The 143540-nt window shown below is 46.4% G+C and overlaps 2 protein-coding genes across 8 annotated transcripts in view; one reads left to right on the top strand and one right to left on the bottom strand.

The window, feature by feature from the left end:
• CASZ1 (castor zinc finger 1) overlaps positions 1-3761 on the top strand; it is a 337439-nt gene extending 333678 nt beyond the window's left edge. For all 7 annotated transcript variants that reach the window (XM_087878963.1, XM_087878960.1, XM_087878961.1 and 4 more), the window contains one exon: positions 733-3761. In XM_087878963.1, coding sequence (XP_087735089.1) covers positions 733-1922 — 1190 coding nt within the window. In that variant the 3' untranslated portion in view covers positions 1923-3761. The remainder of the gene's footprint in view (positions 1-732) is intronic.
• Positions 3762-22832: 19071 nt separating this feature from the next.
• Positions 22833-143026, bottom strand: PEX14 (peroxisomal biogenesis factor 14). Its single transcript, XM_060682407.2, has 9 exons — positions 142889-143026; positions 132905-132949; positions 85281-85365; positions 46150-46272; positions 39859-39944; positions 37468-37570; positions 34455-34552; positions 29783-29874; positions 22833-24309 (listed from the first exon to the last, which is right to left on the bottom strand). Exons 1-9 carry the CDS (start codon positions 142922-142924, stop codon positions 23856-23858), a joined length of 1122 nt encoding a protein of 373 aa, XP_060538390.2. The 5' UTR covers positions 142925-143026; the 3' UTR covers positions 22833-23855.
• Positions 143027-143540: the final 514 nt, after the last annotated feature.

Below are 143540 nucleotides of genomic sequence, written 5' to 3'. Positions count from 1 at the left end.
AAGTCCTGGGGAGCATAACGCTCACAATAAGAGGAAGATAATCTTGCGGGCTGTGTAAAAGGCACTCTCTGGTGGGAACGTGCTAGTCTGAACAGTCCTCGGCAGAGGAACGTGGTTTCTACCAAAAGAAATCCTAAAAAGTAAATTGTGAAATGTGATGAAAACAAACCCCCACCCCCCTCCGGAAGGCCATTCAAACACTCAGCCGTACAGGTGGAATCACAGATCCTCCTGCCCAACCCCAAGGTAAATGGGTGGAGTAGGAAGCAGCTTTTCAAAACCTTAAAAAAGTTTAGAGGATTTGAGACCATCCAGGTCTTTTCATGTAGACGTTTCGTTAACCTAACTAGGTAACATTATCAGTGCTAGTCATTGATTAGCATTGAACATGTTACCTAGTTACAGGGGTGGGATTCTACCGGTTCGGACCAGTTGTTAAACCGGAAGGATCCCACTACTGCCTAGTTAGGGTCATGAAGCGTCCGCTAGAAAACAAGCCAGCTCAGAGAGCACCAAGGACCCCTGACTTCCGTCCCATAGAGGAGGCGCCTCTCCTGGGTCTCGCTTAGAGACAGGACCTAGATTTGCTCTACCGCAACCTGGCAATTTAAACAAAAACTTGCGCTATATTAGCCAAAACAAAATGCTTTTGACTAATTATGGGGGAGGGTCCGGAAGAAAAAAGGGGGCGTTTGCCTCTCCACAATGCCAAACTCTGCCTTTATTCCCCAGGGAACACCATCACCATGCCAACCGCCGCGGGGGCCAAGAAGCGCTTCTGGATCATCGAGGACATGTCTCCCTTCGGCAAGCGCCGCAAGACGCCCTCCTCCCGCAAGATGCTGGACGAGGGGATGATGCTGGAGGGCTTCCGGCGGTACGACCTGTACGAGGACTGCAAAGACGCCAACTGCCAGTTCTCCCTCAAGGTCACGCACTACCACTGCACCCGGGAGAATTGCGGGTATAAATTCTGCGGTCGCACCCACATGTACAAGCACGCACAGCACCACGACCGGGTGGACAATCTGGTGCTGGACGACTTCAAGCGCTTCAAGTCCTCCCTCAGCTGCCACTTCCCCGACTGCCAGTTCTCCGGCAACAGCACGCACTTCCACTGCCTGCGCTGCGGCTTCCGCTGCACCGACAGCACCAAAGTGACAGCCCACCGCAAGCACCACGGCAAACAGGACGTGATCAGTGCCGCCGGCTTCTGCCAGTTCAGCTCCAGTGTGGACTGCGAAGTGCCCGAGTGCAAATACAAACTCAAGTGCTCGCACTTCCACTGCACCTACCCCGGGTGCAAGCACACCGTGGTGGGCATGTCACAGATGGACTCGCACAAGCGCAAGCACGAGAAGCAGGAGCGGGGAGAGCTGCCGGCCATCTCTCCAGGGCCCGAGGGCCTCCCCGCTGCCCCCATGGAGTACGAGGCCCAGAGCACTTCTGTCAACCTGGACAGCTCCCTCAACCTGAGCACAGACGCCAAGAGCTCCCTCTTCTTCCTGCAGAACGCGGCAGGCGTGGGGCTCAATGACTCCGTGGACCTCAGCCAGAAGCCCCCTGAGGGCACGGGCGGCCTCCCTTCCGCCCCAGGGGAGATCCTGGCCCCTGCCGCCAGCAAGCGCTTCCTGGCCAGCTGCGGCAACGTGGAAGAAGAGGACGACTCTTCCCACGACGACGATGACGAGGAGGAGGAGGAGGAAATGAATGAGGAGGATGACGACGAAGAGGAGGATGAGGAGGACGACGAAGACGAGGAAGAGGAGGAAGAGGATCTGAACACCGATTCGGAAGAGTCGCTCCCTGACGGGGAGGGCCTGCCCGCCAAAGACGTTAGCGAACTGGAGGAGGCCGTTTCCTCTACCGCGGATCCCAGAGACGCTTCCACGCCTTCCGGCGAGCCAGCCCCGGCCCCTTAAGGAGCAGCCACACAGTAGCGGTGGGCGTGGGGGTTTGGCCTCGGCGAGTGGAGAAAGCAAAAACTGCATGAACAGGAGACCTTGCTCTGTTGAGGGGGGAGAGGCAAGAACGAATGCTAGAATGGCCAGCGAGCAGCAAAACCGACTCTATCCCTGAAGGTGCGCGAGAGGCGGAGGGAAGCACTGATTCTTGGACCACACACGACACGGAGACATGATGGAGCCGGAGAGGAGCAAGCAGCGGCAGCAGCAGCCGCATCCTGGGGATAGGGTGGGGTGGGATGGGGGCAGCAGGAGGACCCATCTGTTGGGGTGCACATGTTTACAGGGGGGGGCAGCAGGCAGAGCATGGTGGTCTCGTGATGCAGAAGGACTGACCCTCCCGCTTCTGGATGGATGTGCTGCTCCCCGTGGCAGGAAGCGGCCTGCCCCCTTCTCTTCGCGGAGGTGGGAAGGCAGGAATGGTTTTTAACCCTTCGACTCCGGTGTGTGTTCATTTGTCCTCTTATACTCCTCCCATTCTCAGGGAGACGGGCGGGGGGGGCAGGCAGCTAGCATCTGGCGGGGGATACGAGGCGGGAAGAAGAGCGTTAAGTCATATGAAATATAGATATATCTATATATCTATAGATGTAGATATAGATATATATATAGCGGCAAAGCTGGATCAGGTTCTGCTAAGCTGCAAGCCGAGTCCTTTTGCCACCGGGAAAGCGGGGGGGTGGAATTAGGGGGACGGGGTGGGTTCCGGTATCACTTATATTCCTATTCCTTTCTTTCCCCTTTTCTCCGGCATCAAATGAACAGGAGAAACGGGAGTCTCAGGCAGCTGGGAATGCTTGGAACAGGGGTATTTATTATCAGTTGTGGTTTTTTTTTTTTTTTTTTTTAAAAGAAAAGCAAAAAAAACAAAAACAAAAACAAGAGGTGGGGAAAACACGAGACGAATCGATCCAGGCTGGGGAATGAAATATCGGTCGTAATAATAAGGACGGTGATAATAATAATAATAATAGTAATAAGTTACTAATTTTTCTAAGGAAGAAGGAACTGCTTTGTAATGTGAGCCTCACGCCCGGAGCTGGAGGGTCTCCTTCTGATGGACCTCTGGCTGGGGAGGGCGGGGCATTGAAGGAAAGGAGGCGGAGCTGTAAAGCAGCCCAACCTCCGGAGGATGGGGAGAAAGCCAAGCCAAGGGGCCAGCCTGCAGAAAGGGGAGAAGAGCTGACCACAGGCTCCCCACCCCCACTCCCCCGGTGCCTTGAAGGTCTTTCAAGCACAGCCCCATCTTGGCTCCGTTGCCGGAGGAGGAGCAGGAGGGAGACCCAGGCCCCTTTTGGCATCTTCCCCTGAAGGCCTCGGCCAAGGCAGGGGGATCTTTGGCTCGCTCTTCTGCACCCGATCCGGGGCCAGCACTTACAAGTCTTCCCAGTCCAGAATTGGAGACTGGGAAGACCTAGCGCTCCGGCCCCCAAAACAGCGGAGAGGGGGGGGGCGGAGAAGTCCAGGCACATCCCAGCCAAGGAACCTGCTCAAGCCCCCTACCCTCAGAAGGGAACAGATCCTGCTTTGCCTCGGGGGGGGGGGGGACGGGGGACAGGGGGAAGCCCTCCCGGAGGTCTTTCACTTCGGATACTTGATGGCCGAGGTTTTTGCAGTCGGCGACGGCCCTTCTCTTCCTTGTGTCTTGTGTCTGTGCTGTTGGGCTGCAAACAAACAAACAAAAAACCAGGAAAACCGGAAATCACTTCGCGGTGCAAACAAAAAGTGACGAATGTAATCCAGGAACTTTTTGTTAAATTGAAGGCTAGCGAGGAAGGAAAAGAAAATGGCAAAACAAAAAAACACGCTTCAGGTGTCCCAGAAAATGACGGCCGTGTTGCATTTTCCCCCCTTTAAAAGTTGCTATTAGATATATATATATATATAGATATATATAGAATAGAGCGAGAGAAAGAATTGGAGAGTTACAGCTAGAACGACGAGAAGGAGCCGTTTCAGATCACACTCCGAGAATCTGCCTTGACAAACAAGGCCTTTGCTTAGCTACAAGAACCTCCTGCCTCGATCCATGTTATCAAGAGGCAAAAGAGAGCAAAGGGAATAATAATAACGGTAACAAGAGTTGGAAGGGACTTTGGAGGTCATCTAGTCCAGGCCCCCTGCTCACACAGGAGACCTGGACTAGGGATTCGAACTGCCAAACCTTTCTGATCCACAAGCTCGGCGTCTCAGCCCCCCCGAGCCACCTAGTTCCTCCCTCGCGGACTAAAAACCCGGGCCGCTCAGTATTTTCAGAATTTCAATTTGGCATTTAAAAGAAAACAAAAGCGGTTTGTCGTACAGTCAGTTGAGGTTGTCGTCATCCCCCGTTGATAGCGGATAGGTTTTATTGTGTGGCTGGTTAAGATGGCGCACAAGAGCATTGATTGTATTTTAAAGGGTGGCAAGAACCATTTTGGGGAACAGGGACAAGAGTTGGAAGGGACCTTGGGAGGTCATCTAGTCCACCCCCCCTGCTCGCGCAGGAGACCTGGACTAGGGATTCGAACCGCCAAAGGCAACCCCTCTCACGAAAGGGCAGCACGTCAAAAGTCTCCCTCTAGTTTGGCCTGGCCTGGCAGGAGGACCCTGGCAAGGCTGCAAATACCTGGCCTGATCCCCTCTTGGCAAAGGCCGCTGAATCCAAAAGTGGCAACCAAGATGGCGGGCAGTGGCATGGCTCCCCTTCCTCTTCAAAAGGCTCAAGGCTGGGAGGACCAAGAGTCGGAGCGACCGACCACAGCAGAGCTCAATTGGGAGATGCCCAGATAAGAAAAAACAAAAACAAAAACCCTCGGCTCCCATCCGTCCCTGCGTCCTCTTTTTTTTGTTTGAACGACTTGGGTAGCTCCCCAAAAAAGGTGCTATGGGAACCTCTTTGTTTGCAGTCACGTCTCTGGAAAGGGTGGATGATGCCTTCATGACTGAGCTCTTCCCCCTCCCTCCTCCCCCCTCCCAGGTACCTTGAGAAGAGGACTCGGCGGTCCTCCAGACTTGAGTAGCACACGTGTGCGTGTGTATGTGTGTGCGTGTGTGTGCGTGTTTACAAAACTTTGCGACTTTCAAGCTGTTGTCATGTTTTTTCTCATGTCTTTGGCAATAAAATCCACCCCCACCCCCCCGGGGCCGCGTCTTGGTCAGCGGCCTTTAAGCAGCCGCGGAAAGGACGCAAGGTAAGGAAGGAAAAAAAAAAAGGGAGAGGGGACAGTCAGGCTGCCCAGCCATCCGGATTCAAAAGAGAAAAGGGCAATTCCAGTGGTGGGATGCTCCCGGTTCGCGCGAACTGGTAGCGGCGGTGGCGGGAGGTTCCGCCCAGACGTCATCAAAAACGCTCTGCGCATGGGCAAAAGCACCCTGCGCACGCAAAGCACACTCCTGACAGCAAACCAGTAGCCCCCGGGATTTGAAACCCTCTACTGGGCGATTCGGACCACTGGCTGATACCTCTATTAAATCGCATTTTCCCAGGGGGTTCACCTAAATCACATGCACATCCAAACATACCTGGACTCCCCCTTTCTCCTTGGATGCGGATTGCCGCAGAGGCTTAAAACATTAAAACAATCTTGCCCGGACTTCCACCCCACCCACCCCACCCACCCCAATTGGGACAGGTGAAAAGCAGAGTTAACGGTGCATCTTATCTACTCCGTACTCTTTCCTGTGCCCAATTCCAGAGTTTTGGGGGGTCTTTTCCTCCACTTTAAAAAAAAAAGTTTTTTTTTAATTTTAAAAAAAAAACGGTTTTGTTTGGAAATGCTTAATCCAGGCGTATCTGGCAGCATTCTGGGCGCAGGGTTCGATTCGGGAGAAAAGCACTTAATCTACGCAGGCATTAGTGGGAAATGTGTAAGACGAGCAACACGCTTAAGTGCTGGGATAGACTCTGGGCTTGTCATTTTACAGCAGCAGTTTAGGAAGAGAAGAAACAACAATTTTTAAAAAAAAAATAAGAGCTATCCGGCAAAGGCGCTGAAGTTTTTTTGTTTTCCTCCCCGTTTCTTAATAATCCATTTTTGTCACCCAGCCTTGCCTGATCTAATATTGAATTTACGTAAAAAATAATATTGATATTACGTAATGGAGGATTTTGGACAAACCCTCCGCCCCCCCAAAAAAAGCAGGGGGGGGGAAACACCCAACAGGGCCAGGAGGCATTGGGGGCATGCAGTATGTTTTTCCCCACTTGGCACATCTGCCGCTTCCAAAGGACGCCTATAAGACCCTGGGCATCAGCTCTTTTTCCCTCCCCAACGCCTTTGAAATGGAGCCAGGAAGGTGTTTTTAAACCTGACCATCTCTCCCCCTCCCCCCAAAATCCCACCTTTACTATCCTGTTTCCCCCCAAAATAAGACACCCCCTGATAATAAGCCCAATCGGGTTTTTGAACGCATGGCAGTAAGACCAAGCGCTTATTTCAGGGTTCAAAAAATATATATTAGATGGGGTCTTATTTTCGGGAAAACACGGTAGGTAGATAGATGATACATAGATACCCTGTTTCTCCCAAAATAAGACACCCCCTGATAATAAGCCCAATCAGGCTTTTCGGCACATGGCAGTAAGGCCAAGTGCTTATTTCAGGGTTCAAAAAATTTTAAGACTGGGTCTTATTTTTGGGGAAAGACGGTATATCTATCATATCTATTGTCTATCTTCTATCTCATTATCATCTATCTACCGTTTCCCCCAAAATAAGACACCCCCTGATAATAAGCCCAATCGGGCTTTTGAGGGCATGGCAATAAGGCCAAGCACTTATTTCAGGGTTCAAAAAAATATAAGACAGGGTCTTATTTTTGGGAAAACACGGTATATTACGGCTTTCTGGTTGAACAGGAAAAACAGATACCTCCCAGGTAAGAAAAGTTTTTAAAAAATAAAAATAAATCCCTGCCTTCTGAAAGGGAAACCCACATTTCTAGGGAGAAAGGGGTATCGTCGTCCCCCCCGTCAGATCCTGAAACGCCCTCCCCCTCCCCACCATACATAACAGACATAGGGGAAAATTTTTTGAGGGAAAACTTCTAGCCTTTGTAAAATCCATATTGCACACTAGGACTATAAGCCATTGCTAGCTCATTTTGAATTTTAAAAACGTGTACTTTTTCTTCGGTTGTTTTTAATTATTATTATTATTTTTCCCTTTCTTTCTGTGTGGGTTTGGGGGGCAAAGTGGGAGGGGGAGAAGTGATGCTTGAAAACTACCCGTGCGCTTTTTAATGTTTTATAAATATGTATGTGTATATATATATATATATAAATATATATATATATAAAATATAAAATATGTATGCACATATATATATGTGTGTGTATATATCTATATGTATATACCTATATATATAGATATATAGCTATATATAGGTTTTGAGACAAAAAAATAATAATTGCGGAAAGTGAAAAAAAAAATTATCCTACAACAGGACCGTGTGCTCTGATTTTACTTGAATCTGGTCTTCTCAGCACCTACGTTATTAAGAACTGAATATTTTTCCACTTGAATTTAGTGCTACTAGAAATTTAATATATGTGTTTTATTTATTTGATTTTTTTTTTTTGCATGACTGATGCAAGGTTTGACATTTTCACTCAATAAAAACTGGAAAAAGCAAAAACAAAACAAAACAGAAAAAAAAAAAATTGCGCCCAGCAATTTCTTGGCTTCCTACTGGTTTGTGATTGTCTTTGTTAAAAGTGGTGACTCGGATCCTGTTTCCATTTGTTGAACAGGCCATTTGGGTTTTTTTGGGAAGGGAGGGGGGCTCAGGCGGAGGAGGGGGCTTCAAAAATTTTAGCAGAGGGTTCTCTGCCCAGTTGCTGGGTGGGCGTGGCCTAGTTGGCCTCCTGCACCACAGCCGGGGGGGGGGGCGTTTTTTCCCTCCCCGGGCTCTGGAGGCTTTTCTCAAGCCTCCGGGAGGGTGAAAACGGCCTCCCCAGGCTCTGGAGGCCCTCTGGAAACGGGCCCATTTCTGGCCTTCCCGAACTTCCGGTCAAGGAGGCACACAGGATACCACTTTTGCCCCCCAAGGTAAGGAGTAGAGTAGGGGGGCAATCCTTGGCCGCCACTCGGTTCCCCTAAGGCAGGGGTGGGCAACTGGGGCCCTTTTACAACCTGTGGACTTCAACTCCCAGAATTCCTGAGACAGCCAAGCTGGGTCAGGAATTCTGGGAGTTGAAGTCCACAGGTTGTAAAAGGGCCATAGTTGCCCACCCCCTGCCCTAAGGAGAGTGGTGGAAATAGCCGGGGAGGGGGGGGAACCACTGCTTCCCCCACCAATGCCATGGCTGGTGGAGGCGGGGTTTCCAGGAACCCTTAAGTGCAAAGGGGTTTCCCTGGGATTCCTGGGTGGTCTTTCAGCCACCCCACCCCCACCCCCCTGAGCCCTATGTTGTCATGGTTGATGGGAGGCTGGGCTTCCAGGATTTATAAGTGTGACATGGTCTCCCTCCCTCCCTCCCCGTGTTGGGAAGAGCCCAGCCAGGGAAGAAAGGGGTCACCCTCCCTCCCTGGCTGGGCCCTTCCCAACACCGGGGGAGGCTGAAGGGAGACCGATTCCTGCCCCCAGGAATCCTGGGGAGGGGCGCCCGGAAGCTCAGCCTTTACCATCTATGACATTGCAAGGGGGAGGAGGAACACTTTGTGCCCCGCAATGCCATGGATGGTGGAGACCAGGACACTCCCCCCCCCCACAAAGGCCCTTTCCCAGGATTCCTGGGCACAGGAATCTGAAGTCTACCTCCAGCCATCCCCGGTGTTGGGAAAGGCCCAGGCAGGCAGGCAGGTAGGGGGAGTCAAGGGAGGAGCCGGCCTTGAGTCCTTACGTGGCTGTAAGAGCGCCAGGATAGGCTCCCCGCTTGACTCTTTCTTCCCCTCCCCGCCTGGCAGGGCCTTTCCCAACCCCTATCATTGGGGTGGCTTCCTCGCTCCCCACCCAGGGGCAGAAGTGCATCCCAGAGCCACACACTTGGCCCGGCCACACATCTACACAACCTTGTGACCTGGGAAGCAAGCGAGGAGCCCCAAGGCCAATCGGTCTTCATCAAGACTTACCTGAAGAGCCGTCCTGTCGGCCGAGCGGAGGAGCAGTGGCCCCTGGGGGCAGGTCCGAGCGAGCCCTCAAAGCGAAGATGCCCCCCAAAGTCTCCATCCCTTGCCCTTGTCCTCCGCCACCCGCTGCTTCTTGTCCTCCACAGCCCGCCAGTTTTATCAGGGCACCAGAAGCAACATCCCCACCCTCCACGCACCACTTCCAGTCTCCATTGTGTGTGCTGGCTCTCCCAACATTTACATCGGTGTCAGTGGTGAAATCCAAATTTTTTTTACTACCGGTTCTGTGGGCGTGGCAGGGGAAGGATACTGCAAAATCTCCATTCCCTCCCCACTCCTGGGGGAAGGATACTGCAAAATCCCCATTCCCTCCCCACTCCTGGGGGAAGGATATTGCAAAATCCCCATCCCCTCCCCACTCCAGGAGGGAGGATATTGAAAAATCTCCATTCCCACCCCACTCTGGGACCAGCTAGAGGTGGTATTTGCCGGTTCTCCGAACTGCTCAAAATTTCCGCTACCGGTTCGCCAGAACCTGCTGGATTTCACCCCTGATCAGTGTGTGTAGTTGTGAAGTAGACGCTTGTGCAGATTCTCCTAAAAGATATCGGAGAGAGGCCTGGAAAATGCTTTCTTAAGAGAACAAGGAACAGGTTTCTGGAGCAGGCCAGGTATGCTGAGCCTCTGATGGAAGATCTGGTGTGTGTACGTGTGTGTGTGTGAAGGCGTGACAAATTAGAAGCCTTTCACACCCGCACGTCTTCATCAGCGGGTATCTGGCCTGCTCCAGAAACCTGCTGGAAGATTTCCCAAGCAATCGGCATCTCTCCGATGTCTTTATGAGAAGCGGAGAATAGCTACGGTGTGAAGGACAAACATCTCCCACAAATGCTTAACTTTTCTGGCCTGGCCTCCAAATTCACTTTGGGTGCCATGATTGTACAAAGTGGGGAAAAAAAATAATATTTTGCACAGATTAATGTCCTACCTCCATACTACTCCGGACTGGATTAATCTCTATAGCGGAAGGCCGCGATTCAACCATAGTCTAGCAGCTTTATTTTAACAAAAGGCAGCTTCTGTAAACGCTTTCTAATTTCTATAATAGTTTTTGCTGCTTTTAAAGCCGACCTTTCAGCACAAACGAGGCTAAGATTAAATAAGACATTTCAGCTTCGTTCTCCTTGTCGTCTTCGGAAGGAAGAGAAGGGGGGGAAAAATAACCTCTCGTATCCATGCAAATTATGGACACAAATATCTTTTTCTTAAAAAAACATTAATCGTTATTCTGGCTCTTATAACAAAAAAATAAAAATAAATCACAAGTCTTTATTTATTTTTTTCTTTTTGGCCCTGCTGAAAATTTAGACCCAGCTGTCAATTTACAGTCAATCTTACGTGACTCTGTAGATTCCAATCTTCCACACTATTGAAAAACTCTTATTTATTTATTATAACACCCCAAATCAAACAAAACTGCAGCTTTTGGGGTGCCCAAGGATGTCCAGTTTTCACGCTAGCTCTGTTTGCATATTAAGGCAAGTTGGCCAGATACGATGCTGACAAAATTTATGGCTTTTTAAGTATTTAGAACTGGGTCTTCCTCCGGAGACAACAAAACGAACGGCTTTTCCATTAAACTTTCCCCTAGGAAGGAATACACGGACTTCAAAAGGGCCTCCGAGAGGCCTGGATCGAAATAACTTTATTAAAAAAAATAAAATAAAATCTGCACCGCTGGGTTGAAGGCCTTCTGCTGGAACGGAGAGTGAGACCTCCTAGCCAACGCTGAAGCCAAAAGAGCGCTGGACTCCGTAGCCCATCTCCTGGATGCAAAGGAGATTCCGCTGGGCTGCTTCCCCCTTGTATCATGCTCGCGCCCCCCCAACCTGGAGGCTCTGCTGTCATTTCCCAACAACTTCCCCCCACCCCCCAAATCTCATTACCTGAAGCTACAGATACGAATATCTTATCTAGGTAACGTCATCAGTGTTAGTACCAAGAAGGAAGGAAGGAAGGGAGGAGGGAGGGAGGAGGAGAGGAGAGAAGGAAGGAAGGAAGGGAGGGAGGGAGGGAGGGAGGGAGGAAGGGAAGGAAGGAAGGAAGGGAAGGAAGGAAGGAAGGAAGGAAGGAAGGAAGGGAAGGAAGGAAGGAAAGGAAGAGGGAGGGAGGAGGAGAGGAGAGAAGGAAGGAAGGAAGGAAGGAAGGAAAGGAAGAGGGAGGGAGGAGAGGAGAGAAGGAAGGAAGGAAGGAAGGAAGGAAGGAAGGAAGGAAGGAAGGAAGGAAGGAAGGAAGGAAGGATATTTGTAGCTCAGGGTTGAACTGTAGGGTCCTCGGTGCTCTCTGAGCTTGGCGGCTTTTCTTGCAGACGTCTCGTTACCAAACTAGGTAACGCCATCAGCGTACGCATGGCTAGCAACGTCTGCAAGAAATCCACCAAGCTCAGAGAGCACAATGGACCCCGCATTACCTGAACCTGCTGCTGATCCAATCTCAGAGCAGAGAGGCTCTGTAGGAGAGGCAATTTTATTTTATTTTTTTTAACGTTCACGCTTTCGGAGCAGAAACGGCCCGAGAGGCGCGCGTGCCTACCAATTTCTCATGTTTCACCATTAAAAAGTGTGTTTGGTGGTACGTCAGTGGTCTGGCTGGCTGCTTGTGAGCTAGGGTGAGGTTGGAGCGAAGCCTCCTCCTTGCCCGCTGACAGAACTCCAACCGGAGCCCAAACTGCTCAATAAATCTTTTATTTCCTTCCCTTGTGGTGGAAATGAAGGTCAGCCTTTACAGACCGCTCCATTCACCATCCTGGTCTAACGTTTCCCCCCTTCAAGGCCTTACGAAAAGGCCAGCAAAGATATGGGGAGATGAACCTCAAGAGGGGAAGGTGAGCACGGGTGGGCTTCAAAAATTTTAGCAAGGGGTTCACCATGGTCGGGGAGGAGATGTTCTTACCCTCCCCGGGCTCCGGAGGCTTTTCTAGAGTCTCTGGGAAGGCGAAAACAGCCTCCCCAGGCTCTGGAGGCCCGTTTTCGGCCTTCCCGAACTTCTGGTAGGTCTGTTTTTCGCCCTCCCCGGGCCTCCGTGCACGCCCTGAACTTACCTGCATCTAAAACGGGCCGTGTGGGGACTCCTGGGAGGGGAGGGGAGGGGTGGGGCCAGCCAGGAGTGGGATTTGGGGGTTCTCCGAACTGCAAAGAATCTTAGCTAGAGGTTCTCGCGAACCCTCAGCGGCCTATCCTTGAAGGTGAGCGTCAATTTCATTTTTAAACCTCATACCTACACTGACCTCCTGGAAGGGGGGAGAAGGAGAAACCCTCCCGTATTCCCAGATGCCCTCGTGACTTCCTCCCGCCATCTTTTCCATTTAAGTAGGCACATAAACTACCCCAGAGCCCATGCGGTGGAACAAACCAACCATCTTGTCAAGGAACGCACAAAAAATCTACAATGTTGATTCGAGGAAGGTGGAGTCAGCAGCAAAGTACCCAAAATTGTCAAGAATCCCGGATGGACTCTAGAATTCCTTGCCGGCCTTCAATCAATCAATCAAAGCTGGAAGGGACCTTGGAGGTCTTCTAGTCCAGCCCCCTACTCAAGCAGGAGAACCCTATACCATTCCAGACAATGTGGCTTGTCCTTGGGAATCCCAACCGGGATTAAAGGAGGCAACTTGGCTTGGAGCTTCCAACCTAACCTGCTTTCGTGCCCAAAAGGTCTTTTGGTGACTCTTCCCGTTTCCCCCCACACCAGCAAGAGTAACTGGGGAGTCCCCCCCCCACACACTTCCATTTTAGAAGGCTGAGCAAACTCCAAGAGGCTCAGTCGGTGTCTCGGTTCGAAACCCAATGTGGTTTCTCTGCCAGATGGGCTTTCCTTGTTTTTTGAACGGTAAGCTGTCTTCGGTTAGCCAGAATGGCTGACTACAATCTAATAACACACACACACACACAAAGCTTGAAAGAGAGAGAGAGGCAAAGCAAAGCCTCTCACAACTTCCCTGCCCAAATGTTATTTGCCACAGGAGATCGGATTAATTGCTATTTGCAAACCTGCATAGCGGGGCAGAATACAATTAATTAGCTGACGATTACAGCTTTTTGGAGGGGCCGTGCGATGTCCCTCGCCCCACCCTTAGCTTCGGAGGAAGCCGGCTCCTGACCAACCAACCAACATCCCCCCCCCACCGAAAAAAAGATGAGTCCGCGAGAAAAGGCGAATAAGACGGCCACTTTCTACTTCCTGCTGATGGTTTATTACAGGGGTGAAATGCTCCCGGTTTGGACCGGATCGCCCGATCCGGTAGCGATGGAGGCGAGCGGTTCGGAGAACCGGTAGCAAAAATCTCTACCCCCACCATGCCCAGCTGAGCCGCACGATCATCAGAGGCTTTTTTTCTTTTAAATGCCTCTGACGATCCAAGACGATCCCTGATGATCCAAGCTGTTGCCTGATCGGCAGAGGCATTAAAAGAAAAACAAAAGCCTCTGACGATCAGGCAACTCAGCTGGGATCGTCAGAGCCTTTTGAAAGCATTTTTTCCTCACTGAAGAGGTTGTAGAAAAAATGGTTTTAATTTTTTTTTTAAAAAAAATTGGCCACGCCCACCCAGTCACATTACCCCCACCACCAAGCCACGCCCACAGAAGTGGTAGTAACAAATTTTAGATTTCACCACTGGTTTATTACCGTGTTTTCCCGAAAATAAGACCCTGTCTTATATTTTTTTGAACCCCGAAATAAGCGCTTGGCCTTATTTTCGGGGAGGTCTTATTATTTTGGGGAGCGTGCAGGAAACCAGAGGAAATGGCGGGGATCGGCTGCAAATATGTTTATTTTCGGGGAGGGCTTATTTTCAGAAGGAGGGGGCTTATTTTAGTGTATGCACTCAAAATCCCGATTGGGCTTATTATCTGGGGACGTCTTATTTTAGGGGAAACGGGGTATTATACGTCATTTTTTCCCCTGACCGTCCCAAGTTCGGATGAGCTCCGAGTGGGTCGCAAGGCCCCTGGGAATCGGAGTGACTGGGCCGCAGGCAAATTGAATTAATCAATCGATCAATGAATTCCTAGTAGCCCTCACATTTGTTTCGTCCGCTCTGGATAAACACCGGCAGAGCTAAAACGACGCAGGGAACTCAATAGAAAGCCTGCCTCTATCCTTAAGCCATCGTTTCCTGGAAGGGTTGCTAATTGTGGCAGGATAGCAAATATTTTTAAAAGCATTTATACCTGCTGCTCGATTCATCAAAGGCGCCCCCTTTTTTTTAATCCAGTTAAAAGGCTTTTTAATTGATGACCTGCGCCGCTACTACCGAAGGCTTCTGTACCTTTCTGTGGGATTAAGTCCACTTTCATGCAGCTTCTCAGGAAAACTTTGCAAAGGGTAGGCCCTCTGACCCAAACCAGCAGCTCTACTCGCTACTCGGGGGAAAAAAAAATGAGAGAAAGGGACGAAGGAGAGCGGAGCGTTGAAATTTACCCAAACTCCAGATTTCTCCTGATGTCAAAAGGGTTTTGTTTCTGTGGCAATACAACACTCCGTAACTCCTTCTTCTTGCCAGTTCTGGCTCTTTGCTGGCATTTTAATGGGCGTGCTTTGCTTGGCAGGAGAATTACGCCAGCCACTTTGCTTTCTTGCCAAAAGAAGGCGTTAGGCAGTGTGTGTGTGAGTTTGCACACAAAGGCTTCGGAGGTAGCTCCCAGCCACACCTTAAGAGGTGCAGGGCGATCCAGCTGGGGTTGAGGGCAGGGCAGTTCAGCATCTTTGCTTGGCACAGGCTGCTTCTACACCCACGCCGGGCAAGCCAAAGTGTTTTGTAACACCCTGGGAACGGAGAGAGGCTGTGGGGCGCAGGGCATCAACTCCAGAAGGACCCCTCTGCCCTCGGCTGGGAAGGGGGCTTGGCTCACCTTCAGGAGTAAAACGGGGAAGTGGGGGACGAGGCCCGAGATCTGCCCCCAAAAGGCCCCTCTTCAAAAGTAATTAACTTGTGGATTATTTCACATGTGGTGGCAGTGTCTACAAAGGCAGGCGTGGTAGAACATTTCCAACATCTTTCTCAGAAAATTTCTAGGAACTCCGCTCTGCCCTTCAGTCAAGTCCTCCCTCTCCTGCCTACCTATCTGGGCGTGAGTACCGAAAAATACCACTCACCTGGCCTTCGCCGGAAAGTCCTCATTCACAGTTCCTGCTCTGGGATTGACCCGGAGAAATCAGACTTTTTTTCTTTCTTTCTGAGTATCAGAAGGCAAGTTTAACACAGAAACGCAATAAACAAATTGCGTGTCAAAGTTCCAGAAAACCCCCCAACTCCAAGTAAAACTAATATGGAAGCCATATTAGGGCGAAAGCTTCCATGCTGCCATTGTGTCAATGCCAACTTTTGGTTGAGAAAAAAAATAAAACCCAGAGGAGGATTAAGGCCCAAACCGACTCAGAACAAGCTTGCTTTCTTCAGATGCTAGAAAGTTTAAAACTCGCGGAAATGACAAGCTGGCGTCAAAGGCCAGGGCACTCAAACAATTTCAAAAGTTTGATCTGAAGGTGGTTAATTGTGAGACTTGGAAGACGGGACAACTCCGAAGCCGGCACTTCCTTTGCACCTTTTTACAGCTTGTGGGGGGGGGGGTGGACAACCACAACGAAGGCTGAAAAATTCCTGCGTAAAGACCAACTCAATCTTGGGGACAACTGGAAAAAGGCAACTGAAATTTGTGAGAACTTCAGCCGCGCCCAACTGGACTGGAATTACTAAATCGGCCCACAATGAAAGAATCTGGAGGGGAAAAAAAATTTCCCTGCAGGATTGCTATAAAGCAATGATGACTAACCTTTTTGCTGTCGCATGCCAAAAGCAAGGGGGGGGGGTTCCACATGCACACATCCCCACACCCATGATTCAATGCACCCCACCTCACTGATTCGCATGCGACCCCCGCGCTTCCCCCCCTTTTGGCATGCGATGGCACGGTGGGCTCAGTAGGCCCGTTTTTCGCCCTCCCCAGGCTCCAGAAGCTTTCTTGGAGTCTGGGGAGGGTTAAAACAGCCTTCCTTACACACACACCCTGGAGGCCCTCCGGAGGCCAGAAACAGCCCGTTTCCTAGTGGGCCCAGAAGGCCTGAAAATCAGCTGGCTGGCGCATGCATGCGCACTGGAGCTGAGCTAGGGCAATGCTCGCGTTGCCACAGATATGGCTCCGCTTGCCACCTGTGGCACGCATGCCACAGGTTCGCCATCACGGCTATAAAGAGTGGGCGATCCATGAAAAACTGGACAAGCCAATTTGACAGAAATTCACCACTCTTTCCGATATTAAACCGAGCCGTTTCATCCAACAGGTTGCTGCTGTCTTAAGGAGTTCTGTTCTCACCGTGAGTTTTATGCCACCGAGAACCCGCCCGGAAGCTGACTTTGATTGGGAGAGAGCTCTCTGTGTATGCTCAAGGAATGTCTTGCTTTGTGACTTTCCCACCAAAGAAAAGTCCGGGCTGAGAAAACATTGCATGGGTCCACTACCCCAAACTCGGGCAAAGTTGGAGCCCTTCCTGGCATCTGAAGGGCCAGGGTGGGAAACGCCGACTTTCAAGGCCAGGCAAACTCCTCAAATCCCAGCGCGAAAGACGGAAGAGGGGAAATGCCTCTTTGGCTCCCCAAATGCCACTACTCAGCACCAGGGACAAAGCTCTCCGCAGGGAAGTCGGCTCGGCCCCCGGAGAAGGACCCTCGGAGAGTCGGTGCCTCTCTGATGCCAACGGAGCCTCTGGGCTTCTCGTACCCAGAAGGGGAGCTGCGAAGCTACAAAAATAAAGCCTTGCCGAGAAAGAACAGGGGGGGAAAAAAAATCTCCTTTTCTAGAAGCGCCCTCGAGCGAGCGAGGCTTCTGCCCCATTTCAAATATTTTTACCTTATTTGGGTGACAGATATTATTTTTCTAAAGAAAGGGGGAAAAAAGAGCTGGCTTTTCTCCTCCGGGCCAGCCACGGCGGCCTCCTCCTCCTCCTCCTCCTTTCAAAGAGGTGGGGGAGGAAAACAGGCAGTGCCAGATGTCATTCAGGAGGGAACGTCCCTGACCCTCCCTAATCCCCAGCCATTAAACCACCAGGCAACAGGCTGAAATCCAACCGGCGCAGCAACGGAGCCTACCACTGGATCGAACTTCGTCCCGGGCAGCCATAAAAGGTGCAGGAACAGAGACCAAATTTCTCCTTCCTTCCTTCCTCCTCCAGCCACATCACACAGAGGTGAGGCTCATTGTTTAAAACAAACAAACAAACAAACAAACAAAAAAAACCCCACACACAGACAACATTTAAACAGTACAACAGCCGCTTCACAAAACTCCTCAAGAAATTGTGTGGTTTGGGCTTAGCCAGTTGCATCCGTGCTTTATCTGGGGTTTATCAACCGTGGTTTATTGTTTCACCTCTTGCGGCCTTCAAGGCCAATGCCCGTGCAAAAAAAGGAGGGGAGGCAATCACAGCAGAGAGAGGTGACCCCGACAAGTTGTGTCAGTAACCAGCATTGCTCCCGAGGACAAATTAAACTCAGTTTCATCGATTCAAAAGAGCCGGTCACTCTTTTTTTCCAGCCCCAACCTACCTTACAAGGTCGTTGTTAAGGGGGGGGCGAAAATGGGAAAAGAGAGCACTCGGCACGTGCCTTTGAGCCCCTCAACAAAAGGGCAGCCTATAAATCAGCAAAGGAAGATTTACAAGCAAGCAAACGCCCCGAAATGCAATACTTTCTAGTTGGAAAACAAAGCTTGTTATTTTATTTGATTTTTTTTTTTTAACTTTCTGGCTGACCACTTTTCCCATTCTACGGTTTGACCTGCCTTACAAAATGCTTCACTTCCCAGGACGACATTCAAGGTTTTGCTTTTATGAAAAAGGGCCCTGCTGTAATTATTGGACGCCGGGTCTTAGGAAACAGACCTGTGCAATTGGGAGATATCTATTTATCTATCTATGTATCTATGTATCTATGTATCTATCTATCTATCATCTATATCTATCTATCTATCTATCTATCTATCTATCTATCTATCTATCTATCTATCTATCTATCATCTACCTATCTATCTATCTATCTATCTATCTATCTATCTATCTATCTATATCTACCTACCTACCTACCTACCTACCTACCTACCTTATCTATCTATCTAATCTATCTATCTATCTATCTATCTATCTATCTATCTATCTATCTATCTATCTCTATCTACCTATCTATCTATCTATCTATCTATCTATCTATCTATCTATCTCTACCTACCTACCTACCTACCTACCTTATCTATCTATCTATCTATCTATCTATCTATCTATCTATCTATCTATCATCTATCTATCTATCTATCTATCTATCTATCTATCTATCTATCTATCTCTACCTACCTACCTACCTATCTATCTATCTATCTATCTATCTATCTATACATTTTTCTTTTTTTACAGCCAATGAAGGAAAACAGTGAAATACCAGTGGCCGGAGCGAAGGCCGATTCTGGGTTTAAAAATAAAAATAGAAATAGAATAACAGAGTTGGAAGGGACTTTGGAGGTCTTCTAGTCCAACCTCCTGCTTAGGCAGCAAACCCTACACCCCTGTTCAGACAAATGAAAAATCCCCGGGTCAAGAAACGAAGGCTGCTTTCCATCTCGAGCGAACTTTGAAGATTGCCAGGAGATTTGTGACGATTTTAAGAATTCGTCTTAAGAACCAAGAGAACAACAGAGGATCAAGTTCAGAATCTGCTTTGCCCCTCAACTTCCAAAGTCTCCCTTGCTTCCTTGGGCCGTTAATTTTTTTTTTGCACCTGGGCTGGCCTGTTTCTTCTCTTTTTATGAACGCCCGCCCGATGCCGAAAAGTCAGTGATTTTTTTCCCCCTCTCTGGCGTTCGAACCTGTTGTTTGTATCCGACAAAAGAGTCTTGGCTAGGCGGGAGGTGAACCAGAGGGGAGGTGGGAGAGGGAGGGTGGAAATCTGCCGGAAAGAAAGTGCTTTCGAAACCCTCTTTAAAAAAAAAAAAAAAAAAATTTGCCCTCTTTTAGCAAAATATAACGTTCCTCGTGGACATGAAAGGAGCTGGAGCGCGAGGGGAGACGTTCCTGGCTTTTCGTCCATTTAAGGAAGGAGAAATCATCACATTCAATAACAGGTCTAAATACAGTAATGGAACGGTCGCTCCTTTTGCTCTCGCACGCGGGTGTGCACCCCCCCCCCACACCCCCCTCGGGAGCCGGGATATGTCACCCTGTACCAGACGCGGGGCTGGCAGGGAGGGGGAAAGGACAGCCGGGGACCCCATTTTTCTCCGAGAGGAGTTCTGAGGAAAAAGGCCTTCGCTTAGGCCAAGGGTCGGCAACCTTAAACACTCAAAGAGCCACAAAGGCCCTAACTGGAAGCCCCCCCCCCCGTTCAATTCTAGAGCCAATCGGAAGTCTGGTTCCCCCCCACCAAAGCGTCTCCTCCTAGTGCGGCATCCTTTTTCCTCTACCTGTCCTAACTGAAAGCCCCATCAATTGTGCAGCTGACTGGTGACAGGGAGCTGCAGCAGAGGGATGAAAGAGCCACATGCGGCTCCAGAGCCACAGGTTGCTGACTCTTGACCTAGCCTCCCCCCCCCGTCTCCCCCCAAGCCAGAATATTTATTTATTTATTTATTTATTTATTTATTTATTTATTTATTTATTTAATTTGATTTATATGCCGCCCTTCTCCGGAGACTCAGGGCGGCTTACGATGCGCTAAGCAATAGCCTCCATCCTTTTTGTATATTTATACAAAGTCAGCTTATTGCCCCCACAAACTGGGTCCTCAATTTACCTACCTTAGAAAGGATGGAAGGCTGAGTCAACCTGGAGCCTTGGCGAGATTCGAACCCTGCAGTCATTGTAGGCAGCTGGTCTTAATAACAGGGTGCTTTAGACCACTGTACTACCAAGGCTCATAAATTTTATTTATTTGCACGTATTTATATGCCGCCCTTCTCCCAAAGGACTCAGGGCGGCGAACACAAGCAAAAACATACGATAAAAATCCGAATCAAAACCAGGTAAAATCAAATAATAATAATCAATAATAAAACCCAACGGATGCAACGGATGGAAATTAATCAAGGAGAGAAGCCACCTGGAATTAAGGAGAAACTTTCTAACAGAGGGGACAATTAACCAGCGGAACAGCTTGCCACCAGAAGTTGTGGGTGGCTCCATCACTGGAGTTTTTTTAAGAAGAGACCGGACAACCCCTCCCCCCGCATCTGAAATGGTATAGGGCCGTGATGGCACGGTTGCCAAGGTGGCACGGAGAGTCCTTTCTGTGGGCACGCGCGCCGTTGCCAGCTCCTGTTCTGGTTGCCGGTACGCACATGTGTGCCAGCCAGCTGGTCTTCGTGGACGCAAAAAACGGGGCAAAAAAGGCCACAATACAGCCTGAAAACAGCTGCATTCTGACTTGATTGTTTCGAATTTGCAAGAAGTGGATCAGAAATGATTCTGCCTTGCGGCCCCCAGCGGCCTATCGGAGCCTCCTCGCGCAGAAGTGCTACGGATCGGAGAATCCGAGCTTGGCACGTCAAGGCCAAGCACGGGTTCGGTTCGGGAGCTCCCCGGAGCTCGTCTCTGCCAGTCAAAGGAGACAGCCGCGAGATCCATCAATCAGCCCCGGGCTCTGACCTGCCACGCGGCTGCTCCTAAATATAATTCGAAGGGGGAGAAAAAAAAAAAATCAAATAAATTTTGCCGTTATTCCACCTTCCTTTTGGGGAGGGGGGGGGGTGTCTCTGCCTTTAAAGGATTTCCCCTAAGTAATTATTGAATCGGTTAAGTTGTGCCGTCTCAGCAGAGGCTGGCTCCTGGGTTGGCTTGCTTTTAAATATGCTTCCCACAATCTCCTAAACCAGATTTTTTTGCTTTTTTACAATTCTGCTTCAATCTGTCGGTTAGATTAGGAGCTGCCTCCTTCCTTGCACCTAGTTGCATGCACACACACAGAGAGAGACACACACACATACACACACACAGGGGATTTCATTTCCCCTTGCACACGTCTTCATTGCTAGGAGAAATTTGAACAGAATCATACTTGGGTTCATTCCCAAGTGAACTGAGGTACTTTGCTTTTTTCGAGAGGAAAGGGCACCATCAGGAGAAGCTTGTTTTACAGACGGGTTTAAGGAGCCTCCAAAGCCACCTGCAACAGCCCTAGCCGAACCACAATTTAACAACAGGTAGTGACAATGGTGAAATCCAATTTTTTTTTTACTACCGGTTCTATGGGTGTGGCTTGGTGGATGCGGCAGGGGAAGGATACTGCAAAATCCCCATTCCCACCCCACTCCAGGGGAAGGATACTGCAAAATCCCCATTCCCTCCCCACTCCAGGGGAAAGACACTGCAAAATCTCCACTCCCACCCCACTCCAGGGGAAGGATACTGCAAAATCCCCATTCCTCCCCACTCCAGGAGATGGACGCTGCAAAATCTCCACTCCCACCCCACTCCAGGGGAAAGACACTGCAAAATCTCCATTCCCATCCCACTCCAGGGGAAGGATACTGCAAAATCCCCATTCCTCCCCACTCCAGGAGAAGGACGCTGCAAAATCTCCACTCCCACCCCACTCCAGGGGAAGGATACTGCAAAATCTCCACTCCCACCTCACTCTGGGGCCAACCAGAGGTGGCATTTGCCGATTCTCTGAACTGCTCAAAATTTCCGCTACCAGTTCTCCAGAACCTGTCAGAACCTGCTGGATTTCACCCCTGGGTAGTGAGTGGATGATATCAAGACTTAACTTCGGTTCACCAACTAAGCGAGATTCTAAAATTCACAAACTTACAATGATGGTTGAGTATGAAATGTGAATCAAGTTGCAACCTGGTAGACCGACCCACATCAACCTGGCTAATTTAAAAGCGCCCCCCCCCTGTTTTTTATAGCCCTGGCCCAACCGTCTTGTGCAGGCAAAATGGCAAAACCCACAAATCCTTTGTCCCCGGTGAGAATAAGTGCCTGTTTGTTCTCCTCACAAGCTGATCATTTGGGAGCCCCTGGATTTACACCACTGCCTCGTTTTCTACGATCATCCAGAACCAGAAGAAAAGAAACCAGAGAGTTAAAGGAGAAATAATGAAAGGGAAAGTCTCCGTTAAAGGAAGAGGGTGGGATTCCAGCTGTTGAGACTAAAATAATCGGTTTGCTTTCTGAAGGACCCAACAGTGACACAATCTCACCACCACCACCAAGATCCATTTGCTCCTTTTCTCAAGTGAAAACCACCGATAACTGAAGGAAAGAAGGAAAGAAAAGGAAGATAGAAGAAGGACAAAAAGGGAAAGGAAAGGAAGGGAAGGGAAGGGAAGGAAAGGGAAAGAATTGGGGAAGGGAAGGAAAATATAAGAAGGGAAGGGAAGGGGAGGAGAGGAGAGGAAGGGAAAGGAGGAAGGGAAGAGAAGGGAAGGGAGATAGAAGAAGGACAAAAAGGGAAAGGAAAGGAAGGGAAAGAAAGGAATTGGGTAGGGGAAGGGAAGGGAAGGGAAATATAAGAAGGGAAGGGGACGGGAGGGAAGGGAAAGGAGAGGAGAGGAAAGGAAAGGAAAGGAAAGGAAAGGAAAGGAAAGGAGGAGGAAAGGAAAGGAAAGGAAAGGAAAGGAAAGGAAAGGAAGGGAAGGGAAGGGAAGGGAAGGGAAGGGAAGGGAAAGGAAAGGAAAGGAAAGGAAAGGAAAGAAGGGAAAGGAAAGAAGGGAAAGGAAAAAAGGAAAGGCAGAAAGGAAGGCAGATATAGACTAGCCACCACCCAGAGTGAAACAGTGGTAACTCATATTTATTACAATTATATACAATCATATTTTATACTGGAATTCTATACATGATCACACAGATGAGCACGTTTCGCTGGGTCCTCTCGGCGAGGCGCAATAAGAGGAGGCTCGCGATGTTTTGTCACTGGGTTTCGAGGCTCTTTTAATGACGGGAATGGAAACCAACACCGCGGCGACACCCGAGGACACGACGCCACAGGTTTCTTTTCTCCACCCAACTGGGCCAAAGACGGGAAGGCGGGGAGGAGGAGAGGAGAGGGGGGGGTGTCACACACACAGGCCCCCATCGATGAGGGAAAGATGGAAAGAGCTCCGTTGGGGGGGATGGAGCCATGGTGGAGAGGAAGCCCCAGCGGCCACAGCCCAGCCCCGCAAGGAAGAAAGGGGGAAACCGTTGCAAGCGGGGGGAGAGGGTCTCCTCAGGCGAGAACGGGACCCGTGAAGAGCTTCAGGCAGGTCCCCAGACCTTCCGATGGTGGAAAAAGCAGGAAGGGGGGGGGAGAAAGGGGTGCGAGAAATAGGGCAAGGGGGGGGGAGGAAGAAAGGGGGTTGCCATGGGCCTGAAATCCCCAAACTGTCTCTTGGGCACCAGCGAGCTTTCTGCAAAGAAACCAATTTGAAAGCCAAGAGCGTAAGCAGCGCAAGCATCCTTTGAACGCAATAAATAAAGAGGATGATGGAGGAAGGGCAGAAGCCCCCCCCTTCCCCAGAGATGAAGGGCGGGTGGGGAACGAGGGGGTCTCCCCCACCCCGCCAACGGAAACGTTTGTGCTTGCGTAGGCAGCTGGATGGGCGGGAGTCAGTTTGGGGGAAGGGGGGGGATGAGGGGAGACCTGGAGGGGAGCTGGGGACGGGGTTGCCGGGAGGGAGAGAAGGGCCCGTCACCTGCTTGGCGGGGTGAGATCGGGGCGAACCACAGAAGTGAGGCAAGGGGGGGCGATCGGAGCCTTGGCGAAGGAAGATCGAGATGGGCGGGGGAGAACAGCGGGGGCCGTGAGCGCCCCGATCTAGTCAATTTCGTTCTCGTTGCTGGCACCTTCGGGCCTCCGCAGCTTCTCCACCTGTTCGTTGATCTGCCCGTCGCCTCCTCGTCGATCCTCGGTCTGGACATCTTCCTCGTCCGGACGGTTGTCCTCCTCTTCCTCTTCTTCCTCCTCTTCTATACGGGCCTGCTCCTCCCGCTTCTCCTCTTCCCCTTGCACCTCCATCCGCACCTGGCCCGTCAGGTCGATCACCGCCTCCCCTTCTTCGGCGGGGCTCAAGAGGTGGCAGCCCACTTTGGTCCCTTCGGGGCTGTGGTTTTCCTTGACGGGCGAAGGGGAGTTGGACTCGTTGCTGACGGGCGAGATGTCGCTGCTGGTGTTGTGGTTGTTGGTCACCGGATTGGAAGGGGAAGCGGGTTTCACCGGAATCTGCCAGGAGAGGATTTTGGGGGCTGATGGCGAAGGAGGAAACTGTCTTCTGGAGAAGAAAGGGGAGAAAAAAAGGATGCAGGTTTGCATTTTTTTTTAAGACAGAAAAGGAAAATTTATTTTCTGAGATGGACGCTGTTCAATTACTCCTATGTCTAAATAAATAAATAAATGAATCACTGCAATAAGTAACCACTTAGGTTACTTATAAATAACAATTATTTATTATTATGCAATACGTAACCACTTAGGGAGCCCCCAAAAGCCCTACTAAGCAGGTAGATACAAAAGTAGGAAGGCTATTGCTTAACGCATTGTAAGCCGCCCTGAGTCTCCGGAGAAGGGCGGCATATAAATCGAACCAATAAATAAATAAAATAAATAAATAAAATAAGTAAGTCATCGCAGGATCCACTACACACACACACACAAAATTCTTTTTATAGCTTCCAGGGAAGGACATCTATGGGCATTTAAAAGAAAAATGCGGTGTTGGAAACCGACTGCCCAGTAAAAAAAAGTCCTCTCCAGATGCTGGTACAGAGGAAAGGAAGGGCTACTCGGCTGCAGGGCAGAAACCATAGAGACCGCTGGACAGACGGGACCATCTGAATGGATAACAGGCAGTTTCCTGTTTCTGGAAATCCGGGAAGGAGCGATGGATCATCTCAAAGGTGCCATCTACAATTGGCCCTCGACTTACAACGATCTGTTTAGTGAACCGCTCGAACGGCATGAAAACAAGTGATTTAGGATGATTTTTTTTTCACGCTTAAAACTTTTTTTCCAGCCTCCCCGCCATCGCGGGATAGAAATTGGGAGTCTTGGCAACTGGCAGGTATTTATGACGGGGGCTCACGCGATCCCCTTTCTGAGACCTCCCGACGAGCCAAAGTTCATAGGGAAGCCGGATTCGCTTAACAACTTGCGTTACTAACTTCAGAACTGCAGGAATTCACTTAGCAAATGTGGTCAAGAAAGGTCGCAAAACGGGGCAAACTCCCTTAACCACCGTCTTGCTTAGAAATTGTGCCTGCTCGCGGTCGTAAGTCAGGGACTCCCTGTAATTTATTTAGGGCAGGGATTTCGGGGTCACTGGTTCATCCGATTCCCATTCCACAAAGGCCATACAACGGAAATCTTGGCTACCCCACCTCCTCCACAAACACACACACACACACCCCGTGGGATGTCACGGGAGCTCACCCTGTTTTGCGGCACGAGGGATTCGAACCGCTGAACTGCCGACCTTTCGATCGGCAAACTCAGCGTCGTAGCCCCCGAGCCACCAAATCGTGCCTTACGGTTTTGTTATGTTAAGTCAATAAAAAAAAACCCTTTTGTTTCCGTCGTTTGCATTTCATTCGGTCCCTCCTTTTGTATCCTTTCTTTAATGCTTCCGTTCCACCGTTTCTTCGATTGTATTAGGGTAACTCTTGTCTTGCAGCGAGTGGTCCTGGACAGGGGTGGGGTCTAAATTTTTTTACTACCGGTTCTGTGGGCGTGACTTATTTTGTGGGTGTGGCTTGATGGTCATGTGACAATTCTTTAGGATTTAGCAGAAGTACTGGTCTACCAGGCTTTTAACTGCTTGCAGAGCTGTACCAGTCTACTCATGTATTTTTGCAGGCACTGGTCTACCCATTTATTTTTGCAGGCACTGGTCTACTCATGTATTTTTGTAGGCACTGGTCTACCCATTTATTTTTGCAGGCATTGGTCTACTCATTTGTTTTTGAAGGCACTGGTCTACTCATGTATTTTTGTAGGCACTGGTCTACCCATTTATTTTTGCAGGCATTGGTCTACCCATTTATTTTTGCAGGCACTGGTCTACTCATGTATTTTTGTAGGCACTGGTCTACCCATTTATTTTTGCAGGCATTGGTCTACTCATTTGTTTTTGAAGGCACCGGTCTACTCATGTATTTTTGTAGGGACTGGTCTACCCATTTATTTTTGCAGGCATTGGTCTACTCATTTGTTTTTGCAGGCATTGGTCTACCCATTTATTTTTGCAGGCACTGGTCTACTCATGTATTTTTGCAGGCACTGGTCTACCCATTTATTTTTGCAGGCACCAGTCTACTCATTTGTTTTTGGACGCACCGAACAGCCTTTTACCACTGATCAGCTGTAGGGCGGCCCTTTGAAGCCCCCCGGCAAGAGTTTAAACAGTTTTTTTTCCTTATAGCCCATCAGCTGGGACTCAGGAGGCAGCAACAGATTGGGGGTGGGGCCAAATAAAAAGTAAGAATAATGCGGGGGTGGGAGAACCGGTTCGGTGACGTCATATCGTCACCGCTACCGGCTCAGCCGAACCGGGCCAAACCGGGAGGAACCCACCACTGATCCTAGATCCATTGATGGGAGGCCATGATGGGCTCACTTCACAGGGCTGGCTAGATTCGTGTAGGGTTTCTGGCCTAAGCAGGGGGTTGGACTAGAAGACCTCCAAGGTCCCTTCCATCTCCGTTATTCTATATTCTAGATATCTCAGGAACCTCCAGCCTTTTTCTAACTTGACCTTGGAGCGGTTCCTTCCTCAAACAGGGTTTCATTTCTCGTGCTCCGGGTTTCCCTGGCATATCTGGGGCAGCACCCAGAAGTCATTCCCATGTAAGAATCCTCTCCACCCCCACCCCAGGCTACTCCCGACTTCTGCTGGGGAAGCCCCCCTCTCTCCGAAGCCCCCCTCCCTCTCCTCTGCATGCAGAAAAGCAAATGCCACCCCCCGCCCCCATTATTCACCGGTATCGTAAATGCTATCAGAAATTCAATTTAAGAGACTTTTTCTCGGATCCCCGTGACACGGGCTCCTGCCTTTGGAGGGAGGGAGGGAGAGCCCCGGCTCTGTTTATTTATTTTAAGAAATATATTTTCCAAGAGCACTTATCTCCCCAGCTGCATTAGCACACCAGCCCATCCCCCGGTCCCACTAACAATAAATGAATTTCTCCTTAATGACAAGATGTCCTCCCGCGGACACACAGATACAGCACGGCTGCCCTTGTGCTAGCTCGCCTTGACGCTACCGGGCAGGGACTGAATATTGAAATGGGGGGTTTTGCGAGGAGGGTGGGAAGGGAGGGGGGGCTGTCTGGGGGGCCCTCTCTCTCTCTCTCTCCCCACAGCTCATCAGCGCCACCTTCCCCTCCAAGAGTCGGTCGCGATAAAAGAATTTGGCAAATAACAATCTCCCCCAAGGTGCCCCGAGCCCCTTGGGAGACGCTGCTTTCGTTTTCAGCCCTTGCCGTTATTATGGATTAAAACATTTTTGGAAAGAACCCGAAGTGCAGTTTTTCCAGTGTGTCTCGTCTTCCTTCTGGAGTAAAATGCCCCTCGGACACGCCCAAAAATAAATAAATAAATAAATAAATAAATAAATAAATAAATAAATCAATAAATCAATAAATCAATCAATCAATCAATCAATCAATCAATCCCAGACAAGCCACAAGTGAAGGACCTCATTTGGACACGAGTCCCAATTCTCAACGGCTCTCACCCATCAGCTTGGGAGTCATTCTTCAGCCTGATTGGGCCAAATCTCATTAATTACTTTATTTATTACTTTATTTATTACTTTATTTATTACTTTATTTATTACTTTATTTATTTATTTATTTTATTAGTCATATTTCTATGCTGCCCACTCTCTGAGAACTCTGGGCAGCTTGCACCAAAGACAGTATACTAAATAGCATATTGCCCCCAACCATCTGGGGAATTAGAGGGAAACTGTGAGTGGAGGGGGGTCCCTGAGGATCATCTACTCTAGCCTAAACCTCCCCCTCCCCCAGTTAATTAAAGTAATCTAGCGCTGTAAAATTCCCTCGTTCCTTTGGCCTGCTAGTTAAGCACCCTTGTTCCTTGCTAGGCTACTGGCATCTATGGGTTGTTCGCATTGCTTAAATTCCTTGGAAAGGGAGCTGACACCCACGCCCGCCCCCCCCCAAGTCTTGTGGCACAGAGTTCCGCAGGTGAATTCTGTGCCCTGGGCAGCAGGAGCCCTTGCTCATGTCAAACTGGAAGGTTCCGTCACTGAATAACCACCTTATTAAGTTCTCCTGACAGATGGAACAATTGATCAGGGCAATGATTTGTCTCCGGAAGTTGCGAATGCTCCAACACTAGAAGTTTTTAAGAAGATGTTGGATAACCCTTTGTCTGAAGTGGTGTAGTTTCCTGCCTAGAAGACCTCCAAGGTCCCTTCCAACTCTGCTATTCTGTTCCGTTCCGTTCTGTTCTGTTTCTGTTCTGTATCTCTGTTCTGTATCTCTGTTCTGTTCTATTCTATTCTGCTCTGTATCTCTGTTCTGTATCTGTTCTATTCTGTTCTGTTTCTGATCTGTATCTCTGTTCTGTTCTGTACCTGTTCTATATCTCTATTCTGCTCTGTATCTCTGTTCTGTTCTTTCTATTCTGCTCTGTATCTCTGTTCTATTCTGTTCTGTTCCTGATCTGTATCTCTGTTCTGTTCTTTCTATTCTGCTCTGTATCTCTGTTCTATTCTGTTCTGTTCCTGATCTGTATCTCTGTTCTGTTCTGTATCTCTGTTCTGTTCTGTTCTATTCAGCTCTGTATCTCTGTTCTGTTCCTGATCTGAATCTCTGTTCTGTTCTGTACCTGTTCTATATCTCTATTCTGCTCTGTATCTGTTCTGTATCTCTGTTCTGTTCTGTTCTATTCTGCTCTGTATCTCTGTTCTGTATCTCTGTTCTATTCTGTTGTATACCTGTTCTGTATCTCTGTTCAGTTCTGTACCTGTTCTATATCTCTATTCTGTTCTGTATCTCTGTTCTGTTCTGTTCTATTCTGTTCTGTTCTGTATCTCTGTTCTGTTCTGTTCTATTCTATTCTGTTCTGTATCTCTGTTCTGTTCTGTACTTGTCTGTATCTCTGTTCTGTTCTGTACTTGTCTGTATCTCTGTTCTGTTCTGTACTGTACTTATTCTGTATCTCTATTCTATTCCTATTCCTATTCCTATTATTCCTATTCTTATTCCTTTTCTTATTCCTATTCCTATTCCTATTCTAAGGCAGTGAGGAAACTTCTTTAGTACATCTCTGTGGTGACCTGCATCTAATTTGTTTTAAAGTTGTTCCGTTTCAAAAGGACCGGACCATTTTAATTTCACCTCCTGAGATTATTCGATCAGGAGCCCCGAAGCTGAATGTATCTAAAATAACCGGATGAATAAATGACCGTGAGAGGCCTCTCTTATAAACGGCATTAAAGCCACTGAATCGGTCGCCTGAAAACCGAACGAGGGATGAAACGGCAGCCCCAGTGGCTGCCGTGAAGGATACAGACGAGAGAAAACACGCAGGCGGTTGAAGGGAGCCTGTGAATTGTGTTTTCAAAGGAGGATTTTTTTTTTAATTTTTATTTTGCTAGGTTGAGAGGTGGCTCTGTTCTCCCCGGTCCTCGTTTCGTAGGCAGCGAAGTTTCATTTTCATGTGTGCCGATTAAGTGTACATTCGCAAAGCGACAAGAAAGTTATTCTTTCATTTCCTACCTGTTCAGGAGGAGCCCTTTTAACGAATAGATCTCCGACTTCAGCTCACTGATACTCTGAGATTCCAAAATCCAGTTGGTCGATGTGGTGGCCTAAGAGGGAAAGCAGTGGCTGGAGTCAGAACTCGGGGAAAACTTCTCCCTTAAATGATGACTTCTCAAAACAGGCTGTCAGACTTCGATGCTATCTCAAAATAAATGAATTTCCAAACTGCCAATCTTTAAGGAAATCTTTTCTTTAATTGAGCACAGCCACCGGATCATGATTCGATGCGGACAAGACTGACCTTTTGCCCCCCAATCCCTCCCTTTCCGATCCCCAAATCTCTGCTTCTCATTGGCTATCTTCCAAGTCATTCTTCAGACTTCTTGTCTCGTCATTTCCCAGGAATGTCTCCCCCCTTCATTTCCACAACAACCCAACTTCAAAGGGATTTAGCAGGCAAAAGTTCAGAATTTATCTCTCTCTCTATGCCAGCGTTGCAGTGCTGACACGGGCGTCTAGCAAGCAGCGGCTACTTTTCGAGTGAAGGACTTCGTAAAAACTGACCGTTTCTTTTTTTCCCCTAGAGGCGTCAACCGCCAATAGGCCCCAGACTGGCACCACCCGTTCCCTTTTTATCAAAAGAGGCCTAGGAAAGCCTCTGGAGCCTGGGGAGAGCGAAAAACGGGCCTACCGGTCCCATCAGAAGTTAGTAAATGGGCCATTTCTGGCTTCTGAAGGGCCTCCAGGGCGGTGGGGAAGGCTGTTTTCATCCTCCCCAGGCTCCAAGAAAGCTTCTGGTGCCTGGGGAGGGCGGAAAACGGGCCTATCGGGCCCACTGTGCCATCACGTGCCAAAAGTGGGGGGTTGCCTGCGCATGCACGGGGCACATTAAATTATGGGTGTGGCCACATGCGTGTATGACTCCCCCACCCGGCGCTTCCCCCGCTTTTGGCACACGATGGCAAAGAGGTTACCATCACTAGTCTAGACAGTCACTTATCTAAAATGGTAGAAGTCCTCCTGCTTGAGGACCTCCACTGTCCCTTTCCAGCTCATTCTAGTCTATTCTAATCAAAGAGAGGAGCAACCTGGCATTAAGGAGAAACTTCATGGCAAGGAGGACAATTAACCATCAGTGGGGCTCCATCATTGGAGGTTTTTGAAGAAGAGACTGGTGTCAAGTTTCCGAAAGATGCTCTAATTAATTCATGAGCCATGATCCAAACTTCAAAGGAAATATAGTCATTTATTAGGAGCAACATTCCGGCAATACTCGGATGCAGTTAGGACTGATCCCACGTAGATTTACGTTCCCTTATGACCCTGTCTCTCCCCTCCTCTCTGGCCATGTCATAAATCACACTCTCCAATTAGCCACTTTGGCTGGCTGTGAAACCTAACACCCTCCTTCTGACTGTGGTCAGGAAGAATGAATGGAATGCACTTCAGTTCTCCCTCCCTCCTGCTCATGGCAACTTGAAAGCTTTGCAAGTTGACAACTGGACAGCCACCTGTCTGAAATCGTATAGGGCAGGGATGGCTAACCTTTTGGCCATCACGTGCCAAAAGCGGGGGGAACGCGGGGGAGTTGTGCACGCGGGTGCCCACACTCATAATTCAATGCTGCGCCCGTCCCCCTGCGCACGCAAACCCCCGCCAACCCCCACTTTTGGCACGCGATGGCACGGTGGGCTTGTTTTTCGCCCTCCCCAGGCTCCAGAGACTTTCTAGGAGCCTGGGGAGGGCCAAAACAGCCTTCCCCAGCCCTGCGGAGGCTCTCCGGAGGCCGGAAACCGCCCATTTCCTGGCTTCCGGTAGGCCCAGAAGGCCCAAAAATCAGATGACCAGCGTGCGCATGAGTTGAGCTAGGGCAACACTTGCGTGCCCACAGATATGGCTCCGCGTGCCACCTGCGGATTCCAGCAGAGATCGTTTTTGCCCGATTGTCCTGGGGTGGGTTGCAGTGTGGTCTTGTGGTTAAGGTGCCAGGCTCAACAGGAGGGGAAGGGGGGGGGCTGAATTAGCAGGAGATGCCACGAGAAGCAGGGCGCATCTGTCTGAAAAATACCACCCTGTGCCCAGCTCAGAATGAATGGAACTTTGATTTCCAAGAGCCTCCGCTTTGCCGATGCCGCCTGTTAAGATTTAAACAGCCAGCTCCAGAGCTTCTGCTCTGGCTGGCGTTGTCACAGCTGGCAACGCAGGCACAGATGTGGTCCCCAGGGGAAGGCCAAGATCTCCCCACTTCACGCTGCCTGGCAGCCACCGTTTTGGCTCTCTCGGCCCTTTGAAAGTCTGCAGAAGTACATTAAGGAGAGAGAGAGAGAGCTCTCCAAACTGGCTGGCTTGCAAAAGGCACATCTGGTGCCAGATGCTGGAGGATTTCAGAAAGAAAAAAAAAACCTGACATCTGGGCCTTTTTAAGGCAGCCTCTTTTAAAACACACCAGAGTCACCGACGCAGGCACACCACACGCACACACCGAGTGGAAAATGTACGTCTGGAGCTTGGCCTTGTATCTTCTCCTTCTCTCTCCCCCCCCCACTCCCATCCCCGGCTTTTGAAAACTGGGTGTAAATTCCTTTAATTGCTTCAAGCCTCTCTTTTTAATGCTTGCAACGTGCCACTAATCAGCGGATAGAAAAACTTTACATGGCAGCTGGAAAAACTCTTACTTTTCCCGTTTTGTTTTTTATTCTACGGTTTACGAGTTCAGCCAAGTTTGTTTCTCTCCCTCTCTCTCTCTCTCTCGTTCTGTACGGATGAAGAAAGTTTTTGATTGTTAGGGCAGAGCGCAGCTATATTAAGATGTGTGTGTTTGTGTATTTTATTTAAAAAATGGGGGGAGTCTTTTGAACTTTCCTCCCCATCCGTGAATCCACCCCCCATGCTTTTTTCCTTTAAAGCATGACATGTGCTCTTAATAGTAACACTTCAGACCGAGATCCTGTTTCCTGCCCGGCTGCAGGCCACCCAAGACAGCTAAAAGAGGGCATGAAATGAAACACGAATGGGGGGGGGCAATCCTGGCTCGTGGATGCTCTAAGTATCCCCATTGCTTGGTCTACCACATCCGCCCCGACGGACCACCTCCTAAATCAGGGGTCAGCAACCTGTGGCTCTGGAGCCGCATGTGGCTCTTTCACCCCTCTGCTGCGGCTCCCAGGCACTCAAAATACGCGTCACAATTGCCAATGTGCGACATCTGCCGGCACGTGATTTATTGAGCTTTTCAACCCCTGGTAGGCCAACCATGGATAAATCCAAGAAAAGAAAAGTTTCAGAAGAAAACAGAACATTTAATTCGACTACATATGCTAGTTTTGTGGCCGCTCAAGAAATAGTCAGGCACGGGAAGGGTTTTGTGGCTCCCGGTGTTTTCTTTTCTGTGGGAAATGGGTCCAATTGGCTCTTCGAATGGTTAAGGTTGCAGCCCCCTGTCCTAAATGATGGAGGTAAGGGGACCACTTACCGTATTTTTCGGAGTATAAAACACACCTTTTTCGCCCCTAAAAAGGGTGAACGTAGCCCCGTCCACCCACTGGCCCCCACCCTTTGGCCTCTGCCTCCCAGCAATTTACCTCCTTGCAGCAAGAAAAAACAGCCCGTTTCAGCTTCAGCACAGCCTAATTAGCACAAGTTGATCGTCCGTTGGATCGGCCTCCAGACTCTCAGCTGTTTTGCCCGGGCCTCTGCTGCTTGCTGCAAGGAGGTAAATTGCTAGGAGCAGATTTTTTTTCCCCCTTGTGCTAATCAAGCTATGCTTAAAACAAAAATGAAAGTAAAGCAGGCTGTTTGCTGCAAGGAGGCAAAATTGCTGGGAGGTAGAGGCAGATTTCTTTTTCTTGCTTTCCTCACCATAAAAGGTAGGTTGCATCTTATACTCCGAAAAATACGGTAGTAAATTTTTTTTTAGTCGCTTCTCCATTAAACCCATTCAACCGATCCCTTGAGATTTTTTTCGGTCGGCACTGGCAATGAGCTAGAGTAAGCGGTCACCAACTGGTGGTCCGTGGACTGCATCATGGCCTGGAACTGGCTGACCATCCCAGCCCGCTGAGCCTCCAGGTGCCGGTACCTGGCCTTTCACTCCTGCAGGTCCTCCCTCTGCTTGGAAAGCCTATGCTCCTAGTCCTGAGCCTCCTTCTCGACCAGATCCAATTTGAACTGAGCCAGCTGTTTTGCCAACTCTTTCTCGTGGTGGCTGCTTAAGCTCCAACAACTGCTTCCTGTTGGGGCTCTAAGGAGCCCAGACGGGGAGGGGAGGCGAGGCGTGGCTGGGAGGGGTGAGTAGAGGCCGGCGAGGCGCCCCTCGATGTGAGTGACATCGAGTTGACCACGCCCACCCAGTCACATGATCACCTAGCCACGCCCACCCAGCCAGTCATTAGGCAGATCGTATTAGTGGCGCGCGGGGTTTAAAATTATGAAGTTAGTGGTCCCTGAGGTCCGAAAGGTTGAGGACCCCCTCTGAGCTAGACTTCTACTGAACATGGAGGTTCCGTTCAGCCTTTATGGTAGAGAGGGCCCTCGATAAGAGCATTCTTGCTCCCTCTCTCTCTGGGGCTTTTCCAGCCATCTGATTGGGATGTGGGGGGGTGGGGAACGGAGGTGGGAGGTGAGAAAAGGCTCACAAAAACTTTGTCGATGGCTGGAAAAATCGTAGGTGAGCGGGGAAGCGAGGTACCTTGGAGGTCGCCAGCTCTTGGGTTAACTCCTGGATTTTCTGCTGCTGTTGGACGAGCAGCTCCTGGACCGAGGCTAAAGTGCTCTGGAGCTGAGTCACTGTGCGAGGAAAAAGGAGGAAGATGATTAAATCAGGACAGGCACACAAGGAGGAGAACGAGATTCCTCGAACGCGGAGCGGCAGATCTCCCGCATTTCTCGTCCCCCCCCCCGGTCTGATTTATCTCCCAGCTTCCCCTTCCTCCTCTAACTGCTTATAATTTATCTGAGCTCTGCCGTAATCTACCTGGGCTGTATCTAATCTTCACCGTTCCTCCTTTATCTCCCCTTTGTATAGATGTCTGTAGCTCACAGGGCCTCCGTCTGAAACCTCTCCCTTCTAATTAGGACCGCCTGTGATTTGCACCGTTTCTCTGAATGGGTGCAGCGTCAGGGTAATTTATCTGCCTCCAGGGCAGGCCGGGGAAAAGGCTTTGCCGGCTGCCCAGGGAGGAAGCTGGGGCCAAAAGGCAGACAAGAGTCCACAGGCCTCACTGGACGGCAGAGATCCCCTGAACGCACAGCAGGGTCTGTCTTCCTCAACGCCCCCCCTCCCCCAGAAAGACTAATGAGATCTTTCAAGAGGTTTCCTAGTTTCCTTCCTTCCTCTTCCCACTCCTTCCTTCCTCTCCTCTCTCTTCCCACTCCTTCCTTCCTCCCACTCCTTCTTTCCTCTTCCCACTCTTCCTTCCTCCCACTCTTTCCTTCCTCCCTCTTCCTCTTCCCACTCTTCCTTCCTCCCACTCCTTCCTTCCTCCCTCTTCCTCTTCCCACTCTTCCTTCCCTCCCCTTCCTTCCTTCCTCTCCTTCCTTCCTCCCTCTTCCCACTCTTCCTTCCTTCCTTCCACTCCTTCATTCCTTCCTCCTCCCATTCTTCCTTCTTCCCACTCCTTCCTTCCTCCCCTTCCTCTTCCCACTCCTTCCTTCCTCCCACTCCTTCTTTCCTCTTCCCACTCTTCCTTCCTCCCACTCCTTCTTTCCTCTTCCCACTCTTCCTTCCTCCCACTCTTTCCTTCCTCCCTCTTCCTCTTCCCACTCTTCCTTCCTCCCACTCCTTCCTTCCTCCCTCTTCCTCTTCCCACTCTTCCTTCCCTCCCCTTCCTTCCTTCCTCTCCTTCCTTCCTTCCACTCCTTCATTCCTTCCTCCTCCCATTCTTCCTTCTTCCCACTCCTTCCTTCCTCCCCTTCCTCTTCCCACTCCTTCCTTCCTCTCCTCGCTCTTCCCACTCTTCCTTCTTCCCACTCCTTCCTTCCTCCCCTTCCTCTTCCCACTCCTTCCTTCCTCTCCTCTCTCTTCCCACTCTTCCTTCCTCCCACTCTTCCTTCTTCTTCCCACTCCTTCCTTCCTCCCTCTTCCCACTCCTTCCTTCCTCCGCTCCCTCTTCCCACTCTTCCTCCCTCTTCCCACTCCTTCCTTCCTCTCCTTCCTCTTCCCTCCTTCCTTCCTTCCTCCCTCTTCCCATTCTTTCTTCCTCCCACTCCTCCCACTCTTCCTTCCTCCCACTCCTTCCTTCTTCTCCTTCACCTTCCCACTCCTTCCTTCCTCTTCCCACTCTTCCTCCCTCCCTCTTCCCACTCCTTCCTTCTTCTTCTCACCCTTCCTTCCTTCCTTCCTTCCTTCCTTCCTTCCTTCCTTCCTTCCTTCCTCCCACTCCTTCCTTCCTCCCCTTCCTCTTCCCACTCCTTCCTTCCACTCTTTCCTTCCTCTTTCCACTCTTCCTTTACTTTACACTTCTCCTATCCAAGCTTCATGAGCTGACAGTGGGACGGTTGACCCTCCCTTCTCCATCTTTTCTTTCCTTCCTTCCTTCCTTCCTTCCTTCCTTCCTTCCTTCCTTCCCCCCCCTCCCTCCGTGATGGAATGCACAAATTATTCTCTTATCACCTGTTCAACTGTACCTCTCTCTTCCAAGCTAGACTCATCAAGTCTCTCAGATGCTCCCCCCCCCACCTTCAAACCCAGGCTGGCTGGGGAATTCTGGGAGTTTACCCATCTCCAAGCTGGGATTCAAGATTGGGAACACCTCTTCTACATGCTGTAGCAGAGGTGGGGGGGGGGAAGAGGCTGAAATGCTGTGGGCTACCAACGCAACGCATCCAAGGGGGAAGCAGGTGTCCAATTCAGCAAAGCTTGGACTGAGGAACCATCCAACGTGGAAGTGAGAACTCAACACGTATTGGGGGGAGGGGAGAGCTTTTTGTGGGTAAGAGGGGCGGGGGAGAAGAGGGGGGGGCGGTTTGGTTCAAAATTATAATTCAGGAATTCCGTCCAATAATGAGGCTTGCAAAGGAAACATTCCACAAGCATGACAGGAGCAGCTAATCTAGGCCATCTCACGGGGGCACGGATAATAAACAGTGCCCTATAGAATCAATAACAGAGGAAGCTGACGGGGTCAGGAGACGCTCCATAATTACAGACATTCCTGACCCGTGCTGAATTCTTGGAAGGGGAAAAAATGTGACTTGAGAAGAGGGGAAACAGGTGCCATTTTCATTATATCTATACATCTATTTGAGCGTGCCCGTGTGTGTGTGTGTGCAAGTCTCTGTGTGTGTGTGTGTGTGTAACCAAAACACCCGACCCCAAAGAAAATACTCCAAGAAGCAGAAATTAAAAATGAACTTTGCAGCCCCTTCGAAAGGCTGTCATTTTATTCCCCCTTATTAATATTCTGAGGTTGGGAGCCTTTCGGTAAAAACATAATTAATTGAGGCCGCGCCGACAGTAAACAAGCAATTTCAAATTAAACTGAAATGACGGCAGCTTCATTTGCAAATGTGAACAGATTTCTCAGAGCAGATAAATGAAGTCGCCACATAAAGTGAGGACGGGGGGGAAAAAAGGTTGGGGAGAAAAGGAAGGAAGGAAGGCGGGCAAGGCAGGCAAGGGAGGGAGGGGGGGCAGATGCCGGGAGAGGGGCTGTGACCGGGGGGGGGGGGGGCAGGAGCTGATGGGATCATTAATCTCTTACCTGTCTGCGTCACGCTGCCACTCATTTCGGAGATGTTTGACTCGATCCTCTGCAACTGTTTCCTGTCTTCCTTGCCGCCCACAATCAAGGGAAGCAGATACTTCTGCAGAAAAGGGGAAAAGAGACAGTTGGGTGGGTGGGTGGGTTCCTAAATTCCTAAATCAGGGGTCCTCAAAGTATGGCCCCCAGGCGAGACACAGCCCGCCAAAGCCATTAATCCGGCCCGCGTGGAACGACCAGGCTGTCCTGCCCACATCGCTCCGCCTACTCGCCAGCCCCCAACTGCCTTCTGGAGGCCGGTGAGGCCAATAATGGGATGCGCGGATGCCTTGGGAGAGCAAAAACCGGCCTGTTGGCCTCACCGGCCTCCAAAGAGAGAGGAAGAGGGAGAGGGAGGGGGAGAGAGAGAGGGAGAGAGAGAGAGAGGGAGCGGGAGAGAGAGAGAGGGAGTGGGAGCAGAGGGGGGAGAGGCAGTGATGGGATCTTAGCCCCATCATGATATAGCAATAACGCTAGCACTTAAGACTTATATACCGCTTCACAGGGCCCTCTCTAAGCGGTTTACAGAGTCAGCCTCTTGCCTCCAACAATCCGGGTTCTCATTTTACGGACTTCGGGAGAATGGAAGGCTGAGTCAACTTTGAGCTGGTCAGGATCGAACTTCCTGGCTGCGGGCAGAGTTAGTCTGCAATATTGTATTCTAACAGGAAGGAAGGAAGGAAGGAAGGAAGGAAGGAAGGAAGGAAGGAAGGAAGGAAGGAAGGAAGGAAGGAAAGTAGCAATAGCACTTAGACTTATATACTGCTTCACAATGCTTTAGAGCTCTCTCTAAGCGGTTTAGAGAGTCCCCCCTCATTTTAATGACCTCGGAAGACTGGAAGTGTCCGAAGCCACAATTAAGCAAACTGATTTGTGACACCTCGGTCATGGTGCCAAATCACGGTTAGCTTCCAATTCAAGGTAACGCATCCCATACATTCACGTTTTATTGGCCGAGTCCAAGCACCAACGTATAAAAGCCATGGCAAAATTCCTTAATTGAGGCTTTGTATGATATTTTATATGAAGGCACTGTTTTGAGCACAGACAATTCAATCCTGATTCCATAAGGGCCCCGGATCTTTTTCTCCGCTTTCGTTTCTCCTCTCGTGCCAACCGCCACAAGCCGAGATGCTGCGGTTGAATTAGTTTTGTCAAACAGCGCCAAATCTACGGTTAGCCGCTCTGAAATAAACTCGAAGCTAATTTTAAAGGCAGCCAGGTTCTTCGGTTTAGCTCTTCATCATTCTAGAGCTATCCTCGTTTTATAAAAGGCATTAAAAAGTACAGATGTAGAAAAGAGTGTTTTAAAGGTAATTCTTCGAGAGAGTTTACTACGTTAAAAAAAATATATGCGTACCGAGTGGAAGTGCCTAGGGCTAGGAAATATGTTCTGCACTTTTAATAATACAGCTATTTTGGTCTCGGCTGTGTGTACGAATTTGCATAGCCCTTAACATTTCATGAATGAAAATGGGGAGGGGAAAAAAAAAACTCCTTTTAACACCCAGAGATCTGAGCTTTACTTCTTACCACTGTCGCAATCGCACAGTGGTTTTATTTCTTTATTTTATTCAGTGGCCTGCATTCCCAGGAACGTGCTACCTGCGAGCAAGTCACCCAAAACTGAAAGGAACATGAAGCCAAAGGAGAGGATTTGACTTGTAGAATAGCGTGCTTATATCTTCGGCTGATAAATGATAGAGGCGTATTTGGGAAGATAGGGACGCGGTGGCTCAGTGGCTGAGACGTTGAGCTTGTCGATCGAAAAGTCGGCAGTTCAGCGGTTCGAATCCCCAGTGCCGCGTAACGGGGGTGAGCTCCCGTGACTTGTCCCAGCTTCTGCCAACCTAGCAGTTCGAAAGCACGTAAAAAAGGCAAGTAGAAAAAAATAGGGGCCACCTTTGGTGGGAAGGGAACAGCGTTCCGTGCGCCTTTGGCGTTGAGTCACGCCGGCCACATGACCACGGAGACGTCTTCGGACAGCGCTGGCTCTTCGGCTTTGAAACGGAGATGAGCACCGCCCCCTAGAGTCGGGAACGACTAGCACGTATGTGCAAGGGGAACCTTTACCTTTATTTGGGAAGCTATGCCAGTACGATCCATGGAAACAGGAAGGAACCAGGTGAGTTAAGATACTGAGCTCCTGGCCCAGCCCTTCAAATACGACCAGAATAAAAGATTCCCGTCTTGACAGGAGCGGGCAGGGGAGCAAGGAAGGCAATGGCTGTGAGTGTCTCTTGCCAAGAAGCCGTTCCTTTGATGCCTGTTAGTCAGGAGGGTGGAACGAAAAACTGGGAAGCTGGGGGTGAAGGGTGGCTTTGCACCCCCAAGGAAATCAGAATCTCTTACCTTGTAAAGCTGGTGGAAACCGATTGCAATGCCAGTCATAATAATTGCTAGGGCACCATAATCTCTCCATCTGGAACTCGGGGGACCTGAGGAGGAAAAGCAGGCAAGCAAAGAAAAGAAAGAAAAAGAAATATATTAGAGGGGGGGAAAGTCACATATCGTCAGAAAGGTGCAGAGGCATCTCCTTCCCCGACCCCTTAAGTGTTTCAATCACTCTCTTAAGAAAGGATAGAAATACCTTAAGATTTATCTTCCGGAAGGCTGGAGACCCGAACGATGGGGAGGGGGGAAGGGGAAATGGGACGTGTACAGGTAGACCTCGACTTACAACTGAATTAATTTAGGAATTATTTATTTTCACACCTGTGACCGTTGCAGCATCTCCAAACCCGGGAGCTTGGCATGTATTTACGACGGCTGCCCCGTCCCTGGGATCACGTGATCGCCATTGTGAGACCTTCCTGGCTGACGTTTGACAAGCAAAATCAGTGAGGGGTGGGTGGGAGGGGGAGACCGCTTAATGATGGCATGATTCGCTTAAGAATTGCAGTGATTCGTTTAACAATTGTAGTGATTCGCTTAAGAATTGCTGTGATTCGCTTAAGAATGGCAGGGATTCGCTTAAGAATTGCAGTGATTCACTTAAGAATTGCAGTGATCCGCTTAAGAATTGTAGTGATTCGCTTAATTGCAGTGATCCGCTTAAGAATGGCAGGGATTCACTTAAGAATTGCAGTGACTTGCGTAAGAATGGCAGGGATTCGCGTAAGAATTGCAGTGACTCGCGTAAGAATTGCAGTGACTCGCTTAACAATTGCAGTGACTTGCTTAAACAATTGCAGTGATTCGCTTAACAAGGGTGAGGGGAAAAAGTTTTAAAATGGGGCAAAAGTCACTTAACAAATGCTTAAGCAACTGGAATCTGGGGCTCCATTGTGGTTGTAAGTCGAGGATTTACCTGTGTTCCCATCCCTGTCTTTGATCGCTAACCTCTACCTCAATCTGGGTCTTGTGAATGAAGGGGTTACTCCTGACCGTCACAGAAGACAAATTGACATCTTTATACGGCCAATAATTTGGGGTTTGAACTACAGCAAAGACCGCTTCCCCACCCCACCCCATCCCCAATCTCTACTGCTTTGACCTCCAAAAACAGCCCAGGAGACACCTGTGGGTCTCCCTGCCCAACCCCATCCGTGCTGGCCTCTCACCCCTTCCATCTCTCCCTCCGTTCCCATCATGCTCCTGCTAAGAACATTTTATTGCCCCTTGGTTTTCATTATTAATGAAAAGGGACTGGGATGATCTTTCAGAAAGTTCAGAGAGTCTATAAAGAGAAGGAGCCGAAATGCCATTTTGCGCATTTTTCGGCAGGCGTGAAACAATTTTGTCTGGTGGCAAAAAATAAAAGAGGACGAGGAGAAAGGGAAGAACTAATTGGAAGCGGAGGTGGGGTGGTATTTTGAGACTTTGCCATTTGCTTTCCTGGCTGCAACGGGTGGGGTGGGAAAGGAAAATCAAACCGGTAGGTAGCCCCGGATCTGATGCTGGGGGCTGCCCAATATCAGCCACTTTTGCAGACTTTTCCAGAGATAAAATGTGTGAGGTGAGGCCGATTTCTCGTGCCCGCTTTAAGCAAATCTGACTCGGGGACACCAGGTTTTCAAGATTCCCAAAAGAAAAGGAAAAAAAAATGCTTACTTACCGTATTTTTCGGAGTATAAGACGCACCTTTCCCCCCCCCCCAAAAAAGAGGGTGAAAATCTGGGTGCGTCTTATACTCTGAATGTAGCCCCGCCCGGCTTCTCAAATGGAGGTTTCAGAGGCTGAAAAAAGCATCAGAAACGAAGCTTCGGAAAAGAAGCCTCCAAACAGAGCTTCAGAGGCTTTTTTTCTGAAGCTGTTTCGGAGGCTTTCAGAGGCAGAAAAAAAAGTTTTTTCTGAAACAGAGTTTCAGAAGTTTCAGAGGCAGAAAAAAAAGCAAAAAAAAAAAAGCAAGGCACAGAGCTCACAACCAAGGAACCTGTTGCTAAAATTCGCCTCTGGGAACAGCTGATTGGAGGTATTCCGGGAGGCCGATCCATCTGCCAATCAGCTTTTTTCTTATTTTCCTCCCCAAAAACTAAGGTGCGTCTTATACTCCGGTGCGTCTTATACTCCAAAAAATACGGTAATTGCAGGGCGTTTTCCATAGCTGGCAGCTCGAAGAGGGGGTGGACTTCCACTCCCAGAATTCCCCAGCCGGCGTTGCCATCTTCCAGCCACCAACATTGAAAAAAACACTTGTTGTGGATTCAGAATTTTAAGCTCACTTATAAATGCAGAAACTAGGAAGGGCTGCGTGGAAGAGCTAAAAGCAGTGTTTCCAAAGTTTCAACCATGAACATCAATGCACTGGGGAGGGGGACGGGACCCTAACCAAAACAGCAACTCAGAATATTGTCAGAGGTGCCGAGGTGAGATAACTTTCTTCCGAAATAAAAATACTGCATGCACAGTGGCATGCTTAAAGGGCCAGATGTCACCAACATCATGTGATGCCCGTTTATAGGACCAAGCTACTACACTAAAAAAATAAAAATAAAATAAATGTAGAGACTCTAGAAAGAGTGAAGAGAAGAACAAGAAAGATGATTAGGGGGACTGAAGGGTAAAACATATGAAGAAGGGCTGCTGGAATTGGGGATGTCTACTTTAATGAAGGGACGCGGTGGCTCAGTGGCTAAGACGCTGAGCTTGTCGATCGAAAGGTCGGCAGCTCAGCAGTTCGAATCCCTAGCGCTGCATAACGGGGTGAGCTCCCGTGACTTGTCCCAGCTTCTGCCAACCTAGCAGAATGCAAATAGAAAAACAGGGACCAACTTTGGTGGGAAGGTAAGAGCGATCCGTGTGCCTTTGGCGTTGAGTCACGCCGGCCACATGACCACGGAGACGTCTTCGGACAGCGCTGGCTCTTCGGCTTTGAAGCGGAGATGAGCACCGCCCCCTAGAGTCGGGAATGACTAGCACATATGTGCGAGGGGAACCTTTACCTTAATGAAAAGAAGGACTAGGGGTGATATGATAGCAGTCTTCTGAGGCTGCCACCAAGAAGAGGAGGTCAAGCTATTCTCCAAAGCACCCGAAGGCAGGACAAGAAGCAAAGGATGGAAACTAATCAAGGAGAGAAGCAACCTAGAACTGTTATTCTGTCGGGATTTAGAAAGATGGTTTTTGCAAAAGACACCCGTTTCCCTCTGATGCAATCCCTTTCGGGGGGGGGGGGGAAACGCCCACGAGGAAAATCGTAAAAATTCAGGTCATCTTGAGAAGGCTAAGCAGATGTAAACACACCTTGGCTAAGGAACTCCCCAGAATTTCTATGTAATGAAGCGGGTTAGGCGAGTGGGGAGAGAAAGACCATATAAATCCTATCCATCATTTAAATACTTTAAGCCATCCTTACACTGGGATGACAGTATTTCATAAATGTCGATAGCAGATTTTTTTTTTCCCTCTCTCTCTCTTCTTGCCTCCTCCTCCTCCTCCTTTCCTTCATCCCTCCTACAAGTAAGGGGGTTCATTTTAGGAGCCTGTTTAAACTAGTCAGATTGAGTGATGCTCCCTCCAACTAATCGCATGTCAAATAAAAGATATTTTACGTAATAAATTACCGCTACAAGTAATTCGCTTGTCATTTATCAGTTTTATTATCAGTCAGCCCAAGTCTTGTTTCTCTATATTAATCAAAATCAAGGAGTTGGAGGTGGTGGTTTTTTTTTTTTTTTTTAAGAAACAGTTTTGACACCTCTTGACAGAAAGGGCAGATGTGAAGAGGGAGAACTCACGCTGGCGACGCGCGTGCACAAATTTGCACGCCCTGAACGTGCTTGATTCGCTATGTCAACCGGTGTCCGCTCTGGCCACTTGTAGCTGCCAGCTTTTTACACAACAGCCCATCATCCTTTCTGGTCCTACAAAGCAGGGGCATCGGAGTCTTCATTTACGTCGTGGCCAAAATTGTAGAAACCTTTTGGGAAAAGTGTATTTTTGAGGTTTGATGGCTAATAACACCACTTTTTTGGGGGGGGAGTTTTAAGATAATCCTATTCCGCTGCTGGAACGGCTTGGGAATAGCCCAGATCTTAACCCAATTGAAAATCTATAGAGCTGACTAAAGAAACTTGTTAAGTCAGAAGCGACCCAGCAATAAAACTCAGTTAATAGAAGCCATCCTTCAATCTTGGTTTCACATTAGAACAGCTGCAGAACTCAAAGACTTGGTTCCCTCCATGGGAAGAGGTTGTAAGGCCGTCATTCATGCTAAAGGTTACCTATCCAGGAGCCTGGATAGCTCAACAGACTAATAGCCTGTTATTAACATTCAGCTGTCTGCAATTATTGCAAGTTCGAATCTCCCCAGGCTCAAGGTTGACTCAGCCTTCCATCCTTTCTAAGGTAGGTAAATTGAGAACCCAGTTTGTGGGGGCAATAAGCTGACTTTGTATAAATATACAAAAGTATGAAGGCTATTGCTTAACGCATTGTAAGCCGCCCTGGGTCTCCGGAGAAGGGCGGCATATAAATCTAATTAAAAAACAACAACAACAACAACAAAACTAAGGATTAACAGACACGGTGATCATTTTTGTGTATCTCATTTTTTCTGTGTGTTTCACTTTTCTTCTTTCTACTGTAACTGCTATTCTAATAGCAAATCCTTCATAAAAGTGTTTGCATTACATTCTTGATTAAATTATCTTTCCATTGATATCTAATTTTATGGTACTACTCCAAAAAAAAAAAAAAAAAAAAAAGTGGTGTTATTAGCTAGTTTTAGAAAATACACTTTTCCCAAAAGGTTTCCACAATTTTGTACTACTTGAAAATGTTTTTAAAGAGAGTCCATTTCTTCTTCCATTCAAAAGTGCAACTTTCCTTTGAAGTGAAGCGTGATCGTTTTCAGAAGGCACAAGAAATTCCAGTGTGTAAAAAAAATCTTCCTGTGGTGTTGCAGGTAGTCCCCGACTTACAACAGCTCACGGAGTGATCATTCAAAGTTACAAGTGAGTTGTGACCCTTTTTTCCCCCAGTTATGACTGTTGCACTATCCCCGTGGTGATGTGATCAAAATTCAGAAGCTTGGCGACTGGTTCATACTTATGACCATAACAGTGTTCCCTTCCGCGTCAATAGGATAAGCGACATTCACTTAACAACCAGGTGACTAGCTTATCAACGGCAGCGATTGTACAACGGAATGTTGTAAAATGGGGGCAGCTCACTTAACAAATGCCTCACTTAACAACCAAAATGTTGGGTCGCAAATCGAGGACTACCTCGTCATCCTCAGCCAGCCGTTTTCCCTGACATCCTGTCTTTCTACATGCAGGCAGTTGGCGTCTTTGTCCAATAGCATTTATCCCTGATTGTGTCGTGACTCTACAACCATGTTGTGAAGTAAACTGGGCTCCCCCCACCCGTCTTTCCTCGCTTCAGGAAAAAAAACCCGTTTGTAGAAGACGGTTTTGAATTACTTTTTGGATCCAAAGGGGAGTAACTTTACTGCACGTCTGAGTTGTCGCAGACAATTAAATTAATTTCCTTTCTAGCTCCCCGAACAGGGACAAGAGCCAAAGCTATAGCAAGGGGACAAAGTTATAGTTCATTTTCACGACGTCTTTATTGGGACTAATGAGCGGTCGGAGATTTTCGCGCGTGCCTCTTCCCGAACAGGAAATCAGAAGGAATTCCAACTTTTGAGAAAGAGAGACGAAGAAGAAGATATTTTGGAATCGCTGGGAAGGGCACCGAGGGATTTAGACTTTCCCTTCGATCAAAAGATGAACAGACTCTGTTTAGCCCTTCGGATAAAGTGAGAAGGCCAAATAATAACTCAGAAATAATAAAGCAGCTTGAAACATGAAATAAATGTAATAATAAAATGTAGGAAGCGGGTTTTTTTTTTTTTACAGGAGATAAGCCACTGTTAAATAATTGGTAAATGAGAATAATAATACAAAGGGATACAATAAATTGTCAAATAAGAGAAATTAAATAACTTGTAAATTTTGGACATGGGATTAAGCATGAAAGAATTGTAACCGATCAATACACTTCCTGTAGCTGTAATGGATGATGGCTGTTTTATGCTTTGGTTTGTTTAAAAAAAAATTCTAATAATTCTAATAATTCTAATAATAATAATAATGCAGCTTGATGGCTTCTGGCATTGTAAGCCGCCCTGAGTCTCCGGAGAAGGGCGGCATATAAATCACACTAATAAAATAAAATAAATAAATAAATACTTACTGTACGATGAGAGCTGTGTGGGCTGAATTGGCACCAACTGTGGGGGGAGATTGTGGGGCTGAGTTTCCTCTTTCGGGGTGCCCGATTGCTGGAAGGCCAAATCTATTTCTTCATCGGTGAGACCTGGGGGTAGAAGGAAAGGAAAAAGGTTTGTAGAAAACTTCTCTGATTCCTGGGAGTTCTTTACTAACGTAGACAAGATAAGATAACTTTATTGTCTTTTTTTTTAACCGTAAGCACACCGTCCCAGGTTAAAAATGAAATTCTGCTGCCGGCTCTCAAAAGAAAGTGTACATCTATCCAAACACATACGCAACACACATATACACATGCTATATACATAAATATATTCATTCCATCCATCCATCCATCCATCCATCCCTATCTCCCTCCCTCCATTGATCCATGTATCCATGTATCTATCTATGTGTCTATCTATGTGTCTATCTATGTGTCTATCTATGCATCTACAGTATCTATCTATCTATCTATCTATCTATCTATCTATCTATCTAATCCATTTACCCTGTTTCCCCTGAAATAGGACATTCCCTGATAATAAGCCCAATCGGGCTCTTGAGCGCATGCGCTAAAAATAAGCCCCCCCTGAAAATAAGCCCTCCCCAAAAATATTTAAACATATGTGCAGCCGGTCCCCGCCATTAGGGTTAGGGAGACAGAGCTGGAAATCAGGTAAGACGGCAAGAGGAGCCCCATCTTGCTCCACGCGCCCCAATGTAATAAGACATCCCCGAAAATAAGGCCAAGCACTTATTTCGGGGTTCAAAAAAATATAAGACAAGGTCTTGTTTTTGGGGAAACACGGTACCTACCTACCTACCTACCTACCTACCTACCTACCTACCTACCTACCTCCCATATCTATCTATCTATCCATCCATCCATCCATCCATCCATCCATCCAATCTAATCTAATCTAATCTAATCTAATCTAATCTAATCTAATCTAATCTAATCTAATCTAATCTAATCTAATCTTAATGTAATCTAATCCATCTAAATATCCTTCTATATAAATAAAAATCCTCATCCTCAAATAACCGAAAGGACCCTGAAATGTCCTCTTTCTACTGGGACCAAAGATTTAATTTTAGAAATCACAGAAGCCTGAATCTCCGGTCCTGGTGTCCGACTCAGATTGGATCCTGCAGTATTTCTACTGTTTTGATGTCGGAGGTACCACAAGGACATAGGGGACTCCCTCCCCCCGAGATCGGGAAGAAACGGTTGCCAGAGTTTCCCAAAACGTTTTGACTGAACCGTTAATGGGACAGAAAAGGGAAAAGGTTAAACCAGCTGAACTGGGAAGCAATTGTCACGAATTACCGCTCTACGCAAATGTAAACGAAACCAAAGAATTCACTACTTGCTCTTTTTTTAAGAGGGCTTTGAGCCACCAGGTAAGATTTTGCATATCAGGGCCAAAATCTGGCCTAATTTATAGCTGGACGCCTTTCTTGTATCTACAGTTTAGCCCTGGGGTGTCGAACGCCGCATCAGGGTTGTGTTTGACCTCGGGGCGGGGGGGAAGGGGGGGGCTAGGCCAGCCAAAACAGGTTCCCAAGCTCCATTTTTGGCTGCGATGGCTGCCAGAGGCAGCGCGGGCCAGTCCTTCAGGGGAGCCCCACAGGTCAGATCTGGTCCCCGGGCTTTGAGTTTGACACCTCTGATCTAGCCTTTCCCCTTCTATCTTCTCTCCTCCAAGCTAAACAAACCCGTTTTTTAAAAAAAAATAAAGTTTTATCACACACATATTAAAACATTGGACACGGTGTAATGGCATTCTCTTGCCAAACATGCTAAAATGAAGGATAAGTATCATATATTTATTGGTTCGATTTATATGCCGCCCTTTTCCGAAGACTCAGGAAGCTATATACCTTATTGCTTATATACAATTAATCTGTTCAGTATTTACGTATATAAGACATCCTTCTTCTATCTACCGTGTTTCCCCGAAAATAAGACCCTGTCTTATATTTTTTTGAGCCCTGAAATAAGCGCTTGGCCTTATTGCCATGCGCTCAAAAGCCCAATTGGGCTTATTATCAGGAGATGTCTTATTTTGGGGGAAACAGGGTATCTATCTATCTATCTATCTATCTATCTATCTATCTATCTATCTATGTACCGTGTTTCCCCGAAAATAAGACCCTATCTTATATTTTTTTGAGCCCTGAAATAAGCACTTGGCCTTATTGCCATGCGCTCAAAAGCCCGATTGGGCTTATTATCAGGGGGTGTCTTATTTTGGGCGGAAACAGGGTATATTATTTATACATTTCTTTTATCCATTATCATTCTATTGTAGTTCAGCATACCTTATCAGAGTTCAGTTCTGATCTCTTCACCATTTGAGTCACCTTCACTATGAAAAATCCCTAGAAAAGTTTCCTGGAAACCTTAGCAAACTATTTCAGCAAAACAAGTGCTACTCCTGAATTTTGGATTCGCAGAGACTTGGGTGGGCAAACACATAATCTTTCACACTGCTGCAATTTAACCTTAAGCGATGGCGTATTATTAAGTCTTCACTGCCACTTTCCAAATGTGGCTCATTCAATTTCCTTAATTTATCTTTGCGTTTATGGCTGCTTTTGAAGTAGTTTTTCTATTGCGTTTCCCTTCATTCTTCCTCTTGGAAAAAAATATATATATAAACAAATGGGGGGGAAAATATGCACCATCAACTGCAAATGCGGCTCATTTTAATCTGTAATAACGTGGAGGGAAAAAAAAACCCAACAACAACTTGAGAGTGGGGAGAAAACTAACAATAATGTAGGAAAACAGACAGGGAAACAAAAAGCTAATTATTGGGTTAGACGACTAATTAGTCTAGATTGTTTCTGGAGATGGGAATAATTTGCTTTATTTTATGACAAATGCCGAAATAAAAAAGGCAAATGGGGAAACAGGTCTGGCTATGATTAGAAGCGACTGGGACGCAGTACACTGAAAAGAACAAAACCGAAACAGATCAGAGGAAACGGGCTCAAAACGTTTCAGAAATTAGATTGACGGTGCCACGGTTTGGAAGGCTGTCACCTGGGTCACACAAGCAGCGCTTGGGGAAGTCATCTTGACCAAGACGGATTGGGGGGGGAAATGCCGGGGACACCTCCCCATCTGCTACAGTCAGAACATCTGGGAAAAATTTGGCCAACAAGAAAGAGAGAAAGGGGGAAGAGCAAGTAAGGAAACCAGCTGCTGACCAGCATATGTAAAGGAAGTCCTACAGCTGGACTGGTTTTTTAAAGAAGAAGAAGAGGAAGAAAAGGAAGGAGGAGGAGGAGGAGGAGGAAAGGAAGAGGAGGAATAAGAATCAGAAGAAGGAGAAGGAGAAGGAGAAGAGGAAGGAGGAGGAAGAGGAAGAGGAGGAGGAGGAGAGGAAGAGGAGGAATAAGAATCAGGAGGAGAAGGAGAAGGGGAAGGAGGAAGAAGAGGAGGGGGAGGAGAGGAAGAGGAGGAATAAGAATCAGGAGAAGAAGAACGAGAAGGAGAAGGAGAAGGAGGAGGAGAAGAGGGAGGAGGAGGAAGAGAGGAGGAATAAGAATCAGGAGAAGAAGAACGAGAAGGAGAAGAGGAAGGAGGAGGAGGAAGAGGAGAGGAAGAGGAAGAATAAGAATCAGGAGGAGGAGGAGGAGGAGGAGGAGGAGGAGGAGAGGAAGAGGAGGAATAAGCAACAGGGAGGACCCAGTTGTGGGGGCAATAAGTTGACTTTGTATAAATATACAAAAGGATGAAGGCTATTGCTTAGCGCGTTGTAAGCCGCCCTGAGTCTCCGGAGAAGGGCGGCATATAAATCAAATTTTTTTTTAAAATGTAACTGTTTTCTATTGCTGACTGGCCAGACACGATGGTATTTGTAGTCCCAAACCTGTCTGGAGAGGAGATGCTGAGATAGGGAACGCTGTTTATTGGGCCGGGGCCTTCCACCCATCATTAAAAGGGAAAGAATCTGCCCATCCTTATTAAGAAGCCATTTCGGTTTTTATTTATTTGCAATTCCCTCATTACAAAGCCCATCGTAAGCATGGAATAATTAAGAAGTTCCTAACCGAATGCCCACTTCCCATTTGGAGAAAGCATTTGCGATAAATATTATCATTAAAGATTGCTCGACAAACCCACAGAGGGATCTTTCGTTCCCGAGGACTCCCAAACTGGAAAGCTCAAGAAAAAAAATATCCGTGGTTAAACCATCCCTTCTCCTAGCTCAATTCACATCCTGTTCAGAGGGGATCAAGAGATAATTTTTTTATTTCCGTGTATTAATCTGGTCGTATTAACTGGCAACAATGGGATTAGCCAAAGCGCTGCGGCTTTTATTGGGGATTCTCTTAAAATAGAGGGGATCTTTCTTTCTTTCTTTTTCTTTCTTTCTTTCTTTCTCAATCAATCTATTATCTATCTATCTATCTATCTATCTATCTATCTATCTATCTATCTACCTACCTACCTACCTACCTACCTACCTACCTACCTACCTACCTACCGGTAAAGGTTTCCCTTGCACATATGTGCTAGCCGTTCCTGACTCTAGGGGGCGATGCTCATCTCCATTTCAAAGCCAAAGAGCCAGTGCCGTCCAAAGACGTCTCAGTGGTCATGTGGCCGGCATGACTAAACACCAAAGGCACACGGAACACTGTTGCCTTCCCAACAAAGGTGGTCCCTATTTTTTCTCCTTACATTTTTTACGTGCTTTCGAACTGCTAGGTTGGCAGAAGCTGGGACAAGTCACGGGAGCTCACCCCGTTCCGCGGCACTAGGGATTCGAACCGCTGAACTGCCGACCTTTCGATCGACAAGCTCAGTGTCTTAGCCACTGAGCCACCACATCCCCTCTATCTATCTATCTATCTATCTATCTATCTATCTATCTATCTATCTACCTACCTACCTACCTACCTACCTACCTACCTATCATCTAATCCAGTGGTCCCCAACCCCCGGTCCGCGGACCGGTGCCGGGCCGTGGAGTACCTGGCACCGGGCCGCGCAGCGGCCGGGGGACATGAACGCTGCAGCGCAAAGGCTCCTGGGCCGTGCGCAAAAGCTCCTGGGCCGTGCGCAAAGGCTCCAGGGAAGAGAGCCCCGCGCAGGTACGCACGTGTGGCCCAAAGCCCCCACCCCTGCGCGCGCTCAGCGGGCCACGGTAAAATTATCAAAGGCTGATTGGTCCGCGGCGATAAAAAGGTTGGGGACCACTGATCTAATCTATTTATCATCTCTATCATCCCTCCCTCCCTCCTTTCCTCCCTCCCTCCCATCCATCCTCCCTCCCTCCCTATGTCTGTCCATCTGTCCATCCATCCATCCATCCATCCATCCATCCATCATCTATCTAAGATAGAATGATAGATTCTATCTATTCTAGGTGTTTTGAGCAGTACACCTGTGGACACCAGATTACTAGAAAAGTAAAGTTTCTACCAATCAAACCTCCCTGAGGCAAGTGGGGGATATTCCTACTTGCAGCTGAGTAGAGATATCATGTTCACAAGCAAGCAAACCATCCACAGATGTTTTTCCCCCCTGAAAAACATCTGGATCACCATTCAAGGCAACCAAAGACTAGATAAGAGCAGCTGTGTGGGTTTGTTTTTTTTAACTCTCCAAATACTGTGTTGTGTTCCCTGCTGAATCTTCCTTTTTTTTTTCACTTTACAAGGTAGTCCTCAGCTTACAACGATTGGTTTAGTGACCGTTTGAAGTTACAACGGGCACCCCAAAAAGGGATCGTTTTCCACAGTTACGACCGTCGCAGCATCCCCGTGGTCGCGGGATCAAAATTCAGATGCTTGGCAAGTGGCAAGTGTTTATGGTCGCGGCCAGTGGGGAAATTCAGCCGGTTCTATCCGGATCGCACGATCCGGTAGCGCCGGCAGCAGGAGGCTCTGCCCACCTGTCATCACGTCCCTTTTTTTGACCCTCTGCGCAAGCATTTGCAAAGTGGTAGCGAAGGTAAGTGAATATTGATTTTAATTTTATTTCATTGTGATTTGTATTGGAATTTGTCATTTTGTAAGCCGCCTTGAGTCCCCAGGGAGAAAGGCGGCATATAAATCGCAATAATAAATAAATAAATAAATAAATAAATAAATAAATAAATAAATAAATAAATACATACATACATACATACATACATACATACATACATACATAAATACATACAAACATACATACATACTACCCCTGGTTGCAGTGTCCCGGGGTATCCCCTTTTGCGATCTTCTGATAAGCAACGGGGCAAGCCAGGTTCATAAATCAAACGTGTTACCCTGTTTCCCCTGAAAATAAGACATTCCCTGATAATAAGCCCAAATGGGCTTTTGAGCGCATGGCAATAAGGCCAAGTGCTTATTTCAGGGTTCAAAAAAAATATAAGACAGGGTCTTAGAGAGAGAGAGAGAGAGAGAGAGAGAGAGAGAGAGAGAGAGAGAGAGAGAGAGAGAGAGAGAGATATGGGCGACTGCTCGCGTGCCCGCAGAGAGGACTCTGGGTGCCAGTGGTGGCATGTGTGCCATAGGTTTGCCATCCCGGTCATAGGTCTTTCTCTCCCGTTGATGCACCAGGCAACCAAGGCATCCCGTAAAATTTCACATTCTGAAGAAGAATCCTGTGGGGTCTGAAGTCGACATCACTTTTGCCAACCCAATATCCTCCGGCAAAAAAGGCAAGAGGAGTCCAATTTTGGATCCTGCACATTGGTGGGTTTCTCCCGGTTCGGCCGAGCCGGTAGCGGTGACGATATGACATCACCGAACCGGTTTTCTTTGTTTGGGAGCTGGGCCCCCCCGCCCGAGTTATTCTTACCTTTTATTTGGCCCAGCCCCCAATCTATTGCTGCCTCCTGAGTCCCAGCTGATCAGCTAGAAGGAAATAAACTGTTTAAACTCTTGCTGCAGGGCTTCAAAAGGCCGCCCTACAGCTGATCAGTGTTAAAAGGCAGTGTGGTGGTAGACCTGTGCCTCCAAAAACAAATGAGTAGACCGGTGCCTCCAAAAACAAATGGGTAGACCGGTGCCTCCAAAAACAAATGAGTAGACCGGTGCCTCCAAAAACAAATGAGTAGACCGGTGCCTCCAAAAACACATGAGTAGACCGGTACAGCTCTGCGAGCAGTTAAAAGCCTGGTAGACCAGTACCTCTGCTAAATCCTAAAGAATTGACACCTGACCATCAAGCCACGCCCACAAAATAAGCCACGCCCACAGAACCGGTAGTAAAAAAATTTAGAACTCACCCCTGATCCTGCACCAAGAACTCATGTTTTATACCCTTGCCTGTTTGAGAAAATTCCCAATTCCCAATGAATTAGGAATTGCCTTTCTCCCTTCGGTCCCTGCCCTCATGCTCTCCCCACGAAGCCCATCCTTGGGGGTCTCCTGCAGAAGAACCTCAATCCCGCCCCCACCCCACCCCTCCGCCAAAGGTTAAAAGGAACAATACAGAAAAGCTGCCAATTCCGGCCTTCAAAAGATCTCTTACAAGGCTTTTTTCTCCGCGTTGTTTACCATCACCCTTGACTAATGCGGACTTTTTTTTTTTTTTGTTTTAAATAATCTCATGCAAATTAGACACACACTTCCTTCCAGTTGATTGCTATCTGCAAGGAATAATATAACCACCAGGACGGGAGTCGGGGAGAAAGATGGGAGGAAAACAGGACGTGATTCGCCGCCGTACCCCCACCCCCCCGCTCCGACCCCTCCCCGCTCAATCTCTCCATCCATCCATCTATCTTTTCTTCTCCCAAGATGCCAGCTATGGACGGAACGGGTTTTGCTCTCCCAGCACCTTAAAATATATATATATATATATATATTTCCACGGCAGAGGTGGCTGCTTGTGCACGCGCCATTTGCATAAAGGCGCTGAGCAGCTTTGCTGTCTTTCAAGAAGTTTGCTGCTGCCACCACCAGACTGCTTACTTTAAGCACGGCCACCCCGGAGATTGACATAAAATGCGACTTAACAAAAACCTAGCCTTTTGCTAGGAAAAGTCACCCGAAAACAGAAGGGCTGGGAAAAGCTTCAGCGCACTACACACACACACACACACAAAACGGAGCCCAAAACAGAATAACAGAAGGGACCTTGGAGGTCTTCTAGTCCAACCCCCTGCTTAGGCAGGAAACCCTACATAACTACAGACAAGTGGTTATCCAACGTCTTCTTTAAAACTTCCAGTGTTGGAGCATTCACAATTTCTGGAGGCAAGTCGTTCCACTGGTTAATTGTTCTCACTGTCGGGAAACTCCTCCTTAGTTCTAAGTTGCTTCTCTCCTTGGTTAGTTTCCACCCGTTGCTTCTCGTCCTACCCTCAGGTGGCTCTGGAGAAGAGCTTGACTCCCTCTTCTTTGGGGCAGCCCTTGAGATATCGGAAGACTGCTCTCATGTCTCCCCTGGTCCTTCTTCTCATTAAAGCATTAGAATATAGAATAACAGAGTTGGAAGGAAGCAGGAAACCCTACACCCGTGATGGCGAACCTATGGCACGGGTGCCACAGGTGGCACGCGGAGCCGTATCTGTGGGCACGCGAGTGTTGCCCTAGCTCAACTCCAGCACGCATGCGCGCGTCAGCCACCTGATTTTCGGCCCTTCCGGGCCCACCGGAAATCAGGAAACAGGCTCCTCGCCCTCCCCAGCCTCCAGAGGGCCTTCGGGGGGATGGGGAAGGCAGTTTTCACCCTCCCCAGGCTCCTAGAAAGCCTCTGGAGCCTGGGGAGGGCAAAAATCGGGCCTACCGGGCTAAAAGTAGGGGGAGTGCGGGGGGGGTCACACATGTGCGGGGGGACAGGGTGCACTGAATTATGGGTGTAGGCACACACATGCACAAACCCCTACGCTCCCCCCACTTTTGGCACGCGACGGCAAAAAGGTTAGCCATCCCTGCCCAAACCATTTCAGACAAAATGGTTATCCAACATCTTCTTTAAAAACTTCCAGTGTTGGAGCAATTCACAACTTCTGGTGGCAAGTTGTTCCACTGATGAATTGTTCTCACGGTCAGGAAATTTCTCCTTAGTTCTAAGTTGCTTCTCTCCTTGATATTTTTCAGGTGCTTGATGGAGTCTGGTTCTTTTTGCAAAGAAAATACTCCATCTTCTGGGCCATTCAGACTCAATTCTTTACCTGACTTTGATGCCTGGCTAGCTGGTGCCTGTCTGACTCTTTGCAGATGAATCTCAGTGCAGTGGGAATATGTACGTTTGAAAAAAATAAACACGGCCTGTCAGTCACCGTCTCTCCCACTCGAGCGCTTTTTCAAGAGCCGGCAGCAAACTTCTCACCAATTCCTGTTTGGCACCGATTCGGCTACTGTTGTGTACTTTCAGGCCTGCCTAAGAGGCATCCTGGAACACCAAGCCATCTCCGGGTTCTTTGCAAGCAATCCACTTGGTTTTGTTTTCTTAAAAGTTCAATCCCTTGGATTATTTTTTGTTTGTTTTAAAACCATTTTGTTTAAAAACAACAACAACACCACACACACACATCACGGGGTTTTACCGCAAATATTTCAGGGCCAATGAGTAAAGACGCTTAAGAGTTGTGGCTCTTAAAAAGTGGTACCTAACACCACGTAAGTTAAATCAAATCGATGGTAAATATACAAATATTTGTTGGAGGTGCAAGAAAGAGGTCGGAACATATAAACACATGTGGTGGGATTGTGATAGTGCACAAAAAAAATCTGCGATATGGTGGTTAGAGAAATTAGAGCACTTTTGAATGTAAATTTAGACATGTCACCAAGAATTGCATTATTGTTGCTGGTGGAAAAACGGGATATAAATGAAACAAAAAGGGAATTGATTGTAAATTTGATAATGGCAGCTAGATTAGCGATGGCTTAAATATTGGGGACGAAATTGGGGTATGAGTGCTATAATGAAATTTGGAGTGTGGCAACAAATGATCAATTAACAACAGAAATTAAATTTAAAAAAGGGATGATCAAAGCAAACAATTATAATGAAATGGGGGGGGGGATTTTATAAAATCAGTGTTGGTGGAAAGAAATGGAGGGAGTGACAGGTTTTATTTTCCTGGGCTCCAAGATCACCGCAGATGGGGAATGCAGCCAAGAAATTAAAAGACGCTTGCTCCTGGGAAGGAAAGCTATGGCAAATCTAGACAGCATACTAAAAAGCAGAGACATCACCCTGCCAACAAAAGTGCATATATTCAAGGCTATGGTTTTCCCAGTTGCAATGTCTGGCTGTGAAAGTGGTCCACATAAGAAAGGCTGAGCGCCAAAGAATGGAGGCCTTTGAACTCTGGTACTGGAGAAGACTCCTGAGAGTCCCTTGGACTGCAAGGTGATCCAAGTGGTCAGTCCTAGAGGAGATCAACCCTGCCTGAAGAGGAAACTCAAATTCTTTGGCCACCTAATGAGAAGGAAGGACTCCCTGGAGAAGAGCCGAATGCTGGGAAAGATGGAGGGCAAAAGAAGAAGGGGACGACAGAGAAGGAGGTGGCTGGATGGAGTCACTGAAGCAGTTGGTGTGAGCTTAAATGGACTCCAAAGGATGGTAGAGGACAGGAAGGCCTGGAACGACGTTGTCCATGGGGTCGCGATGGGTCGGACACGACTTCGCAACTAACAACAACAATAATGTTGGGGAAGTCAGCTACGCACCTTTAACGGACTAATGTTTGGATCAATTCTTGATTTGCATAATTTTTTTGGTCTTCTTCCTTTCTTCTTCTTCCTTCCTTGGTTTTTGTGTAGATTAAAAGGAGATGCCCTCCTGCCAAGGTCGAGTCCCAGATGGGCAAAGATATGGAAATCCCTCTCCACTCCTTTCTGTTTGATTTTCCCAGTCTGGTCTTATATTTCTGGGTTTCCTGGTGGTCTCCTCTCCCCCAGGCCTTGATAGGATAGGAATAGGATCTCCGCTGGCCGCTGTCAGTTTAGAGAAGACCTTAAAAAGGTGGATTGCAGATGTTTCCATGCAAAGGGATAATTAATTGGATTTAATTACCCAACCCACCATTTTGGATTCTGCCCGATTCTTCACCGCATTATTAAATCACAACCGTACCCATGGTGCTCCTCTCTGCCCTGCCTTTAAAGAAAAAAGGGGGAAAGTCTTGGTTTTTGGGTTGGGTGTTTTTTTTTTTTTTTTAGATCTCCTACTGATGTTGTATATAGGGACGCAGTGGCTCAGTGGCTAAGACGCTGAGCTTGTCGATCGAAAGGTTGGCAGTTCAGCGGTTCGAATCCCTAGTGCCGCGTAACGGGGTGAGGTCCCGTGACTTATCCCAGCTTCTGCCAACCTAGCAGTTCGAAAGCACATAAAAAAATGTAGGGAGAAAAAATAGGGACCACCTTTGGTGGGAAGGCAACAGCGTTCCGTGCGCCTTTGGTGTTGAGTCATGCCGGCCACATGACCGCGGAGACGTCTTGGGACAGCGATGGCTCTTCGGCTTTGAAACGGAGAGGAGCACCGCCCCCTAGAGTCAGGAACGACTAGCACACATGTGCGAGGGGAACGTTTACCTTTACCGATGTTGTGCTACAGAGAACCTCTCGCGTTCAAAATTTGCTCAGTTGAAGAAGCAAAAAAGATAAAAGCCAACCAACCAACCCGCGTGGCTACGGGGATTCCGATGGAACAACATTGCATTCCATCCATTTCCTGGGTGAAAAAATAAATAAGCAAACAAACAGAGGAAGGGGCAGAATCCAATTAAAAAATGACGAGGCTAATGCAGCCAAGAAGGGAAGGAGGAGGGGGGGGCGCGAAGGGCTAAAAGATTTTTTTCTGGGTTTGGCATCAAATACCCTGGCAGGAATCCTCTCTTGCTGGCCGGAGTTTTCGAAGTCTACAATCTAAGGAAGCCGAGAAGCCAATGTCAAGGGGTGAAGAGATTGCCAAACAGTTCCTGCTTAGCGGGAGCCGCCCGCCTACCCCGCCGCCCCGAATGATGGATACCTGGAGGGAAAAAAGGACCCCTGACTTTCAAAGATGGAGCCGCTCCTCTTGTCCTAGAAGAGGGGCTCGCAGAAAAGGCCACAAACGAATAAAATCAGCGAGCCAACTCCACCCCAAAAAGACCCAGGCGAAAGAGAGCGAGAGGGCTAAAAAGGAAAAAGAAAAGAAGCTGGAATTTGGGGAGGGGAGGGGAGAGGAGAGGAGAGGGGAAAGGAAGGACCTTGGCTTGAGGTGGGTAGCTGTTGTTATTATGAACGGGATAAATAAATAAATTAGCATTTTCAGGCTGGGAGCCCGGGGAGTGGGGGGAAGGCGGGCATGGGAGCAATGCTCTCTCTCTCTCTCTCCGCCTCCACCCCAGTCGGGCGCGCGTGCCACCTTCTCCCGCAACCCCAACCTCGCAACTATTAAAAGTCGCCGGGTGACCCGGAGACCCCTATTTCCCAGAGCCTTGTATAAAATTGAATTTTTTAAACATAAATTACACGTAATGACGACACTGTAAAAACTAACAGTAATGGAAAGCTGTGCTGTATTTCATTAGCCTGTATTATTCCGTGCCACCTGATCCAAGCGGATCTTGTTTATGAGTTAGTGTGTTAGCAGGATGCCGATGGAAGCATTTGCTCCGACCTTGCGCTTCTCATTGGGGCATGAAATTACGACGCCAGCACCTTGATATTAGGGCCATAAATACAGTAAACTGCAAATTTAAGCCAACGGCTCCTATTGTCTCTGAACATAAAGCTGATCGGTATTTATTTAAAAGGAGAATGAAAAAAAAATATTATATATCACCTTGTTTATGGGTTGGGTGACCCCATCGCGCCCCCCCTTTTTTGCTTTGCCTACCAACCCCTCTCTGAGCAACCTTATTTTGCTCTCCCAGAATGTAATTGTTTGCTGGCGATGTTTAATTAAAAGCTAAAAATATCATTTTTTTTAATTAAAAAAGAAGAAGAAGAAGAAGGGCCACGTTTTAGCCGACCGAAAGGAAGCCAACTTTTAAGGAAACGCATTCCTTGCGCGAGACCCCGTTTCCGATTAAGTCACCCAGTTAATTCCTGGAACTGACTTAAAATATTTTATCCCCCCTCCCCCCCCCACAAAAGAAACAGAACCCTCCCTCGCTTTTGCACACATGCCCCCAAGCAAAGCTGCAAAACAAAGTCTTAATTAAGAGTTCTCCAACGATCAGCATTTACAATTTAAGTTACTGGAGGAGTGAAAAAACGTGGCTGCTAGTTGCTAGCAGCTCAACTTGGGAGTCCCTTTGTTTGATTTATAGCTGGAGGGAAGAGGGGAAAAAATGGTGAAGAACTTCTGAATTATCCCTAACGATGAATGCACCCGAAAGATCTGGGAACAGCACGGTTGTCTGAATCGTTCAGCTAGGACAGGGGTCAGCAACCTACGGCTCCGGAGCCGCATGTGGCTCTTTGGGCCCTCTGCTGTGGTTCCCTGTCAGGTGATCCCAACACTGGCTGGCCCCGCCCCTCGTCCTCCCCTCCCAGTCACTCCTCGCCTGGCCTGAGAAGGTAAGGGCAACAGTGGGGGATGGAGAAGCAGCCGGGGCAGAGAGAGAGAGATAGAGAGAGGGGGAGATACAGAGAGAGAAGGAGAGGGGGGGAGAGAGGGAGGGAGGGAAGAGAGAGAGATGTCAAGAGGATTTTGTGGTTCCCGGTGTTTTTTAACACCTGGTTCTCTGTCCTAATGACCGGCTGGGTAGGCGTGGCTTGGGGGGGTGTCATGTGACCGTGATAGTGAGTGACATCAAGCTGGCCACGCCCACCCAGGTTTTGTGGCTCCCGGTGTTTTCTTTTCTGTGGGAAACGGGTCCAAATGCTTATTTGAGTATATATGGTTGCAGACCCCTGACCTAGAAAAATGGCCTTGTGCCATATTTTGGTGCCCGGTTGCAAAAAATGGCAAAGTCAATAGAATGGCTGCGTCCTTGACTAAATTAAACCATCTCATGGTTTGGCAGAAGCACGCCTATCCCTAACCCAAACTATTAAAGGTTATTACTAACCAGGTCTGCATTGAAGCCCCTTTCCCCCAAAATAATCCCACACCTGCTAAAGCCTTTCGGGGATGAAGGGAGCCAATGAGAAAGCATCCGCACCATTGTCAGAGTTGCCACCGACAATTAAATCCAGAAATGATCCTTGCATTCTGGGAAGGAAGGCAGAGCGAGTGCGTGTTAACGCAAAGTATTTATTTTCATTTTTCCAGATTACAGAGCCGCTGTGAGAAAGCGGAGCCACCGTAACAAAAGGAGAAAAAAAATCAAGAGGATAAATTGTTTTTTTTTAAAGGAAAAAAAAAACCCCACAATAATAAAAAGGAATGTTTGTAGCTCACGGTTGAAATGAGGGGGTCCCCAAAAAGGAAAACAGGAGTGCAGTTGGCACTTCTTGTATAATGTCCATCTCTCGGCTGGGACCTAAGATCACACTCACCTCTATTACATTAAATGTAGCAAGGGGGAGGGGGGGAGAGAGAGGGAAGCAAGGAGAGGGGGAAAGAAAAAAAAAAAAAGAAAAGAACCTCAACACAAAGGCAAAAGGACGTTGGGATATCACAAACCGTAACACGGCATAAATCACAACATTACAAGCCGGGTGCAAAATAATATATTTCGTCGGCGCTTTAAAAGCGCGAAGGAGTTGCGGTTCCTGCTTGTTGGGGGAGGTCAGATTCTGCCCCCCCCTCCCACACACACACATACACACACACACACACAATAAGCTGGATGCAAAGAGAGTCCTCTGAGTGTTGGAAGTGACCCACTTGTGAGAGGGAGGAAGAGATGAGCCTCGTCAGATCCAGGTTGTCTCTGCAAGAGCCGAAGGATGCTCTGGTCTGGGATGGCCAGAGATCGGGCATTTCTGGGTGAAAATATTAGCATCCAGGATAGAGAAGAAATGCCCTTGGCAACTGGGTGGCAAAAGACTAGCCGGTTCAGTGGCAAACCTAGCTACTACAGAAAGATCAAAGAAGCAGTATTATTATTGTTGTTATTAGTTTTATTCATTAAACATGAAACTCAGTCAACTGGACATTTAAAAATGTATCACAAATATTATTGACTGATGCTAATGGTTGATATGGGTTGCTGCCAGTGTCCTAGGTATCAACCAAGTATCATCTTCTTCTTCTTCTTCTTCTTCTTCTTCTTCTTCTTCTTCTTCTTCTTCCTTCTTCTTCTTCTTCTTCTTTCTCCTCCTCCTCCCTCTTTTTCCTCCTCCTCCTCTTCTTCTCCTTCTCCTCCCTCCCTTCTTCTATTATTATTATTATCTCTTTTATTCATTGAACATGAAACTCAGTCAACTGGATATTTAAAAATGCATCAGAAATACGATTGACTGGTGCTAATGGTCGATACGGGTTGCTGCCAGCATCCTAGGTATCAACCAAGCATCTTCTTAAAATATACGATGTTCCGAGTAGCGCAGTTTTTTTGCAGTTCCGCTGGTGTTATTGCAGGAAGCTGCAATTTCTTGATGTGTTTTGTAAAATTCTTGGACATGGTACTAAGTGCCCCGATGACAATGGGTATCACTGTGACATGTTTCATATATAATCGTGTAGTTTCGATGGCCAGGTCACGATATTTCGTGATTTTTTCCCCCCCCAGTTCAGGTACCTCCTGGTACCGCGATATCAATAAATTGTATGCCTCGGGTTTTGACAACTGTGATATTTGGCGTGTTGTGTTCCAAGTGACGATCCGTCTGTATTCGAAAGTCCCACAAGATAGTTCACCTTCTCATTTTCTATAACTTTTTCCACTTTGTGCTCCCTTTTCGGATACAGGTATGTCATATTTTTTACATAGTGACCAGTGGACTAATTTAGCAACTCGATCGTGTCTAGCTTTGTAGTCAGTTTGCGCGATTTTGCTGCATTTACATATTAAGTGTGAAACAGTTTCGACTTTGTCGTTGCATAGTTGGCAGTTTGGATTGTCGGTGGATTTTTGTATCTTTGCTTTCATGGCATTAGTTTGTAGTGCTTGTTCTTGAGCAGCCAGTATTAAACCTTCAGTTTCTTTCTTGATGGTTCCCATCTTAAGCCATGCCCGTGTCAAGCTGTCATCACATTTTCCTTCAATGTTTTTCAAGTGCTGTCCATGCAAAGCTTTGCTTTTCCATCCATTTAATCTGTCATCCAGCTGTTTTTCCTTATATCCTGCCTTTGTTTCTGTTGCTTTTATAATGTTCTCCGTTTTCACAGCCTGCAGCAATTTTTCTGTACTTTGGTTCACATAATCATTCAAACTTCATTTTTCTTCTTCTACAGTTTGATGGATTTGCAACAGTCCTCTGCCCCCTAATTTTCTTGGCAGGTACAACCTGTCGATGTCACTTCGTGGATGTAAAGCGTGGTACATATTCAAAAGTTTGCATATTATTATTGTTGTTGTTGTTGTTAGCTCTTTTATTCATTAAACATGAAACTCAGTCAATGGAACATTTAAAAATGTGTCACAAATATGATTGACTGGCACTGATGGTTGATACGGGTTGCTGCCAGCGTCCTAGGTATCAACCAAGTATCTTCTTAAAATATATGATGTTTTGAGTAGCGCAGTTTTTTGCAATTCTGCTGGTGTTATTGCAGGAAGATGCAATTTCTTGATGTGTTTTGTAAAATTCTTGGAATTATTATTATTATTATTATTATTATTATATTATTATTATTTACTTTATTCATTAAACATGAAACAGTCAACTGAACATTCAAAAATGCATCACAAATACCACTGACTGGTGCTAATGGTTGATACGGGTTGCTATCAGCGTCCTAGGTATCAACCAAGTGCCTTCTTAAGATGTACGATGTTCCAAGTATTATTATTATTATTATTATTATTATTATTATTATTATTATTATTCCCTCTCCTGCGTTTTGCGCGAGTAAGGAAGGCAACACTTGGAATCAAAACTGAGAAAGCGTGAAGGGACGCCGTTTCTTTCGAAGGAAATGGCTGTTTACACAAAGAGAGGATACCATCTGATATATACAGTGGATGCACAGAGTAGAAACTGAGCTCGACTTCCCAGCCCTTCGTCCTTCCTCCTGAGCCACAAGAGAAGCTAAAAAGAGAAGCAAACACACACCCGTGCTCGAATAGTAAAACCTACGCAAAAGTTTCATCATGGGCCTCGCAGGATTCGTGCTGAATGCGGGCCCTGCCGGTCCAATTCTCCAGGGCTGAGACTGGCACAACAGCCAGAGCTCTTTGGGGGGTTGTTAATAGTATTTATTCTCTACATCCCCATCCCAAAGGAAAAAAAGAAAAAGAAAAGGGGGAAGAGAGACCTTGGCAAGGGTTTACAAAGCTGCAAGTTTGGGGAAGGGGCTTTTTTGGGGAAGCTGCAGTTTGGGAAAGGTGATGGATGAATCTTCTAGTAACCCAGGAACAAAGATGTCGGCTGGTATCGGGGATGCTGTGCCCACTTATACTGAAGGTTGTTCAAAAGGAGGTTTGATCAACTCAGTTTCTTGATGATTGACAGGGCTGGGTTTGTCTACAAGAAGATTGGGCAGCTCGGATGACTGTTGTTGCAAAGGGCAAGAAATGAGCAGATTTAGGCTCAATTGCAGGGAGGGAAAGCAAATATTTAAATATTAAGTTCTCTTCATGGTAGATGCCTTGGAAATTGGCGTCTTCTTCTCCAAGGTCAGGCTTCATGGCTGTCAGAGGCACCCTCATTCCAATTTCCAAAACTTGTTCCTTGTCTCAATATCTCGCCTGGGCACAGAAGGGAATGGTGGGCTTTGCCACTGCCACTTACGACTGGCAAATCATACCAGGTTTTTGAAGTGGGCAGGTCTGACGGCCCCCTACCTTTCAAACTCCTTCGGATAGAGGTTTCGGACACTGAAGTTCAAAACATTTTTTTTTTGGGGGGGGGGAGATATGGTGCATGAAATCTATAGGCTTGGGTCAGCTTCACACGGCCTTGACTGTGGTGGAATTCAAATTTTTTTACTACCGGTTCTGTGGGCGTGGCAGAGGAAGGATACTGCAAAATCTCCATTCCCACCCCATTCCAGGGGAAGGATACTGCAAAATCTCCATTCCCCCCTCCATTCCAGGGGAAGGATACTGCAAAATGCCCATTCCCTCCCCACTCCTGGGGGAAGGACATTGCAAAATGCCCATTCCCTCCCCACTCCTGGGGGAAGGATATTGCTTCCCCACTGATTCTGCTTGTGAGAAGGTCGCAAAAGGGGGATCGTCTGAGCTCGGGACGCAGCAACAGTCATAAGTACAAACCAGTCACTATGTGTCTGAATTTTGATCATGTGATCATGGAGACGTTGCCAAGGTCGTAAGCAGAAGTGGTATTCAGCCGGTTCAGCAGAACCAGTTGCGGAAATCGCAGGTGGGCCTGCCCACTCGTCCTGGGTCTATGCCATCCTATTTAGGTACGTTTTTGAGGCCGGGTGCATGCATGGAAAGCGTGTAGGCCAGCAAAGCATATGCATGGAAGGCCAGGCGCATACGTGGACACGCGTGCTCACATTTGCAAACTGGTAGGGAAAGTAAGTGAATACTAATACGGTTGTAAGTGTGAAAAACGGTCGTAACACACTTTTTTCAGTGTCGTCGTAACTTTGGTTAACTAAACGAACTGTTATAACTTGAGGACAACCTGTACTTACAGGGTCCTGCAATCCGAAGAGTCCTGAGCTTTAAAAACGCAGTGACCGGAAACCAATCGTCAATCTGTCCTTTTCAAAAACCGATCGTCAATCGGTCGTTTTCGATGGTTTTGTTTTTACTCGTTTCTTGAGGTCTCCAGAAATTTCCTGCTTTTCTGATGCAAGAAGCTACAGCTGAGCTCCCGACGAACAACAGGAACCCACAGACGATATAGATTTAATTGACAAGTATAGTACAGAGGCTTGTTTTTTTTTTTTTTTTAAAAAAAAGGCTAAACTCCAGGGTATTCGAAATAAACACCTTCTAGATGCCCCCCTCCCTTTCCCACTGCCAACCCTTCCCTAGCGCTTCAACACGGGCGCCCGTTTTTTTAGCCGACACAGAATTCACACCTCGCAAACAAATTATTTAACTGCTCTTATTCCCCTGGAGGATTGCAGCGATCATCTGAAAATGCGGCTCATCTCTCGCCTCGATGCAACCGCCTTGATAGGTTAAATGCCGCCGTTTAATTACAGTAATGGAAGCTGCTATTTTTTGGTTCTTATAAACATAGCTTCCCTCTTCTTTCTTCTTCTTCTTTTTTTTTTTTAAAGGCAAAACCACAAAGTCAGACTTAGCCCGTGTGTGTGTGTGTGTATATACATATAATTATTATTACTAAGTTTCAGAGCGCAACGCGGGAAACACACATGGGAGGAGGAAGAAAAAGGAGGATTTTTTTAAAAAAAATGCCAAATGGGTGACCGGGGATAAAAGTTGTGGGGAAATGACACTAAATGCCAAACAACTGTGAGTTCCTGCCCCTCGTTTTAATCTAGGGAGATTAATCCACTTTACAAATTGTTTCAACTTCTACCCTCAAAACGAGGTTATAGCAATAGCACTTAGACTTATATACCGCTTTACAGCCCTCCCTAAGCGGTTTACAGAGTCAGCCTCTTGCCCCCAACATGGTCCTCATTTTACCGACCTCGGAAGGATGGAAGGCTGAGTCAACCTTGAGCCTGGCGAGATTTGAACTGGCAAATTTCAGGCAGCCGGCAGGCAGCAGAAGTGGCCTGCAGTACTGCACTCTCACCACTGCGCCACCGCGGCTTGTAGAGCACTGCACAACAGAACAACTAGACACAAGGGCAGTTTTTCCCCGCGTGCCATCACTCTGCTAAACAACTCATTCCCACAACAAACTATTTAGTAAGACAGTATTACTATTATTCTTCTCATCCTTCCTATTGCCTATCTCCTCCCACTTACGACCGTAACCTTGTTGCTGGTATCTTTACGATTTATATTGTTTTATTTAGTTTCCTAGTTTGATTTTGATTGCTTATTTAGTATCCTAGGACTATCACAAAGTGTTGTCTCTTATGATTCTTGACGAGTGTATTTTTTTATGTACACTGAGAGCGTATGCACCGGAGACAAATTCCTTGTGAGTCCAATCACACTTGGCCAATAAAGAATTCTTATTCTTATTCTTTACAAGTGCAGAGAGCAAAATTCCATATTTGTAGAAAAAGCAGAAAGTGCACGCTTTCACCCAGCTACAAGGCTGTGCGTAAAACCCCCAAAACTCCATTTCTGTTGTGTCTGTCTCTCTCTCTCACACACACACAAACACACCAGCAACTTAACAGTAGCTTCCTCACCCAGGTGGGCCAGTGGAGATGGAATCTCTGCATGCAGAGATTAAGATTAAAAAATGAGTTACAGGCTTACAACAGTTCGTTTAGTGACCATTCAAAGTTATGACGACACTGCAAAAAGAGACTTACGGCCGTTTTTCACACTTACGACTGTTGCAACGTCCCCCACGGTTGCGTGGTCAAAATTCAGATGCCTGGCAACTTGTATTTATGACGGTTGTAGTGTCCCCAGGGTCATTTGATCCCCTTTTGCCAGATTCACTTAAGAACCACGTGACTCATTTAACAACGGATTGACTTAAGAAGCGGGGCAAGAAAAGTCGTAAAATGGAGCGAAACTCAAAAGCAACATAAATTTTTTGGCTGCCTGTATTTGGGTCACCTCTCTCATGCTTTCCCATAACAGCTGGCTGGTCAGTATCCGAAACAGAGTCCCGGATTAAGCATCTCTACGTCACATACAATTGCACAATCACAACTTCGAACAGGGCACTTGATTCGAATGAAACCCAAGCCTCTCCGAGCAGGGTCACAGCCCTCGTTCTCCACCCCGGCTGGCCTGCCACGGAGAATAAATGGTCCAATTTCCAATGACATATGGTTGTATGGATTTTGGAAGGGTCTCTGTTAGCTGAGGTTGAAGTTGATTTAGCCCCCATACCAAACTTCCCCCTTCCACGCAGCCCCGTGGATGGAGTCTCTTTCTTCATTTTTCACCTTTCATGTCTCGTCCCATTTTTAAGCTCCCTGATGCTCGGCGCTTCCTTTAATAGCACTTATTCACATCGGTTGCACGGGAAGGCAGAATTAATAGCAATCGGATAGCAAAGGTATGTTCCGCCGTCATAAATCCGGCACCCTTGCAGAATCTCAACTGTAGGATTTGCAGACAGTCAAGGATAAAAGTGGAGTTTTCAAACCCGCCAAAATATTTTCATGTCAACCATCCCTTGCTGGTCTCAGCCGGAGGGGAGCCGAGATCCAGAATGTAGGGAGTCCTCGACTTATGGCCAAAACGGAGACCAACATTTCCACAGCTAAGCAATACAATTGCTGAGTGAGTTTTGTTCTACTTTACGACCTTGCCATGCAGTTGTTAAGCAAAATCAACACCGCTGTTAAGTTATTATGGTGGTTGTTAAGTCAATCCGGCTTCTCCCTTGACTTTCAGAAGGCCGCAAAAGGGGATCATGTGACAAATACACACACACACACACACCGGGAGGCTGCAACCATCATAAATATGAGCCAGTGGCCAAAATTTTGATCCCGTGATCACAGGGATACTGCAACAGTCATAAAGACGAAAAACAGTCGTCAGTCACTTTTTTCAGGCCGTCGTAACTTTTAATGGTTGCTAAATGATTGTGATCTAGATAGCTTACTAAAAAGCAGAGACATCACCCTGCCAACAAAAGAGCGTATAGTCAACGCGATGGTTTTCCCAGTTGCAATGGATGGCTGTGAAAGTTGAACCATAAGGAAGGCTGAGCGCCAAAGAATGGAGGCCTTTGAACTCTGGTGCTGGAGAAGACTCCCGCGAGTCCCTTGGACTGCAAGGCCATCCAACCGGCCAGTCCTAGAGGAGATCAACCCTGACTGTTCTTTAGGAGGCCAGATCCTGAGGATTAAACTCAAATACTTTGGCCACCTGATGAGAAGGGAGGACTCGCTGGAGAAGAGCCTAATGCTAGGAACTATGGAGGACAAAAGAAGAAGGGGACGGCAGAGAAGGAGGTGGCTGGATGGAGTCATTGGAGTCGGCGTGAGCTTCAGTGGACTCCAGAGGATGGTAGAGGACAGGAAGGCCTGGAGGAACATTGTCCATGGAGTCACAATTGGTCAGACATGACTTCACAACTAACAACCACAATTGATTGTGAGAACTACCTATATCAGGAAGAGCACAGAGTGTCCACCTTTTCAAGAATATCCATCCATTCTTGCCCCGCTGGCCGCAGAATTCCCAGTTTGTGCCGACCAAGAATTCTGGGGAGTCAAAATCTCAACATCTGGGGATGGTATCCAGATGAAGAAAGGATGCGCGCGAGAGAACGTTAAGTCTCCTTTGGAATTTAAGCAGCGTTGTTAACACCTTGATGGCCTCTCCTTGCTCCATGTGCGTCTAGCAAGAGAGTTGACATTACTGGTAACTGGAGAGGGGAAAAAAAGAGGGTTTTTAAAAAATTATTATTTGCTCAGCGGTCCTCGCACAATGAAGTCCCTTGGTAGCAAAAAAAAAAAAAAAAAAAACCGATCCCAACTGGCGCCTCTCGTCTTCCCTTCGCAAAGACGTGCCCTTTAAGGTGAGGGAGGTCAGCCGTCGACAGGAGACAAATTTAATTTTGTTGATCACCATAAAAAGGGAGTGTTTTTTCCACACGGACACCACCGGGGGGGGCATGAATATTGCCGGTCAGGTCAGGTGGGAACGCAGCAGAGCCAGGGCCGGGCCAGGCGAGAGAAAGTTGCGCGGACACGTACTTAAAAAGAAATTCAATCAGCCAATGCTAATGCCTAAGGTCAGCCAGCGCACATCAGGAAAAAAAGAAATCTGATAGGGGAGCACTTTTTTTTTTTATATATAACCCATGTATTGAAAATTTATAGAAAATTGTAATGCAACCGCCCCCGCGTGCCGGGGGAGAGCGGAGCATGCCCCTTAGATTTTTTAGATGACTTGCACAAACGTGTATTTTACAGAGTGCAACCAAGTCAAGACTTTCAAAAAAGTGTACGGAGCAGGAAAACTCTTATTAAGGTGGGGGAGGAATAACAGAGGTGGAGTAAAGGTTCCCCTCGCACGTAGGTGCTAGTCGTTCCCGACTCTAGGGGGCGGTGCTCATCTCCGTTTCAAAGCCGAAGAGCCAGCGCTGTCCAAAGACGTCTCCGTGGTCATGTGGCCGGCATGACTCAATGCCAAAGGCGCACGGAACGCTGTTCCCTTCCCACCAAAGATAGTCCCTGTTTTTCTACTTGCATTTTTTTTTAACGTGCTTTCGAACTGCTAGGTTGGCAGAAGCTGGGACAAGTCACGGGAGCTCACCCCGTTACGTGGCACTGGGGATTCGAACCGCTGAACTGCCGACCTTTCGAGCGACAAGCTCAGCATCTTAGCCACTGAGCCACCGCATCCCTAAGTGGATTAGCGCCTTCTTTTTCTCCATGCCCAAGGAACTTTTTTTTTCCCCAAAGGGCACCAATTGGCTTCCGGAGACAACCATGTTTTGTGTTGGTATGTGGAATCAGACAACAGCCAAAACTTTCACCAAAAATACAGAATTGTGGTGTAGTTTGGTGTCAGGGATGGATACGCCCACTCCTAACTCAACCTTTCTCTACTTGCCCTTAAAAACAGGAAGAAGGAGAAAATGCTAGGGGCCTTTTAAGAGCCAGACTGCTTCGGGGCTTCGGCCAGCCTGTTCACAACAAACAATCCTTCTGCCAAATAAGGTTTGTAATGAAAGAAAAGGGACGTGGTGGCTCAGGGGCTAAGACGCTGAGCTTGTCGCTCGAAAGGCCGGCAGTTCAGCGGTTCGAATCCCTAGTGCCGCGTAATGGGGTGAGCTCCCGTTCCTTGTCCAAAGCTTCTGCCAACCTAACAGTTCGAAAGCACATAAAAAAAAATGTGAGTAGAAAAATAGGGACCACCTTTGGTGGGAAGGAAACAGCGTTCCGTGCGCCTTTGGCGTTGAGTCATGCCGGCCACATGACCACGGAGATGTCTTTGGACAACGCTGGCTCTTCGGCTTTGAAACGGAGATGAGCACCGCCCCCTAGAGTCAGGAACGACTAGCACATAGGTGCCAGGGGAACCTTTACCTTTAATGAAAGAAAAGACCGGCTCTCAGCAGCCTCTGATCAAATTTGTTTTTTAAAAAGAAAACTCCTTCCTGTTTTAATTCGTTATTCCCTCCCACCCACGTTTGCAGAAAGGAAGGGGGGAAGAAATGATTAAAAGATGCTGCTGTTTCTTTTCTCTTCCATCTGGAAAGGCAATAATAATAATAGCAACGATGGAGGAGGGCCTATAAAGACCCCTGCCTTTTTCAACTCAAATAAGACAGCGCTTGACATAAACTTAACTGGCTCAGCCATCAAAACTTTGGAGACGAATCTCCTTCTGCCTAGCATAAGCCCAGCCGACGGAGGAACTCTCTCTTTCTCTCTCTCTCTTTCTCCTGTCAATGACAGTACAATTTTCCCTCTTGACACACAGCCACGGAAACCACAAAACAGCGAGAAGAGCGAGCCGGCCAAGGCGAGGGTGGTTAACGACGGCAAGCCAAGCCAGGCCTTAGGTTCCCGACACCGCAGCGGAGGAAATGCTTTGGCGGACGCCGAAGCGATGCTGCGAGAGCTTAACTTGATCTTCCGAAGCAGGGCGGGTGTGGATGTGATTGCTTCGATGGGAAGCAACCTGTGTCTTGTTGTGAGGATGTGTCAGCGTCCCGGAGGAAAAGGTGCCGAGGGTAGGAGAAAAGAGATCTGGGTGGGGGGGTCGGGGAGGAGAGCCATTCTGTCCCTCGTGGTGATGGCTGCCGAAGGATGCTTAAAGAGTTTAAATCACGTTTGGCTTGGCTACAAAGGAGGGGTGGACGAATTGCAAGGAGGAGAAAGGATTCCTGCAGCAAACCGAACCTCAAAAGTCAACGGCAAACCGAATCTTCAAAAGACAAAAAGCCGGAAAAACGGGGGCAAGAGTCTATTATTGCACTTAATAGGACTCGCGCCTTCAATTATGGACCAGCCGAATGCATTAAAGGGTTTCGACAAACCCACTTCAGAGGGTCTTCATAAAACTGTTAAGGAGAGCAGGGGGCCATTCCTGAGAAATTAATGCAGTGCTTTGACTCTTAAGAGTCAAACTCCCCCCACCCTCACCCGGAAATGATGTCTTAAAAGAAGATGCTCAGGTTTTTTCCCATTGATATTTCAAGGCCTGCTGTTTTGCAAAACGAAGACTTCCGCTAGAGTTTTAGAATGCGTAGGGCCTCCTTTATTCCCCGTGTACTCTCTCGGCCACACACGTATTTAGCGGGACTCCCAGGGTGAGCTGAGCCATCGTGCGGTTTGGCTCAGCACGCTCCACGACCCCAACGCCTGCAAACCACGCTTGGCGGTTTAGCCGTCTTAGGCGAGCCCAAGCCAACTTGTGTGGCTTAGCCAACATACCACGGTTAACCGAATCCTTCCTTAATGGGAGCCACACGTCCCCTCTTTGCGGGCTTAGCTACTGAAATCCCTCTCTAAGGCACGTCAGAAGTTGAAGAGGACTTCGCTGGCTTTTCCGGGGGGGGCGGGGGGGGCGGGATGTCTGCCAGCTGACTGGCCTCGCATTCATCCCTGTTTCACTCCCATCCCGTGCAGCTTGCTTTGTGTCAGACCTGGCTGTGATTTTTTCCCCCCCCCTTTGACTCTGTCTTTGGAAGACAAGTCCTTCCGTTCACAGCACTGCAGTCAAGGGTGCTCGTTTTAGGAAAGGGAGGGTTGGTTGGTTAGGAGCTATGAATGCTTCGTGTTCTCTGCTTGCTGCGTAATAGGAAGTTTGGAAAACACCTTAACATTTGAAGAGTGATTTTGTTTTTTGTTAACTCCTTTCTAATAAAAAAAAATTATTAGGGGTCATGAATCAGGAAGGAAGGAAGGAAGGAAGGAAGGAAGGAAGGAAGGAAGGAAGGAAGGAGAGAGAGATGGGAGGGATGGGATAATGGAAGTGAGGGAAGGAAGGAAAAAGAGAGAGAGTGGGAGGGAAGAAGAACGGAAGGAAGGAAAAAAGAAAGAGAGAGAGTAGGAGGAAAGAAGGAAGGAGAGACAGACAGGGATGGGATAATGGAAGTGAGGGAAGGAAGGAAGGAAGGAAAAAGAGAGAGAGTGGGAGGGAAGAAGAACGGAAGGAAGGAAGGAAAAAAGAGAGAGGGAGAAGAAGGAAGGAAGGAAGGAGAGATGGGAAGGATGGGATAATGGAAGTGAGGGAAGGAAGGAAAAAAGAAAGAGATAGAGAGTGGGAGGGAGGGAGGGAGGGAAGAAGGAAGGAAGGGAAAAAGAGAGAGAGTGGAAGGGAAGAAGAAAGGAAGGAAGGAGAGAGAGATGGGAGGGATGGGATAATGGAAGTGAGGGAAGGAAGGAAGGAAGGAAGGAAAAAGAGAGAGAGTGGGAAGGAAGAAGAACAGAAGGAAGGAAGGAAGGAAGGAAGGAAGGAAGGAAGGAGAGATGAGAGGGATGGAATAATGGAAGGGAGGAAAAAAGAGAGCGAGAGAGTGGGAGGGAAGAACAAAGGAAGGAAGGAAGGAAGGAGAGATGAGAGGGATGGAATAATGGAAGGGAGGAAAAGAGAGAGCGAGAGAGTGGGAGGGAAGAACAAAGGAAGGAAGGAAGGAAGGAAGGAAGGAAGGAAGAAGAGATGGGAAGGATGGGATAATGGAAGTGAGGGAAGGAAGGAAGGAAGGAAGGAAGGAAGGAAGGAAGGAAGGAAGGAAGGAATCTCCATGCAGGCAGGATTCGTTCAAGGCCTTTTGATTACAGATGTTTTGCAGCCACCCCTGCGCTATTTGGGACCACAACTAAGGCGTGACTGGAGTGAAAAGTCGCAACGCGCACAGAAATCCAGCACTTTATTTTTGCTGTCTTCCCAGATTCGAAAGTGCCCTCCCCTCCCTGCCGGTCCATTAGGACTTGGCCACGATGCCGTTTTCTTTTTTCCTTGCCTAACACCAGCTGCCATTTCCTTATTTCTGGGCAGCTGATGTGAAATCTCAATGGCTCCTCCCAGAATGCTGGTCCAGCTGGCGAGCCATTAATTACTTCAATACATAAGTTTAAAAAAAAAAAACCCCAAAAAACTATTTCTCTCCCCAAACCCAAGAGAGTCGCAGAAGCGAGTCGTGGACTTGTTGAATTTTTGTTTCTACCCCCGGCTGTTTCTGCCTTCTCCTCCTTTTTTTCTTTCCAGGAGTGAGAGAGAAAATCCTTTCTGTTTCCCAATCTAAACAAATGTACATCCTGAAGGTTACGGAGGTTCTTAGTTTAAAATAAATTAATAAATAAAATAATAAAAGGAAAGAAGGAAAGGAAAAAGAGGAAGAAAGGAAAGGAGAAATAAAGAGAAAAGAAAAGGAAAGAGAAAGAAAGGGGAAAGGGAAGGGAAGGAAAGGAAAGGGAAAGGAAAAAGAGGAAGAAAGGAAAGGAGAAATAAAGAGAAAGGAAAGGGAAGGAAAGGGGAAGGGGAAGGAAAGGAAAAACAGGAAGAAAGGAAAGAAGAAATAAAGATAAAGGAAAAGGAAAGGGAAAGAAAGGGGAAGGGGAAGGGAAAGAAAGGAAAGGAAAAGGAAAGGAAAAAGGAAGAAAGGAAAGGAGAAAAAAAGAAAGGAAAGGGAAGGAAAGGGGAAGGGGAAAGGAAAGGAAAGGAAAGGAAAGGAAAGGAAAAAGAGGAAGAAAGGAAAGGAGAAACAGAGAGAAAGGAAAAGGAAAGGGAAAGAAAGGGGAAGGGAAGGGAGCTTTGCCTCCATTCCCGAGGAGAAGGAGGACGGGGCCAAAGAAAACAGATTAACAAGCATCCAGAACCTTCCGGCGATATGCCTCATTCTGGTGGGACCTTCCTTGAAGAGAATGCAGACATCTGGCCTTTATTTTGCAAGCGGGGGAAGAAGAAAGAACGAAAGAGAGAGAGAGAGAGAGAGAAAAAAAAAGAACGAAAGAAAATGGCACGGACGCTCTCCGTGACGCTCCCGAAAAATTAATTACAAAAGCTGAAGGTGGAAAATTAATTTTAGAAATGCAAGAGGCCAACTCTCCCACCACGGCCGCCATTCCTTCCTCCTCCTCCTCCTCTCTACTTGTCCTTCACCCTCAACAGCCGCAGGAGCGCCAGGCAGGAGCCCTCGTTTTCATTTCCAACCGGAGGGGTGCAATCTTGAAGCCCGTCCAGTCGATAACCTGGCCATCGGAACAAGCTCTATAATTAAAAGGTCAGTGACCTGGAAAGCAGGAGTCCTCAAACTTGCCGGGGCTTCTCAGCCGGTGATGGAGCTATTAAATTAAGGCGGTTATGAAATCAATGCTAAAAAAGCTTTCACAGTAACAAGCTTCCATCCAAGGACATCTAAGCTGCCCGGTGAAATGGAGTTAAGTTATGAAAAGAAAAAAAAAAAAAAGGGAGAGAGAGAGAGAGAGAGAAGGAGGGAAAAAATGAGGGGGTGGGCGCTAAATTGGAATCTGCTTTCCTGGCAGAAGTCTCTGAGCCTGGCCATCGTCCTCCTCCCACCTCCCTTTTGGAAATATATTATCGGGGTTGACCCGTTTTGTGGAGCCCTGTACGAGGCACAGCCGGAGGAAGCGCAGAGCCGCAGCTAAAGGACAGCTCTCGCATTATTTAAAGACGCGCGTCGGGCGCTGGGTTTGTCATTATAACCGCAGCCACCAGCCGGACCCCACAGATTTAAAAAGTGCACTGGGTCTGCAGGATTTCTATTTAGGCAGGTATTTTCTTCGCCCCTTTGCTCGGTTCCCTTCGAATACGAAGGGAGAATCAAATTGTGATGTAATCTATTCTCCCGGTACAGACGACGAGAAATGAAGAGGAGAGAACGTGTGCGTGCCTGTCAAAGATTATTTTAAGAAGTGTTACAGCCCTGAAGAGTCCTGCTTAATGCCTGTTGTTGTTAGTTGCGAAGTCGTGTCCGACCCATCGCGACCCCATGGACAACGTTCCTCCAGGCCTTCCTGTCCTCTACCATCCTCTGGAGTCTATTTAAGCTCACGCCAACTACTTCGGGGACTCCATCCAGCCACCTCGTTCTCTGCCGTCCCCTTCTTCTTTTGCCCTCCATCGTTCCCAGCATTAGGCTCTTCTCCAGGGAGTCCTTCCTTCTCATTAGGCGGCCAAAGCATTTGAGTTCCTCTTCAGGATCTGGGCTGCTAAAGAGCAGTCAGGGTTGATCTCCTCTAGGACTGACCCGTTTCATCGCCTTGCGGTTGTCCAAGGGACTCGCCGGAGTCTTCTCCAGCACCAGAGTTCAAAGGCCTCCATTCTTTGGCGCTCAGCCTTCCTTGTGGTCCCAACTTTCACAGCCATCCATTGCAACTGGGAAAACCATAGCCTTGACTATTCGCTCTTTTGTTGGCAGGGTGATGTCTCTGCTTTTTAGTATGCTGCTTAATTAATTAACTTGCCCACAAAATGCCCTATTTATTAATTTAAAAAATGTCCCAGCCTTGCAGAGCCTGTGGTTCGTGCTGGGCAGATTTCAAAGAGGTTTCCAAATTTGGGACCTTTGAACTGGTGGCACCTCTAAAAAAAAAAAAAAAGTTTTTTTAAAGAACACTTCCAATTCGACAGAACTTCAAGGACCGAAGAGCAGCGATGTTTCAAGACCTGAATTTTCTCAATTGTTTTTATTGGGTATAGTTAAGGGCTTCTCAGTGATATTGTATATGGTGACAGCAGCTAGGTTACTGATTGGTCAATATTGGAAAGGGGATGTTATGCCTACACTTGAAGAATGGACTTTGAAGGTGGCCAGTTTTGCAGAAATGGCGAAAATATCAGCATACTTAAAAGACCGGACTCAAGAGACTTATGTATGGGAGTGGAAGAAATGGATAGATGATGTGCAGAACAAATACCAAACTAGGAAGTACCAGATAGCTTTTAGTTGAATGTTGTGTAGAAAGGTATAGTATATAGGGGGTAGAATAGCTTAATGTTATCTAGAAATGTATAGTACACAGGGGGGAGAATAGAAGGATAGTAAAGTATGATATAATATAATGTGGATGGATTTCACCTTGGGGAAGTCATGGGAGGAGGGGAGGGTTAGGGAGGGATGGGGGGGGAAATGGGGAAAAATTTGTATTTGTAAAAGACCTGAATTTTTAGCAAAAGATGGCACGGTGCCAAGCATGGCTTCCTTCCAAAGCCTGTGTCCTCAGGACATCTCCGCCCCATCTTCCCGCTGCTCTCCATCACGAGAGGGAAATACTAAACAGGGAAAAGTTTTTTGGGGGCAGTTTTATTCTGACAAAATTGGCATGGGGTAGTGGGGCGAGTGGGGGGGGGGAAGCAAACCTTCCCCAAGCTTTTCTTGATACTTTTCAATCATTTTGAGGGGGTGGTCCACGGGGTGATTGGGGAGGGGGGGGCGAGAGAGGGGAATCGACCAGTGATGAAATGTAGCCGGTTCTATCCGGCTTGAGCGAACTGGTAGCGCTCGTGGCGGGAGGCTCCGCCCACCAGCCCGGATGTCATCACCAGTGGTGAGTTCCTCGCGGTTCAGACCGGTTCGCAAGAACTGGTAGTAAAACCGGCGGGAGCCTGCCCACCGACCTGGATATCATCATAGGTGATCTGCGCATGTGCAGAAGCTTCTGCGCACACCTGCTCCCAATGCGAACCAGTAGTAAAGGTAAGTAGAACCCACCCCTGGTCATCACGTCCCATTTTTGACACTCTGCACATGCGTAGAAGTGTCACACGTGCACACACGCTCTCCCATTTGCAAACCGGTAGCAAAGGTAAGTGGATTTCACCCCTGGAATGGACACTTACTGTAACTCTAAACATGAACTGCTCCAAATAATCGAAAAGGAGGCAAAATGTATTAGATTCCAGGTAGCTCGGTGGCTAAGACGCTGAGCTTGTCAATTGAAAGGTAGGCAGTTCGGCGGTTCGAATCCCTAGTGCAGCGTAACGGGGTGAGCTCCCGTAACTTATCCCAGCTTCTGCCAATCTAGCAGTTCGAAAGCACGTTAAAAAAATGCAAGTAGAAAAAATAGGGACCCCCTTTGGTGGGAAGGGAACAGCTCTCCGTGCGCCTTTGGCATTGAGTGATGCTGGCCACATGACCACGGAGTCGTCTTCGGACAGCGCTGGCTCTTCGGCTTTGAAACGGAGATGAGCACCGCCTCCTAGAGTCAGGAACGACTAGGACATATGTGCGAGGGGAACCTTTACCTTAATGCGGGAAGAGAATTCATTCCTGAACAACTTGCAGCTGAGCTATGCCGACGGCCTCGCTCTCCTTTGGGTCTACCAGGAAGCTGAGGCTGAGTCTGTCATCGCCTTCAATGACTTAATGGCCGGGACAGAAGTCCCCAAGGCCCAGGGGGCAACTGAACCATGGGGAGAGCTTCCGCCCGCCTCCTCTGTCTCTTTCAGCGAATTAGGTAATGAACCAGATTAATGAAGCCAGCAGGCAGAAGGGCACAATTTCCCTTGGCCTCCTACACATCTTTCCAAATAAGAGCCCATCTGATCCATCGGGAGCCGTTTGCTCCGGCTATTACCTGCCTGACTCTCAGGTCTTTCAGGCCCCTCTGAGGATCTACGTCAGATTTCCTTTCCATTTGGGCTTTCAATTCTAGCTGGAGGAGAGGCCCTATGGGAAGGGGAGTGGGGGAGGGGGTATCTTGGGAAGAGGGGAGCTGCTGACAAAAGGCACAAAATGTGTGTGTGCGTGCGGGGATTTAGAGCCCCTGAGGGCGTCCCTGTTGGGTGATTTATTCCCAAGGAAACGCCCACCTGGAGAAATGCCCAAACGGGCAGGTGTAGTCAATGGGCAAAATGCTATCGTGGGTCACTCATCAGCATGGACTGTGGCCCCCTTAACCGCCTGTGGACTTCAACTCCCAGAATTCCTGACCCAGCTGGGCTTTCTGGGAGTTGAAGTCCACAGGTGGTTAAGGGGTCACAGTTGCCCGCCCCTGTTCTAGAGGGAACCACAGGCCAAAGAATTCAAACAAAGCTACCATCCTCCTGCAGACAAGCCACCATTTCTGGGCTGGAAAGTGAGCTGACACCAGAGCAAATCAGGTGCTAACAGACTAACAGAGTAACAGACCTATAAGGTCCCTGGAAGGGACCTTATGGGTCATCTAGTCCAACCCCCCACCTAAGCAGGAGACCCTACACCATCTCTGACAGATGGCAGTCCAGTCTCTTCTTGAAAGCTTCCAGCGATGAAGCTCCCACAACTTCCAGAGGCAACTTCTCTTCCATGGGTTGATCGTTCTCACCGTCAGGAAATTTCTCCTTATTTCCAGGTTGAATCTCTCCTTGATCAGTTTCTATCCCTTATTCTTTGTCTGGCTTTGGAAAGTAGCTTGAACCCCTCCTCTCTGTAGCAGCCCCTCAAATACTGGAATACTGGTGCTAACACGGTGTGTAAAATCTGGAGGTCCTACAGTGCCCATCTCTCCAAAATTGAAAGAAGGTCCTACCAGTTACTCCCTTTGAGGAAAACCAGTGCCTCTTGTGAAGACCGCAAGGGTCGCTCGTCTTTGCAATTAAGTTGAGATCATGAAAGTCATTGAGCGTCGAATTGGGAAATACGCCTGGGTCTGCGGAGTGGTAGAACAGGCCAATCATATCCCAGCTCAAGAGGGAGAGGACAATTCCCATTGCCCCTCCGTTGGTATATCCTTTCCCAACGGGGGTGGGTGGGTGGGTTACTAGAAGGAAGCCGATCCAAAAGAGTTGACTCGTGCGGTTGGACAGCAAGGGATGGACACAGGAGCCTTGGATGGCTGATTTAATAACGCAGCCGTACTCCCAAGGCGCAGAAATGAATTTGCCTGTCGTGGCCCGCCTGCGGATTTGGCAGCAGATTCGGACAGTGAGGAGGTTGGGGGAGGAACATGGGCCAGTCCTGGAGTCTGGGGAAGGCTCTGATGAGGGCTCTGCGTCGGAGGCAGAGAGGGGGCCAGGGCCATCTGGGAGTTGTCAGCTGCCTTTGGAGTCGGACATCAGTGAGGCAGAAGAAAGCTGGAGCCTGTTCCCAGTGTGCGCATGCACAGAGCTGCCAGGAGAAGGGAACAGCTAAGGAACAAGGGTCGACTCAGGAGTAAAGCCACAGGTGGACGGTGAATGGCCCCTCCCATAGTGAATAAAGAGGAGAGAAGGGGAGGGGAGTTTGCAGGAGACAATTAGTTCATTTGGGTGAAGATCTGTTCCTGCATTCTTGCCAAGTATTGTCGGTTACAGTGTGGAGTCTGAAAGATATCGGCCTGGCCACTCTCCAAGCCTGATAAAGGTCGGCCATGGTGAACTACCTTGAAAGTCTGTGGGAGAGGAAAGACTTTTGCTGGAGAGGAATTCACTGTAAATGAAATAAAAGGGGTTTATCGGGACGAGGACTCGGCTTCATGCTGCTGGGGAAGCCTAGGGCAGAACATTGCCGTACACAAAAACAGGCTTCCTTGTTAAAGAAGGCCCTGAAAAGCCACGTCCGATCCTTAGCTCCCAGGAAGGGCACTTCCATTGGCGTCTCTAATAAGCTTTGGGGTTGTGTTTAGGCTAAGCCAGAAAAGGGAGGGGGAGGAGTTTATGTAGGATATATATACCACATTAACACTCCGTAGGTACTAGGTGGACTCCCTCCCTGCCTATTTTAATTAAAGCAACTCCCCGCCAATCCCGTTTACACTGCGAAGGGATTTCTGCTCGTCCCATCCCTGGAGGGGTTAAAAGTGATTGTTAAAAGTTCTGGCTTCACTTTCCACATTGTTGATGCTTGTTTCCTCCACTCTTTAAAGAGGAGGATGACCCCTCCCTCGTGAACAATTAGCCCAGGGGTCAGCAACCTGCGGCTCTGGAGCCGCATGTGGCTCCTTCCGCCCCTCTGCTGCAGCTCCCTGTCACTCAAAATATGCGTCACAACCGCCAATGTGCGACACCTGCCAGCACACGATTTATTGAGCTTTTCAACCTCCGGTAGGCCAACCATGGATAAATCCAAGAAAAGAAAAGTTTCAGAAGAAAACATACAACTATATTTTGTGGCCGCTCAAGAAATAGTCAGGCACAGAGAAGGGTTTTGTGGCTCCCGGTGTTTTCTTTTCTGTGGAAAATGGGTCCAAATGGCTTTTTGAGTGTTTAAGGTTGCCGACCCCTGAATTAGCCCAAAGGGCAGCCGAAACAAAGGGGGAGAGGAATGCATCAAATGGGATTACGGTAGCTTCCCCCCCCGCTTCTTTTCTTTCTTTGATTGTCATTAGTCCAGTCATTCATTAGACACTTTAATTGGGTCTCTGGTTTCTTTTCAATGCCGACCGGTCTCTCTCCCACTAAGTCCACTCCTCCCAGTCAGAGATTTATTAAAACTAAACCATCAATCGGAATAGAGCTGGAAGGGACTTTGGAGGTCTTCTAGTCCAACCTCCTGGACAGGTGGCTGTCCAGTCTCTTCTTAAAAAGCTTCCGGTGATGGAGCACTCACAACTTCTGGTGGCAAGCTGTTCCACTGGTCACTGTTAGAAAGTTTTTCCATAATTCCAGGTTGCTTCTCTCCTTGGTTAGTTCCCATCCGTTGTTTCTTGTCTTGCTTTCTGGTGCTTTGGAAAATAGGTTGACCCCTCCCCACTTCTGACCCCCCAATATTCTGGAATATTGCTATCATGTCACCTCTTTTCTCTAGATTGGCCAGACCCAATTCCTGCCACCGTTCTTTGTATGTTTTAGTCTCCAGGCCTTTGATCATCTTAGTTGCTCTTCTCCTCCCTTTTTTCCAAAAGTCTCAACATCTTTTTTTATATATTATGGTGACCAAATCTGGACGCATCAACCTTACTAAAGCTTTATAAAGCGGTACTAATACCACTTCAAAAACAGATTACACGGAGCTCAGATTTTTTTTTTTCTTTTAAACACACGCACAAACAGTCCATGAAGGTGATGGCAGGGGAACGTGACGTAAATCTCGGAGACTTTTGTCTCTGAACTGCTTTTAAATACCTTTGGCTGATGAAATCTTAGCCCCATCCATGCTGATAGAGAAAACACGGAGGGGAACGGAGGAATGAAACGTAAGGAATAATAACGGGTCATTTTGATGAGATGTAAAGATAGTTTTATAATAGGGCATATGATTCCAGCGTCGGATGGAGGGGGGGAATGGGGGGGAGAGAAAGGGAGTGTCAAAGGATCTCTTGGTAAGTATAGATTTTGCATCAGGTTACCGTAGGCAATCAGTATAGCTTTTAGGTTCAGCTTTCCTCTGCTTCATTGCTTCGTTGTAGAAATCCCAAAGCGTTTATGATTAATTACTCCCCGTAGATCCACATATTTCAAAGGAAAAAAAAAGAGAGAGAGAGAAAGAGAGAGAGAAAGAGAAGGCTGCATGGCAAGAAAGCAGATCTGAAAAGCGAAGAGTTTCAAAGGCCTAATTTTTGTTAATGCAGAGGATGCTGAAGGCTGAGAGGAGAATTTCACACAAGAAAAGAAAAGAAAAGAAAAGAAAAGAAAAGAAAAGAAAAGGGAGGGAAGGGAAGGGAAGGGAAGGGAAGGGAAGGGAAGAGAAGAGAAGAGAAGAGAAGAGAAGAGAAGAGAAGAGAAGAGAAGAGAAGAATAGGAATAGGAATAGGAATAGGAATAGGAATAGGAATAGGAATAGGGTAGGGTAGGGTAGGGTAGGGTAGGGTAGAATAGAATAGAATAGAATAGAATAGAATAGAATAGAATAGAATAGAATAGAATAGAATAGAATAGAATAGAATAGAATAGAAATGTTTATTCTGAGAGAGAGAGAGAAGGCTGTATGGCAAGAAAGCAGATCTGAAAAGCGAAGAGTTTCAAAGGCCTAATTTTTTGTTAATGCAGAGGATGCTGAAGGCCGAGGGGAGAATTTCACACAAATTGTTAAGCGCAATTTGTGCTTAACACACATACACACAAATCCAAAGTTTGCCCTCTACCTACCAATTACTATCATTTAATCGATTAGTTTCTCATTAAAAAAAAAAATTAACTTGCCTCTGTTCATCTAGCAAGGATTACAATGTCCAGGATCCCCAGCCCAGCATGGTCTTCCTGGAGATCTGGGCTCTGCGGATCCACTTAGATGGAGAAACGTGAGTTCATAAAAAAACTTTTCCCTATGGATGAGTCCCCACCCCCACCCCAAGGCTGTTGCTCCACAAAGCACAACCTTTGTTGAGAACGCAATGCAAAAATTGGGCGATGTTGAGAGCGGTGTGAGGCCCGCACCATGCAAATTCTTTGGTATGTGTGCTGGTCAGACTGCAGTGCTAGCTGTCACATCCTAACAAGAATGTAAATGGCAGAACGGAGCGATCTTGGAACTTGAGGGATCTAGAATCTCTGTTTTTCTGAAGAACGTTTGAAAGAACTGGGTATCTGTAGCCTGAAGAAAGGATTAAGGGAGATGGAGATGTTCACGAGTCAAAAAGAGGGCTGGGAAAATATCTGCAGACCCCTCGCATCCTGGACATCAACTGTTTCAACTCCTACCCTCAAAACGACGCTATAGAGCACTGCACACCAGAACAACTAGACACAAGGACAGTTTTTTCCCCGAACGCCATCCCTCTGCTCAACAAATAATTCCCTCAACACTGTCAAACTATTCACTAAGTCTGCACTACTATTCATCTTCTCATCGTTCCCACCACCCATCTCCTCCCACTTACGACTGTATGACTGTAACCTTGTTGCTGGTATCCTTAACGATTTATATTGACTGTTTCCTGATATGATTCGATTGCTTATTTGTTCCCTATGACTATCATTAAGTGTTGTACCTTATTATTCTTGACAAATGCATCTTTTCTTTTATGTACACTGAGAGCTTATGCACCAAAGACAAATTCCTTGTGTGTCCAATCACACTTGGCCAAAAGTGAAGTGAATTGATTTCTATTTCTATTTCTATTTCTATTTCTATTTCTATTTCTATTTCTATTTCTATTTCTATTTCTATTTCTATTTCTATTTCTATTTCTATTTCTATTCCTATTCCTATTCCTAATCCTAATCCTAATCCTTATTCTATTTATTTACTTACTTACTTACTTACTGGTTCGATTTATATGCTGCCCTTTCTCCGGAGACTCAGGGTGGCTTACAATGCGTTAAGCAATAGCCTTCATACTTTTGTATATACCTGCTTAGTAGGGCTTTCGGCCCCCCCTTAAGCGGTGTTCTTTTTTATCCAAAGTCATCTTATTGCCCCCACAATCCGGGTCCTCATTTTACCTACCTCGGAAGGATGGAAGGCTGAGTCAACCTTGAGCCTGGTGAGATTTGAACTTGCAGTAATTGCAGGCAGCTGGTGCTACTTAACAGCACTTTAGTCTGCTGCGCCATCAAGGCTCTATTAATTCTATTCTATTCTATTCTATTCTATTCTATTCTATTCTATTCTATTCTGGTCTTCAGCCATCTCAAAAGTGAGTTTAACTCGGGATGGTACTTTCTCAGATATTGCTAGTATTGTCACATGACCTCAGGGCTTCCATGCCAGTATTTGTGGACTGGTCACAATTAGAGGTGCAGGTTAAGTGTGAATAACACACTCTTTCACAAAGGAAACTAGCATCTCAGAGCATCTCAGTCTGGCAAGGGGATTTTTCTTTCAAACATGTTCAAACATTCTACATTGAGGGGGTGGGTTTTTTTTAAAGAAAAACAGAAATATTCAACTCTACCAGTCCGTACAGAAACTGCTTTTTTGCAACAGTACAGGTAAAACCCAGGATTTATAAGATTTAAAGATCTACTCTTTAAATCCCCAAACAAAACTCACCTCTGGGTTCTTGAGCTAACAATTTTAAAACTTTAGATGGACTTTTTTTTTTTTGTTCTTTTTAAAAAGGCAATTCATTTAACCTTATGGGCAAAAGACACGTTGCAAAGCCGTGAACTGTGCAACTTCTACTTGCTGGAAACGAGGACGAATTTATCGAGATGTAGATCTCCTTTGCTTTTTAAAAGGAGCTCAGCCGTCAATCGCTTGCCCTTTCTGATGGTGAAAGGCAGAGTGACCTCAAATTTAACCCCGGCCTGACTGCTGTCTATCTTGCAGCCGGCCTTTTTTTACCAAATGGCTTCACTCCTCTTCTGAAGTTCCTTGACCGTTTCATCTGGCCGGTCTATAGTGAATACCGTGAATGGCTTAGAACCAACCAAAGGAAATCCTTCCATCTTCTCAAAGAAGCTGAGCAGTTCAGAAGTTTGCAACGCAAGCCATTTGAATGGGTCTCGTCTCACTGGCTTTCGCCCTGCTCGCCTAAGGATCGGTAAACGTTCCTGTGCTTTTTAAAATCTTTCAGAGTTCAAGAGGACAGCAGAAGGGAAGGGGGGGGGGGAGAGAGCCAATGTGACAATTCACAAGAAAAAAAAAGCTGAAGAAGGAAGGAAGGAAGGGAAGGGAAGGGAAGGGAAGGGAAGGGAAGAAGGAAAGGAAAGGAAAGGAAAGGAAAGGAAAGGAAAGGAAAGGAAAGGAAAGGAAAGGAAAGGAAAGGAAAGGAAAGGAAAGGAAAGGAAAGGAAAGGAAAGAAGAAAGGAAGGAAGGAAAGAAAAGGGAGGAAGCAAGCAAGCAAGGAAGGAAAGGAAGGAAGGAAGCAAGGAAAGAAGGGAAGGAAAGAAGGAAGGAAGGAAGCAAGTAAGCAAGGAAGGGAAGGGAAGGAACGAAGGAATGGAGGAAGCAAGGAAGGAAGGAAGAAAGAAAGGAAGCAAGCAAGGAAAGGAAGGAAGGAAGGAAAGAAGGGAAGGGAAGGGAAGAAGGAAGGAAGGAGGCAATCAAGCAAGGGAAGGAAAGGAAGGAAGGAAGCAAGGAAAGAAGGAAGGAAGGAAGGAAGCAAGTAAGCAAGGAAGGGAAGGGAAGGGAAGGAAAGGAAAGGAACGAAGGAAGGGAGGAAGCAAGGAAGGAAGGAAGAAAGGAAGCAAGCAAGCAAGCAAGGAAGGAAAGGAAAGGAAGGAAGGAAGGAAAGAAGGGAAGGAAAGAAGGAAGGAAGGAGGCAAGTAAGGAAGGGAAGGAAAGGAAGGAAGGAAAAAACCCAGATGGAGAATTGACTTTTCAGATTATATAGTGCAATACCTTTTTTCTTCAGAAATGTTCTTCTATTTGCAAGCGAGCTTTGGCGAACACGAGGGTTTTGTAAAAACTTCACAGCTGTGGCAATCTGGCAAAAAGGTGGAGAAAAGAAAAAGGGAAATTTAAAACGGGATTCATCAGGATTCAGATTCCTACCCAACCGCGCTATCAACGGTTTTTTTTTACTACAAATACCCGGTTACCAGTAAATTTAAGTACATCGGTAATTTAACTCTGAGGCAGATCTATATCAGAGAGTTCCAAAAGGTCACTTTTTGTGCTCTGCAGCAGAGATGCTCATTTCAAGATCAATCAAACGGTGCCAGCTTTTTGAAGCTTGGAAGAACATGAATATAAACAGTCAAGGAAAGAGGAAATGAAGGAGTGACGCGAAGCAATAATACTTACTGTAGGATGGTACTTTACAAAGAATAAGAGAGCAATTTGTTGGCCACTAAAGATGTAACAACCTAGAAATGGGTATTTAACAATTCCAAAAAGGCTCAGGTGCGTGTGGTTTAAACTGTTATTTCTTAAAACGGGGGTCGGTAACCTGCAGCTCTGGAGCCGCATGTGGCTCTTTCATCCCTCTGCTGCGGCTCCCTGTTGCTGGTCGGCTCCACAATTAATAGGGCTTTTGGTTAGGACAGGTAGAGGAAAAAGGAAACTGTGTTAGGAGGAGACTCTATGATGGGGGAACCAGACTTCCGGTTGGCTCCAGAATTGAACGGGAGCTTCCGGTTAGGACCTTTGTGGCTCTTTGGGTGTTTCAGGTTGCCGACCCTTGTCTTAAAACAACAAAAAGGAGAGTAAGGTAAGTAAAGGCAGGAGCAAAAAAAGGAAGGCAACATTTGATCTTTATTTCAACTTTCTAAGATTTCAATCATTCTGCACTGTGATCTAATACTCTGCAGGAGTTTGTGATCTGTTTTTTGTTTTTTTTCCCCTTCTGCAAAAAAATATAAACCTAGGGAACCACTGCAGAACACGGAATGCCATTTGCTTTGAAGAGCAAAGCTGGCCCAATCCCTGTTTTGATCCCTCAGAAAACACTTTTTCCTCAATCTGGCTTCCTTCCGGCCCACTGAATTAAAACACCTATTATCCCAAATCGCAAGGGATAAAAATGGCCTAAAGTCATTTTGTTAATTAGTATGTGTTTGCTTTTTTTTTTTTTTTTTTAGCCCAAAAGCAGCATGGAAAGTATGTTTTAGCAAATGGCAGCTTTCAAGCCCTTCAGGGGATGGTATGGTCTCTTCCGCGGTGAGGTCGGCAGTTCAGCGGTTCGAATCCCAAGTGCCGCATATAACGGGGGTGAGCTCCCGTGACTTGTCTCAGCTTCTGCCAACCTAGCAGTTCGAAAGCACGTAAAAAAAAAAATGCAAGTAGAAAAAATAGGGACCACCTTTGGTGGGAAGGGAACAGCGTTTTCCGTGCGCCTTTGGCGTTGAGTCATGCCGGCCACATGACCACGGAGACGTCTTCGGACAGGGCTGGCTCTTCGGCTTTGAAACGGAGAGGAGCGCCGCCCCCTAGATGCGGGAACGACTAGTACATATGTGCGAGGGGAACCTTTACCTTATTGTCATTTCCTAGAAAGCCAACTGAGACCACGATGGCCTCTGATCATCATCCTGACTGCAGATCGGCCTTTGACTTCCAATTCTGGGCCCTGTCTTGTATAACCTTCTACGAAAGATGGGCTTGGAAGACTTTTTGAGGTGGGGGAGAAAACTCAACCCAGATGCATTGCCGTAACTCAAGGGAAAGTTCACCTGGTTTTCCAGAGATGCATCTTAGGTCAAAGAGTGAAAGTTTTGTTGGCTTTTAATGGCTCTTTTGATGTACTCCTTATGCATTCCATCAATGTTGTGTATGCATGTACAAAACACACGCGCCCTCCCCATCTTAAATGGCATCTCTTATTTCTTTAAATACATTAATCAGTCTTGTGTAGGCAAAACTGATCCATCGGACAATGCAATAAACATGAATTATCATCTATCCAACATGCATAATGGCTTAAAAAAACATAATAGCAGGTGTAGTTTAAATGATTAGCTATTACACCTGCGGTGCGTCTGATTCAATTGGGGGAAATCAACTTTAATAGGTTAAAAGGTTTAGATCACCCGGCTTCTCCCTTAAAGTGGCTGTAGAGAGGGTATGATGGAGTACGCTGTCATTACTAATTCATTTAAAAAAAAAAAAAGCAGGGGGGGGAAATATAGCAAGGAACAGCATTATAAGAGCCAATCTAATTTAGACATCAGGTAAAGTAGAGAAAACACCTTTTTAAAAAGCATGATAAATGAATTTGAGAGAAGGGGAGATGAAATTCTATCTTTTTTTTTTCCTTTTTTTAATTTTAACGGGAAATTTGACCAAGTCTCCCAGCATACTTGGAAACGAAGAGAGAGAGAAAAAGACGACGGGGGTGAAGGAGGGGTGGGGGAGAGAGTGGAAAGAGAGAACGCCGTCTCTTTATAAAGTTTAGCCTGCCATCATTTCAAATCATAAAATAATATGAATCCAACCAGCCCACCTTCCACGCCACGCGTAAAGCGCCTCTTTGATCTTGTTTATTGCCCCCCCCTCGTTGATCTGCCTCGCTGGAAATGCCAGCGACGGGGAAATTGCACATTTAAGCGGCAATGGGTACCGCTTGCAACAAAAGGCAGAAGGATAAACAGTACAAATTAATAACCTGCGGGGAGGGAGGAGGAGAGGGGGGAGAAAAAAAAAAGTGCTGAACCAGAGAGATGTCCGAATAAAGCAGATACGGAGATGTGCCAGCGTTATCAAAAGCGACTTTGCTTCCGTTGTTAATCACCGGCTCCTCCTGGAACTTTTGGATGGGCCCTCGTTCTTTTCTTTTCTTTTTTTTTTGCAGCCGAAGGAGGGGAAGGCCGAGAGACCAAAATGCTTACTCAAGACTTGGCAGGAGGACGCGAACTTTCAAACAAAACAAAACCCAAAAAAAAATCTCCCCCCCCCCCGTTTGTACGGCTTCATTAAACTTAAAAGTTTAACGCTCGTTGGCTTGAGAAGCAACGACGTTTATGGACCATCAGCCGTTAAGGGATCATCGAGTAAGGCCGCAGGGCAGAGATTCTCAACTTTTATGGGCCACAGAGGGAGTGGGCGATGGTGGGGGGGGGGTGGGGGTGGTGAGAAAACCATCGTCCAGTTGGACACAGTCCTAACCCTCCCTTAATCAAAGCCTCTTTCTTGTATTGTAAGAGTGGGAAGCGATGGACCAAAGTCCTATTCTATGAGTGTAATATCCCTGCCTCGTTTAGGAGAACGTAATCCTCGGAATAGTGAAAACAAGAGGCAAACTTTACAAATAGGATAGGACAGGGCAGGACAGGACAGGACAAGATAGGACAGAACTAGAATAGAATAGAACAGAACAGAACAGAACAGAACTAGAATAGAACAGAACTAGAACTAGAACTAGAACAGAATAGAATAGAACTAGAATAGAAAAGAACTAGAACAGAATAGAATAGAATAGAATAGAATAGAACAGAAATAGAACAGAATAGAATACAACAGAAAAGAACTAGAAAAGAAGAGAAGAGAAGAGAAGAGAAATAGAACAGAATAGAATAGAATAGAACAGAAATAGAACAGAATAGAATACAACAGAAAAGAACTAGAAAAGAAGAGAAGAGAAGAGAAGAGAAATAGAACAGAATAGAATAGAATAGAAATAGAACAGAACAGAACAGAACAAGAACAAGAACAGAACAGAACTGGAATAGAATTGGAACAGAAATGAAACAGAATAGAACAGAACTAGAATAGAATAGAAAAGAACTAGAAAAGAACAGAACTAGAGTAGAGTAGAGTAGAGTAGAGTAGAGTAGAGTAGAGTAGAGTAGAATAGAATAGAATAGAATAGAATAGAATAGAATAGAATAGAATAGAACAGAACAGAACAGAACAGAACAGAACAGAATTCTTTATTGATCAAGTGTGATTGGACACACAAGGAATTTGTCTTTGGTGCATACGCTCTCGGTGTACATAAAAAGACAAGATACATTAGTCAAGAATCATAAGGGACAACACTTAATGATAGTCATACGATACAAATAAGATGCCTGCAGAGATGCTATGATGGGACAAACCTACCGAGTTTTCATCCTGGGGCCACCACTATAAGAAACATGAATGCCTATCTCAGTGTCTGGTCCAGTATCACCAAGGTTTCCTCAGGGAAAGGATTTGACATTTCTCTCTGCTTTCAGACGATGCCACGGCATGCTTGAAAGGAGATTTTGCAAACGTCCGTTGGACCAGAGGGCTTTCGTCCTTATGGTTTGGGCCGTGACTACACGGTCTCGTCCATCATCCCTTCTACAGCTCTAGCTAAGCTAAAATCGCGGTGAGCAACAATCCCTAGGAGGTCAAAGGTTGAACGGATAAACTACCTCCTTGTGGATGCAATTCCATGCTTGATCATGCTTTCTTTTTAAACTTAGAAATCATTCTTAAGCAATCCGTTTTAACACCGGTTCCATCCGCTCAATTCTTTTGGATGCTTTTTCTTTTGTTTGTTGTTACTTATTATCGTTTGCTAATTTCGGCGTTGTTATTTTTTTTAATCCTATGTATCTTTGTTACAATCTGCAGTCACAACGATAAATGGACGCACTGTTCCCAAATGGCATTCTCTGGACATTGGGACAAAAAAGGTTTTTTTGGAGTATGGCCAGGATAAAATAAGTCTTTTCTCAGAAGGCAAATACCATAGTTTTCGGAGTATAAGACACTCGGGATGGTAAGACGCACCTGCCTTTTTTGGGGGAAGAAAACAAGAGAAAAGAAAATCTGCCTCTGCCTCCCAGCATCCATCCAGTATTCATCTGGCCCGTTTGCTGTAGCCCGTTTGCCGTCACCCAATCGCTGTGGCTGCGGCCTGTTTGCCGCTGGCACAGCCCGTTTGCCGCCACCTGTTCGCCACCGGCATGGCCCATTTGCCGCCGCCTGTTCGCCACCGGCATGGCCCGTTTGCCGCCGCCTGTTCGCCACCGGCATGGCCCATTTACCGCCACCTGTTCGCCACCAGCATGGCCTGTTTGCCGCCACCTGTTCGCCACCGGCATGGCCCGTTTGCCGCCGCCTGTTTGCCACCGGCATGGCCCGTTTGCCAAGACCCATTTGCCGCCCATTCGCCACTGCCGCCACGGCCCATTCTAGAACAGCTGATCGGTGACGCACCAACCCCCTCCCCCCACCACAACATTCGCTGTACAAGACGCACCGAAATTTTCACCCACTTTTAGAGGGAGGGGGGAAGTGCGTCTTTATACTCCGAAAAATACCGTAGGTAAGGTTGTTCCCACCCTCCTCTCTAGATTCCTAAGATGTTCTTTATCAAATGAATTTACCTTCAGAAGTAAGACACACTTTTGAACAAAATGCTCCTTATTTTTACCACTGGAATTCACATAGTGCCCAGAGGCATGCTGGAAATTTATCCTGAAATATGTTTTATAGGGTATTAAGTCCTCCAACTTTTAAAAAATGGACTTTTCCAAGGTCCCAATGACAGTTTGTTCATCACGTTGATACCACAGCTCATCTCTAGGCAGGGTACATCGGAATCCAGCCACACAAGCCAACATTAAAACTTGTATCATAGTTTAAAACATTAATAACAGCCGCAAAGAATATTATAACTTGATAATTCTTTTATTGGCACAGTTTTGAGGAATGTGGGTGCAAAATATCTTCCTGATCCTTCTTTAAACGCCTTAAAGTCTGTAAAGGTTTTATCACGGAGTATAACTCTAACTCTAATTCATATACAGCCTACACGGAGATTACAACTGATTTTAAAACTTACACAGAACCACTGGGTGTCTAACTGGCTTTGCTGACCTAAAAATGAAGAAACAGAACTTTTCTACCCCAAATTCACAATACTACCCTGTTTCCCCGAAAATAAGACATCCCCTGATAATAAGCCCAATCGAGCTTTTGAGCACATGCCCTCCCCGAAAATAAGCCCTCCCCAAAAATATTTAAATGTATGCGCAGCTGGCCCCCGCCATTTCCTCTGGTTAGGGTTAGGGAGACAGAGCTGGAAATCAGGTAACATGGCATGAGGAGCCCCGTCTTGCTCCATGCGCCCCAAAATAATAAGACCTTCCCGAAAATAAGGCCAAGCGCTTATTTCAGGGGTTCAAAAAAATATAAGACAGGGTCTTATTTTCGGGGAAACACGGTATTTCCGATAAGCAGGCCGAGAGCTCAGTTTTTATTCCACGCACAGGACTGGGGTGGGGGGGTGGGGGGGATGGCGGAGAAGTTACCACGAAGGGAAGAAGCCCAGTGCAACAGATCTACTTCCCAATAAAGCCGTTCTATCAAAAAATGAAATCGCTCCATTAACAAGAACTAAATTATTTAAAAGGCCTCCTCCATCATCTTTTTGCTAAAGGCCTATTGATTGAAAATGACATTACAAAATTATAGCTAAGAAAGTAGAGAGATTCGCCTGCTCCCGCTATCAGACACAGCTTCTATAGAGATTACCCTTGGCTGCTATGTCTGCAACAGACAAAAAACACCCCCATTATCTATATCCTCAAATTTCTAGGGACCATGAAAATACAGTGGGTCTGAGGGATTTTTGCCACGGTTATCTTAAAATCGTTACTGGCTATCCGTTCTCTGGAAAAATCGGTACTCAAACATTATCTGACTCTGCTTCCGAGATCAAACCAATATGCCGACATTGTTTTTCAACCTAGGAATTAACCCTTTTGCTTTAGTTCGCGCAATAACACTGAAATATAAAATCGCCACATGGGCTGAATATGTAAAGTATCATCAACTTTACATATCCAACACAGAAATAAAAAGATTACAAGAAATCCGTCTTGGCCCGCTGTGGCAAAGGAGCTTTTAGATTGAGAGCTGCTCTAAGGCTTCGTGTGAATTAAACCGCGGTCACAAACTTTTATCGCCGGGTTTCCGTCCTCTAGAGTCGGTTGTGAGATCTATAATGGGCCTCAAATCATCCAAGGATATTCCCGGAAAGAAATTTAAGTGTCCATTCTTAATCTGAGATTGTACAGCCATTACATCCCCTCCTTTGTTATCTGTGGATCTAATTCAGCTTCTAACTATAGATCGCTCAGGGGTGCAAAACTCGATTTCATTGGAGGGGTGCATCAGGGTTGTGTTTGACCGCTGGGAGGGGGGGCGCGGGGGTGCATCGCCAGGGTGGACATGGCTAGCTTGATGCCATTCATATCAAGGGCGCTTGTGGTGGCCCGAGCGCTCTGCCAGCGAAAACGGGCTCCCGAGCGCCGTTTTCGGCTGCCACAGCCTCCTGCAACCCTCTGCTGGCCGAAACAGAGCTCGGGAGCATGTGGCCCTCCCGAGCTCCGTTTTCACTGGCAGAAACACCAGTCTGCTGGGCCAGTCCTTCTCTGTTTCCCGAGCAGCCCCACGGGTCAGATCCAAGCACCCTGCGGGTCGGATTGGGCCCCCGGGCCTTGAGTTTGACACCGATATTATAGTTGAAGTGAGAGAAACCGACTAATTCTGTAGCTTGTAGTCTATTCAGTTCAGAATTCCCCACGGTATCCCCATTCTTGTGTTTATGTGAATATCGTGGCACCATCGGGGGAAAAAGTTACACTTAAAAGCAGCTACTGTGAGATGCGGCAAATTCAGGAATGTTGCATTCTTCATTCTTGCTTTATTGATTAAACTTATAACGTCACCCATCTCACTATCCTGTTCTGACCTAGGCTTCCTTAGAAAGCATACAGCACAATCGTAGTCCCAGCAAACCTCTTTTATTCATACGGCTGTGAATTATTGTCATTCCCAGTCCGAAAGGCTTCACAAACAGTCTTTCAGGGGAGTGTTTATAAACACCCACCTTATCTCCCTTGGAAAGCTGCCAGAGAACTTATTGCCAAACGCAGGGCAAGGCCAAATTTAGCACAGAGTCAAACAGAATTTTCCCAAAGCTTGAACTGACCAGATGAACTAATTGCTTCCTGCAAAAGCTCACGTCCCATTCGCTCCTCTTTTATGACTTATGGGAGGGGTCAATCATCTCCAAGCCTTACTCCCAAGTTGACCCTGTTTTCTTAATTGTTCTTGTCTTCTGGCAGCTCTGGGAACAGGCTCCCGTTCTTCTGCCTTGCTGACGTCAGACTCCGGAGGCTTCGGAGGCAGCAAATAACTCCCAGATGGCCCTGGCCCCCTCTCTGCCTCCGACTCAGAGTCCTCATCCGAGCCTTCCCCAGACTCCAGGACTGGCCCATGTTCCAACCTCCTCACTGTCCGAATCTGCTGCCAGCTCTGCTGGCCGCTGGCGGGCCACAATATATCCATAGTGTCTCTGGGGCAACTCTAAAATACCAATCCCCTTTTTTGGCTTTTGAATCGTAGATAGACACGGACTGGATGGATTAACTGACAGATCTGCTGGGATTTAGTTCAGAAGAAGCAAAAGCCACTTCCATAATGTCACCACGACCTCATGGTGAAGAGAGAGGAACACCTACCTGTTAATTTTTGGGGAGGGAAGGTGAGAAAATGCAGCGTTTTAAGCCAGGCAAGGAGGTTTTTTTTGAGGAGGGGGGGAATCCCTACTCTCGTCAAGACTAGCTTGACAAATATGGTCATCAGTGGCACAGGGAAATAGTTGCAAAGCAGCTGTTAATCAGGGTAACACATTGAGGAACGCTGATGCTAGCAGTCGTGGAAAAATGCAAGAGGCTAATTATGAAACCATATATCTTGCTAAAGAGACATCGTGCCTCTAGATTCCAGATACAGCTTTCTCAGAATAAAAAAATCCTGGGTTGGCTGGATCGGCACCCATCTATGTACACCGCCCACTTTCAGATCTATCAACCAGGGGATCACTTTCAATTCAACATTTGAGGAGGCAGGTAAATTTCTCCCCCCCCCCCACTTTTAGTTGCTTATTTGCAACTAAGACTGGAGCAGGGAAAAACGAGAACTATTTCATCCTTAAACCCCACCAGCTCCAAATGTAAAAATGTGATTTTTTTTTTCCTTTTAATCACCGGGTAGGAAGGTGCTGTAAAAGAAAAAGAAACAAACAAAAAAAAAAAACAGCAGCGCAGGTGTGATTCAAGACGCTGCCTGAGATGTAAAGTCTACTGGTTTCTATGCCACAAATCATCCAGGTGTTCTCTTTTGCAATACAGAAGCCACTTTACTGGTTCTGGCTCTTCGTTGTTGTTGTTGTTTTTTTGCAACTGGAGACTTAGGAAGATGATGGGAAGGATTCAAGAGTATTAAAATATTAAAAATTAAATTTATCAGGAAGGAAGCTAGACGATCTAGCTGACCAAGTAAGGTACTAATACCACTCTATGAAGCCTTAGTAAGACCACACCTAGAGTACTGCATCCAGTTTTGGTCATCACACTATAGAAAAAGATGTTGAGACTCTGGAAAGAGTGCAGAGAAGAGCAACAAAGAGGATTAGGGGACTGGAGGCTAAAACATACAAAGAACGGTTGCAGAAACTGGGCGTGGCTAGTCTAGTGAAGAGAAGGACCAGGGAGACAGGATAGCAGTCTTCCAGTATTTGAGGGGCTGCCACAGAGAGGAGGGAGTCAACTTATTTTCCAAAGCACCTGAAGGCCAGACAAGGAATACGAATGGATGGAAACTGACCAAGGAGAGATTCAACCTGGAAATAAGGAGGAATTTTCTGACAGTGAGAACAATCAACCAATGGAACAGAAGTTGCCTCCAGAAGTTGTGGGAGCTTCATCAATGGAAGCTTTCAAGAAGAGACTGGACTGCCATCTATCAGAGATGGTGTAGGGTCTCCTGCTTAGGCGGGGGATTCGACTAGATGACCTACAAGGTCCCTTCCAACTCTTGTGAAGGTGACCCACCAGCTGTTTTTGGAGGATAGGAAGGTGCCTCTGGCCCCACTAAAAATGGGGCTTTTATTTTCTTTTTTCACGAGATGAAACGGACCAGAGTTCTGACAGTTTCTCTTTCTGGTCCAAATGACAAAGTGGGAAATGAAACTGGGCTCCTGCTGGGATCGGATGGAGAAGATGAGGAGAAAGGAGGGGGGCAACTGCAGGACAAGGCAAGCGATGGCAACTCTACATCCTGAAAAACCCACTGCCAGGATGAAACTGAGGCCTTTGAACTCTGGTGCTGGAGAAGACTCCTGCGAGTCCCTTGGACTGCAAGGCGATCCAGTCCTAGAGGAGATCAACCCTGACTGCTCTTTAGAAGGCCAGATCCTGAAGATGAAACTCAAATCCTTTGGCCACCTAATGAGAAGGAAGGACTCCCTAGAGAAGAGCCTAACGCTGGGAAAGATGGAGGGCAAAAGAAGAAGGGGACGGCAGAGAATGAGGTGGCTGGATGGAATCACCGAAGCAGTCGGAGTGAGCTTAAATGGACTCCGGGGGATGGTAGAGGACAGGAAGGCCTGGAGGAACGTGGTCCATGGGGTCGCGATGGGTCGGACACGACTTCGCAACTAACAACAACAACAAGGATGAAAAGCTTGCTTTCCTGGCAAGGGTGACAGGATTAAGGAAGCTGGGGAAATCCATCTATCATGGGTCATGTTAATTACTGTATGGACAGAACACTTTGGCCTTCATCATTGCCAATGGTGAAGGATGGGAGTGGCTTCTTAATCCAAAAACTGGTGGGAGAGAAGGAGCTTCAGGTGAATTGAAATGAGCCAAATAGGCTAATTAATAGTGACTTTCCTGGATATGGTAATCTATATGTTTATGCACCTGTAATCACAAAAACTGATTCATTAGGTGTTGCCCGAAATGTGACCTGATCTTCTCTAATCTTGTGCCTCCCAATTGATTTGGACTTCAACTTCCATAATCCCCAGATATCCTGTTAGTAACAGCAGCAGTTCCTCCAGATTCTAAGATAAGCTTGAATCTTCACTGACTCAACCTAGAAATGTGGGACAAGACAATAAGCATCACTGGTCCACGCCACCTCTCAATTCAATGTCACGGGGAAGATAATGAAGCCAGCAAGTCTACATACACGGGCTAGGTAGGGATGGGGGAGCTTGCTGGCTAGGGGGGATTCTGGGAGTTGAAGTCCATCAGGCATCTTAAAGTTGCCAAGTGTTGAGAAACACTGAACTCTCTAAGCAGGGGTTACCAAGGGATTCTCTGCCGCGTTGCTGGGTGGGTGTGGCCATGGTGGGTGTGGCCTAGTCAGCTTCCTACACTATAGCAGTGGGGGGTTTGCCCTCCCTGGGCTCCGGAGGCTTTCCTTGAGCCTCTGGAAACAGCCTCCCCAGGCTCCAGAGGCCCTCCGGTGGCTGAAAACGGCCTTCCCGAACTTCCAGTAGGCCCATTTTTCACCCTCCCTGAGCCTCCGAACGTGCCCTGCATTTACCTGCATCCAAAACAGGCCACGTGATGACTCCTGGGAGGGGCGGGGTGGGCGGGGCCAGCTGGGAGTGGGATTTGGGGGTTCTCTGCACAGAATCTTAGCTAGAGGTTCTCCCGAACCCCCAGCAGCTCACCACTGAGGCTGGGGGTGGGGGGGGGGGAAGAGCCTGGGATATCAATTTAAATATTTAAATTGATTTAAATTTACCGCTACCCTGACTCTTTGCTGCCACCTAATACTCATCCATATTTCTACAACCTGGATCTGGTACGCAGAGTATCCCCCCCCCCGACTTCCGTCACCAAGCGTGCGTGCAGGAAATAAACGAAGAGGTTGCAACCAAACTATTTCAAGCAAAGCGAATGCAGGAACTGAAATTATTTGGGACGGGGGCGGGGGGAAAGAATGGGATGTAAATGACGCCGCCGCCGTGGCATTACAGCGAAAAAGGGGGAATACACGGTTTACCTATAAATAGCTCTGAAGAAGAGAGGTTCATTAGTAACCGCCGAATTAGTATTCGGCGATGATTGCAAGAAAAGGAACAGGCTAAACAACATTAGTTAAAAGAGGTAGCCATAGAACTTGTCAGTGGAGATGAGATTCCCACGCTGCTTTCTTTTTTCTCGGCTGCGTGTCCTGGGTGAATCCAGCCCCCCCCCCTCCGTGGTTTGCAATCCGTGGCTTCGGAGTGCTGATCCTAACCGATTCGCCTTAAACTTTGGGGCTTAGCGTAAGGGCAACTTACCCAGTGACATTCATTTCAGGGAGATTTATTCCCTGCTAAGTGGGAATAGAACTACATTTTTATGGATCATGTAGTTTAAATCCACAGCAAAGAGTGGCTTCAATATGTCATCTTCAAAGTGCCATAAAACTCCCTTTGTGAAAGCCAAGTGATATATCTATCAAACAATGCTTAGAGAAATTTGGGGGGTGGGGGGGAAGGGGGTGTTGGAGGGAGAGAAACGGGGAAGGGGGGGTATGATGTGGGTGGTGACATCGTTTGCTTTCCCAGGGTCCTTTTTCCCGGGGCCGTTGATCTCGCTGTTGCGATCTGGCGAGATCCGGCCATGAATGGTGTGAATGGGTTTTAATGGTTTTTAATGTTTGTACCAATTTTTAATGTTTTTATATATGGTTGTTAAATGCATTGTAAGCCGCCTTGAGTCTTCGGAGAAAGGCGGCATACAAGTTGAACAAATAAATAAACTGATAAAATGTTATTAAAAGGTATTAGGACGCACTCATTAATCCTGCACGCCACCAAAGAACAGCTTCATTTTGTTGACTTCCAGAAAACACTTTTTTGGGATTAAGGCCTCTTGTTAGAATAAGCGAGGTAGCTCTGAAACAGGCCAAGTATGACACCTCTCCAAGAATGAGGAAGGCAAAAGGAAGGAAGGAAAGAAGGAAGGAAGGAAGGAAGGAAGGAAGGAAGGAAGGAGGAAAGAAAGAAAGAAAGAAAGAAAGAAAGAAAGAAAGAAAGAAGGAAGGAAGGAAGAAAGAAGAAAAAAGAAGGAAGGAAGGAGGAAGGAAAGAAAGAAAGAAAGAAAGAAGGAGGAAAGAGAAAGAAAGAAGGAGGGAAGGAAGGAAGGAAGAAGGAAGGAAGGAAGGAGGAGAGAGAGAAAGAAAGAAAGAAAGAAGAAAGAAGAAAGAAAAAAGAAGGAAGGAAGGAGGAAAGAGGAAAGAGAAGGAAGGAAGGAAGGAAGGAAGGAAGGAAGGAAGGAAGGAAGGAAGGAAGAAAGAAAGAAAGAAAGAAAGAAAGAAAGAAAGAAAGAAAGAAAGAAAGAAAGAAAGAAAGAAGGAACGGTTAAAACGGGGAAAAAAAGAAAAGAACGCTCCTTTGCAACGCCGAGACAGGTAGGTGAATTTCCCAGTTAATAATTCCAGCCTAAGGAGCGAATAACCTTGGAGACGACTCAGCCAAGGATATGCGGGAGCCCAGAGAAAGAGCTCGTGTGCCCTCTAGCTAGTGCCAGGGAGAACCACCGCGGTTCTCTGCCACCCAAGCCTCCGTGCAAAGGAGGGGAAAAAAAAACAAAAACGCAGCCCAAATTAAGTGTTTTCACTCAGCGAAAATGAAATGTTTTGCAAGATGAAACCGAAATATAAAAAAAAAATATATATGTGGTTTTAGGTAATTACTAGTTGGCATTTACATATCACAGCCTAGTTCAACACCTATTCATTTTCCCCCTTTTATTTTCAATTTTTTAAAATTACTCATTAAACCGTGTGCGTATGACAAGGACAGGAGGGAGGGAAGGAGAAGTGTGTGCGTGTGAGAGAGAGAGACCGAGAGGTGGGGGAGAGATGCTTAAATGCAGTTATATACCACTAACTCTTTCTGGGAATTTTGCTGGAAAAATAGCTTCCCTTCCTCAAAAGTGAATAGACAGAAGGATGGACAACTTAATTTGGAAAGCAGGGCTCCCAGCCTGCCCCATTTTTCTTCCTAAGAGTAGCTGGTTTATTTAATTTTATTTCTTTTAAAAGTAAAGAGTAGCTGGTTTATTTATTTTTCTTTCTTTCTTTCTTTCTTTTTTTGCCCAAGACGGTGTGACGTTTAACGCATGCCGTCTCATCCCTCCCACAACCATTTTAACTTTTAACAATTCCTCTTTAATCCTTGTCTTCCTTCATCTAACTTTTTCAACCTCTGACTTCAAACTTGCAGTAGGCTGTTTAAAAACAAAACAAAACAGGACTTAAAAAAAAAAGAGAAAGAGAGAAAAGTTCCTTTTTATTCGTATCCATTTCATGTATTCGTAATCACGTTTGTGCTTTTATCTTATCGTTATTTTATCGATGCTTGGCAAATAAATAAATAAGTAAATAAAATGAAAATACACTTGTTTTTTGCAAAATGTTTTGAAGAAAAAACTTCAGTTTTCTCCACAACTGTTTTTATTGGGTATAGTTAAGGGTTTTACTTTGGGTGAAACAAAGCTGATATTGTATATGGTGACAGCAGCGAGATTATTGATAAGTCAATATTGGAAAAATGATGCTATGCCCACTATTGAAGAATGGACTTTGAAGATGGCCAGTTTTGCAGAGATGGCGAAGATTTCAGCATATTTAAAAGACCGAACTCAAGAGTCTTATGTATGGGAGTGGAAAAAGTGGATAGATTATGTGCAGAATAAATATCAAACTAGGAAATATCAGATAGCTTTTAGCTGAATGAATGTATTATGTAGGGATAGATTAATTGAGTTTTATGAAGGTATAAATAGTATACAGGGGGTGGAGGGGTTTAAGTTTCATAAAATGTATTTTTGATTAGGATTTTATTTTGTGGAAGTCCTGGGGGGAAAGGGGGAGGGTTAGGGAGGGTTTGGGGGGTTTTTTGGGGGGGTGGAAACTGGGGAGAAAATGCATTTGTAAAACTTTTCAAATAAAAAAAAAGGTGCATTGTACTGGGCTATATGTACTAGAAAAAAAAAGAAAAGAAAATACACTTGTTTTTTTTTTCCTTCTCCCCTTCCCTAAATTGGAAAAAAAAAAAAGGAGGGGGGAATTATATAGAGGCAACTCCTCCCACCTGCTGTACTATTCAGTGATATACTGAAACTAGCTAGCCCTGTAGCCAGACCAGTGGTGGGTTCCTCCCGGTTCGGCAGAACCGATAGCGGTGACGTTATGACGAGCATGCGCGCGGCGATCACAGGTAAAGCGTGTGCACGAAGAGAACCGGTAGTAAAGCCGGTTAGAACCCACCACTATTGGTGATGCCATCAAGGCAAGTTTATCTCTTTTGCTTGTTTGTTTATTTATTTATTTTGTGGCTTGTGACAGCAATTCCCACAGGCTCTCGCGGGGCTGCTTGCAAAACAGGGTTAAAAAAAAAAACCTGCCCATTGCATCAAGCGCACCTAACCAATGTATCATCATTATAAGCACACCACCCACGATGAAAGGCCGATTTTCTGTCTCCACCCTGCAAATCAATCGATCCCGATCAATCAATCAAGTCAGTGATGCAAAAGCCCGATCTAATTTTCAGGCGCTCTGCCTTCTGCCGGATTCGAACCGGGCCAGCCGGCTTTTCTGAGGCTTCTTCTTCTTCTTTTTTTTTTTTGCAAATGTTTCACTTTGCAAAGAGCGAAGTCTTTTTTTTTTTTCTTTTCCCCCAGCTTTTTTCCTAGGGGCTGGGAATTAGGGATAATAACGGAATGGGACATGGGAGATAAAGTAGCTCCTAGGCCAGGGGTCAGCAACCTGCGGCTATGGAGCCGCGTGTGGCTCTTTCATCCCTGTTACGGCTCCCTGTCGCCGCCACAATTTCGAGAGGAGCTTCCGGTTATGGGGAGGAAAAGCACGGCGGACCAGGAAGAGACTCTATGGCAAGGGACGGGTTTTCTGGTCAGCTCCACAATTGATAGGGCTTTCAGTAAGGACAGGTAGAGGAAAAAGGATGCTGCGCTAGGAGGAGAGTCTATGGTGAGGCGGGAAGCAGACTTCCGGTCGGTTCCAGAATTGAACGGGGGGCTTCCTGTTAGGACCTTTGTGGCTCTTTCGAGTGTTTAAGGTTGCCGACCCCTGCCCTAGACCAGGCATCAGCAACCTGCAGCTCTGGAGCCGCATGTGGCTCTTTCATCCCTCTGTTGTGGTTCTCTGTCGCCACCACAATTTTGAGAGGAGCTTCCAGTTATGGGGAGGAAAAGCACGGCGGACCAGGAAGAGACTCTATGGTAAGGGGCGGGTTTTCTGGTCAGCTCCACAATTGATAGGGTTTTCAGTTAGGACAGGTAGAGGAAAAAGGATGCCGCGTAGGAGGAGACTCTATGGTGGGGGAACCTGACTTTTGGTCGGCTCCAGAATTGAACCGGGGGGGGGGCTTCCTGTTAGGACCTTTGTGGCTCTTTGAGTGTTTAAGGCTGCCGACCCCTGCCCTTAGGCAGAAAGATAAAAGTCCCAGGCTGAATCTGAAAAATTGTATTCTCAAATACTCAAGCTAGGAATTTTGGGAGTTGTAGTCCCCATGAATCAGGAAAGGCTATATCACATTTTAGATTATAATCTGGTTTTCTTCCGAGTGGGCCGGCGTATCTTTTTCTGCTGTCAAGATCCTTTCAAGTTACAATGCTCTCTCTGCTTTCAACTGAAAACAACTGGGAAATATTCCGAGATGCAATTTGTCAGTTTTATACAAAATAAGATAAGTTGCTTTTTGCTTCTTCTTTTTTTTTAATCCGCCGCATAAAACATCCTTGATAAAAATGTAGAGAAAGATGACATGATGAAGTCATATATTTTAAGGCCTATTGTGCAAATATGTATTGAGGGAATTCTAAAGCAGGGCATTATTGATTTGACTTTCTCTTAAAAATACTTTGATATATTGGATACGTGAGCTTTGATAGGCCTGGATTGCAATTTAGCGGACCGACTGTTCAGAAAAACTTAGACGTACTCCTTGGCCATGCTGGTAGAGGAATGGATGGAAATGCAACGGAGGACCAAGTTAGGGGGAAAGTTCATAAAAGATCAGAATTATAGAAAAAGGGCCTGCAAATCTTACGCATGGACTTTGTGAATTTTCTTTTTTTAATAATTCCATAAATTATTATGGAATAATAGGAGCCTGAGTGGCGCAGCAGACTAATGCTACTGTTAAAGGTAGTATTTAGCTTCCAGCTGCCTGCAATTACTGCGAGTTCAATTCTCACCAGGCTCAAGGTTGACTCAGCCTTCCATCCTTTCTAAGGTAGGTAAAATGAGGACCCGGTTTGTGGGGGCAATAAGCTGACTTTGTATAAAATATACAAAAGTATGAAGGCTATTGCTTAACGACTTGTAAGCCGCCCTGAGTCTCTGGAGAAGGGTGGCATATAAATAAATTTTTAAAAAATGTAAATCGTTGCTCTGCAGCCCTCAAATATCTAGAGACCAGAGAATATCTACAGAATATTGGGCATTTTATAGAGTACGATCTTGTTCGAATATCTTTTAAAAAGCAGAGACTCCATTCCGAATCCAATATACTGTATGAAAGTTTGAAAACCGTGGAGAATGAAGGTATTTCTCAAGAACATGGACCACGCCGAAGGATGGGAACTTCCTCCCACGACGTTTGAAGTGAGGGATCTCATCAGTGAAAACTATGACGCCTGTAATTCTATAAAAAATATTTCATTGGCACTGCCAGTCCCCTCCGTTCCCCGACCACCTTGGGATCATGCTTTGAAATACAGCACCTTGCCAAGTCCAAGTAGATTTTAAGTCTCTAGTCCTGAATGAGCGATGAGCACTGTTTACTCTTTCGACACTGGCCACCGGAGGATTTAAATGACATTTATATCCCAGCGTGTCCTGAAAATGAGCAGGGAATTGACTCACCTTGTGAGATCTAGATCTAGTTCGGCCCAGCCCTGGTCTAAACTAACCACCCACGATTTTGGGCACTAAGCTGCCAGCCTCAATGCCCTTAGCCGCTAGTGGACACGGTTCTGTCTCGGGCGGTCTCTCCTGTCTGCGCAAATGCAACATCAAAGTAACTCCAAAAAAACAAGGCAAGGAACAATGAAATATTGGCTTGTAGGCCTGTCAGCTGCACCGTAAATATTCCATGAATGAATGGACTCCTTCAGCTTCCCACGGGGGCCATCCAGCATCTTTTATGGCCATTATGCTCAACTATTTTTTTTTTAAAAAAAACCCCCAAAGACCTGTCATGATAACCTTACCAGGGGACGGAGAAGGGGGGAATGGAGGGGAAGAGAGAGAGAGAGAGAATCCCATCAAAATGAAGCAAAACCAGATTCTCTGGAGAGGTTGTGTTGTATCCTTCTTCCTTCAACTACCTACATGGAGTCCAGAAGGGGTGGGATGGGGGAAAAAAAATTGTTTTCCAGACAGAAGATCTCACTCCCCACCCCCCCAGGAAAAATGCCTCCCTGGAACCTCGGAAAGCAAACTGCTGGTCCATGCAGGTAACAGTAACAGAGTTGGAAGGGACCTCGGAGGTCATCTAATCCAACCCCCTGCCCACGCAGGAGACCTGTACTAGGGATTCGAACCGCTGAACCGCCGATCTTTTCTGATCGACAAGCTCAGCGTCTTAGTCACTGAGCCACTCAGTCAGGACCGAACTCGACGGAATAGGCAAGGAGAGAAAAATAAACACAAGTAAGAATGGCAAATTATGCTTGTTGTTATGTTTGGTCTTATATTAATTTTTGCTCCAAAAAGACGCATTAGGGCTTATTTTGTGGTTAGGTCTTATTTTGGGGAAAATATGGTACTAAATCCATCCATCTGGCTGACAATCTTAACTGGGGCTTATTTTGGGGGTAGGGCTTATATTACGAGCATCCTGCAAAATCATGCTAGGGCTTATTTTCCGGTTGGGTCTTATTTTTGGGGAAACAGGGTATTGGGAGAAGCTGGGTTGCCCGGATGTTAGTCCATCACCTTAACCATATGCTACGTTTCCACTAAAAAGATATCCAGGAATTCTGACACTAAGCAAATTTGCCTCTCTTTTTATAACACTCTTCTTTGTGGGACTCTCTCTCTCTCTCTCTTTTTATTTCCCTTAAACCTTGAAGTAGTCAGCACATGTCAAGCATTATTACAATTACACTTTTTTCCTACTAAAAAATTAATAACCAAATTACCTTCTTTAGGGAAAGGAACGGGGTGGGAGAAGAAAGCCGGCAGATTTTTACCTACAGAAGTAGGTAAAAAGGCAGAGCATTAGGAAAGTCGCTACGTATTTATTGAAAAAAAAACAAACCCTCATTTTTGTGTGACCCAAGTTACAAGAGCACTGAAAAAAGTGACTTATGACTGTTTTTCAGACGGCCCCACAGTCACGTGATCAAAACTGTCCAGATGCTTAGCAACTGGTTCACCTTTATGACGGTCGCAGTGTCCCAGGAAGGTGGGGGTGTCATATGACACACCCCTTTTTGCAGCCTTCTGACCAGCGAAGTCAACAGGAAAATCAGATTCACTTCACAGCTGGGGTTACTAATTTAAGAACTGCGGTGATTCACTTAACAACCGTGGCAAAGAAAAGTCATACAAACGGGGCAAAACTCACTTAATGACTGTCTCGCTCAGCAACAGAAACTTTGGGCTCCATTGTGGTCGTTAAGTGGAGGACTACCAGTGCTGTACCATGTTTAAACAAAGATGGGCCAACAGTTGGAAATAAAGTTTTGGAGAAACTGACTAGGCCGGGGCTCTGGAGCCGCATGTGGCTCTTTCGCCCCTCTGTTGCGGCTCCGTCACTCAAAATATGCGTCACAACCGCCAATGTGCGACACCTGCCGGCACACGATTTATTGAGCTTTTCAATCCCCAGTAGGCCAACCATGGATAAATCCAAGAAAAGGAAAGTTTCAGAAGAAAACAGAACGTTTAATTCAACTACATATGCTAGTTTTGTGGCTGCTCAAGAAATAGTCAGGCATGGGAAGGGTTTTGTGGCTCCTGGTGTTTTCTTTTCTGTGGGAAACGGGTCCAAATGGCTGCAGACCCACTGACACAAGTGTGAGTAAAACATCACTCTCTCTACAAAAAGCAACTGAAAATAATTTCCAACCAGGTATTTAAAACAGGGGGAAGTTATAAAATCTTCCCCCCCCACATACACACACAAATCAGGTTTTTATTAGGCTTAAATGCAAACTTCTTCAGCTGCAAAATATATCCATCCAGTCCATCGTTTCTCTTGTGAGGGACTTGGAAAGCCCGGCTCTTGAGAAGGCCTGTTCCATCACAAACAGGGCACTTATGTCAGGTTTGGAAATATCTTGGCTAAAAGGTATGAAATATTCTTTTTTTAAAAAAAAAGAAAAGAAAAAAGCAATGCACTATTTTTTTTCCTTCTGAAATAGGGCCTCGTGAAAAGGCTTTTCATCCCACCCATCAATGGTAACCCAATTTGAATGCCTCCAAGCTCTGTCTGCTGTGGAAATCAACACTTTTTATCTTAAGGAGTATGGATCACTGCTTGGCATGAGTACCATAAAAAAATAATAAAAATAAAAATAAAATAAAATAAAATAAAATAAAATAAATAAATGAATAAATAAATAAATAAAATAAAGTGAAATGAAATAAAATAGAAATGAAATGAAATGAAATAAAATAAAATAAAATAATCCACACCAAAGATCCTATTCTTTGCTTTTCCAAGACTTGGCGTCCTTTCTTTTTTCTGATGGATAAACCTCGCCCCCTGTTCTCGTCTGCCGGGCTCTGCCCACTCTTTTTAAACCATGCAGAGATTTATTAACATTTACAGTAAAAAACAAATAATATAAATGCTGAAGTAAGAAATATAGTGAGGTAAGGGCTGCTCGGCTAGCACCATTTATCCGCGGAAATCCAATTAGCACTCAAGTGGCAAAGATACCTAGAAAAGAACTCCCAATCGAATCAAAAAATGATACAAAAACATTAACCTGATGGCTAAAAATCCACATTTAAAACATTTAAAGTAATAAAGGCCCTTTTATTGAGTCTTTTCTATATTTCATTAGGGCTGCAATTGACCAAATGCACTTTTCTAAGAGCTGGGTTGTTTTTCTGTGGGTTTTCTTCCCCCTTTCCCTCCATTTATTTATTTATTTTTTTTATAATTTGGTCTTCTAAATCTAATAGTCCACTCATTCCCCCCCATTCCTCTGCGATAGCTTAAAAGTAAAGAGAAAATGCCATTTTTTGTTATCATGTTCTTTAAAGAAGAAAAAAACAACGAACTCTGACGCTTCTCAAGATGATGATGAAGATGATAACAACGATAAATAAAATGAGGACGAATAATCCGAAGTGCTAGCGAATAAGTAAATCATTTCTGGCTAATAAGGCCGATATTAATAACGAACGGAGAAGAAGAGCTGTCACCTAATTAATGAAATCATCGTGAATTAATTGTTGGAGTTTTAGCTAAAAGGTGGGGTACAAATATGCTAATCCAATAAATCTGCGGAGCCCTCGAAATTTACATAAAACTTGCATGCGAAATGAGAGACGCTGTACTTTTTACATATAGGGCAGCGAAGAAAATTGCTCATTCCTTCGCTCTCAACCCAGAATGTATTTTTTTTTATATATTAAAATAATCCCAGTTGGCTAATAGGGCACGTAGCTTTAATAATCTTAGGGTTGCCTTCCATCTAAGATAGTTAAGAGTCCTTGGTTTCTGGGAGCCTTAGAGAATAGAAGTCTCAATTTCCACCTGCAGAGGTTGAAGATCTGTGAGTAAAGCCAAGGTCCAAGATCCATGGGCAACTGGAGATCTACCGGCACCTAGCAGATCTTGCTCATAGATCTTCACCTCTGCAGGTAGATTCTCTAAGGCTGCCAGAAGCCAAGGAATCTACTGTCTTAGCAGCTTCTTCTTTACTTTTACTTTACTTTATTTTGGATTTATATACCGCCCTACTCCCGAAGGACTCAGGGCGGTGAACAGTCAAAAGATAAAACACACATAATACAAAATTTAAAAAAAAACAATGTAAAAACACATTAAATAATTTGGCCCAAAAAAATTAAAACACCCCTAATGTTTTAAAACAAATTTAAAATTAACAATTAAAAGGAAGTTAGGCCAGGCCAGCCTGTTGAAATAAAAAGGTCTTGAGGGGCACGGCGGAAAGTGCGTAAATCCAGGATCCTCCGTATCTCCGGGGGGAGCTCGTTTCAAATGGCAGGTGCCCCCACAGAGAAGGCTCTCCCCCTGGGGGCCGCCAGTCGACACTGTTTGACCGACGGCACCCTGAGGAGCCCCTCTCTATGGGAGCGTACTGGCCGGTGAGAGGCTACTGGTGGCAGAAGGTGGTCTCGTAAGTACCCAGGTCCTAAGCCATGGAGCGCTCTAAAGGTGGTGACCAAGACCTTGAAGCACACCCGGAAGACCACGGGAGCCAGTGCAGCTCGCGCAGGAGAGGTGTTACATGGGAACGCCACGTCGCTCCCATAACCACCCGCGCGGCCGCATTCTGGACCAGTTGGAGCCTCCGGGTGCTCCTCAAGGGGAGCCCCATGTAGAGAGCATTACAGTAGTCCAGGCTCCCAGCCAAGTATTTTCAGAAATGTGAAGACGCGTGGGAGGTACCCCTTACTAGAGAGAAAGGGGAATGTCAGATAAGTATGGGGGTGGGGGGATATGTTAAAGTGCTTGCAAGGGGTGACCCAAAAACTCAACCTCCAATATAGAAGAGGTCTAGCAAGGAAGGGCAGGAAAGGCGTGGCAGGAAAGAAAGCAAATGAAAGAAGGAAGACGGAGAGAGAAAAAAACTGAGGGGACAAGGTAGAAAAAGAAAGAAGTACAGTACTGAATATCAAGATTCTTCATCTGATAAATGTTGTTGTGACCCAGGCTGACTTAGTCATTACAAGACACAGCTGGTCCCAAACAAAACTGTTTTATTTCAACAGCTGAGAATTACTTCATTCCCAGCTTAATCCAAATTAATTCCAAAACAAGACCTTCAGAAAAAGTCTTATCTTCTTTGGCACCCTGCCAAAGGCCTTTCTTGGCAAAGCCCCACGAAGTTCAGAAACAAGAGATGCCGACTGGAAACAGTTGGTGGGCGTGGCTTGATGGGTGTGGCAGGGGAAGGATACTGCAAAATCCCCATTCCCTCCCCACTTCTGGGGGAAGGATACTACAAAATCCCCATTCCCTCCCTACTCCAGCGGAAGGATACTGCAAAATCCCCATTCCCTCCCTACTCCAGCGGAAGGATACTGCAAAATCCCCATTCCCTCCCCACTCCAGGGGAAGGATACTGCAAAATCCCCATTCCCTCCCCACTCCAGGGGAAGGATACTGCAAAATCCCCACTCCCTCCCCACTCCAGGGGGAAGGATATTGCAAAATCCCCACTCCCTCCCCACTCCTGGGGGAAGGATATTGCAAAATCTCCATTCCCTCTCCACTCCTGGGGGAAGGATATTGCAAAATCCTCATTCACTCCCCACTCTGGGACGAGCCAGAGTGGTATTTGCCGGTTCTCCAAACTACTCAAAATTTCCGCTACCGGTTCTCCAGAACCTGTCAGAACCTGCTGGATTTCACCCCTGGGTTAGGCCCATTTCAAATTCCTGCCAAGCGGGTCAGTTAAAAAAAGAAAAGTCCTATTTTAATGAGCTGGTCTTCCAACGAGTGATTCGATCGGAGCCCAAGGCCGTCTGGGATGCTTTCTCCGCTGGTCGGTCTCCATCTCTGCAGCCTAAGAAGACTTCTGATGAAATTGAGAGGCTGTTTCTACTTTGATTCTGCTGTGCAGCAGACTCTCAGGAGGGAAAAAAATTGGAATTTTACTCAGGATTTTTTGCTCAATCAAGTCCAAGGGATCTAGTTTAAGATCATCCGCCTTTCTGGATCCAGTCCCAAAAAGGTTGAAAGAAAATGCGAAACCCAGCCAATCGTTTGTAGCCAGTTTATGCATGCCAAAATTCGCCCGCTAAATATTTTGCCAGCAAACAGAACTAGCAATCCATAATTCAGCAATCGGGCATGTGCTCTGCATAGAGAAAGGTGCATATTCAGCCTCAAGTTTTATTTCCCCCCCCCCAGCTTCATCAGCGTTCCCATCTTTTATCCTTCCGCCTGAAGAAAAGGTAGAAGTGATTTCTACAAACGCTGGGATGCTTTTATTAGAAGGTACCGTGTTTTCCCGAAAATAAGACCCTGTCTTATATTATTTTGAACCCTGAAATAAGCACTTGGCCTTATTGCCATGCGTTCAAAAGCCCGATTGGGCTTATTATCAGGGGGTGTCTTATTTTGGGGGGGAAACAGGGTATTTAAAAACGTGTCTTCCAAACTAAGGAATTTGGAAACATTTCCTTGTAATGGAAAAAGCATTTTTTTTAAATGCAACGTTTCATTTTACCCAGGAGATAGGAATCGCAAATTAATGCTGCCAGCAAAAAATAATAATAAAAAAGATTTCAGACTAGGCAGCTAGGAAAGTGACAGAATCTGGATGTAAAATTGATCCATCAGCCCTTACTTACGGCTTGCAATTAGGGATAGCAACTCTCTTCGCTGACAAGAGACTCCGAAGGGGCTTCATTTCAGACAGGAGAATAAGGACCCTCATGGTCTGCCCAACTTTCTTGAAGAAGCATCATGGCTTGTCCTCAAAAGATACGCCAGCTTGATTTTTTTTCTCAACCTGTTGTGCAGTCAACAGCTCTGCTGAGGTTTTCATCAAGTTTGGGGGTTAAGTAACAAAAGGACTTTTTCCTGGTGGGCCCAAAAGTACATGAAGGGACATCTAGAGCAGTGCCAAGGTTGGAGATCCCTGCTCTAGAGAATCTGGGAAACATGGAGGTGCCCCTCAAAATATTTACGGGACCGCCTGCTACCACCAATAGCCTCCCATCGACCAGTACGCTCCCATAGAGAGGGGCTCCTCCGGGTGCCGTCGGCCAAACAATGTCGACTGGCGGCCCCCAGGGGGAGAGCCTTCTCTGTGGGGGCACCTACTATCTGGAACGAGCTGCCCCCGGGGATACGGAGGATCCCGGATCTGCGTACCTTCCGTCGCGCGCTCAAGACTTTCCTATTTCATCAAGCCAGCCTGACCTAAGTCTTTCCCCTTTTAAATGGAATTTTAAATCTGGTTTTAAATTATTGGGGTTTTAAATTTGTTCAGGCAAATTATTTAATTCGTTTTAATCTATTTTAAATTTTGTATTTATATGTTTTATTCTATGGCTGTTCACCGCCCTGAGTCCTTCGGGAGTAGGGCGGTATACAAATTCAATAAAATAAATAAATAAATAAGTAAAAATAGCTTATCGATCTAGAGCAGGGGTCCTCAAGTTTTTGAAACAGGGAGCCAATTCACGGTCCCTCAAACTGTGGGCTGGGGGGGGGGGCGCCCAGACCAGCTGGGTGGGGCGTGGCTAGGTGGACATGTGACCGGGTGGGCGTGGCCAATTTAGCAGCCCATTAAAAAATACACACAAATGACACTTTAATTTGTTATGCTCCTGGGGGTGGAAAGCAGGTTAGTGAAGGGATGTGACTCAGTGGTACGTTTCAAAATTTTTTACTACTGGTTCTGTAGGCGTGGCTTGGTGGGCGTGGCATGGCTTGGTAGGCGTGGTAGGGGAAGGTTACTGCAAAATCCCCATTTCCTCCCGATCAGCTGGGACTCGGGAGGCAGGGAATAGATGGGGGCGGGGCCACTCATGGTCCCACGTAGGCCGGATTAATGGCTTTGGCGGGCCGTATCCGGCCCATGGGCCAGAGTCTGAGGACCCCTGATCCAGAGGGTGAAGCTGCAGATCATTTAGGAGAGCTGAAGACCCTCTTCCCTTTCAATGGTTTGATGGACAGAGTACGGTTAGCGCAATGGTCCCACCCAGACTTCTGGGCAGGTTCTGGAAAGGAACCCGTTCACTTTCAGAGAACTTGGGACGGCAAGAATAGTTGGGGAAAGAGACAAACGAAAGGCAAGTGAAATGGGGGACATTCTGGGATTCCTCTCGCCAAGCGGTCACTCTCGCCGCACCGCTTCCCCCGGCCCCCTCCTTTCTCCCCCCCACCACCTCCACCCCACGAGAGTTTTCTCAAGGGGAAAGCGGCCATCGATCTTGAGTCGTGCAACTTCCAGGGTCGTTCCTTATCTCAGAACAGCCTCTGCCGCGAATTCCTGCCTGCGCTTTAATGTTTAAATTATTAAATGCATTAATGTATTTACATTATTCAAGTCTTATGTGCATTTTTCTCGGATAATTTATGTATAAGAGTTTGAATGTCCATGACTGTTAATGTCTACAAGCCTTCCTGTTCATTATTGATTCTGGAAAGGGGGGAAAAAGTCAGTGTTTTAATGCCTTATTTTTAATGTATTAAGAGTCTGAATAAGTGCATTCTCTTTTTTCTTTTGTAATTTCATAATTTAAGTAGTGCATTTATTAAACTGACACAGTATGAATTGTGGTGAAGGTTGGCTCCAGTCCAGCCTGCCAGAGCAGTTCGACCGACCATCACAACTACTTTGCAAATCAAGTAGCAGTTTAGCTCCAGACCTCAACAATTTCTCGGGGAAACCAGAAGAAGTGAAAAAAAAATTTGAAGGTTCTGACAGCCACCTACTTAACTGCATGCCACTGGACTCCATTTTCCTTTTTTGGGGGGTGTACTATGAGCATGTGAATCAAGCAAAACTCTACCCAAATTTATGACTTCCTTTACAGAGCTAAATTTGTTTGCCAAAAGGAATGAGCCAAAAGTCCATCGATCCCTGATCGATGCAAAGACGGCTGGCCTGAATCTGACAGAAACGAACTGATCTGGAGATCTGGCTTGAAGATTCGACTCAAAAGAGGCGATCTCACTGAATCCCTTCCAGATCGAAGCCTCGCATATTTGCCTTTGGCAAAATTGAGAGGAATGGATTTGTTTTCCCCTTTTTTGCTAACTAAAGCAAGGTTTTAACGTCCAGGTTAAGACAGGGATCTTAAATACTCAAAGAGCCTTTTGGACCCGTTTCCCACAGAAAAGAAAACACCGGGAGCCACAAAACCTGGGGTGGGCGTGGCCAAGTCGATGTCACTCACTTCCACCAGTCACATGACCAACTCCCCAGACACGCCTACCCAGCCGGTCATTAGGGCAGAGAACCAGTTGTTAAAAAACACCGGGAACCACAAAATCCTTTTGACATATTTCTCCCCTCCCTCCCTCTCTCTCCCCTTCCCCCGCTCTCACTGTCTCTCTCTCTCTCTCCCCCTCTCTCTGTATCTCTCTGTCTCTGCCCTGGCCGCTTCTCCATCCCCCATCGTCACCCTTTCCTTCTCAACCCAGGCGAGGAGTGACTGGGAGGTGAGGGCGAGAGGCGGGGCCAGCCAGTGGTGGGATCACCTGACAGGGAGCCACAGCAGAGGGCCCAAAGAGCCGCATGCGGCTCCGGAGCTGCAGGTTGCTGACCCCTGGGTTAAGAGAAGAAACCCACAGCAAAAGAGAAAATGTTCACATGCAAGAACGCGTCGGTTTCAGGCACCCCTGGAAAAAGATTTTTTTGTTTGTTTAGAATAAAAGAGAGCAGGATTTACATTCCATGGATGTAAAATTAAGTTATGTTGGGATCAAGAATATTGATGAATATAGGGCCGTGTTGGTGAACCTATGGCACTCTCTGTGTTCATGTGCGCGGCAGCCAACTGCTCTTCCGGGCGCTGGCATGTGCATGCATGCCAGCCAGCTGGTCGACCAGCTGTCTGGCACGCATGCAGTAACCCAGAAGAGAGCAGCTGTCCGGCATGCATGCATGCATGCAACGGAACCCGGAAAAGCAGCTGGCCGCCGCGCGCATGCACACTAGCCAGCTGCTCTCTTCCGGCGCTCCGGCACATGTTCCAGTTTCGGCACTCAGTGCCGAAAAGGTTAGCTGTCACTGATATAGGGGCATTGTAGCTGGGGAACAGAGCATTTCCTTTCTGAGCTGTGAAGGAGGTTCAGAGCCTGACCTCCCTTGCCCTGAATGCGACCGTGGTTCTCCTCGCCAGGCACTGGATCATATAGTGACTGGCTGCCATTTGAGAGCTCATACAGGAGGAAAATAAGATTTTCTCCAAGTAACAGATACTGTGCTTAATTGGATAAGTGGCCTATATACTTAGTCCATTCTCATGAGCCTATAATAGGTTTCAAAATGTAACCTATAACATATATATATAAAACTTCTTGCATTCCTCATTTTATAAAATTGCCTACGTATTTATCATACGTGTACCATAGTATTATATGCTCCTTTGAGAGATAAGATAGATAGATATTCTACTATTATCCATGTATTCTGTGCTGTACAGAAAGGAAGGAAGGAAGGAAGGAAGGAAGGAAGGAAGGAAGGAAGGAAGGAAGGAAGGAAGGAAGAAAGGAAGGAAGGAAGGAAGGAAGGAAGGAAGGAAGGAAGGAAGGAAGGAAGGAAGAAAGAAAGAAAGAGGGAGAAAGGGAAGGAGAAAAGGAAGGAAGGGAAGAAGGAAAGAAAAGGAAGGAAGGAAGGAAAGAAAAAGAAAGATGGATGGATGGAAGGAAGGAGGGAGGGAGAAAGGGAAGGAGAAATGGGAGAAAGGAAAGAAGGAAGGAGAAAGGGAAGGGGAAAAGGGAGGAAGGAAGGAAGGAGGGAGAAAGGGAAGGAGAAAAGGGAGGGAGGGAGGGAGGGAGGAAGGAAGGAAAGAAGGAAGGAAGGAAGGAAGGAAGGAAGGAAGGGAAGGAAGGAAGGAAGGAAGGAAGGAAGGAAGGAAGGAAGGAAGGAAGGAAGGAAGGAAGGAAGAACCCTGACATGTCCAAAGTATGACAATGAAACACTGCAATCAAGTGTCCACGAAAACTACTAAGTTTGGTCTTTCAATACTATTTTCAGCAAACTCCCTGGTGTAAACAGTTCAAAATATCTGGAGAATTTCAAGTTGCTAGCTTACTACACAAGTGGATCGAAAGTGGGCTTTCCGATTGCCAATTTTTTTTGGCATTCCTCAACAGCTAAACTATGCACAGAAACAGATCCCGCAGCTGGATTTTAGGGCATGATATACACGAAGGATTTCACAACACCCAGGGAGCTTTATCTGAAGGTCCGTATAACCTTTAAAATCAAACGATCCACCCTACTGAATTCATCTACTCCAAGCCACCTTAAAACCAACCCAAAAACGGGGGAGCAACTCGGATTGTATAAACCTTAAGGGCCGTAAACTCTTTGTAAACGGGTACGTTACAAAAGAACCAGGCGGACTTGGCTCCTGTAATGATTTAGTTTAAAAAAACTTCCTGAAGACAAGCTCAAGTTCCTGGCGACTTTGGGGTGGGGTGGGGGGACGGGGACGGGACACGACGAGCCATTTTCAAGATTTATTTTATTTATAAAATCTCAGCCCCGTTAAAAACAATCTTCCCCCCCAAAGAGGAAAAGGGGTGGGAGGCAGGGCTTCCTTTCCAAAGCATCTCTAGGGAAAGGGAAGGTTTCCTGCAAAAAAAAAAAAAAAGCCAACTGTTTTTTATTCATATGCAGATTTAATCAATTAGTAAACTAATAGGATTAATCAACTTGTATTTCTTTAACTGGGTGATTGCCCACATCACTTCCTGCAGGCTGCCAAGTGAGGACCACAAGCGAGCGTGGGGTATTCTCCCACCGGAGTGAGACATTAAATTATCTGTGGCCCTTTAAGATTCCACTTGGCTAGGTAAATTGCACATTTAAGGAACCCACTGACTGTAGCTTTAAGAATCTGGGCCAGATTCTTCCGTGTGTATTTTTTCAGATTGTTAACCCGAAGGCTTGTTTATTGCCGGTCTTTTACGATGCAAGTTTTTTTGGGTGAAGGGCAGGGCCAAAACTATAGCTTTGAACTAATTAATTCATAATTGATGAGCAAGCATCCTTCGATCTTAAACCTGTTTTTCTTATCGGTTGAAGGAGAGAACAAAAGCAGAACTTCTAAATTCGATGCCAACCAAAAACGATATTAATAATAATAATAATAATAATTTTATTTCTATTAAGAGGAGGGGAGAGAGGAAGAAAAAACATACGAATGTAGATCCTTTAAAAAAAAAAATTAAAAAAATTGTTTTCCTGGCTTAAATAAAAATAAATAAATAAATGTTAAATGAGAGTGAAATAACGTTAGGAGATGCTCCTTGAATTAAATCCGGAATGCGCACGAATCCGATTCGAAGGCTGCAAGCTGACAGATTTTGTAAGATCGCTGGAGAATCTAAAACCCATCCCATCTTTTTTTTAAGAATGTACAGTTCACTTAAAGATAAAGAAGACTCGAAATATTACAGGACACGGAATAGATTTTCTGAAGGGTTAGAGACAAGAGGCCTGAAATGAGAGGGAGGTTTATGAATGTCAGTACAATGAAGGCGTATTAAAACTATGGATGTAATATGGAGAAATTTGTAAATAAGCTAATGTAAGTAGAAATTTAGTCGAAGTTTTCTTTTATCTTCTTTTAGTGTTTGTTTGTATTGTTGCAATTACTGTCAACATAGTACAGTTATAGTTATTAGCACGCGTGTTATCTATCATTGATCTCTCTCTGATTGTACTTTATTTGCATTGTTATCCTGACATGGCACTGTCTTTTCAATAAAATTATTTATTTTTTTTATATGTCGCCCTTCTCCGGAGACTCAGGGCGGCTTACAATGCGTTAAGCAATAGCCTTCATACTTTTGTATATTTTATACAAAGTCAGCTTATTGCTTATTGCCCCCACAAACCGGGTCCTCAAAATAAAATTAAAAAAGAAAAAAAAAAGAAGAATGCATAGTCATTTTCTCTGCCGTGATCCAAACACAGTGCCAGTGTGACTGACTGACAGACAAATCCCATATTTTGGGGATATAATTTAAGAAAAAAACTAACATCCTTAAATGTACTTTCTTCCCCAAATCCTGCTTCTCCCCAGTATTAATATCTGGCTAAAATGATATTCTGACCAATCCCTTAAACTCAACTGTGTATGTTAGTTCAAGCTTAGGTAGTCCTCCACTTACGACGATTCACCTGTGACTGTTTGAAGTTAGGGCACTGAGCTTAGTGACTGTTTGAAGTTAGGGCACTGAAAACAGGGACTGACGATGATTTTTCACACTTATTTATTTATTTATTGGATTTCTATGCCACCCTTCTCCCGAATTTATGACCGTTGCAGCCTCCCGCCAGCCGCGTGGTTACACTCAGATGCTTGACAACTGATTCACCTATATGACGGGGGTCATGTGATTCCCCCCTTGCAACCTTTTGACAAGCAGAAGTCGATGGGGAAACCAGATTCACTTCACCGCGCTACTAATTTAGAGCAACTGCCGTGATTCCCTTAAAACAAACATGGCCAGATAGGTCGTAAAACGGGGCAAAACCCGCTTAACAAATCTCTCCCTTAGCAATGTGCATTTTGGGCTCGATGGTCGTAAGGTGAGGACTGCCTCTACATCACTGGAAGTGTCTTTGTTAAGTGATCCATTTTCCCAGGCACAGGCTCCTAAGTATTATCCCAGAATCTCCAGCAGAGTTTTTTATAAGCAGCTCTAGTTTTTTCGCTTCGATTCTGTCCCAGCTGACACACCCACACCCACACCAGCGGTGGGTTCCTCCCGGTTCGGCCGAGCCGGTAGCGGTGACGATATGATGTCACCGAACCGGTTGTCTTTATTCGGGAGCTGGGACCCCCCACCCGCCCGCGTTATTCTTACCCTTTATTTGGCCCCGCCCCCAATCTATTTGCTGCCTCCTGAGTCCCAGCTGATTGGCTAGAAGGAAAAAAACTGTTTAAACTCTTGTCGCGGGGCTTCAAAGGGCCGCCCTACAGCTGATCAGTGTTAAAAGGCAGTGTTGCCCCCAAAAACAAATAGGTAGACCGGAATGCTCCAAGAACAAATGGGTAGACCGGTACAGCTCTGCAAGCAGTTAAAAACCTGGTAGACCAGTACCTCTGCTAAATCCTAAAGAATTGTCACATGACCATCAAGCCACGCCCACAAAATAAACCACACCCACAGAACCAGTAGTAAAAAAAAAACAGAACCCACCCAGACCCACACCCATCAGCTCGATGCCAGTTTTGGAGGCATCCAAGCAGAGAGGAGAATGAGAGACTAACAAAAGTTGGAAGGGACCCCTGGGGGTCTTCTAGTCCAACCCCCATACCATTTCCGACAAACGGTTGCCCAATCTCTTCTTTAAAAACTTCCATTGTTGGAGCCCCCGCAAGAAACTCCTAGAGGCCTGTCATTCCACTGGTTAATTGTATCTAACTGTCAGGAAATTTCTCCTTTTTTTCCTTAAAGTAACTAAAATCCGTACCAAACTGCACCAATCTGATGTGGACGTAAGGGTTTTGCAAAAACAAGAGGATCAGGGTTCTATTTACCTTTATTACTGGTTCGCATCACATATGCCTGTCCTCTTCTGCGCATATCACTTATGACAGTGATGGCTAACCTTTTTGGTGCCGGGTGCCCAAAGCGCCTGCGCACGTGCGCGAATGCACACATGCGTGCACAAACTCCCAAAATGCAATGGAAGCACTGCCTGCAATTACTGCGAGTTCAAATCTCACCAGGGTCAAGGTTGACTCAGCCTTCCATCCTTACGAGGTAGGTAAAATGAGGACCCGGATTGTGGGGGCAATAAGCTGATTTTGTATAAAAAAGAATACCGCTTAGGGGGGGGCCGAAAGCCCTACTAAGCAGGTATATAGAAATGCATGAATGCTAATGCTTAACGCATTGTAAGCTGCCCTGAGTCTCCGGAGAAGGGCGGCATATAAATCGAACCAATAAATAAATAAATAAAATGTTGGAGCTGAGCTGCCACTTCAGGCATCCGTGCCATAGGTTTGCCATCACGGATCTATGATGACGTCCGGGTCAGTGGACAGAGCCTCCCGCCAGTTTTACTACCGGTTCTTGCGAACCGGTCCGAACCGGGGGCAACCCACCACTGAAGAGGATGGTTTGGGATCTGAATCTTTTGCGAAAGGAGTGGGGGGGGAAGCAGATATAGATTGAATGCCTGGGGGAGAGCCATGTAGGTGCCGAGGTAACTCTTTTCGGGGTGGGGGATGAAGGGGGCTAAGGGCTCTTTGGTAGTACAATACTGACATCCAACGGCTCGTTAGCTTAACCTCTGGCTCCATCTCCCTAGTGGGAAAATTCTTTCTTGGCATCAAACCGGGACGCGGTTAATTCGAGGGCCAACCGTCCGTGCAGTTCCGTATCGGTGCATGTCAGCAATGTGGCGTGCCCGTTACACAAACAGGCGGTGGGCATACAGCCTATGCAAGTTTCCACGGTCCTACATAGACAAACTATTACAAGCATCTTTTGCGAGTGGCTAAGAGAGAGGAAAAGGGAGAGGGGGGAGGCGGGAGAAAGAGAAAGCAGAGAGGGGAAAAATAGTTGCTGTTTTAAGCGCTGACGCTGCCATTTCTAAGCTTAAGTTTGTGTTATTTTCTTCCCCCCCTCCCTCCGCACGCACACCCCCCCTTTCTCATTACCATTCTTTAACTGTTACAATTTATATCAGCATATAATGTTAAATAATTACAGGGAGCAGAGGCTCACTCTGGCGAGAATATAAACGCGCCGTGGGATTCTACAGATTTAAACAAATAACGCACTCGGCGGGGGGCGAGCAGATGAATTAGCATTAATATCCTTCTCCAGCGATCCCAATGCTGGGTTGCTGTTTAAATACAGATCCTTTTCTGTAACCGTCGAGATGACAGCTTACAAGAGCCAGCCCCCTGGTGCCGTTGGCCCGGGCAGTCTATGCTCTCACAGACCGCCCCACAAAGGAGAAGGGACTAAGTTGTGTTTCATGGGGGCGCGACATAATAAGACTAGTAACCGTCATAGCAATAATAAATGGAACGGTGGATCGCCTGATCGGTGGCTGCAGCAACATCATCTCACAAACTGATCGTCTACAACGTCGTTATGAACAAGTTGCCAAAATCTTACATTGGGAAGCTTTGCCAGAGGGTTTGGGTTCGAAATGCAGCAAAAATGACTGGGAACACCAAACTGACGAAAGTTCTTGCAAAATGAACAGGTCAAGATCACGCGAATCCAAACAGGCAGGCATTCTGGCCCACTACACCTGGCCTGACATCAGTATTGCGGGAAAAGAAAAAAAAAGCGTGATTCAGTGATATTGCAATACCGGGGGGGCTGCACAAATTGAAGAAAAACGACTAGGAAAAATAATAATGAAATACCGCAATCTGCAAATTGAAGTCGAGCAATTGTGGAGGAAGAAACTAGTGGTTGTACAAATAGTAATAGGAGCCCTTGGAGTAATCCCCAAAGTGCTGCCTGGATATGTGGAAATTTTGAACTTATTAGACTTGAATATTCTGATTTTGAAAAAAAAAAAAAAAAAAAACCAAAACACCTTACTTGGAACAGCCTATATATTTAAATCAGGGGTCAGCAACATGCGGCTCTGGAGCCGCATGTGGCTCTTTCACCCCTCTGCTGCAGCTCCCTGTCACTCAAAATGTGCGTCACAACCACCAATGTGTGACACCCGCCAGCACGCAATTTATTGAGCTTTTCAACCCCCGGTAGGCCAACCATGGATAAATCCAAGAAAAGAAAAGTTTCAGAAGAAAACAGAACATTTAATTCAACTACATATGCTAGTTTTGTGGCCACTCAAGAAATAGTCAGGCATGGGAAGGGTTTTGTGGCTCTCGGTGTTTTCTTTTGTTTGGGAAACGGGTCCAAATGGCTCTCTGAGTGTTTAAGGTTGCCGACCCCTGACTTAAGACGTTACCTTAATAGCTCTTAGATCCTTGGTTAGGACTTGAACGGTTTTTACCAGTCCCCTGCTCTGTTCACTTCTCCTGTCAAAAAAACTCCAACGTCCACATTTTTGCCACTTGAAAAGGTGATAGAGCTATTATAAAGCTGAATAAATTGCTGTCAATCTCTAACCTTTAGTTAAGAGATCAGAAGCTGAGTATTGGCCCTACATATTTCCTTCTCCTGGCAAATTTGTCCTTCCTGATTTTATTGCGGCCTGGCGTTATATAGGTACCCGGTCTAACTGCCACTAAATATTAACTAATTTAATATTTCACTAATTTGAACTTGGCATTTGCTAACTAGCCATGATTAGTGCTGTTCCTGGGGCATCTGAAAACCATAATGCCGTATTACCGGTAGCCCAACAGTCCGTTTAGTGACCAAAGTTATAACACCAATGAGAAAAATGACTTATAACCATTTTTCACACTGTGGCATGGTCATGCGATCGAACTTCAGATGCTTGGAAACTGGCATGTACTTATGACAGTTTATAATATCCCTGGGTCATGAGGTCCCCTTTTGTGACCTTCTGACAAGCAAAATCAATGGGGTTGTTTCACTTAACAACCAAGTTACCAACTTAACAACTACAGTGATTCACTTGATAATTGTGGCAAGGTAGGTCGTAAAACGGGGCAAAACTCAATGTGTCTCGCCGAGCAACGGAGATTCAGGCTCGACTGTGGTCATAAATTGAGGACTAGCTGTATAGCACAGGGACACGATGGCTCAGTGGCTAAGACGCTGAGCTTATCGATCAAAAGGTCGGCAGTTCAGCGGTTCGAATCCCCAGTGCCGCGTAACGGGGTGAGCTCCTGTTCCTTGTCCCAGCTTCTGCCAACCTAGCAGTTCGAAAGCACGTAAAAAATGCTAGTAGAAAAATAAGGACCACCTTTGGTGGGAAGGGAACAGTGTTCCGTGCGCCTTTGGCATTGAGTCACGCCGGCCACATGACCACGGAGACGTCTTCGGATAGCGCTGGCTCTTCGGCTTTGAAACGGAGATGAGCACCGCCCCCTAGTCAGGAACAACTAGCACCTATGTGTGAGGGGAACCTTTACTTTTAGCTGTATAGCAGAGGAAAAAAGGATTTAAATCGCAAGTGGGGAGAAAAAAGAAAGAAAGAAAGAAACATGCTGAACCGCCTTTTCAAACCAGGATTGCAAAATCCAGCCGGCAAAACCACAGAGAAAGAGTAAAAAGCACACGGGGATGAAGATCGAAGGCACAAGTTGAAACAGCATTAAACGAAAATCAGCAGCCTGTGCAGGAAATGCTACCTCTGGGAAAGATATAGGGCAAATCCAAAGGCTGACTCTGTTAAAAGTGTGGGTAAGTACTGCCCTCTTTTGGATATGTGCACACAGCAAGGGATCTCTCCTAAGGAGAGAGAAATCTACTCAAAGCTCACAACGAGAGGCCCACAAAGGAGTTGTCACCCCCTCATCTCTTTGCAAAAGAAAAAAAGGCTCCAAAAACAGGAAAATGAGTCGCAACTAAGCAGGTACTGCTGTCTAGAAACTTGTCCCTTCCTTCTATATCACAAACCGTTTGGTAATTAAAAGCTTCCGTTATTTAATAATAAGCCCCAAGAAGAACAAATTGAGAAACGGGAGGATGTACGGAATAGATTCGCCAGCATGCTCAAAAATCCCAGTTACTATATATATGCATATTCTTTCAAGCCAGATTTTACCTACGTAAGCTAAGATGTTCTACAGCCCTAGTTCTGTGAAATCTCATTCACAAGTTTCTGGGCTTTTTGTATCTTGCTGAAAAGCAACAACTCTGTGCTGCAATTTGGAAAACCTGGCTAGAAAGAATATGCACATAAAAGCCTACGAAAAAGAAACATATATATATATATAAAAATTAAAAGATATAGGCCAACATCAAGTGGGAGAAATGTGATGCATATTATTTTACTGTTACTCGTCACCAAAAGCATGACCAGCATTAATGTAGTTGCAAATAGTTATCAAAAAGCTATACGTCTATTCTCTTCATTCATTCTTTTTTCTGCTGATCTGTAAAAATTTTTAACTAGGATCTTCGTTTTCTCTTCATTTATTTTCAGACCTGCCCCTTTCTCCATATTCTTCTTTTTTTATTATTTTATTAATTTAGGCCGTGTTTCTTGTGGATCTTCCAGAATAAAAACTAAGTCATCGGCAAACGCCTGCAATTTATATACTGTTCCTTTTTAATTTCCATGCCTATCATCTCTATATCTTGTCGGATATTTCTATTTAAGGATCCGGGAAAGCAGCATACCACCCGCAAAATGTACACCGAAGGGGCTTAAAAGGCACATAAAAGAAACATTTCTCTCTTCTACAAGCCACCGTGCTTTCCAAATCCATAGATGGAATCCAAGACTCCTTCTTTAAAAGCACCTGTCTCACCCTTAGGCAAGAAAAACCAAAAGGACACGTACAGATTAGGTAAAAACTGGCTTAATAGCGGTAACTCTGAGAGGGATCTTGGAGTCCTAGTGGACAACCAATTAAATATGAGCCAGCAGTGTGCGGCGGCAGCCAAAAACGCCAATGCAATCCTCAATTGCATTAACAGAGGGACTGAATCAAGATCATGTGAGGTACTACCCTGTTTCCCTGAAAATAAGACCTATCCTGAAATTAAGCCCTAGTTTGGTTTTTATGTATGTGCCTAATATAAGTCCTACCCCAAAATAAGCCCTACTAAGAGCCTGAACAGCCACCCTCCCTCCCCACCGTGAGCAAGCAGACGAAGTGGGCCTCCTGTACATGGGGGAAAAAAATAAGATGCCCCCTGAAAATAAGGCCTAATGCCTATTTTGGGACCCAAAAGACTGGGTCTTATTTTCAGAGAGACACGGTAGTACTGCTCTATGAGCCTTAGGAAGACCACACCTAAAATACGGCATCCAGTTTTGGTCACCACACTATAAAACAAGATGTTGAGACTCTAGAAAGAGTGCAGAGAAGAGAAACCAAGAGGATTAGGGGCCTGGAGGCTAAATCGTACGATGAACGGTTGCAGGAACTGGGCATGGCTAGTCTAGTGAAGAGAAGGACCAGGGGAGACATGAGAGCGGTCTTCCAATATTTGAGGGGCCGTCACAGAGAAGGGGGGGGGGACGACAATGCTATTTTCCAAAGCACCCAAAGGCCAGAGAAAGAGCAGTAGATGGAAACTGATCAAGGAGAGATTCAACCTAGAACTAAGGAGAAGTTGTATGACAGTGAGAACTATCAACAGAAGTTCCCTTCAGAAGTTGTGGTTGCTTCATCACTGGAGGCTTTCGAGAAGAGACTGGACAGCCACTTGTCAGAAATGGTATAGGGCAAGGGTGTCAAACTGACGGCCCCTGGGCCAGATGTGTCACGTGCTGGCCCCATCTGGTTTAGTGAAGGGGGGGAAGTCCCAATGCGTCATGTGACAACACCGTGATGATGTGAGTTTGATACCCCTGGTATAGGGTCTCTTGCTTAAGCAGCGGGTTGGACTAGATGACCTACAAGGTCCCTTCCAACTCTTGTTATTCTGTATATTTTTTTCCAAACACAGCGCAGACCAGCTGACTGCCTCAGGTGCCAGCCGTACCTGAACAAGAGTCGAAGGCAGGCGAAGCACCGCGTTCAATTAAACCGTCTCCTTCAGATATGCGAAGAGTTTCAAGGAAACTCCAATTGATCTGAAGCCGGGCGACGTAAGCAAAGATGACAGTTCCCCTTTAAACATGTCCTCTTTTGAGAAGAAGATCGGCATCTGTGGACAGTGGGAAGACAGTATTTGTCCAGATCAACACATTAAAACGAATCGATAGATTAAAAGAGTGCATTTTGTGCAAACCTCAAAGAAAGAAAAAAAAAGGAAAAAAGCCACTCAATAAACAAAGAGTCAGCAGGAAAAAGACAAAACCAAGACGGAGGGGGAAAAAAAAGCGATTCGACCCAAAATCGCACCAAGAGGTCAAGCATAACAGAAAAGGCTTTGACAAATTAATGCATTCTTCCAATAAAAGTTTAATCTATGGAAAAACTGCCAGCGACTGGAAAGGTAATGAATACAGTGGGTAAGGCCATGTCCATGTAACTTATAGAAAGGGCCTTCGACAAACTTTCTTGAATGTGTGCGTCTTGGTCTCTGGCTAAGTGTCTGGACCGCAATTACCGTACTTTTCGGAGTATAAGATGCACTTTTTCTCTCCTAAAAGAGGGTAGTGCGTCTTATACACCGAATACAGCCATTTCTGGTCTCCCAAAGCTCCGCCCTGCGCATCCTGTTGTTGCGAAAAACAGGCCCGTTTTTCGCAAAAACAGGACGCACAGAGGCTTTGGGAGGACTTCGGAGTGCTCCTAGGGGCTGGGGAGGGCAAAAATGTCCCCATTTTTGCGAAAAACAGGACGCACAGAGGGTTTGGGAGGCCTGCAGAGTGCTCCAGGGGGCCATGGAGGGCAAAAAAACTTTTCTTTTCTTGCTTACCTCTTCGAAATCTTGGTGTGTCTTATACACCAGTGCATCTTATAGTCTGAAAAATACAGTATATTTCATCAAACTCTATAAAGATCAGCCTTCGGAAAACGGAAGAGGAAAAAGGAGCATTTTTGGGTATTTGGCCCCGTTGTTTTCTCTCCAAGATTTGGCCCCAGGATAATAGGCAATTTGTCAGCCACAACTATTACTAATTTCTTCCTGAAGAATTCAGAGGCGGAGAGGCCATTTAATTGTTATTTTCTCTCTCTCTCTCTCTCTCTCTCTCTCTCTCTCTCTCTCTCTCTCTCTCTCTCTCTCTCTGTGTCTGTCTGTCTGTCTGTCTGTCTGTCTGTCTGTCTGTCTGTTTGTCTCAAACTGCTAGAACAGGCCTTCCCCCAACCTTTTGGGTACTAGGCAGGGTGCTATCCAGCAGGTTCTGACAGGTTCTGGAGAACCGGTAGTGGAAATTTTGAGTAGTTCGGAGAACCGACAAATATTACCTCTGGTATACCAGCTCTGTTTGGGGGCTTCTTTTCTGAAGCTTTTTTCAGCCTCTGAAACCTCTGTTTGAGAAGCTGGGCGGGGCTACATTCGGAGTATTAAGACACACCCAGATTTTCACCCTCTTTTTTGGGGGAAAAGGGTGCATCTTATACTCCAAAAAATACGGTACCAGAAAAGAGGAGGGAATCAATCTTTGTATTTCCAGGGTTTGACAAGAGGTAGAATGAAATGCTATGACAGCAGTACCGGTAGTCCTCGACTTACGACCGCCGCGGAGCCCAAACGTCTTCTCGCTAAGCGAGACTTCAGTGAATTTTGTCCCACTTTTATGACTTTTCTTGCCACGGCTGTTAAGTGAATCTGGGCTTCCCCATCGGCTTTGCTTGTCAAAAGGTCGCAAAAGAGTATCACCTGATCCGCCACCACCGGTTCACCTGAACTGGTGCGACACCAGTAGCCTTTCACCCCTGGTCTTAAGTCATTTTCAGCGCCACTGTAACTTTGAACGGTCCCTGAGCGAACTTATTGTTAAGTCAAGGACCACCTGTATGGATTTCTCACTGTTCTCCAGCTTCGCTCGCCACGGTGAAGGGACGGAGAGAAAGTTTCTGAACTAAATCTTCCCCAGATGAATTCTCAAAAAATAATCTTCTCCAATAGTCTGTAGAGTTTCCCAGTCACCAAGGTGCCTCAACGACCCTCTAAAAAGGATGCAAATGACCAGCTGTCTGCAAGGGATATCAATCCTTCCATTTCCCACTGTCCTGTCAGAGCTGAAGAAGCTTCTCGGATGAGAAGGGAAACTTCTTCAAAAGAAAAAACCAGAAAGTCCTGAAAAAGCACCTCTGGAACAACCGTCTCCAACTTCTTGCCTTCTATACATGACCCGGATTATAACTCTCATGTCCTTCCTCCCCCCACTTCCCTCCCCCCTCCCCAAGGCCAGAAGAACCAGCAGGAGTGACAGAAGTTGTACCTTCACCTATTTAGAAGGGACATACTGAAAGAGGCCATCGTAAAAATCTTCCCAGGCTCACTTTAATAGGCTTGTCCTCTCCTGCAAGACTACCCTGGCTGGGTGGCGGAAACATCTGAAAATAGAAAATTTGCGGTAGAGGAAGTGTCGAAAGTCCTTTCCACCACCAATTTTCCCTGCACAGTTACTCCCTTCGGTGTTTTGGTTCTTCAAACCAAGAATAATCTGCCTTTCCAGAATTACAGAATTAAGGCTGGTGGCTGAAATTGCAGGTTTCTTGAGACAGAATTTAGGTGGATTTTATTTTCAGCGTGACAAAACCCTGACCCCCCCCGCCCCCGGCCGAGGAATCCAGCAATACAATTTCTTCCCAGATTTCTTCCTTGTTTTATATTGCCGTATGGACCAACTGTGGCAACAAGAAAAGAAAAAAAAGAGAGAAAGGAAGCGTATTCCATTCGTACGAGCGCCGAAGCCACGGCAGCGCGAAAACAGAGCCGCCGCGAAGGGGATGCGGTCGAGAGAAGGGAGGGGGTTGTAAGAGTGTCACCGAGCATCTGGATTCAAGGAGAAGCTGATCCCATGTCAACAATGACAAACGTGGCTGTAAATGGCATCGGAGCGAGATGCTGACACCCTGCAAACCCAAGGTTACCCTTCCCATTGTGAAAGGAACAGGGCAGGCCTTTAATGGGCCAAAACCGACAGCGGGGAAATGAGAGGCCAAAATTAAAAATAATAATAATAATACTACTAACGGTCAGCGTAGACTGCGGCTTCCCGCCTGCCTCGATCCGTTTGCCACCGCTGTCTCCCTTTAGCACAGATTATTTAGGCCGGAGAAGGTTATTTCAAGGGGACTTGGTGGCTCATGATATAAATTGCAGCGATAGTGTTGGCGGCAAGGAGGATAATTTAATAAACGGTTGCGGGTAAGTTTCCAGTCCTCATGGTCACCGTCACAAACTTAATCCTTGCAATGTCTACAAAGGATCGGGAAGTGGGGAGGGCGGGGGGGCTAAATCGATGCTTTCTGCTACCCGAGAGAGAAATTGTGTTTTTCTTTAAATCCTTTTTTTTTTATTATTATTCTTACGCATACTTTTCGATTAAGGGTCTTGCCATTCCTGAATATTTCACTTAACAAATTTCAGTTTTTGAATTTTGCTGCTCGAAGCTGAGCCGGCGAGCAGGCACCGGGCTACTGAAGACGGAGCAGCTGTGATGGACGTCTACCTGTCAGCGATGCTCTCTGGACCACACTTTGGGAATTAATGGTGCACGGCGTCTCGGAAAATACACAATTATTTGCCCTTACATTCCTCTAAGTAAGACATGGACTAGGTTTTTTTTTCCCCCTGAATCCTTAAAACGCGTGGTTGCAAATTTTACCATGAAAGAAAAGTGGGTTCATTGATACCATGAAACCGACGACATCCCATAAACTGGGTAGAATTTCGGCCATCTTTTTTTTTTTTTTTTTACATTCCAGGGAATTTAAAGAGGATCTGCAACACATTTGGATGGTCTACTCGCAAAAGACGCCAAACCTGTCTAGAAAGTTATAGGAATGTATCTGAGAGAGAGAAAAATGAGAAATTGCCTTGTTTTACTCCATATTAGTAATATCTTACTAAATATACCCCTTTCTATGTGTATTTTAATTTGGTCTCTGACCGCAATAAAAAGCTTACCTACTTACTTACTTACTTACTAAAGGTAAAGGTTTCCCTCCGACATATGTGCTAGTCCAGTGATGGCTAATTCTCTTCGTGTGCCAAAAGCATGCACGCATGATGCATAATGCAATGTGCGCCTCCGCGCATAGCGCACGCCCCCTGTGCATGAGCATGCAACCCCCCTGCCCCTCAGCGCATGCACGCCCCCCCCCATTTTGGGCCTAGCAGGCATTCCTGCAGCACGTTTTTTTTTTACGTGCTTTCAAACTGCTAGGTTGGCAGAAGCAGGGACAAGTCACGGGAGCTCACTCCATTACGCGGCGCTCAGGATTCGAACCGCTGAACTGCCGACCTTTCGACCGACAAGCTCAGCGTCTTAGCCGCTGCGCCACCGCGTCTTACTACAGCCTTGCTATTAGTAATCTACAAACCAAAGGTCTTCTCAATCTTGGCAATTTACAGGTAATTCTCAATTTGCAACAGCTCATTTAGTGACGCACTGAAAAAAAAGTGACCTAGGATTATTTGTCACACTTTCAACCTTTCTAGCATGGTCATGTGATCAAAATTCAGACGCTTGGCAACTGACTCATATTTATGACGGTTGCAGTGTCCCGGAGGGGGGGGTCATGTGATCCCCTTGTGCGACCTTCTGACAATGGGGGGGGGGAGCCAGATTGACTTAACAACCACATTAGCGGATTGAAAAGGAAGAAGTGATGGGAGAGTAACAACCACATTAGCGGATTTGCAGTGATTCGCTTAACAATGGTGGCAAAAGACACTTAACCTTAAGGTTGACTCAGCCTTCCATCCTTCCAAGGTGGGTAAAATGAGGACCCAGATTGTTTGGGGGCAAGAGGCTGACTCTGTAAACCGCTTAGAGAGGGCTATAAAGCACTATAAAGCGGTATATAAGTCTAAATGCTATCTTCCTTCCTTCCTTCCTTCCTTCCTTCCTTCCTTCCTTCCTTCCTTCCTTCTTTCCTTTCCTTCCCAGTGGTTAGAATGCTGTATTGCAGGCTACCTCTGCCCACTGCCAGCAGTTCGATCCTGACCGACTGGCTCAAGGTGGACTCAGCCTCCCATCCTTCCGAGGTGCATAAAATGAGGACCCATATTGTTGGGGGCAAAAGGCTGACTCTGTAAACCGCTTAGAGAGGGCTGTGAAGCACTGTAAAGCGATATGTAAGTCTAAGGGTTATTACTATTGCTATTAACAAATGTTTCGCTCGGCAGCAAAAATGCTGGGGATCAATTGTGGTCGTACGTTGAGGACTACTGTACCTGTGGATTATGAAAATCAGAATAGAGACAGAGTAGGAACCTTTTGGGATTTATTCAGAATTATTGTGATTACCCCAAAAAGCCGGCCTTAAGGGATCCCTAACTGGGCCCTGCGAAGTCATGAAATCTAAACTAAACTCCAAGATTAGCCTCTGGCCTACGGGGACCGCGGTGGGCAGCCGAAACGCAGGCATCAGGCAAGCGAGTCAAGCTACAACTGGGAAGTAAACGATCCAATTAGTTCAGGGTCTCCGCAGAGCCCAGTGCTGATAGATTGGATTAGGCAATACCTAAGCAGAAAAAAGGAAGAAGTGATGGGAGAGTAAGCAAAAAAAAGAAAAGAAAAGAAAGATTAATTAAAACAGAAGCGAGGAAGGAGCCCTCACCCACAGAATGATACATGGCTTCCCCAAAGGGCTCTAACTGGGCCCCCGTAAGCATTTTGGGGGGGGGGTGTCTCACCTCCACGAGATCAGTTGTTATTTCCGGGCACAGTTTTAGCATCGCGGCGTGCTCCTCCCCTCCGTCCTCCCCCACCCCGCTTTTCCCAACGAATTATTTTTATTTTATATCTACGTCTATATATAGATATATAGCTGCTATGCGTTTCTCTTTCCTCTGAGCAATTACGCGGCAGTATATAAAGAGCAGGGGAGATGATGTTAATTAAACAGAAGATAATTTCTGTCAGCCCACAGAGTGGGGGGCCAAGGGGTGGGGGGGAGGGGGGAGGAGGAGGAGGAGGAGGACAGGAGAGGGGGGAAAAGAGCAAGCTGGGCCTTGGCTCCATGGAACGTTTTCTCTGTTCAAAGCACAGGTATTGGTGTCAGCAAGAAAGGGGCTAATTTATTTAAATAATAAACTTAATAAACTTGACCAAAAAAAATAATAAAAAATAAATTACTGCTGGGAGATGTAGAGCAAAGAATACGAGTGGAAGGTACAATGGGAAATCTGACTGAATTTGCAGCGAATGCTCCTAGTCCACAAAAACAATGATGCAACGGCGAAGGTGGACACACAAGAGAGGTGTGATATCTTAGGTCTGCAGATTCTTCCCGGATAAGGGTGGGAAAGAGGGGTCTGAAACAAGGGGGTGAAATGCTCTGAAGTCTGCTACCGGTTCGCTTCGCCGCGTGCATGCGAGGTACGCACCAGACGCGCGCTTTGCATGCAGGCGCACCGCAGGCGCTACTGCGCAGCGCTGAAAAAAAAAGAGGATTAAGAAGCCTTTTCTACGGTAAGTAGAACAGGAAGGAGGGGGGAACAGCTGTGCCGTGCGATTTAGATTTAGAATGTAAATCACGCGGCACAGCTGATCGTCGGAAATACCGATTTGCCCGAACCGATATCATTTTTTTTTTTTTACTACCGATTCACCCGAACTGGTAGCATTTATTATCGGTTCAGGCGAACCGGTCCAAACCGGTAGCATTTCACCCCTGGTCTGAAAGCCTGCAGAGGTGACTATTAAGCCAAGACTGGTTTTCTTAACTGATGAAAAACAGCCAAACTGACCTGCTATTCCTGCAAAACGTCAGGATGGGAAATTCTGGCTTAAACGTGCGATAAACAACATCTGCAGGTTTTAAAAAAAAGAAAAAAAAAGAAAAGTGTGGATTCTGGACTATAGCAGGTAGTCCTTGGCTTACGACCACCATTTAGCCCAAAATTTCTGTTACTTTGTCAAGCGGGTATTGCCCCATTTTACGCCCTTTCTTGCCCCCGTTATTAAGTGAATCACCGCAGTTGTTAAGTTAGTCACGCGGCTGTTAAGTGAATCTGGCTTCCCCGTCAGCAGGTCACAAAAGGGGATCACGTGACACACACACCCCCGGGACACCGGGACCGTCATAAATATGAGTTCCGTGCGCCTTTGACGTTGAGTCATGCCGGCCACATGACCACGGAGACGCCTTCGGACAGCGCTGGCTCTTCAGCTTTGAAATGGAGATGAGCACCGCCCCCTAGAGTCAGGAACAGCTAGCACATATGTGCGAGGGGAACCTTTACCTTTTACTTTATGGCTGAATATTATATTACAAAAATGATCAGTTTATATATAAACAGATGACAAATGTAGCTTCTTTGGATTATTATTTATCCTGCCTCATCTCTACCTGTATTCTCACACTGCAATCTGATGTGTTTTTTTCAAACCAGCTACAACCTAGAGAGTTCATACTTCCTACAAAGTCATGAGCTACAGTTCACAAATCCTAACTGGGTTAACACAACACATTACGTTGTGACTTAGTGTTGTAGGTGAATCTACCTACTAAATAAACCACTTTAGTAAGACAAAAAGACAAAAAACCTCTTTCCCTCAAAGTTGTTAATTGACAAAATGATGTTATAGCAATAGACTTATATACCGCTTAGACTTATATACCGCTTTATAGTGCTTTATAGCCCTCTCTAAGTGGTTTACAGAGTCAGCCTCTTGCCCCCAACAATCTGGGTCCTCATTTTACCCACCTCGGAAGGATGGAAGGCTGAGTCAACCTTGAGCCTGGTGAGATTCAAACTGCCAAATTTCAGGCAGCCGGCAGGCAGCAGAAGTGGCCTGCAGTACTGCACTCTAACCACTGCGCCACTGCGGCTTGTAGAGCACTGCACAACAGAACAATTAGACACAAGGGCAGTTTTCCCCTGCGTGCCATCACTCTGCTAAACAACTCATTCCCACAACACTGTCAAACTATTTAGTAAGACTGTATTACTACTATTCTTCTCATCCTTCCTATTACCTATCTCCTCCCACTTATGACTGTAACCTTGTTGCTTATATCTTTACAATTTATATTATTTTATTTAGATTCCCGTATGATTCTGATTGCTTACTTAGTATCCTATGACTATCACTAAGTGTTGTCTCTTATGATTCTTGATGAATGTATTTTTTATGTACACTGAGAGTGTATGCACCGAAGACAAATTCCTTGTGTGTCCAATCACACTTGGCCAATAAAGAATTCTATTCTATTCTATTCTATTCTATTCTATTCTATTCTATTCTATTCTATTCTATTCTATTCTATTCTATTTTCTATTCTATTTTCTATTCTATTCTAATTTTCTCTTCTATTCACTCTTCTCTCTTCTATTCTATTCACTCTTCTCTATTCTAATTTTCTCTTCTATTCACTCTTCTATTCTATTTACTATTCTCTATTCTACTCTATCCTATCCTATTTCTTCATTCCAATATCTATTCTATTCTATTCTATTCTATTCTATTCTATTCTATTCTATTCTATTCTATTCACTCTTCTTTATTTTATTTTCTTCACTTCTCTATTCTATTCTATTCTATTCTATTCTATTCTATTCTATTCTATTCTATTCTACTCTATTCTATGTGCTTGTATCTTTCCATTTATATTTTTACTTGTTTCCTAGTACATTTGATAGCTTATTAGTAAGCTTGACTATCACGAAGTGTTATCTTTTTATTCTTGATTAATGTATTTTATTCTCCTTATGTACACCGAGAACATACACCGAAGACAAATTCCTTGTGTGTCCAATCACACTTGGCCAATAAAGAATTCTATTCTATTCTATTCTATTCTATTCTATTCTATTCTATTCTATTCTATTCTATTCTATTCTATTCTATTCTATTCTATTCTATTCACTCTTCTCTTCTCTTCTCTTCACTCTTTATTTTATTTTCTTCTCTATTCTATTCACTCTTCACTCTTCTCTTCTCTTCTCCTCTCTTCTATGTGTTTGTATCTTTCAATTTATATTGTTTTTACTTGTTTCCTAGTATGATTTGATAGCTTACTAGCAAGCTTGACTATCACGAAGTGTTGTTACCTTTTTATTCTTGATGAATGTATTTTATTCTCATGTACACCGAGAGCATATACACTGAAGACAAATTCCTTGTGTGTCCAATCACACTTGGCCAATAAAGAATTCCATTCTATTCTAATTCAAAGGTAAGGCTTATACTGCATACACTCACCAGGGCCTCGCGCGATGCTCCATTCTCGGTTCCAGAAGAGCTGATCTGCGGAGTGAAAGAAAGAACAAGGTTAGACTGCCACCCAATGGTCATCTCTAAGCAAGCTTACAGTCGCACACCACAGAGGCGGGAGAAAGGCTTATGAACTGCCAGGAGTGCAAATCTATTACAGGTAGTCCTTGACTTACGACGGTTCATTAAGCGACAAAGTTCAAAGTTACAACAGCACTGGAAAACAAGTGACTTGGGACCAGAGGTGAAATCCAGCAGGTTCTGACAGGTTCTGAAGAACCGGTAGCAGAAATTTTGAGCAGTTCGGAGAACCGGCAAAATACCACCTCTGGCTGGCCCCAGAGTGGGGTGGGAATGGGCATTTTGCAGTATCCTTCCCCTGTAGTGGGGTGGGAATGGAGATTTTGCAGTATCCTTCCTCTGCCACGCCTTCCAAGCCACGCCAAGCCCACCAAGCCATGCCTACCGAACCGGTAGTAAAAAAAATTGGATTTCACCACTGCTTAGGACCATGTTTTCCCACGGTTGCCACCTTTCCATGCTGAAAAATCCCCTTAACGACTGTGGCCAAGAAAGGTCGGCAAAATTCATTTGACCACTGTCTCGCTTTAGCAACAGAAACTTGGCGTTCAATCGCGGTCGTTAAGTCGAGGACTACCCGTGTGTAAAAAAAAAAAAAAAGCCTCAATTAAAAGGGTACGGTAATGGAAAGGCTGCAATCCTTGAGGACTAGCACTGCTAGAATAAACAGCCTGACTTGGTAGAAGGTGGTGGGGCTCTTTATTTCAAGCATACAAACAACAGTATAAACCCAATCATTTGCTTCATTTGCTGAATTTGGAACCAGTGGAGAGAGTTAGATTAAGAGCCTTGGTGGCGCAGCAGACTAAAGCGCTGTTAAGTAGCACCAGCTGCCTGCAATTACTGCGAGTTCAAATCTCACCAGGCTCAAGGTTGACTCAGCCTTCCATCCTTCCGAGGTAGGTAAAATGAGGACCCGGATTGTGGGGGCAATAAGCTGACTTTGTATAAAAAAGAACACCGCTTATAGGGGGGTCCGAAAGCCCTACTAAGCAGGTATATACAAAAGTATGAAGGCTATTGCTTAATGCATTGTAAGCCACTGAGTCTCCGGAGAAAGGGCGGCATATAAATCGAACCAATAAATAAATAAAATAAAATAGATTATGGACTCGTAGATTTTACACCTGCGTTCGAGGGTGCTAGCTGGGTATGAATTTAAGTTTAATGCACTCAGGCCGCTGTTGTAAACCGGCTCGAGGTGTGACTTCCATCTGCGGCTCGGCACAAGGAAGAGTAGAAAGTTGGTACTAAAGTAAGACTAATTACAACCACTTTGGAGCTGATTGGTCCTTGGTGCTCTCTGCGCTTGCTTGTTTCTTTGCAGACATCATCACGTCAACCCGGAGCTACAAATATTCTCCTTTATTTACAACTCCTGCTCTGGAGTTGTAAAGGGGAAACTGAAAAGCCACTTAGGGAAAAAAAATCGTAAACTGAAAGGGGAAGAGGAAGGAGGAGAATAAGCGGGTGGAAAGGAAGCGTAATTCAGGGGCAAAACATTTCCCTTCCTCGGAAAGAGTCACAAGTTCAACCTCTATTTTAAAAAGGCCAGATAGCAGGAAATCGGAAAATCTTAGCTGGGTTTACATTTAATTTATTACATTTATTGGCAACTCCATTAAATGAGCTGCATCCTTTCTTGGGCTTAGGAAACTGATCCCAGGACAGCTTGATTTAAGGCGGTGATTTAAGGCGGTGGTGAAATCCAATTTTTTTTTTCTTACTGGTTCTGTGGGCGTGGTTCGGTGGGCGTGGTGTGGCTTGGTGGGCGTGGTAGAGGAAGGATACTGCAAAATCTCCGTTCCAACCCCACTCCAGGGGAAGGATACTGCAAAATCTCCATTCCCATCCCACTCCAGGGGAAGGATACTGCAAAATCCCCATTCCCTCCCCACTCCAGGGGAAGGATACTGCAAAATCCCCATTCCCTCCCCACTCTGGGGCCAGCCAGAGGTGGTATTTGCCTCTGAACTACTCAAAATTTCCGCTACCGGTTCTCCAGAACCTGCTGGATTTCACCCCTGAATTAAGGAGGGACCAGCTGCTCTATGATTCCAGGCCTGCTCTGAATTTCTTTTTCTCTTTTGATTACTGCACAGCTGTAAGACACAACTTCAGGAAGAGTCGACGTAAAACTTCTAGCCAAATCACCAGGAGGAAAATCAATCAACATCAGAGATGAACCAGACACAACTTGGACAGCAAAGAAGCAGTGGGCTAGAGAGGGCCCTAAAAGGGCATCCAGACACCCAGTTCTGGCTTTCTTTTTTTTTTTTTTTTTAATTTGATTTATATGCCGCCCTTCTCTGGAGACTCAGGGCGGCTTACAATGTGTTAAGCAATAGCCTTCATACTTTTGTATATTTATACAAAGTCAGCTTATTGCCCCCACAAACTGGGTCCTCAATTTACCTACCTTAGAAAGGATGGAAGGCTGAGTCAACCTTGAGCCTGGCAAGATTCAAACTTACTAATTGCAGACAGCTGGAGTTAAATTACAATGCATTAGTCTGCTGAGCTATCCAGGCTTCTGCCACTCAACAGCCAGCCTTCTACGAAACAAATACCGGCAACGTTTTGTGGTGGTATTATCTGTAGAAAACTTGGAAGTTGCATATTTGTTTTGGCTTCCAAAGAGAAGCAGTTTACTGTCCCAAAGCCAGAGGGAATTTTTTGTTTTGTTTTGTTCAAAGGTAACAAAAAATGTGAAGTTTGCCTTTTTTTTCTTATTTAAAGGAAAAAAAAAAGCAGAAGTAGGCATACATTAGTGGAAAAGACAAAAGTCTAATTTCAAACTTTGGATGTTTCCTTCTCCGTTCCACCTCATTAAAAAGTCCAGGCCAGACAGGTGGTCAATAACAGACCCCTCGTATCCTGGACATACATTATTTCAACTTCTACCCTCAAAACGACGCTATAGAGCAGGGGTCTCCAACCTTGGCAACTTTAAGCCTGGAGGACTTCAACTCCCAGAATTCCTGGCAAAAACTGGCTGGGGAATTCTGGGAGTTGAAGTCCTCCAGGCTTAAAGTTGCCAAGGTTGGAGACCCCTGCTATAGGACACTGCACACCAGAACAATTACCCTGTTTCCCCCAAAATAAGACACCCCTGATAATAAGCCCAATCGGGCTTTTGGGTGCATGGCAATAAGGCCAAGCACTTATTTCAGGGTTCAAAGAATTATGACACAGGGTCTTATTTTCGGGGAAACACGGTAGACACAAGGACAGTTTTTTTTCCTGAATGCCATCACTCTGCTTAACAACTCATTCCCACAACACTGTCAAATAATTTACTAAGCCTGTATTACTATTATTATTCTCTTCCTTACTATTCTCTCTCTTCCCACTTATGACTGTAACCATCTCGCTTGTATCTGTGAGCTTAAATGGACTCCAGAGGATGGTAGAGGACAGGAAGGCCTGGAGGAACGTGGTCCATGGGGGTCGCGATGGGTCAGACATGACTTTCGCAACTAACAACTGCCAAAAGAGAACCATCCACTCACAAGCTCCCTTTTCTTCCAAAAAGCTCAATGAAAACAAGATTGCTGACTCTGAAAAGTGGGGGGGGGGAGATAGAAAGCTGTGGGGAAGATGGGTAACTGGACGCATTGAAACAAAAGAACAACAGTGCAACCGATAGACTAACAAAACAGCCGCGCGCCACCACATACGATGGCAAATCCAATTAATATGTTAGTATTTGTATAGGCTTAACCTCCAGAAGACTGCAGGTGAAAAAAAAAAAGATGAAAGGGCAATTTGAATCGACTCCGATGAAGGTTTGCCTACCGATTAATATTCAAACAGGTATTCTGCCTTTATGCGGCATGCAAGAAGTTTGGGAGTTAAAGAAAGAACGGGGAAAGAATGGGAGGGGGGGGGATTAGTGTGGTGTGGTGCTTAAAAGAAACTCTTGGCAAAAACAGATCCAGGTTTTTCTAAAGTGAGGTTAACAGAAAGTGTGGCCTACTAAGGGTCTTGGTGGCTCTAGAGACCCTCTAGATTTTATTTATTTTATTTATTTTATTGAATTTCTATACCGCCCTACTCCCGAAGGACTCAAGGCGGTGAACAGCCATAAAATAAAACACATACATATACAAAATTTAAAATCAAATAAAATGAATTAAATAAATTTGGCTGAATTAATACCCATAATTTAAAACACCCATATTTTAAAATACATTAAAATTTAAAATTTGCACTTAAAAGGGAGAAGATTTAGGCGAGGCCAGATCAGGGGGTCCCCAACCTTTCGGACCTCAGGGACCACTAACTTCATAATTTTTAAATCCCGCGGACCACTAATACGATCTGCCTAATGAGCGCCTGGGTGGGCGTGGCCAGGTGGTCATGTGACTGGGTGGGCGTGGCCAACTCGATGGCCAACTCGATGTCACTCACATCGAGGGGCACCTCGAAGGCCTCTACTCGCCCCTCCCCTCCCAGCCACTCCTCGCCTGCCCGCCCGGGCTCCTTAGGGCCCCAACAGGAAGCAGTTGTTGGAGCTAAGCAGCCACCACGAGAAAGAGTTGGCAAAACAGTTCAAATTGGATCTGACCAAGAAGGAGGCTCAGCAGAAGCACCTCACTGAGGACTAGGAGCATAGGCTTTCCAAGCAGAGGGAAGACCTGCAGGAAAGCAAGGCCAAGTACCGGCGCCTGGAGGCTCAGCGGACTGAGATGGCCAGCCAGTTCCAGGCCATGATGCAGTCCCACTGGAACGAGGCCCTCCGGCTCTTTGCCACCAGTGGTGCTTCCCTCCAGCCTTCGCCCAAAGCCCCACACCAGGAGGCCGAAGCAGACCCCAAGTCGGAATTTCTGCCCCCGTCCGACCCACACAAGAAGACCCCAAAGGGGGAGACTCTCTGCAGCAACACAAACGTTCATTGCACGTATCCGGCCCAGGGGCCGTAGTTTGAGGACCCCTGATTTAGTGCAATATAAAAAAATGCAAATACCGTACTTTCTGGCGTATTAGATGACTGGGCGTATAAGACGACCCCCGACTTTTCCTGTTAAAATATAGGGTTTGGGCTATACTCGCCATATAAGACTACCTCTCTTCCAACGCACACCAAATAAAAATTAAAAAACATCAACTGGCTCACCCACAATGTAAAAGCAGCTGTGCTAGACCCAAAATGGCCCCTGCAACAAGCAGGAACCTCACACAGCCACAAAAAGCCCAAAAAACCAACTTTCACACTTTACACACACAAAATTCCACATACAGCTTTGCGAGATTTTGTGTGTTTGTGTAGTTAGAGTGAAACACTACAGAAACACACTAAATCTCAGAAAGCTGCACAAATATTATTTTATTTTATTTTTATTTTTATATGAAAACTAAATTTAAAACTTCCTAAACTTTAAATGGCTAGGTCTAAAAAAGAACAACTAAAAAAAAAACCCAATTAACTATTTTTTTTAAAGCTCCCAAAGGGGAAAAAAACTTACCCAATAGAACAGGGGTCTCCAATCTTGGCCACTTTAAAGACTTGTAGACTTCAACTCCCAGAATTCCTCAGCCAGCTTTGTTTTGCTGGCTGAGGAATTCTGGGAGTTGAAGTCCACAACTCCCTGCCTGCTTGATTGCAGGCAGGGAGTGGCTTGCTGATGGAATGGATTCAGGCAAGCCAAGCAAGGCAAGAGTTGCGACTAGCAGCTAAGGTAAGCAAGCTGGAGGGGGAAAACTTTTTGCCTTTTACATGGCTCTGGTGATCCCAGCTGCGTTGCCTGATTAGCAGGCAACTCAGCTGGGATCGTCAGAGCTTGGATGGCCAGAGCCATGTAAAAGGAAAAAAGTTTTTTCCTTTTACATAGCTCTGACGATCCCAGCTGAGTTGCCTGCTAATCAGGCAATGCAGCTGGGATCGCCAGAGCCATTTAAGGCTCGTCAGAGCCTTTTGGGCTAGTCTGCCTGGTTACAGGAGAACGACATCCGGCGTATAAGACAACCCCCGACTTTTGAGATGATTTTCATGTGTTAAAAAGTCATCTTATACGTCAGAAAATACGGTAACTTTTCTGCGGATCACCCAAAATTTTCTCATGGACCACCAGTTGGTGACCGCTGGTCTAAATGGGTGTGACCCATTTTTGTGTGTGTTATTATAATTTGGGGAGGTTTAATGGGGCAAAATTGGTGCTTTTAACTTGTAGGTGCTTAAAGAGTCTTTTTTTTGGGGAGGGGGAACCCCTTTAAACTTCCTGGGGCCTTTTCTGAAAGGGATGCTGCCCCCCTGACTTTCAGAAAGTGGCTCTCAACCATGTTGCCTAGAGTCTGGCGTGTCCCCTCGGATAACAGCGATTGTGCAGCCCTGTGCTAAGAGAATCTAAGAGAGTTGAAGAGCACATAGAAAAAAGTAGGGCCCCCCTCCAATTTTTTTTTTTTAATCACAAGCATTTTTCATTCCTGTAAGGTTGTGATAAAAGAAAGATGGCCCAATGATTACAAGTCTGCCTTTTTTCTTGCTTTTCAGCTTGTGTATTGAGCTGGAACTTCTCAGCTGCCCTCATCTATTATCTTCTCAGAAACCACAATTGCTTGTCTCTCTCTTCTTTTTTTTCCCCCCTTTTAAAGACTTTATTGAATTTTACATAAATGTAGAGATATTTAAAAAAAAAAACCTTCCAGACTCCTCAGAGACGCAGCCTAAATGATTCATCCAATTAGAACTTCATTTGGCTATTATAGAAAATATTGAGCTATATAAATCAGTTCAGGTTAAGATGAAGGAGTACGAAAAAGACAAATGTTTATGGACGTGTCTAAAGAAATGGATTAAGAAAAAAAAAAAAAACAAGGACAGAGTATATAAATAAATTAAAAAAAAAAAAAAACACAACAGCCAAGGGCAGATAAATAGGCTTTTTGCAGAATAATTTTCTGGTATTTATTCAGTCTCTTAAATACATCAGCTTTCAACTGAAAATCACCAGACTCCTGTATCAATCACAGCTAGTCCTGATAAAGGCCTACTACAATTGTGATTCTGCACAGCTTAAAAATGAACCCATGGTTCACTGTTAGAAAGGGATAAGAAAAATCACGTACAAAAAATAGCGGGACTGCTCACCGACATGCAGAAATAGATCAAAATAAGTACTGTTGTAAATATAAACAGCCATGTACAAATATCACAGCTATTCATACTTGCCAGAGAGTTGGGGGTTTTTTTGCTACTATGATGTGCTATGGATCAACGTCCTGGCTAAATAATATGAAGACAAAAGAAATGAATGAAATAAGAAAGTTCTTCCTGTATTCCTAGAAAGGAATCTCCAACCTTTCTGGGCATCCCACACAACTGGCTAGGCCTGACAGTATCTTGTGGGCACACCGGCTGACCAATGGTGAAAAAAGTAAGGTTCTACATTTAGGCAAGAAAAACAAAATGCACAGGTACGGTATAGGTGGTACCTTGCTCAATAGTGGTGACTGTGAGAAAGATCTTGGAATCCTAATGGACAACTATTTAAATAGGAGTCAGCTGTGTGCTGCAGCTGCCAAAAAAGCCAACACAGCTGCATCAACAGAGGGATAGAATCAAGATCACCTGGAGTGTTGAGACCGCTTTATAAGGCCTTGGTAAGGCCACACTTGGAATATGGCATCCAGTTTTGGTTGCCACGATGCAAAAAAAGATGTGGAGACTCTAGAAAGAGTGCAGAGAAGAGCCACAAAGATAATTAGGGGACTGGAGGCTAAAACTTATGAAGAACGGTTGCAGGAACTGGGTATGTCTAGTTTAATAAAAAGAAGGACTCGGGGAGACATGAGAGCAGTCTTCCAATATCTCAGGGGCTGCCCCAAAGAAGAGGGAGTCAAGCTATTCTCCACAGCACCTGAGGGCAGGACAAGAAGCAATGGGTGGAAACTAATAAAGGAGAGAAGCAAACTTAGAACTAAGGAGAAATTTCCTGACAGTGAGAACAATTAATCAGTGGAACAACTTGCCTCCAGAAGTTGTGAATGCTCCACCACTGGAAGTTTTTAAGAAGAAATTGGACAACCAGTTATCTGAAATGGTATAGGGCTTCCTGCCTAAGCAGGTTGGACTAGAAGACCTCCAAGATCTCTTCCAACTCTGTTATTCTATTCTAAATATCAATCAGCTGATTAAGATGCCTAGGTTCAAATAACAGGAATCTATTCCGGAGGATAAGAATTTTAAGTATGATAAAGAGAAACATGGTTTTTATTTCTCTTCACAAATGTTTTGTAATCCCTCTTACTTTGGGCCTTATTCTTGCCAGGCTGGGGACAAGGGAAGGTAAAAACCTCTCACGCCTCTTCCTGGGGAAAAATGGAACCTGCAGATTTGCAGATTGCGCCTGGCACTCTAGTGCCCTGTCAATGCAGGACTACAACTTCCATCACACCCGACTAAAGAAAGGTTGACTGACCGCCAGAAGTCAATAAACTTCCCATCTCCCATAAAAAGGGACCTGCTGGAATAAATGCCCACCCTCCCCTCCTGGAGAGGCGGGCAGAGAGAGAAGGGGGTTGATGCTATGTTAAGAAAATGATCCCTCCCTCCCTCCCTCTTTGCTGCTTTTAATTTCAGACAGCCTCCAAAGATAGGACTTACTCCTTACTCCTGGGTCCTTTCCAAAGGGGCAGAAACTTAATTTTTCCTCTGCCCCCTTTGCCCCTACACAATGCACCATGAACCCACCTACCCACCCCCAAAACTCCTCCATCCATCCCTTTTTTAGGGATTCTCCCTTGTCTTTTTTCTTAAGGGAGGGGAAGGACAGAAGAGTCCATTTCTCACCCCCCCCAGTGCCTTCATTTATGTGTGAACCCCTATTTCTCTCACACACACCTTCATTTATGTGCTAACTCTCAAACTCCTCCATCCATTCCATCCCCCTTATTGGGGGTTCTCCCTTGTTCTTTTTTCTTAAGGGAGGGGGAGGATAGAAGAACCCATTTCTCACCCCCCCTGCACCTTCATTTATGTGATAACCCCCAAAAACTCCTCCATCCATTCCACCCCCTTTTTTAGGGGTTCTCCCTTGTTCTTTTTCTTAAGGGAGGGGGAGGATAGAAGAGCCCATTTCTAACCCCCCCCAGTGCCTTCATTTATGTGGACTCCCCTCCTCCACCACCCCCCAATTACGAAGCAAACCCCTCTGCTTCCCCCTATTTCCTGGGTATTTCTAGGGGTTTCTCCCCTAAGAGCCTACATGGAGGGGGTGAGGGGTGGAGGAGAGGGTGGTGGGAAGGAGAGAGGAGGGGGAGAGAGAGGGAAGTGGAGAGGGGGGAGGATAGAGGAGGGAGGAGGGGGAGAGGAGGGAAGAAAGAGGAGGGAGGAAGGGGAGAGGGGGGGAGTGGAGAGGGGGGAGAGAGGGGAGGAGAGAGGAGGGGGGAAGGGGGAGAGAGGGAGAGGGGGAGGAGAGAGGAGGGAGAGATATGGGGGAGAGGAGAGGGGGGAAGAAAGAGGGGGAGGGGGAAAAGAGAGGGGGAGAGGGAAAAGAGAGGGGGAGAGAGGAGGAAGGAGGGGGAAAAGAGAGGGAGAGAGGAGGAAGGAGGGGAAAAAGAGAGGGGGGAGAAACGAGGGAGGAGGGGGAGATAGGGGGGAGGAGAGAGACGGGGGGATGGGAAAGAAAGGGCCGCCCCCTCCTCCTTCTCCCTCCTTTACGGGGCAAAAGGGCGCCCCATACCTGCCTACCTGCCTTCCCCCTTGATGGAGCTGGTGGGGGGGGGGGCTTGAGTTTCCCCCCACTTTGCAACCGGGAAGGAGCCGAGGCCGAAGCCCCCCCCGAGGGCCCTAAGCGCCCCTCTCCACCTTCCAGGGGACGAGGAGACCCCCCCCCTTCCCCGGTGCAAGGCTCCTGCCCGCTCTCCCCACGGGCTCCAGCCCAGCCTCACCTGCCCAGGTTGCTCAGCCTGCTCCGAGGAGGCCATCTTCCCAGACCCGGCTAATCGCGGCCGAGGCTGCAAAAAAACCGATGGCCGAGCCGAAAAGGCAGCGGAACGGGGGGGGGGGGGAGAGGCCGGAGCAATCGAGCCCCGAGGCGCCGATCTGGGGGTGGGGGGGAAAAAGCGCCGGCCTCGATTGGACGAACTTCTTCATTTAAACAGATTGGGGGGGGGGGAAGGAAGGAGTTGGAAGAGGGACCTTGTAGGTCATCTAGTCCAACCCCTCCCCAACCCCCCCCACCCATGCAAGGAGAAGACCCTAGGTGGCTCCAGTGGCTAAGGCGCTGAGTTTTAGGGTCGGCAGTTCGGGGGTTCGAGCCCCTAGCGCAGGTCTCCTGCAGTGAGCGAGGGGGTTGGGCTAGATGACCTCCCAAGGTCCCTTCCAACGTTCTGTTACTGTTCTGAACCCTGCCTACGTCCTTCCTTTCTTCCTTTCTTTCGTCCTTTCTTTCTTTCTTCCTTCCTTCCTTCCTTCCTTCCTTCCTTCCTTTCTTTCTTTCTTTCTTTTTTTTTTGCAAAAAGATTTTTTTTATTTTTCAACACACAAATTACATCTTTTGGGAACAGAGCCCTCATCGGTTTTTACACAATGTTTCTTTCC

This window comes from Pantherophis guttatus, chromosome 15 (genome assembly GCF_059756535.1).
Source record: "Pantherophis guttatus breed Tessera chromosome 15, ASM5975653v1, whole genome shotgun sequence".
Taxonomy (NCBI): domain Eukaryota; kingdom Metazoa; phylum Chordata; class Lepidosauria; order Squamata; family Colubridae; genus Pantherophis; species Pantherophis guttatus.
The sequence above is the reverse complement of the archived record's forward strand: the minus strand, read 5'-3'. Positions and strand labels throughout refer to the sequence as shown.

What these genes read in the sequence shown, in the direction of transcription:
- PEX14 (XM_060682407.2), bottom strand. Translation starts at nt 142,924, where the DNA reads ATGGCCTCCTCGGAGCAGGCTGAGCAACCTGGGCAG. An exon ending in GAGCATCGCGCGAGGCCCTG is followed by an intron (nt 85,366 to 132,904) that starts GTGAGTGTATGC and finishes CCTTTTTGCCAG; the next exon opens with ATTGCCACAGCTGTGAAGTT. An exon ending in TGGCAGCGTGACGCAGACAG is followed by an intron (nt 34,553 to 37,467) that starts GTAAGAGATTAA and finishes TTCCTCGCACAG; the next exon opens with TGACTCAGCTCCAGAGCACT.